Genomic DNA, 113,208 nt, shown 5'->3' with positions numbered 1-113,208 from the left:
ACTTCTTAAAAAGGTTTCATAGTTTCTATAAACATTTTAAATAACATCTTTTCATTCATTGTATTAAGAAATTAACATTGGCTCTATTGCTGTTATGTATGATTTCTTTCGCTCTGAAAGCCACTTCATGAATTAAACCTAAATGTCACATGAAGCAAAACATTAATAAAAACACCTTAAATGTAAGAATTTCCCTGGATTATTATTACATCTCACTGCACTGACACAGTTTTGGTTCTATAATGAGAGTGGGTCGGTGTGGTAATATTGCAGAATATAAGGAAGATTTTACACGGAGGGATTCCTGTTTGTTCAGGGTGTGCCCCGCCTCTACAGACCTATGGTAGCTGGGATAAGCGGAAGAGGACAAATGGATGGATGAATAGGTTTATGTGAAATATATTTGTTGTTGTTTCACATTTATGGATCAGATAAAGCATAAAATCCAAACTCTAATTTGCTGTCAGCAGAATTACTGGTGAAATTTCTTGCTCAAAACCATATTAAGACATAAATATGATTTAGAGTTACTCTCTGACAGTTGAAAAACCTTTTAAAGTACCTGCAGAGCAGGTGAGACGAGAAAAGCCCCTGAGAATTAAATGTGCATTTTTCCCATTGCTGAGTGTGGGCGTGTAAACACCAGCATGTGATACTTTAAAAGTGAAAGTGAAACAAAAATGGGCACTGACAGGGTGGCACAAACAAATGTCAGACGGGATTAAAGTTCTCATGTTAGTGTAGAATTGCAGATAAAATGGATGAATATCCGTATCCACTGTTTTTTGAAGCCACTGACTTCACAGACAAAGAGAAGGAGAAAGTGAGGAGATACTTTCAGAAAAGGCGAGACTCCGGGGGTGGCGACTGCGGAAATCTTGAAAAACTAGGAGGAAATGTTTATAAAATCTGTTTCAAGGAAAAAGAAGGTAGGACAGTCGGTAATTTGTAAAATTTTTTTGGGATTTGTGTTTAAATGCAGGCTGTTTCAGTGACTCTGTTTATGGCTGTTTTAGATCAAGAAAGAGTTTTGCAGAGGAAGTGTCACACCATCACTCTTCCTAGTGGAGAAGTGCGGCTGACCGTGAGCCGGACAAGTTCACCACAGACCTCTGACCAGCCATCGACAAGCCAATCACTGGTACAGTTTACTGCCCTTTCAAACATGACTTTTGGTTACAGTAAAAACTGAGCGCCAGAATAATGTGGCCAAACCAGGAGTGCGTTAACCTCCAGGGAAAGCTGGACAGCTGAGGACAATATTGACACTTTTGCTGGGCCCTCTTTGTTATAGTTTTCATTTCATTGTGCCTCAGTGTTTTCAGTGGCTGACAGTTCTCAGGCTTCTTTCACTTCTGAGTCTCGCTGTTAATACAGAGTGTAAATTCACAATGTAGTTCAGCATTGTTAAGAATGTGTTGTTATTTGAGTTAGTTTCTTTCCTATCAACTCGAAGGAGTCTGGCCATTCTCCTCTGACCTCTGACATAAAGAAGACTGTCATGTGAAGACTGTGTGCAGGCAGGATGTATGGAGGACTCACAGTGCAGACTCCGGAGACAAAACGTGAACTCAAAAAACGGCAGGCAGGCCAGCCAGCCGGCAGAACACACAGCATAGATCACGACACGGACAGATGAAAACACAGGACTTAAATACACAGAGGGAGCAATCGGGGGATGAGAGAAAGGAAGGGAACACAGCTGGGGCAAATTGGGGCTGACGAGACAAAGGAAGCAAAACCAGATACAGGCTTCGTACTAGCAACGCCACGTACTAGGAAGTACGAGAAGTGCGGAAGTGAGAGGCTTGTGAAATGGGACGGTCTGGCCTTCGTCGCACTGCTCAGGTTGCCTAGTAACCATGATACTAACCGCGAGAAACGTTTCATACAACATTGTTTGACAGAAATTGTCAAGAGATTTATTCTAAAGACACTTCTTCAGCTGAGAGAGAGGGTAGAAACACACAGACACGCTGCAGTTTTTACTTGCAAGGGCGGTCACAGAGCGCTCACACGAGAGGGGGCCCTATGATCAGCGCTCTGTTACTGCCCTGGTCTGTATTTATATACAAAAATAATACAATAGTGAATACGTCTGTTCATAGACAGAGCAATGTTAGTGCATATGCAGGTGTATGTGTGTGTTGTGGGATTCAGAAGGGAGTGAAGATAAGAGTGGTTCAGCTCTTATTATCGCTGTGGGAAGAAACACACAAGAGAGAACAGAACAAGTTTTTGTAGTGAAAAACAGTCTAACACAGTGGTTCCCAAACTTTTTTTGCCAAGCCCCCCTTTTTTACAAGAAAAATGTTCGCTTCATCTCCTGCTTTGCGTTTGTGTGGGAGCCCCGTCAAAAACCTGTCCACAGTGTCCAAGCGCTCTTTTTTTTTTTTCTTTTCATACCGCGCCCCCCTGCAATGGCTCTGCGCCCCCCCTCCCACACTTTGGGAACCTCTGGTCTAACACATCAAAAGGTCATCATGCAGTATTCTAGCATATGCAAACTTATATCATTAACAGCTTATACTGACTACTAAGTACAATTTTCTATTGACAGAAATGAAGGAGAAAAAAGGTCTTTTTGTCCAATAATTTTTTTTATGACATCACTTTGATTAGTTGAGTATCTGAGGCTGAGACCACAGGACTGTAAAACATGATTGTTGGCCTTCATATCTGTACTGAACAGTCATTTTAAGATTAACTAGTAAATAACAATTAGTTAATGTTGTTCATGAGACTAAAGTCAGTGTAAATATGATATGGTCAATATTATAGTTATTATATTAATCATTATAAGTTATTACAGCAGTGAGTTTGAAGTCTCAAATCAAATCACTTTTATTGTCACATCACATGTGCAGGTACACTGGTACAGCACATGTGAGTGAAATTCATATGAGTGAACTCTGTGTCAAATACTGAGCTCCAGTAAAGATTCAAGTAGCAGTTATTTATATTTCCTATCACCTTCAATCTTCACTCAAAGACAAGTATCTCTGACAGTGTATATACAGATGTATTATATATAAGAGACAAATATTGTCCGTTTAATATGTTGGCATTACTAAATTTGGCTCAATGCTTACATATATGTGTAAAAAGAAAATGTACGAGCTGTGATAACTGTTTCTGATAGAATGAAGATCAGACTGATATATGAAATATTCCTTTATTGGGTGAGAAAATCAGACCATGTCATAACTGCTTTAAGTCATACAGAATAGATATCAGAGCCTTAAACAGGCTGACTTCTGCTAAATGGGTCAAACTGGGCAGAAAATCTACAAACACATAACATCCTTATAGAATATGATGTAACACTATAGATCAACTTACCTCAGAATATATAAAGCATATAAACAATTACAGCAATATGATGCAACAAACACAGCAGTGCTACTAATCCAAAATACTCAAAGCTTCATAGAACTGAAACAAACATTTATTTTTAGCTCCATTCTGCTGCTGATACATACTTTAGGTTTCTGAATATTAAACTTGTTGCTGCCTTTCATAGTGTGTAACTTGAAGGCCCTGAGTACTTTCTCCCACACTGAAAACACTGGGATGATAACATTATTTGAACATTACCTAATAAGACTGATTCAGGACAGACAATTAGTTATGTTAAACTTTTCTAGCAGTCCTTCACAAACAGGGAACAGTCTGTCTATTCTCTCCATCTGTCAGCTGCTGCTGGCTCTTCCTCCTCCTCTTCCTCACACACTGCTGAGTTTGTCCTGGTGGATCATCAGGGGTGCAAAGCCTCACAGATGATGTGCAGCAGTGGGTCCCTCAGTCTGTCCTCACTCTGGACACTTGCAGTTGTCACACATGGAAATCAAATGTGTGATAAGCTGCAGGATTCAAACACAAGTGTAACTTATAAATACATGTTCATACTTGATATTCAGGACTGCAAACCGAGCAGCATCACTGACTTTCAGCTTGTTGTGTTTGTGGATATATGACTGACTTTAAAAGTCCATAAAATCATCACATTCTCTGTAAGATTAAGGTCGACTATTGAACGGCGTATATTTTAAAGTAAAGGCTTTAAAACCAGGTAAACGCTGAAAGTACAAACATCGCTAATGTCACATAACTTTGCCGACATGTGGCCAACAGTAATGTTTTAATGTTCTTAAACATTCGCACATAAATAAGTGACATAATATTCAGTACTTGCTTTTGAAAGTTTACTCTTCGGCCGCTCCGCTTCAGCCATCCGCCGCTTTTTTCGGCAAAATTATCCACACCCACCGCCCCGCTGTGAATTGTGGGATTTATGGGACCACGAAGTCTACACCGGACCACACTTCAAATTTGGGGAAATCGACGGCGCATTTGGAGACTGCATTTGGTGTACACTTCAGATTGGGACAGCCGTCGTCGTGTCGCTGTGACGTAATAGGTCTCAAAATGCGTACTCCGAAGCGTGCGGTCGCTGGATTGGGACACAGCCACATTAACATGGGACACGGACTTAGTAAAACAGGAAACATAACACAAAGACGCGGACTAGACAAGGGGATGCAGCAGACAGGGGAGACAGCAACTATGGATCACAGACAGAAAACCAGAACACTAAAACTCTAACAAAACCCACACAGAGAACCTAAACTAAGAATAATCCTATAACCCATAAGACAAAGCTAGAATATAATGAAATGAACAAAATCAAAGAACCAAAAAAACAAAGCACTGGGTCGACGACCTAGGCACCCTAACAAAGACATTTTCATGCAGTGAATTGGATATTTTCTCTTTTTCTGTCCATTCTCTGTAATCCCGATAGATGGTTGTGTGGGAAAATCCCAGTAGATGTATATCTGAAATATTCATATTTATTGCTGATTCTGATGCTCAGTTGGAAATTCAGAAGGTCATCTTGACTATGTCTATATGGTTAGTGGCGTGTGACTGGCTGATTATCCATATGTATTAATACGTTTAAACAGGTGTACCTAATATAGTGACCAGAGTGAACACAATATTAAATTCTTTGTGGAATCCATGGGGACTGCATTCTGCTAGCACAAAGATAAAAAACCTCAACATCGTATTTCAAATTATTCACCAATCATTGCATTCTCCTTTCATTTACATTGTGCACAAATACCCAGACTGTTTTAGAAACAGGGCTGTAGCGTATTTCTGTTCTAACACAGTGTCATAGTCACACATAACAATGAAAAACAAATCATATAAACAGAAATATTAATTTAATGTGTTTTTATCTACCTAGGACTGTATGAATTTCTATGAGTGGCAACAGACTGGACATAGCATAGATAGTACATAATGGAAGAAGTATTCATAGATTTGAAGTAAAAAGAAATGAAAAAAAAAACAGACATGGCAAAGATTATGTCAATTAGAGGTTTTAAATGAAGGTTATGATTCATTTTTGATTTACTGCCCAGGCCTATGTGGTACACTCCCACTGTTTACAATAAGCAAATCGTATATCATAAACTCACAGATTTCTTTGCTTTCTTTCAGAGCTCTACAAACCCAAACATAAAAAATCTTGAGAAGACTTTCAGGATAGATGTTTTCCTGCTGTATTTCCTGAGAGACAACTGTAAAGCATACAAATTTTTTGAAAAACAACTGTCGTCAATCGGCTGCACAGTGGAGCTAAATTTCGATGAAGAGGAGGTTTTGGTTAGAGGGGAGGTTGACAAGGGGCCAGGAGGAGGTTTTGGTGGTGCTGCAGAGAAATGGGAGTGTCAAGTGGATCGGGTCTTCATCCGGCTCACCGAGACCTACCTCTGCTATCATGTGCTTGAGCCAAAACAGATGAAACTGGTACTGCAGGACCCGTCCTTTAAGACAGATGATATAAAAGTTTACATAGAGAGTGGCTATCCTGTGGTTGTGGGAGAGGCTGATGCCATGAAGGAGAAGATTGCAATTCTTGAAAAACGCCGACCCACCAAAAAGGAAGTGCCAATTGTGGAGAAGAAGTTCAAGCTCGTAGAAGAAGAGTTCAATCGAGAAATGCGTGCTAATTGTCCAGATGTTACAATCATCAGAGGTAGTGCCATGATCACTTTGGAGGGCCCTGACAAACAGGTGCAGTCAGGAGCTGCAAAACTGGATGAACTGATTAAGAATGTAAAGGAGAAGAGAGTTAAGTTCCCTACAGCTCTGCTAACCTTCATGAAGACCAGTGATGCCATCCCAAAATACCAAACTCGCTTCCAGCAGAGCCTCAGAAACCCTGTTTTCTTTGAGGTGGGTTCAGATCTGGTTCTGTCCAGTTTGTCCTCTGATGCTCTGAATGAGGCTGAAGCAGCTGTAATGAGAGACCTTAAAGTGACCACTGTGCAGCTGCAGGGTGCAGTAGATCTTAACAGGTTGAAAGAAATTCTGACGAAAGCCAAAAACGAGGCAAACAGTAGAGAGCTCAGAGTGGACGTCAGCTACATGCCAGGCGCCAGTGGAACCTCAACGACCAAAGTCCAACTGGTGGGCTACAGTGAAGATGTGGCCAAGCTCAATGAAGTTCTTCATGACTTCCAGTTGAATCAACTTTCAACTCAAGAAACCATCAATCTACTTCATCCTGAAATAGTCGACTGTATTGATAAAATCCTAGACTTGATTGGCATGAAGCAGACCAAGGTGACCTTACAAGCCTCACATTTTCCAAATCCTTGTGTGATTGTGTCTGGTCCTCGATGTCATGTTCAGGAGGCCAAGGAGGCCCTAACGTCAACTCTAGCCAGTCTTATAGTAGAAACTTTGACTCTAGATGGACCAGGGGCTCAGCAGTACTTCCAGGAAGAGGGTAAAGTGACTAAGGAGCTGATAGAGGGTTCCTGTCACGTCATTATCCGAGAGAAGCAAACTGCAGCCACCCCAAATGTGCAAAGACCACGAAACACCAGCAGACTCAGCGATACACCTAGATCTCTCAGCTACAGCAGCAGCATGTACAGCACAGTTGGAAACTCTGCAATCAACAGAACAAACCTGAAGATCAAACTCAGCAGTTTAGAAAATGAACAGGTTTGATTATTTCCACTCAATTCTATCTTCCTTAATCCCCAAATAAAATATCAGCAATTATGTTATTCAATATTATTTCTGCAGGCAGATGTTCTGGTGGCCCCCATGCTCAACAAACAGCTGACTTCTACAAATATTGGCAACAGTTTGTTGGCTAAAGCTGGAAATACATTACAGTTAAAGTTTGATTCAGTCTTAGCCAGTTGTGCCCTCACCCCTGGAGATGTTCAGCTGGTTGATGCACCTCCATCTCTGGGCTGCTCCAAGATTTTCTTCATTGAATGCTTGCCTTGGGACGGAGTAAGAGGAAAGAGTGTTCAGGTAAAATTAAAGACTTTCATTAACACTTCTGGTGATACAAAAAAAATAATGAATCATTAATTTACCTTCAGGAAAGCAATTAAATGCACTTTATAGCTGTACAGAGATGAAAGTATTAATTAGAATAATCAGATGATATCTAAGTGTGTATGTGCAAAAGTAGAAGTGAGACCAAAAAAAAATATAAAATAATATATTTTTCAATTTAATCGAAAAGCTAAAGCATTAATGCACAAACCAGATAACTGCAAGAGAAGTCTTATACAACCAAACTGATTATTTTTTGTGGAGCCTCACAGTTTTCCATGTGTGCTCTGTTAGTTGCAGTGTGCAATCCAAGAGTTTGAAAATATAGTTTAAAAATATGTAACTTTTGATTTGCAGGCTCTTGGTAACGGTCTGAAGAGGTGTCTGGAGCTTTGTGTACAGCTGAATTTGTGTTCAGTGGCCATTCCAATCATTGGGCCAGGAATTGTTTTAAAATACCCGCTGAGAGAAGCCATTCAAGTGTTGACGGACATCATTCACCAGTTTGGATTATCTGCGTCCTCTGGCTCTCTTACAAACATCCACACTGTCATTAAACCTGGCTACCCTGATTCTGAGGCGGTCAGTGTCAATTAATATGTCCTGATCTGATCTGTAACATGTATATCACACTTTATTTTTAAAGCACTTTTACAAACAAAAACAGGGCTGTCCTGACCATGCATCGATTATTTATGGTGTTATTCTGTGTTTTTTATCTACAGTGCTACCACGATGTCTACAAACAGCTCAGCTTAAATATGAACCAGGGAGGCCAAGGTAAACTAGCACTACTCATACTGTCTTCATTATGTGATATTGATGCATATTAAGCAGCTGAAAAGGCATTCAGGCAGTGCCATATTTTACCATCTTCATTAGGACCCTCAGTCATCAGATTAAAAGTCAGACAAAATCTAATGTGTGGTGTTGTTATTCTCAGCAATCTTCAGGTCCCTCACCAGCGACCTAGATGACATCATCATAACAATCGGAACTGGAGTTAAACTACGTGTGGTGTTCGGTGACATCACTAATGAGACTACAGATGCTGTGGTGAACACAACAGACTTCCAAAATTTTAATCTTGGTAGGTGAAACTGACGATGCATATAAAGGCAGGAAGGCGTAGTGAGCAGGACCCTCATGATGTAACTTCACAAATATTTGCACATTTATAGGGATGTCCATTGTAATCTTTGAAGTTTTCATCTAGCATTATCAGCAAGCCACTTATATTACCTAAAAACCACACTATATACTTATGAAGAGCATAAAAGATAGTCATGGTTTAGCAAAATAAGTAATTATGCCATTAATTTCTAATGCATTTGGAGCTGCAAAACTAGATAATTTGTTGTATTTTGGATCTCATATCTAACATGATTATAGTTTCACATAGTGAAATATAGTGCATATTACGCATAATATGCATATTAGTCTTAGTGGATGACAATCCAAAACTCTTAGGCACAGGTGATGGAAAGCAATCATGACTCAAATGATCAAACTGTAACAAAGATAAGTGAGTCAATAACAGTGTGAACAAAGGTGAACCAGTGAACTGGTATAATGCCTGTGGTGTAGACTTGTAGTCAAGAACACCTAAACCAAGACCAAGACAAGACCAAGACCAAGACAGATAAATTCAAGACCAACACAAAGTCGAGACAAGACCAAGACCGAGACCGAGACAAAAAAGTCTTTAAACTGCAGCCAGATGCTGCTTCGTTTACCGGTGTCAGGCATATTTATGTGTTTTTGCGATGCACTCGAACAGCCCTCCTCACTGTTGTCTACTGTCTCACTCACTTACTGAGAGGACAGACGCACGCTCCACTTGACTGTCGCGTCTCTCACCCTCTCTGTTTTTTCACATAATGATATTATCCTATATCCTTGCATGTGATTGGCCACAATATGGAGGGATTGGCGCATAGCTGAGCCACTGTGTGAAGGCTGAGCAGCAAAAGGAAATCAAGTGAGGAGCCGGCTCCCGCTCAATGGGAGTCGACTCTTCTGATTCACTACAAAGCACTCTCTAAGCACGGCTCTTAGAGCTGATGCTTTTGCGCATGACACATTTTTGAACGTCACGTTGTGTGTCATGGATGCTGTTGACTCTAAATCTCCCGACCACTATGTCGATCTGAGACAGCAAGACCGAGACAGCGAGACCAAGACAAGACCGAGGGATCCGAGACCAAGACAAGACCAAGACCAAAGTCCATGGAGACCAAGACAAGACCGAGACCAAAGTCCATGGAGACCAAGACAAGACCAAGACCACGTAAAAGACCGGTCTCGAGAAATCCAACTCTACTGTGGTGTCAACCCGGATTGAGAAATGTTTGATCTCCAGCCAAGCAGGTTTGGCAGGGATTAACCTTTGACTTAGCTTTTAGTGCCATTCCCCATAAATGCATGTGGATTGATTTGGGGAAATAGGGTTGATTAGTCACTGTACACAAGAAGCAAGACTAAGGAATCAAATGGGTAGATTGTCTGATACGTATCCAACTGTGATACGAAAGGGAACTTAGGATGAAACTGTGGCATTACTATTATTGTTGCTATTTCCAAAGTTGATCCAAAGCTGTACTTACTAATTAAGTATATTTATTAAATATATCAGTATTTAACCAGTAGGTTGAATTTGTGACATTTGTGACTTTTCTTACATGGTAACAAATAGCATCTATTTGTTAATCAACTGCGCAACATGCCCAGTTGAAAGGTCAGCATGCTACTAACAAAATAGATGGTAATAGTGATGTAGAGGTCAGTAACCACCATCATCATAATCAGTCAGTCCTGGTGCTGATTAGCTGTTTTAGCACGCTAAAATTTGCACAAGATTAGCATGTAGCACAGCTTCACAAGATTGTAAGTTCTTTAATATATATTTTTCTTATATTTCATCGTCTACAGATGGGGTATGCAAAGACATCTTAACTGTAGCTGGACCACAGGTGGAAGCTAAACTGAAAGCAGGTGAGAAAAAGGTTAGCTGCTACTTACCTTAACATCTTACCTATCTGACTCTCACTCATCCATCCTCTGTCACTTTCTGTGCAGCAAAAGTGAATCGAGGAGAAATTTTCGTGACCCAGTCTGGAAACTTCCCCTGTAAGGCTATTTTTCATGTATGTGGAGAAAAGGATCAACCTCTCGTTGAACAACTTGTGTGTGATATCATTTACTATTGTGAATCGTATAAATACACTTCAGTGGCAATTCCTGCCATCTGTGCTGGTAAGTATTTTGTTTGGCATTTCTATTTATTCTGTTTGTTGTGAAATACACACACCTAAATGCAAGTGGTGTTTTTGCAGGAGCTGGAGGGTTGGATCCTGCGATTGTAGCAGGAGCCATTCTTCAAGGGATCAAGGCTTCTGCACCATCTATGAACAGCCTCACCGACATCCGTCTCATCCTGATTAAGATCAATGTCTTCTTGGCTTTTAAAGAGAAAGCGATGCAGATGTATTCCTCAGCTGTCATCAACAGAGGTGACAGAAGTATTCACAAACTGCCATCTTATGTGCAACTGAATTTTAAAATGAATTTTAAAATAAAAACTGATTACAAATTTAATTTACTGAAAATCTTTACTGATTTGTTCTAGTACTTCCAGTACTTCCAGTGCGTCCAGTACTTCCAGTACTTCCAGTGCTTCCAGTACTTCCAGTACTTCCAGTACTTCCAGTTCAAGTACAGCAACAGCCTCCTCCTTCTGTGAGTGCATACCTCAGCAGTCTCCAAATCAGCTCCACAAGTCAGCAGTCTGTCTTCACGTTCCTGGGTCTTTCCAAAAAGGACGTTGACGATGCCATGGGAAAGCTGAAGCATCAATATCAGACACAGTGCTCCAGTAACACCTTCTCAAAGGAGGAACTGGAACCCCTCAGCCAGGATGACATGACAGAGCTGAAGGAGCTGGTGGAGTCTGAGGGTTTATTCATGCAAACTGATCAGTCTGGCACCCTAACAGTGAGCGGGCTAAAAGACGGGGTCACCCGGGTGATGCAGAAAATGAGTCAGTGTCAGTACATGAGCCTTGCTAATGAGGTGAGAGTCAGGGAGGAGGAGGATTTGTACCTCCGAGTCGTTTGGTGCATCCTGGCACATAACGGTAACTGGGAAAGACTTCCCAGAGCAGCCAACCACCAACTGGAAAACAACGAATTAACAAAAGGAATAAAAGACGCACAGGGACTCACATGGGAGGTTAATCTACTGACAATGGTGGCCACACAATCACTGAACAGACAGACGACGAAGCTGAAACGACTTGAGAATCTCCCAGGTGAGAAGAAAGAAACTAAAAAAACTACTTGTAGTAAAGACGGTTGCAAAAAATAATTGTGAAAAATGAAAGCAACCATCAAAAGTTCACATTTAAACAAAAAATATAAAAATACTAGATCAGCTGATAAGGTTGGATCATTGTAATTAAAAGAAGTGTTACATTATTGTCAGACGGGCTCCATTGCAAGTTTTGGTTTTATTCACACATGATGCCATTAACATCTTTTTTCTTTTTACGTGCTTCATTAAAGATTTGCAGTGAATAGCAAAATAAAACTGAACATAGGCTCTAGGTGTCTTCTCATGTTGTATATGTTATATATGCTTGTCTCTTTCAGACTTTACTTACCCTTTATACTGGGACAGCATGGCTGCCAATGACAGTATGAAGGTCGTTACACTGGAGTCTTCCTCTGCAGAGTACCGGGCAGTGAAGGAGGCTTTCAAACGAACCGTCGCCAAAACTGTGATGAAGGTGGGTGGCTGTCCTTTGTGTGAGGGAACATTTCAGTTTCTATTTATATTACCTGTCTTATAATATGAATGCTGCTTTGTCACTACTTTATTCTTCTTTAGTCAATACAACAGTTTATTTATTTTGATTCATTAAATATAACAGTTATTTATTCAATTCTTTGGATTTTTTTGTTTTGTTATTTGACTATTAGCAAAAAACAAAATCCTGCAATGGCAATGTCATCGAAAACATGATTTTGCTTATGCGTCCACATATTGTTATGGTTGTTTTTGCTATTGTGGCTTAACACTAAATAATCATAATCAGTAACAACATGTTAAAAGGAGGTTTGTCAAGGTCTGGCAGTGTGGCAAGCAGAGGTTGGAGCCAAATGCAGGACTCCAGAGACTAAACTTGAACTTATACAGCTTTATTGCTGAGAACTACAAACTGAAAGTACAAAACAAAACTCTTGGCGTGGCAACTAAGCAGCGTGGTAACATGAAGTAAACTATACATGGGGGGTACATGGCAGTAGGACATGAAGACTGACAACATGACGGGGAACAGAGACAAACTGTGGAACAGACTTAGTGAGGAACTCAAACACCAAGTCTGTTCCACAGCTTCACTCCCACATTCAGTGATACGAAAACTTCTTTTATCAGTAATATAATACATTTATACAGAAAAGGGAAGAATAAAATAATATTAAAATTTAATTCCAAATCAGTCAATGTCACATTTTACAAATAAAATAATTTCCTCTTTTAAAAGATGATTTATTTAATTAAATTGTGTTTATTTATTTCAGCATTCATTTGGGATTTTAGGAGGATTTTACTTTCAGTCCACCATTGAAACTATGTCATCACTATGATGACATAGTTTGAACTACCCCTCAGATGTAATTAATATCCTGGATTATCTTGTTAGGCAGCTCCTTGATCCTTTGTCCTTCTTCTCTCTTGTCAGATTGAGCGTTTGCAGAACATTCACCTGCGGCGCACCTATGAAGCACAGAAGAAGCACATTTCTGATAAGAACGCACGGGAGGGAGGAGCAGGGGAGAAACTTCTGTACCACGGGACAACCCAGGAAAATTGTGACTCCATAGTGAAAACTGGATTCAACAGGAGCTTTGCTGGGCAAAATGGTGATAATCTTATTATAGAGTCCACATTTACTGAACCAAAACTTTGTGTTAGAAATGGTTCTTTCTTTCTTATATTCCTTAATGGAAAGATTGGTGTTCTTTATGGTTTTAGAGTTTTAAAGCTTGTTATAAAGCAGCTCTTCTCTGGGTGATTATGCCTCCACCTGCTTTGGTAGATATCTAGAACTCTGTGAAAATAGAATATTGCTTGACTTCTAAGCATAGAGACTACATCCCTGGGTCTTCTGAAATCGCCAGCCTGTGAGTTAACAGCCAAACGCGCTAAACGATTGCACCACAGAGACATATGGGTGTGTTTATAAAAAGAAAAGCTTTGGCAAGCTATTGGCCTGGGGAAAAAAAAAACTGAAAAAGTATGGTTTATTTGGAAGGGTTGCATTTTTTATTTTGCAGCCACAAGACCTGGGCACCTTAGAGTCATTCAGTCAACAATGAACGTCTCTGTTCTAGAGAGTCAGATGCTCAAAATTATACAATACTGAGTCAATAGGACAATAAAAAATGGCTAAAAAAAGACAAGTGCTACAATGGCCCAAAGTCAAATGTTGTGGTGGGACCTGAAGAGCAGCCGTCCCCAACCTTTATTGCACCATGGACCAGTTTATGTCCAACAGTATTTTCATGGTCCGGCCTTTAAGGTGTTGCAGATAAATACAACAAAATAAAACCAGTACCGGTACCAAAAAAAAAGAAAGATTTATTCATAACACACGGGAAAAGACCCAGGGACACCGAGTTAACAATAAAAACGATGAAAAAATAACGCTAAAAACTGATAAAAACTGATAGGGTTTGTTTGTTGGTAAGCATTTGTGGCTTTGGCAACACTTAAAACCCCAGGTGATTGTGAAGGCCTAGTAGAGTAACGGCACTTGATTCCTTAAAGACATGTTTTTATGTTCCTGTATGCACTAATAAAACATGCTGCAATCCACTGCATAGTTAAAATCTTGAACACCTGGTGAGAGATATGAAAGAAACAGTACTTGTAACAAAGGCGGGGTTAGTGAACTAGTAACTAGTTATGTGTCACTACACTGTAAATACAATCATCTGTTGTTAATTTCCTTTTCTCTTTTCACCCTCAGCAACTGCATACGGTCTCGGGACCTACTTTGCTGTAAATGCCAGCTACTCAGCTCAACCCACCTACTCCAAGCCAGCTGCTGATGGTTCTCAGTTAATGTTCGTCGCACGAGTCCTCACAGGCGTCTACACTCAGGGCCAAGCTACCATGAAGGTGCCTCCACCTCGAAACCCCCAGCAGCCTCACGACCGTTACGACAGTGTGGTAGACAGAATAAATAACCCCAGCATGTATGTTGTATTTCATGACAACCACGCATACCCTGACTACCTCATCACATTCAAGTGAGAGTAAAGGAAAAGTTTTTTCCATTGTTTATAAATGAAAGTGTCTGAAAAATCAATTAGGACTAATATAAAAGTTATATATGGAATTGTCACTGTCACCGACCTAGCTGAACAGTAGCTGCTTCTAATGAAATTAAAAGTTACACATATGTACATAAACACTGGAAACATATTACACAATTATGCAGGTTTTAATCTTTTATTTGGTTGATCTTCTTTCATCTTCACCTTGCCAAGTGTAAAGTGCTTTGAATACATCTATTTAATCTGAGAACATGTCACAATACCTAATAAAGATTTACTGACTGACAAATGTCTATTCTTGAAAAATGAAAAATTAGAGGAGGTGGGTGATCAACATTCAAAAGGAAACCCTGAAAAGTTGATTTTGTTTATCTGGACGTAGCGTTTTCAGTGGGAGAAACGTTTCGTCTCTCATCCAAGTGACTTCTTCAGTCTCAGCTGACTGCAGCTTTCCCCAACCTTATAAATCCCCGTCTTGGTCGTCACACACTCCTCCCTCTCCATCTCATCATCCAGGAACACAGCAGCCTCTGAGGGAAGACAACATGTCAGGTGACCGAGTGGGAAAAAATCCAAACTGTGATGTTACAGTTCAGACTTTAAGAGACACACACATAAAAAATAAAACAACACAACAGATGATATGATAATCTTTAAATTATCATATCTATTTAAATGTCAAATATCCTGATAAAAAAAAAAATTGTCATTGTTATAATTGCAGGTTAAAAATTTCACATATGGGACATTTCAATTTATAATGTGATGCACATCTTTAAGTCTCTACTGCAGAAGACACAGCATCGCAGCTTTACTTTAATTCAACATAAAGTAGCTTTGAAGCTGCTTATTGTAAAGCCCTTGGTCTAAAAATACCTAAAAATCTTCCAACCTTAACTAAGATTATTAACAGATTGCAATAATGAGGTAGAACCAGAAACACGATGAATTTTTTTATGTAATACCACTTTGCGCCGCTAGATGGTGCAGCGAATCAGTGAAAGCTTCATTTAAGAACACTTTCTTACATTTTTATTTGTCACAGTGGCCTGGAAGAAATTTAAAGCCTCACAAGGAGACAAACAGATCAGGCTGGTTAAAAAGAGATATTAACATTTAAAGAGAAACACAGATTTGAAAATTTTGACACACAAATGCCGAAAATTCCAGGTAACAAAATCCAAAGAAGTGGATCTGATCTGGATCTGAATCAATTTTCTGAGATTGCAACAAATCCACGTAGTAAATTTCTCTCCACTGGTAGTGAAGTTCTTAGTTACATACTTTAAACGGTAATTACACAAAGTACCTTTATGCCCTGAGCTTTCTACTTTAAATACAGGAAGAAGGTGCTGTGAGAGAAAACTAAGAATTTATCTTTATTTAACAGCGAGCTGCTACTCTGTAGAGATCTTTGTACATCTACAGCACCTCCATGGATTGAGAATACAAAGTCTACACGGATACAGGAGTTTCTTTTTTTAGTTCAAAACTTGTAACATACACCTGTTAGTTGGGGTCGGATCACATCCAGTATAAACAAACCGCTCTGGAGTTTTGGAACTGTACCGAGACCACCTGCCAGAGCCTGGCCATGCCAATCAGAGTAAGACCACATAGGGATTGTTTTGGTCCACATCTGAGTACAATTACTGTTCACACCTGCACAAACAAACCATACCAAGGAGGAAAACCAACCTAACTTGGATTTAAACAGATTAAACACTGCAGGTGTGAAAACACCCCAAGTCACAATTGGAGTAATACAACCATGCAAGCAGATGAAGGTAGAAGTTTAGCATTATAATTGAACATTAATACACAGTACAGTACTACCTCTGCTGCAGAAGGGTACTTGAGCATGTTGTATCCTGTGTTAATCTGGCCTTGGGGCTGAGTAAAAAATGATTAATATTTATATTGGTTCTGTTCAGGTTTATTTTATGGCTTCACTGTTGTATCTTAAGAGATATTGTAGTTTGTTTGTTTTTTTTAAATTATTGTCACACTGTTAAAATATTGTCCATAAGCTGATATATTTTTCTTAGCTGTGGGGATCAGGACAAGTTAAATTTCACTGTTTTTTCTTGTGTGCTGTGTGCAGCAGGGTTTAGTAGTTTCAACACTGACATACTTCGTAGAATTATATTAAGATGTGACAAGTTGAATAAACTACTCTGTACCCTAGAACAGTTGCCATCCCCCAACCAGTGCTGGTCTGTGAGTCGTTTGGTACCAGACTGAAAGAGTCGAGGCTCGGATGTAAAATTTATGGTTTTCAGGGTTTTTAATCATTATTTTTTTAATTGTTTTTATCATTAACTTGGTTTCCTGGGTCTTTTCACATGTCTTATGAATAAATATTCTTTTTCTGGTAGCGGTACTGGTTTTATTTTGCTGTATTTATCCGCAACACCTTATCTGCCGTGAATAAATGAACATAAGCTGGTCCGTGGCGCAAAAAAAGGTTGGAGACCACTGCCCTAGAAGCTACAAACCCACCACACACACACATACACTGACTACAGCAGTCCTAACTTCAAGGCCCTCCCCACAGCTCTGCACATGACTCTAATGGAAAATTACAAAACGTAAATGTGTTCAGGATTTTGGGGGCTCTCAGTTAACTGTCCTAGTGTTTGGTGACTTCATTGGTCAACTTCTGGACCTAGAGTAAATGTCTCTCCTGTTTGTCTCCCACTTTTCCTCTGCAACTTAAGACAGGAATTTTTGCACATTTATAACTGTGGTTTATAGCTAATAGCTATTTTAGCTAATAAACACTGGACTGATTAATCAGCAGACTTTGGATCTCTTGTAAAAACATTATATATAACTGTGACTGCTCACTGAAGAGCATATTTTTTATGTAAATCTTCTTCATGAACCAAAAAGAGGTCCAGCTGCCTTCTTTCCAAGTACTCAAACCTACTGTGACCTAAATCATTGAACTTTTACAGGCAAACTGGAACAAGTGCAACATTAGTTCATGACTAGTTGGTACTATAAGTAGGACCTTACCCCTTCAAAATCAGAGTTTCTATTGTCATGTCAGTATTTGAAATGAAGCATTTAATATCTGTCTGGTAATTCCCTTAACCATAGATTTCTCCACAAGCACATTTTACTCACAAACACATAGACCGGCAGACAAGTTAAAAACAATACCAGCTACAGTATTGCTTGTAATAAAGATACTTCTGACCTAGCATGTTCCCTAAATGTCCCCAAATGTAACCTAAATGTAACAAGTTCCCAAGTTCCCAGCAGGGCAAACAAGAAAATTTACCATATGAAGCCAACGGTGACCTATTTTCATATCTGGATGTGTCTGTGATTATGACATGTGAATGGAGGTTACAGGGACTTACAGGAAAGCAAAACAGAAATACTCACCTTAGAGATTAATGTTTTCTTTGGAATGTGGTCTATGGAGACATAAGATATAGAGGACTTATATGAAACATTCCATATTGTAGGTAAAATACCATCATTTTTCTTTATAATCAAAGGGAGAGAAAACTTCAAAATAAGAAGATGGCCTTCTGAGGGATCAATGACTATGTACAATAAACATAAAAGGAAGCTATTTTAGCTCATTTAGGATCTACTTACACTGATTCTCATCTTTTAACTATTATTCAGGTGCTGTTCTGGACAATAATCATTTGGGGGTTTCAGCAGGAATCCATCCACTGAATTCCTGACTGGCAAAAACTTGGGTTAAGGTTCTTGTTTCGTGCAAACTGAAATGACTATACTTTGTCACTTCTTAATCTACACCATGCAGTGATGAAAAATACAGCAGTAGTTCCCAAGGTTTTACTACACTTGCTTTTCTTTCTGGTAGTTCACCCACTGGATAAAAGCTAAATTTGAGAAACGTGTATCCTGCTGGGTTGCCCTTTGAAAATTTGCCATTCAAAAATACTGTTTATTTCAACATCTGATTACACTACAGAGTCCACTGCAATACAAGCACCTCTGTAAAATCGTACAGATGTACAGTAATGTACATTTATTCTTGTACATTACATTACTGAAATAGAGTTCTTTTTTCCACCAGATTTTTACTAAAAACTTCTTGAAGGAGAAGCAGTTCAAACTGGAAGAAGAGTTTTACTGAGTAATGTGCACTCATTGGCTCCAATCATGAGAGGGAAAAAACACAATGTTCTTGGAAAGCAGTGACGAGGAGGAGCAGCTAGGAGCTACTAAATATGAGGAACTGATTAAGCAAATATCAGAAAAGAGAGTCAAGCTCCCAGCAGATTTAAGGATCACATCCAGCAGATGGAAGGCTTCTATATCGCGGGATGAGTCAGGACAGCTGTGAGTCATAAGAAATTGATTCAACAGGAGCTTTCTGAGAAACATGGAAATTATCCTTTAATCAAATGAACTTTAATCAGTAAGATCACCTGATATTTTCCTTCTAAGAAGCCAGACTTTCTTCTAATATTTAGGGTGGTCTGTACAATACTTTTCCAGACCTTTTTGGAGATTTGCTGCTTTTTCACAAATTTACAATCTAGTCCTTGTGCCGGACCATTTTCAGAGGAATGTGTTTTGTTTGTTAAACCACCTAACACGGATCTATGAATCATGCTTCCCATGATGCACTGCATGTTTCTTCTTCACTCATCTTTTTCACTCTTTGTGTGTTTATAAACTACTTTGTATTTAATCGTTAATTGGCTCTTCCACAGTGTGTCTTTTTTCCCCTCTCTTCCTCCCTTAACCCGTCAACTATGGCTGACCCTCCCTGAGCCTGGTTCTGCTAAAAGGTTTCATCCTGTTATAATGGGAGTTTTTCCTTCCCACTCTCGGTCAGCACTGTCAGTGTTTGCTCATAGGGTCTGCCTGATGTTTGGTTGTTTCTTTGTATGTCTTTATTATTATTGTCTTTACCTTACAATATGTAGTGTCAACTTTTGTGATTTGGCGTTATATATGAATTGAATTGAATTGAATTGAATTGAATTGAATTGAATTGAATTGAATTGAATTGAATTGAATTGAATTGAACAGTGAGTGCAGACAGCAGCTTGCTTTGTAACACGGCTGCTGTTTTGTGTTGAACAACTTTTTTGCTCTCCTGATAAAAAGAATCTTATTATTATTATCTTCTTATATAACTTACTATTAACTGAGCAGCCAATCAAATAGTCACTCTGTAGGAAAAACTGGATAAGTAATTAGTTGCTCAACCACACAACATTAAACAGCACATAAATCCATCTTCAAACATCTCTGTGCTTAAATTCCTGAACTTAAATTTAAGGAAAACTGGCTGCTCATTACAGGCCAAGTTTGACTTTGTGTTACTGCTTTTGCCACAGCGCAGTCTGAGTCCTTACTCAGCAGAGTGAGATGAAAATAGAAGAGGCAGATTTTCTCACCCCTGCTGAAGCACCTTTGAATGGGAAGGACATATTTAAAGAGACACACATCATTGCTGATGTCGTGACAAGTCAACATATAATTTATGTGTGGTCATTTCTGGTCTTTCTGTCAATTTATACCTAAAATATGAGCATTTCAACAATGTTATTTAAACAAATGTGTAAAAACCATGTCATTAATTGTTAATGCATAATAAACTAAGCTTACTTCAATTGGACTCTAAAGTTTGGGTTCTGAGCTTTAGATATTTGTAGATTACCACTTGAAACTACATGTGAGAATGTGTAAGAACACTGTGGAAGATCAAGACAAATCTGTAACTGATGAGTTATAAGGCACAAAATAATTTTAGTGTTTCACACTAAAGTGAAAGCTGTTAAATTTCCTCAGCAGTGAATAATAAAGGATTTTGAGTTTGTTTAGTGGGTTCATGAAAATGTAAAACTGTTTTCAAAATTTATTAAATCAATAATGCTTTTTTGCCCTGTGAATTTTTAGATACACTGTGTTTGCTCTTAAAATAAACTGTTTGAGACAGAAAAATGAAGATACAGGTACAAAAACTGTGACTGATCTCCAGATTTTAAGATTCATTCCTCTGACACTCGTTGAGTCAGGGTGGTGTGGTAATACTGCAGGATATAAGGAAGGTTTTACACGGAGGGATTCCTGTATGTTCAGGGTGTGCCCCGCCTCTACAGACCTATGGTAGCTGGGATAGGCTCCAGCTCCACTGCGTCCAGATAGGGATAAGCGGAAGAGGACGAATGAATGGATGGATGGGTTTATGTGAAATATATTTGTTGTTGTTTCAGATTTACTCAAATGTTTCTATCGGATCAGATGAAACATAAAGTTCAAACTCTAATTTGCTGTCAGCATAATTACTGGTGAAATGTCTTTCTCAAAACCATATTAATACATAAATATGATTCAGAGTTACTCTCTGACAGTTGAAACACCTTGTAAAGTACCTGCAGAGCAGGTGAGCCGAGAAAAGCCCCTGAGAATTAAAAGTGCACTTTTCCCATTGCTGAGTGTGGGAGTGTAAACACCAGGATGCGATTCTTGAGAAGTGAAACTGAAACAAAAACGGGCACTGACAGAGCGGCAGAAACAAATGTCAGACGGGCTCAAAGTTCTCGTGTTAGTGTAGAATTGCAGATAAAATGGATGAATATCCGTATCCATTGTTTTTTGAAGCCACTGACTTCACAGACAGAGAGAAGGAGAAAGTGAGGAGATACTTTCAGAAAAGGCGAGACTCCGGGGGTGGCGACTGTGGAAATCTTGAAAAGCTCGGAGGAAGCGTTTATAAAATCTGTTTCAAGGAAAAAGAAGGTAGGACAGTCGGTAATTTGTAAAATATTTTTTTAGATTTGTGTTTAAATGCAGGCTGTTTCAGTGACTCTGTCTATGGCTGTTTTAGATCAAGAGAGAGTTTTGCAGAGGAAGTTTCACACCATCACTCTTCCTAGTGGAGAAGTGCGGCTGACCGTGAGCCGGACAAGTTCACCACAGACCTCTGACCAGCCATCGACAAGCCAATCACTGGTACAGTTTACTGCTCTTTCAAACATGACTTTTGGTTACAGTAAAAACTGAGCGCCAGAATAATGTGGCCAAACCAGGAGTGCGTTAACCTCCAGGGAAAGCTGGACAGCTGAGGACAATATTGACAAAAACAAATGATATTAAAATATTTAAAAGACATTGTAAGTAATCCAAAGAATACATTTTAAATAGTAAAAATCTCTCTTATATATATGATCATCAAATTTGACGTCACGGAAAGATTTAGAGAACATGTGTTTGCTCAACTTTTGCTGCGCCCTCTTTGTTATACTTTTCATTTCATTGTGCCTCAGTGTTTTCAGTGGCTGACAGTTCTCAGGCTTCTTTCACTTCTGAGTTGTGCTGTTAATACAGAGTGGAAATACACAGTGTAGCATTGTTTAAATGAGAAAGCCTTCCCTGAAAAATACATCATGTGGATGGCACAGTGTGCAGATACAGATACAAATACTTTACATACTATTTTGCATTAAAGCCTTTGTAGCCAAGCACGTAACCAATGCCATGTATGATACTCCACCTCCGTACCATCAAAGATACTGGGTCATGGTCCTGGGTCCTTTTGACAAAGTGTCTTGAGTTCTCTTGTATTTTTGTCACTTGGTGTTATTATTTGTGTTTTAGGTCCACTGTGTTTACTCTGTAGTGGGTTGTTCTGTTTAGCGTTTTGATTATTAGATTCCCCTCGTGTCTTTACCCCCCGTGTCTCCCTCTGTGTTTGTTTCTTTCTGTGAGCCCTTGTGCCTTGCTTCCCCTCCTTGTGTTCCATCATGTTTCCCATGACTCTCCCTGTGCTTCCCCATGAGTTTAAATTCTTAGGTTGTCCCAGTTTAGTTTATTTCTATTTGTCTCACCTCCACGCCTGTAATAAAGCGGTGTATTTTGAGTTCACGTTTTTCATCTCTGTGCGTTTGCGTTTGGGTCCTTTTCCTGTCTTCACACAGCCGTTTTGTGACATGCTGTTTTTAAAAACATAGGTCATAAAAAGCCAGATGGTAACACTCTCACTGGACACTTTATTAGGTACACCTTGATAGTAACAGTAGCAACTTCAGTGCTGCTTTAAATCTTTGCTGTTAATTTTTTATTATAATGTTGTGATGTTATTTGAGTTACTGTTTCCTTCCTATCAACTCGAAGCAGTCTGGCCAGTCTCCTCTGACCTCTGACATCAAGAAGACATTTTCATGCAGAGAATTGGATATTTTCTCTTTTTTAGTCCATTCTCTGTAATCCCTGGAGATGGTTGTGTGGGAAAATCCCAGTAGAAATAAATCAAAGCAGCCCAAATTTATTTCTCATTCTGATGTTCAGTTTGAACTTCAGAGGGTCATCTTGACCATGTCTAAATGGTTAGTGGCATGTGATTGGCTGATTATCCATATGTATTAATAAGCTTAAACAGGTGTACCTAATATAGTGGCCAGAGATTGTGTGTCTGTGTGGTTAGATCACACAAAATTTCAAATTCCTTGTGGAATCCATGGACACTGAATCCCTGCATGTCTTTTTTCTCCTAAGTTGGATGTTGGATGTTGTGGTGCTAGGGCTGGGCGACATGACGTTAAATCAAAATCATGACTGAACATTATTCCTCAGGTTCGACTAATGAATGATTATTATTATCTCACAAGCACACACAAACTAGGTTTGTACTGCAAAAATGCTAAACCACTGAAGTTGAGACATTTTTGGTATTTTTCCCATAGTTTTCTTCTTTTTGTTTGATGATGTCTTTACTAAAGCCACATGTGTGTCCAAACAACAAACACTGAATTTTTATTTAGCAGTGGGCTCAGTGTTTCATGTTTCCTCCATGATCGATCTTGTGCATGCTGTAGACTAGACATAGCTAACGTAGTACATAATGGATGAATTATTAACAGATTTAAAGAGAAAAGAAATAAAATACAAGACATGGCGAAGATTACATTGATTAGAGGTTTTGAATAAGAGTTATGTATTACTTAGTGCCCAACCCTATGTGGTACACTCCCACTGTTTACAACAAGTAGCCTATCGTATATCGTAAATTGACAGATTTGTTTGCTTTCTTTCCTTCTTTCAGAGCTCTAGAAACCCAAACATAAAAGGTCTTGAGAAGACTTTCATGATAGATGTTTTCCTGCTGTTTTTCCTGAGAGACAACTCTAAAGCATACAAATTTTTCGAAAAACAACTGTCGTCAATCGGCTGCACAGTGGAGCTAAATTTCGATGAAGAGGAGGTTTTGGTTAGAGGGGAGGTTGACAAGGGGCCAGGAGGAGGTTTTGGTGGTGCTGCAGAGAAATGGGAGTGTCAAGTGGATCGGGTCTTCATCCGGCTCACCGAGACCTACCTCTGCTATCATGTGCTCGAGCCAAAACTGGTGAAAATGGTACTGCAGGACCCGTCCTTTAAGACAGATGATATCAAATATTACACAGAGAGTGGCTATGCTGTGGTTGTGGGAGAGGTTGATGCCATGAAGGAGAAGATTGCAGTTCTGGAAAAAAGCCGACCCACCAAAAAGGAAGTGCCAATTGTGGAGAAGAAGTTCAAGCTCATAGAAGAAGAGTTCAATCGAGAAATGCATGCTAATTGTCCAGATGTTACAATCATCAGAGGTACTGCCATGATCACTTTGGAGGGCCCTGACACAGAGGTGCAGTCAGGAGCTGCAAAACTGGATGAACTGATTAAGAACGTAAAAGAGAAGAGAGTTAAGTTCCCTACAGCTCTGCTAACCTTCATGAAGACCAGTGATGCCATCCCAAAATACCAAACTCACTTCCAGCAGAGCCTCAGAAACCCTGTTTTCTTTGAGGTGGGTTCAGATCTGGTTCTGTCCAGTTTGTCCTCTGATGCTCTGAATATGGCCGAGGCAGCAGTGATGAGAGACCTTAAAGTGACCACTGTACAGCTGCAGGGTGCAATAGACCTTAACAGGTTGAAAGAAATTCTGACGAAAGCCAAAAACGAGGCAAACAGTAGAGAGCTCAGAGTGGACGTCAGCTACATGCCAGGTGCCAGTGGAACTGGAACGACCAAAGTCCAACTGGTGGGCTACAGTGAAGATGTGGCCAAGCTCAATGAAGTTCTTCATGACTTCCAGTTGAATCAAGTTTCAACCCAAGAAACCATTAATCTGCTTCATCCTGAAATAGTCGACTGTATTGATAAAATCCTAGACTTGATTGGCGTGAAGCAGACCAAGGTGTCCTTACAAGCCTCACATTTTCCAAATCCTTGTGTGATTGTGTCTGGTCCTCGATGTCATGTTCAGGAGGCCAAGGAGGCCCTAACATCAACTCTATCCAGTCTGATAGTAGACACTTTGACTCTAGATGGACCAGGGGCTCAGCAGTACTTCCAGGAAGAGGGTAAAGTGACTAAAGAACTGATAGAGAGCTCCTGTTACGTCATTATCCAAGAGAAGCAAACTGCAGCCACCCCAAATGTGCAAAGACCACGAAACACCAGCAGACTCAGTGATACACCTAGATCTCTCAGCTACAGCAGCAGCATGTACAGCACAGCTGGAAACTCTGCAATCAACAGAACAAACCTGAAGATCAAGATCAGCAGTTTAGAAAATGAACAGGTTTGATTATTTCCACTCAATTCTATCTTCCTTAATCCCCAAATAAAATATCAGCAATTATGTTATTCAATATTATTTCTGCAGGTGGATGTTCTGGTGGTCCCCATGCTTAACAAGCAGCTGACTTCTACAAATATTGGCAAGAGTTTGTTGTCCAAAGCTGGGAATATATTAAAGTTCAACTTTGATTCAGTCTTAGCCAGTTGTGCTATCGCCCCTGGTGATGTTCAGCTGGTTGATGCACCTCCATCTCTGGGCTGCTCCAAGATTTTCTTCATTGAGTGCTTGCCTTGGGACGGAGTAAGAGGAAAGAGTGTTCAGGTAAAATTAAAGACTTTCACAATACTTATAGTGATGGAAAAGATCAAATTCATATTTAATTTACCTTCAGAAAACCATTGAAATGCACTTTATAGCTGTACATACTTGAAAGGATTAATTGAAAAAGTGTGTGTGCTCAAAACTAGAAGAACAGACAAAAGAAAAGACAATAAAATATTTAACTGAAAAGTAAAAGCATTAACGCACAAACTAGTGAATTAACTGTACCTATAATTGCAAGGGAGGATTTATCCTCACAGAGCCACACACTTTTCCATGTGTGCTCTGTTAGTTGCAGTGTTCAATCCAAGAGTTTGAAAACATAGTTGAAAATTTTCAACTTTCAACTTTTGATTTGCAGGCTCTTGGTAACGGTCTGAAGAGGTGTCTGGAGCTTTGTGCACAGCAGAATTTGGGTTCAGTGGCCATTCCAATCATTGGGCCAGGAATTGTTTTAAAATACCCGCTGAGAGAAGCCATTCAAGTGTTGACTGACATCATTCACCGGTTTGGATTATCTGCGTCCTCTGGCTCTCTTACAAACATCCACATTGTCATTAAACCTGGCTACCCTGATTCTGAGGCGGTCAGTGTCAATTAATATGTCCTGTATCTGATCTGTAACATGAAGGCATCCATCTTTCATCATGTTATTCTTATGGTTTTATCTACAGTGCTACCATGATGTCTACAAACAGCTCAGCTTAAATATGAACCAGGGAGGCCAAGGTAAACTAGCACTACTCATACTGTCTTCATTATGTGATATTAATACATAGTGAGGAGATAAAAAGCATTCAGCCAGTGCCATATTTTACTATCTTCATTATCACCCTCAGCCATTAGACTAAATATCAGACAAAATCAATGTGTGGTCTTCTTCGTCTCAGCAATCTTCAGGTCCCTCACCACTGACCTAGATGACATCATCATTAAAGTGGGAAGTACAGTTAAACTACATGTGGTGTTTGGTGACATCAGTAATGAGACTACAGATGCTGTGGTGAACACAACCAGTTTCGAAAGTTTTAACCTTGGTAAGTAACCTTGGTGAGCAGGAGGATCATGTTGTAACTGTGAAGTTCTTTTTAGCCAAAATGATAGCATAGCCCACTATGGCAAAGTCAAACAGCTGTTCATGAATATCTGCTCAGAAATGGGGATGCCCATATGAATGTAATCTTTGAAGATCAAAGTTTTCATCTAGCATTATCAGCAGGGCACATATATTAGCTAAAAACCTCACATATAATTGTGAAGAGCATAACAGATCTCTCGCCTCTGTCAGTGCGCCCCAGGGTGGCTGTGGCTACAATGTAGCTTGCCATCACCAGTGTGTAAATGTATGTGTGAATGCGTGGATGACTGAATGTGTAAAGCGCTTTGGGGTCCTTAGGGACCAGAAAAGCGCTATATAAATACAGGCCATTTACCAAAACAGATAGTCATGGTCCATCATCATAAGTAATAGAAAGCCACTAATTTCTAATGCATATGGAGCTGCCAAACTAGATAATTTCCTGTATTTTGATCAAGTACCTATCATGGTTCTAGTTTCACATAATGAAATATTTTTTCTTCTTCTATAGATGGCGTATGCAACGACTTCTCAACTTTAGCTGGACCACAGGTGGCAGCAAAAGTCAATCAAGGAGAAATTTTCGTGACCCAGTCTGGAAACTTCCCCAGTAAAGCTATTTTACATGTGCATGGAAAACAGGACGAAGTCCTTATTGAACAACTTGTGTGTGATATCATTTGTTACTGTGAATCGCATAAATACAATTCAGTGGCAATTCCTGCCATGTGTGCTGGTAAGTATTTTGTTCGGCATTTCTATTTATTCTGTTTCTTGTGCTACACACACACACACCTAAATGGAAGGGGTGTTTTTGCAGGAGCTGGAGGTTTGGATCCTGCAATTGTGGCAAGAGCCATTTTTCGAGGGATCAAGTCATCTGCATCATTCATGAACAGCCTCACTGACATCCGCCTCGTCCTGATTAACATTGACGTCTTCTTGACTTTTAAAGAGGAAGCAATGCAGATGTATTCCTCAGCTGTCATCAACAGAGGTGACAGAATTATTCACAAACTGACATTTTGTGTAGTTATTTAGTGTAGTGAATTTTAAAATAAAAACTGATTCAAAATTATTTTACTGAAAATTTTTACTGATTTGTTCTAGTACTTCCAGTACTTCCAGTTCAAGTGCAGCAACAACAGCCTCCTCCTTCTGTGAGTGCATACCTCAGCAGTCTCCATATCAACTCTACAAGTCAACAGTCTGTCTTCACGTTCCTGGGTCTTTCCAAAGAGGACGTTGACAATGCCATGGGAAAGCTGAAGCATCAATATCAGACACAGTGCTCCAGTAACACTTTCTCAAAGGAGGAACTGGAACCCCTCAGCCAGGATGACATGATGGAGCTGAAGGAGCTGGTGGAGTCTGAGGGTTTATTCATGCAAACTGATCAGTCTGGCACCCTAACAGTGAGCGGGTTAAAAGACGGGGTCACCCGGGTGATGCAGAAAATGAGTCAGTGTCAGTTCATGGCTCTTGCTAGAGAGGTGAGAGTCAGGGAGGAGGAGGATTTGTACCTCCGAGTTGTTTGGTGCATCCTGGCACATAACGGTAACTGGGAAAGACTTCCCAGAACAGCCAATCACCAACTGGAACGCGACGATTTAACAAAAGGAATAACAGATGCACAGGGACTCACATGGGAGGTTAATCTACATAGAATGGTGGCCACACGATCACTGAACAGACAGACGACGAAGCTGAAACGACTTGAGAATCTCCCAGGTGAGAAGATAATTCTCAATTATTTACAAAATGAGCCCGACTGATACTGGAGTTTGATGCTTAAGAGTAACACAAAACCAAAAGAAATAAATGTTAAGGTGTATAAGATGTAAGGACAGAGTACAAATAGAAATGCATAATGTATCGCAACCTGCTGCACCTGTAAGAAAAACAATCATACAACACCTCGAACACAAAACTTTGAAAATGCACAGCTACATAAACATCTGTGTGTGTATGTGTGTGTGACAGACAGACACAGAGAGAGTGAGAGAGGAGACTGTGTATGCATCTTTGTCTCGAAATATACTTGAAAATGAGGGTGGGAAGCTGCAATAACACCTCACAGGAGCCAGAGCCAGATAGAGATGGATCCAGGAGAACCATTTGCAGCCCCCAAGGGTACCAAAGACCTGAGACCACACATCTCAGTGATATCTGTGCCTCCATCCCAGCAGGAGAAGAAAGGAGGCCCCTAAATGGGCAGCTCACAGCCAAGGGGTGGGAGTCCCAGAGGGCTAGAGGCAACGGGCCACCGACCCTCCTCGACTTTGGCCACCCTAGTGTGAGCCAAGCTCAAATTCCAGGGCTCAAGGTGCCCAAGAATTGCCCAGTACCTGGCAGATATGTGTGGGTTTGTGAAACAGGGGTCTAGGAAGATGGCTCCACCCACTGTGACCTATGCCACCCACAACCCTTCATAAAGACACTACATCTATGGTTGATGCATTGTATGAGGGAATGGGAATTTACTACAAGATTTTGTAGTAAATTGCAAATAATAAAGCTCAGCATAGGCTCTTTCTGTATCTTCTCGTGTGTATGCTGTATATGCTATATATGCTTGTCTCTTTCAGACTTTACTTTCCCTCTGTACTGGGACAGCATGGCTGCCAGTGAAAATATGACGGTCATTCCCCTGGAGTCTTCCTCTGCAGAGTACCGAACAGTGACGAAGGTCTTCAAACGAACCGTCGCCAAAACTGTGATGAAGGTGGGTGGCTCTCCCTGTGTAAAGGAACGTTTCAGTTTCTAATTGTATTACCTGTTTTATTATATGCATGCTGCTTCATCACTACTTTATTCTTCTGTAGTCAGTACAACCAATGATATTAAATGTTATTAATGAAGTATTATAATACTGTAAAGTGTAAAAAATAGATATTTCTGTTTTAATTTGCTTTAATATTTATGTATATTTAGGTATATTATTTACAGTAATTCTCATTATTTATTTATTTATTATTGCTTCCTTTTTATGACATATCCTATCCCTATCCTATCATAAATTGTACCTCAAAGTTTGTTGCATGTATTTGGTTTTGTAACCTCAGTAACATGCCCAGAGATATATACATACATATACACACATACTGATGCAAATATACATGTGCACACACACACATATATAAACACAGTGTTTGTGTAAAAAGCGAGTGGGAACGACCCGTCAGAGCAATGTACTTTGCGATAACCGTAGCTTTGTAGTGGTCATGCTGGGACATTGTTTCAGTTCCTCACTCAGTCTGTTCCAGTGCTTCATTCCCAACATAGATGCAAAAACTTCATTTATCAGTAAATAAATGATATTTAACTAATAAATTTATATATAAATTGGAAGAGTAAAACTTCATAATGTAATTCCAAGTTACAAGAAATCAGTCAATGTCACATTTTATAAACAAACTAAATTCACCATTTGAAAGATATGATTTATTTAATTAAATTGTATTTATTTATTTATTTTAATTGTATTCATTCATTCTGGATTTTAGTTTTAGTTTCATATCTCTGAAGTCCACTGAATTGATGATGACATAATTTTCTCATTAACAATACAAAGAAAGATGTTTCAATACAGTTGTAAAACCTGCCTGCAAATCATCACGTTTTCAGTTTTTCAGATTTGCAGATTTAAGGTAATTAATTGATTGATGTTGACAACACAGAATCTTCCCATACCTGAGATGCACATCTCAATTTATGGCCCACAGAATATAAGCATAAAACTACCCCTCAGATGTAATTAATATCCTGGATCACCTTGTTTGGCAGCTTGTTGATCCTTTGGCCTTGTTCTCTTTTGTCAGATTGAGCGTTTGCAGAACGTTCACCTGCGTCGCGCCTATGAAGCACAGAAGAAGCACATTTCTGATAAGAACGCAAGGGAGGGAGGAGCAGGGGAGAAACTTCTGTACCACGGGACGACCCAGGAAAACTGCAACTCCATAATGAAAACTGGATTCAACAGGCGCTTTGCTGGGCAAAATGGTCAGAGTCTTTTTATAGCCCACAATTGCAAACTGTCAGTGCCAATAACTTGCATAACATGTTCTAACCAAAGTCAACACCAGAGTCTTCTTAGAGTTGCAGGTTTTCTGTTGCAGGGCATAATAAAAGTAACCTTGTCCTTAGCAGTCTAGTCTTAAAATTAAGAAAATAAAACCTCATATGATAGGAAAACATGGTATATTAAGTTTCATTATTCATTTAACAAAAATTAAGCTAAAAGGAGGAAGCAGTGTATGAAAGCCAAGGTGTCCCCTTAATGCTCACATGTGTGTGAGCATCTTTATAAAAACAGAAGTTTTGGCAATCTACTGGTCGAGAGCATTCAGGTATGTGTCAACACAATACCACAATCTTCCTAGGAGTGGACGTCCCAGCAAACTTGCCCCAATGTCAGGACCTTGGAATGCTCAGAGAAACTGCAAAACACCCAAGAGCTACATGTCAGACACTGCAGGTCTCGTTAGCATGTTAAATGTTAAAGTTTATGACCGTAGAACTAAAAACAGACTGTTTGTTGACTGTGTGTTGTTTGTAAGGGTTGCTTCTTCTTCTTTTTTTTTTTTGCAACCACATATGATGTGGTGGGACCTTAAGAGAGCTGTGCATAAATGAATGCCTGCAAAACTTAATGAACTGAAGCAACACGGTAAACAAGAGTGGACTGAAATTTCACCAGAACAATGTGCGAGACTGATAAAGCCACACAGGAAATGATTACTTAAAGTTATTGCTGCTAAAGATGATTTAATTATTAAGGTATTGAGTTTGGGGTTTTGGGGGGGATTTTTTACCCCATCAGTCCATCAAGCGAGCATTGGTTGGCATAAGCGACCAACTTTGCAAACAAAATAACACAAAACAAGGCAACATAGGATTTTCAAATCGATACCATAGATGTCTCTATTAAAAAATCTTGTATGAGTTCAAATCTCATTAGCCTTGACCTCAAGGTCAGCACCCCTGTTTCAATCTTTTTTAGGATGACATTCAGAGTTTTTTCACAGTTTGCATTCAGTGAATTTTCATAATGGTAATAACCATTTTCCTGTTATAACTGTATGGATTTTCAGGCCAGGGCACAACTTGATACGAGAATGGTTAAAAGATGATCCACGGTTCAGAGAATTGACTCTAATGGTGCATCGATTTAAGTTTTTATTACAGTATTTGTTACTAATTACAAATGAGGAGAGTTAATGTGTTTAAATAGACCTTTGACAAGTAACACACAATCCAGTATAACCACTGCTTGTTCCTGTATACTGTCAGGACAATGCAGGTAAAAATACACTGTGATTACGAGAGCATTCATTCATTAAGGCTGAATAAATTATTTTCTCTTCTGGTGACTTTGGTGTTTCAAAGGTGACATAAAGGCAGGGATTTGTTGTTGTTGTTTTTAATCTTGTTAAGCATTTGTGACTTTCGTGACACATAAAACCTTGGGTTTAAGTGATTGTGGAGGTGTTTTCAGGCCTAGTACAATAACAGCACTTGATTCCTTATTGGGTTGAAAGGAAAGATTTTCATGTTCCTGCATGCACTAATAAAACATGTCAGTTACAATCAACAGTGTAGTGAAAACACCTGGTGAAAGATATTAAAGTAACAGTACAGTGAACTAGTAATTCTGTGTTCTACAGCTTGTACTTCCAGGGTATTTGTGACATCTAAAGAATCTACTGCCAGGAGGCTGAGCGGTATCATGTGATTTATGTTGCAAGACACTACAGTGTAAATGGGATCACCTATTGTTAATTTTCTTTTTTTTTCTTCCTACCCTCAGCAACTTCATACGGTCGTGGGACCTACTTTGCTGTAAATGCCAACTACTCAGCCCACCCCGGCTACTCCAAGCCAGCTGCTGATGGTTCTCAGTTAATGTTCGTCGCACGAGTCCTCACAGGCGTCTACACTCAGGGCCGACATGATATGAAGGTGCCTCCACCTCGAAGCCCCCAGCAGCCTCACGACCGCTATGACAGTGTGGTAGACAGAATAGATAACCCCAGCATGTATGTTGTATTTCATGACAACCAAGCGTACCCTGACTACCTCATCACATTCAAGTGAGAGTAAAGGAAAAGTGTTTTCCACTGTTTACAAAGGAAGATGTCTGAAAAATCCAAAAAGAAAAATAATAAAACTAATACGCACATTTCACAATACAGTTATATTCAGTGAAAGGTCGGGTTTGAATTATAGAATTATGTCTGATTTTAAGCTTAATTATTGATTATTAGAAAAGTTACATATATGTACATAAACACTGGAAACATGTTACACAATCATGCAGTTTTTAATCTTTGATTTGGTTGACATTTGCATCTTACATCTTCACTTTCTAAAGTGTAAAGCACTTTAAATCACATCTAATTAGTCCAAGAACATGTCACAATACTCTAATAAAGATTTATTATATGATTGCCTGGTCCATTCGTAAACTGTCAAATTTCATTTGAATTGTGGTGACATTATGCAAACAACATCTAAAAAATATTTTAATTCATAATCAAGTAACTGTTAAACATAGTAAACCATCTGGTAGAAGAGTTTAAAAAGTTAACTGTGTTAAAATGGGAGTTAAAAACATGAGTGATGAGAGAAAAGCTCCAGTGGGATGATAATCTTTCTTGTCTGTGGCATTTTTATCTACAGCTAAATGTGTTTTACAAGAAAAGGGCTCGATATTTTTCTTTGGAGTTCATTTACTACAAAACTGAATCTATTATATATATATATATATTATATAAAATATATCCCATTTAGCAGCTAGCTATTAATTTGACTACTATCTGTGCGGCATTTGAAAACAATATCAGCAATGCTGAAGCTATGTAGCTGAAAAACTGTAGTTGCATAACAATGATATAGGCCCATATGTGGTAAAAGAATAACTGAGGCTAAATAATGTTGGGTGTTTGTGAACGTAGCAATTCTCAGGGGTTGATAGTGACAGACGCCTGGCCTTGGACCTGCCGGAGAGCAGGACAGTCCAGAGTGGCGATCACCCTGCTTGTCCCTGCCCTCTGTGGAGTGAAATACTCGGTCCAGGTCAGAGAAGAGCCTCCTGTGATCAGCCTGAGAAAAGATAAACACGTCAAAAATACTAAAGCAAGACGCAGAAACCTTTGAAATAGGTGTGTTTTTTTTCCTTTTGCTACTATTTGGAGGTTATAAAATCTCATCCAATGGGATGAGGTGAAACTGAAACCAGTTTATGGTTTTGTGTGGAAATATTTTATACAAACTGAGTTGTTCATCATCACTCACCTGTAATACCTGGACTTTGGCTCCATCATCCCAGGTCCTTCCATGCGAATGTAGACGTTCTCCAGGTTGAAGCTGAAGGGGTTTGTGAACTCCACATTTGCTATCATCTCTTCACTCACTTTGCCTTTACCAGACACCTGAAGTACACACAGGAAATGTAAAAATCCACCCATAAAATCCAGCTTTGTATATGATAAACAGGACATCAAACGTGTAATGAAAGCAAAGTAAACCGTCTGCCTGAGTGCAACCAGGTTTGTCTTTAGTGTGATGTAGGATGCATACTGCAATTTAATAAACACTAGCAAAGAGAAAAATGCTGCAAAAGCACAGAAAACACATCGGAAATAGAAAAAAACTCTAAGAACTAAAAATAAATAAATAGTGAAACAAAGTGTTTCTGGGGACACGATAACATGACGGACCAACTGCAGCAGTGAAGAAACGTGCAGGACTACACTGAGGCACACTTAAAAGAAGCAGAGGGTTCATCATTGTTGAGAGGAAAGAAAGGATGCAGGTAACGTGTTTTAACCACGAGTCATATGTTTGCTATTAGCCGTTTACTGTTGGCTTGTCACTTCCACAGCTGTTCCATCACAAAATTGTGAAACACTTCATTTCGTTTTATGATTTATTTATTTATTTATTTATTTTTTAGATTGTGGTATTTCTTTGTTTTGTTTCTGTAGTTTTTTATTCAACTTCCATTGTGTTTGTGTGCTTTCGCAGCGTTTTTCTATTTGCTAGCATTTCTTTAAGATGCAGTGCGTTTGACCTCTCAGGGCAACCACAAGGAATCATTTCAGACCTCTACGATGAGTTTGGGGTTGCGCAGGGTGACGACTTTCATTGCGGTGATGATTTGACCGGTCTCTCTGATCTTCCCCGTAACAATGAAGTGGAGATTAGCTTGTTCCACCAGACGCTTCATGTAGTTCTTCGACTCCACACTCGCCACCTCCTTCTTATCTGTTAAATATAAAGACATTTCTACTTAGATGTGTGTATATTTCCTTAAATCAAAGTTAGAGATGAGATAAAGGATTAAATACTCATCGAGGCAGACATTTGTGCATAACTCAGGGTTACACTGAAACAGTTGTCTACATTTGGTAATCATCCGTGCTTTCATGACTATGCCTCTTCATTTCCATGCTGTACGCCTGACTCACTTGTTTTCGGGTCAATCGCCACCCTGGGGGTCAGGAACAGGAACTCGGTGCTGGCGACTCCAGTATAATACACCACACTCCCGCTGATGTAGGCGTCCACAGTGCGGCGCTCATCGCTCTTGTTTATGAACTCCACGTTCAGCTCAAAGTTGTCACCCACGCTGATCTCCAGATTGGGCAGGACCACGTCCACATCAGCCGCGGGAGGGCTGGACTTCTCTCGTTTGCAGCCGTACTCCTCTGCTTTTTCCAGGACTGTCCGCTCCTCTGTGCTGCCTGTGTTGGGCGTTTGAAATATATTAGTGTGTTTGTATATTAACAGAATAAATTCTGACGTCCTTTTTTATTTGCTTTGCATTTTCAAAATGGTCTTGTCTCAGAATCGTCTAATCTTTGCCCAGTTTGTGCACTGGGAGTCTTTTGGTCCAGAGTACCAACTGTGGATAAAAACAAGCCAGAATGATGCCAAATGAAAAGCATTCAAATGCACAGTGTTTTCCTAAAAACACTGCCTAATCTGGCAACCATATTGGAGTTCATGATGCCCGACAGCATTCAAGAGTGCCAACAATGAGCTGTTCTCCCGTTTGAACTTGCCACCTGGCATTTCAGCTCCAAGGATTTAAACACTGACTTAGAGACTGGCGGGGCAGGATAATCCATCACTGTGAAAATGAAGCCTAACTGTGTGTTTCTGCTCAAGTGTTTCCATTTTCTTTTCTTTTTTTTCATTATTTCATGATGTCAAGGTGACTGCATTCATGTTTGCACATATTAAAGCTCCTCCTTCATTTACAGTGGCTTTCTGAGCTCAGGCTCCAGCACAGAAAACAGATCTGCTGCTTCCTGAAACACTGACATTTGTGTTCGATGTAGTCCCTGACCTTCAGCGAATTTGTATTGATCCGTGATGTCGCGGCGAGTCACATCTCCCGGAGATTTGGTCAGAACCAGGCGGCCTACGTGAGTTCGGTTCACTCTGACTGGCTCCATGGTTCCATCTTTCCTCCGGGAATGAAACACCACATCACTGTTAATCTGTAGAAGGAAAGAAATAGGCACTGTAAGAACAAATACTGTGTGCATTCTGTCATCAAACTGCCTGGTTATTGGTCATAAAACACAACAACCAGTGAGTGACGTCATTAAATACAAACACATTCTCAGTTATTCTAGAAAGAGAGTAATTCAAAGGCATTCACCTCGGCAAACACGAACGCAGCGTCAAATGGGAAGCAAATCTGTCCGTGCTTGATGGCCTGGACTGACGCAGGTCCACATCTGTACATGCCTTTATGGATTACAAAGGAAAAATCAAAAAATCAGTGTGACTCAAAGCACAGAAAACATTTGCCTCTCCTTTTACATTGCTTTGACCTAACCCTACAGCATTGGGAAAATCAGGGGGGGAGATTATAGAATTCCCTAACCTTCTTAATCTGAATTAAGAATCCTTGCTAAATTTTTGCTCACCATCACTGGTCTCCTGTGGTGTTGCATCCACAACCTGCCAGCCCCCAAAGCCAGGAGGGAGGTCAGGTCTGGACATGTAGCACTCGTTCCAGCAGTGATAGTTCCTGACAAAAAAAAAGAAACAGTGGTAAATATATAATCCAGTTTAGTTTGTATCTAATAATTTCATTTAGGTATATTTTCAGAATCAATTACTTAATCTTGTTGCACAGAGATTATCTGGTGCTCCTGCGAGAATATTGTAAATTTATTTCTCAGTAAATTTTGTTGCAATTCTCTGGAGAATAAAACAATCTGATTCTGAGTACTACCGTTTGAAGTATGTTAACAGACACATACCAACAGGAGTGCAAAACATGTAGACCAAGGCAAGTAAAGAAATCTCAGGATATCTGTTAAATGGAAAGTTTCAGTACCAGATAGAGTCCCTGGTTCTGTTTCGATCGATCCTGCCGTTTTCATCCACGATTATGTCAGTCTACAAGTTTCCATCATTGTCGTGAGCTGAGTAGTAGTTGGTGACGACCCAGGACGGGATGCCCAGACAGCGTAAGACTGAAACGAGGAGGCAGAACTCACAGTCAAATGAAAAACAAGGGCGGGAGTCAAGAGCTTAAAAAATGTGGTCCTAAACTGAGTGAGCTGGCGCAGAGTCAAAGGAGACTGTATGTAAAAGGCACCCACTGTGACATCAGCCAGTGGTGAGCAGACATCATGTTTAAACCCCCAAACCGAGGATTTTGGCAGTTATCTTAGTTTATATTTTGTCTATTTATTTATTTATGTATTTTAATAAAATCAGACATACCAAGACAGGGTTGGACCTGACTGAGAATCTGAAGGATATGAGCTCTAATTAATACCTGCATTATTGTCTATTTTACTCTAAATAGAATCACTAGAAAATGAACACGTTGTAGTAAATAAAGCTTGAAACTAGAGATCATAAACTCATTATGAACATTTTTTGTGAGGTCAAAGATGAAGGGAGCCAAAGGGCTTTCCCTTTTCTTTTTCCAACCAGAGCTGTCACCGAGTAGTGGCCATTATGCTGTTATATATATATCCAACTTATACTGAACCTTCCTTAACAGATTTGTTTTTCCCCACAGAGTTCTTATAAATAAATAGATAAATAGTTTGAAATTGACAGTTATTTTTGAGCTACTTGGATCCAGTAAAGCTCTCACAGGTGTTGAAAACTGCAGCGTACACCCAGCACTGAGCGTAGCAGACAGGCATCTTGCTGCTGTTGTAGGTGAGCAGGATGTCCGTGCTGCCTGTCCAGGAAGTGGGCGCCACTCCGTAGGTGTAGTCACCACTCCAGTTCCCCACCAAAACGCCTTCATCATCCCGAGAGTTCAGCTGCAAGGAAAAAGACCAGGCTTTAGATATCCACTGCTCTGATTAAACACAGGGTAAGGGAAAGCAGCACTCATATCAGCATTGCTCTCACCATGGCAGAGGCTACTCTGACAACCTTGATGGGGTCTCCTCTGTTGGTGATGGGCATCTCAGCCCGGTCCATGATGTACAGACAGGCATCTAGGATTCCATAGTTGAACTAGGCATAAAAACCTGCAGGTCAGTCATAAGACTTAACTGATAAACCCTGAAGTGCCTCAGTCTAGTTTTCTCCTACCTGTCCATAGTTCCAGTCCCTCTCAGCAATGTCATCATAGGCGCCGTGATAGATGATCCCCATCTCGGTCATCACACACTCCTGCCTCTCCGTCTCATCATCCAGGAACACAGCATCCTCTGAAGGAAGACAACATGTGGGGTGCTTGAGTAGGACGAAAGCCAATCTGTGATGTTACATTTCAGACTTTAAAAGACACACACATAAAAAACAAAACAACACAACACACCTGCCGCCCAGGGATTGAAGAGGATGTACATGTCCCTGCTGCTTTCCTTCCTGGTCCTGCGGATGCCATAAGGTGTCACCACGGCAACATACATCTGGTACTTCCCCACAATGCAGTTTGCTGCTGGGGTGATGGCCATGGTGACCACGTTGTCAGAGGTGTTTGTGATGCGGCCTTCCCAAGTGGTCTGATGCTGCTTTGTGGGGAAGACAGGGACGTAGGTGCCCTTGCTGACCTGAGGGCTGGAGCCTGAGGGAGCAGCAAACATCAGCACATTTACATGATCACCTTTAAGTAAATATATTCTGATGATTTATGTTTATGCAGGTCTGCTCTGATGGTTCCTAAAGCAATAATAATAATAAAAAAAACTGTGGTTCCCAAACACACTTTATCTAAAGCAGGGGTGGGGAACTCCAGGCCTCAAGGGCCGGTGTCTTTTTTTTATTTTGATATCACCCTGGGTCAACCCACCTGAATCAAATGAATAGTTCATTACCAGGCCTCGGGAGAACTTCAAGACATATTGAGGAGGTAATGTAGCCATTTAAATCAGCTGTGTTGGGTCAAGGACACATAAAGCCTTTTGTCTGAAAATATTTAGAAATACTCGAAACTTAACTAACATTATAAAAATAATGCAAAACTGAGGTAGAACCAAGAATAGAAATAGAATAATCCTTTAATTGTCCCACAAGGGGAAATTTGGTTGTAACAGCAGCAAGATAGACACATACACAAACAAACAGGACACAGAACAGCAACATACACAATTTTTTACATATTTACATCAAGGACTATAGTTACCAAAAACAGAGTATTGTACCTTTATTAAAATTAAATAAAATTAAATACAGATAAGAGGCAAACCCAGGTTGTAGTGTGAGTCGGTTGAGAAAATAGTGCAAGTTACAGTGCTGATGTAAAGATCTGTGTTTGTTGGGAACAGTTTTGATTGTACAGTCTGACAGCTGCAGGGAGGAAGAACCTGTGGAAACACTCCTTCATGCATCTAGGATGCAACAGTCTGTCACTGAAGGAGCTCTGCAGATCAGCGACAGAGACATGTTGAATTTTGCATGTAATACCGCTTTGTACCGCTAGATGGTGCAGCGAATCAGTGAAAGCTTCAAGAACACCTTGAATTTTTATTTGTCACAGTGGTCTGGAAGAAATTTAAAGCCTCACTAGGAGAGAAACAGATCAGGCTGGTTGAAAAGAAATATTAAAACTTGAAGAGAAGCACAGATTTGAAAATGTCAACACCCCGGCTTGATCCATGCCCAATAATCCAGGTAAGGAAATCCTAAAAAGTGAATCTGATCTGCTTCTGAATCAAGTTTCTTGCATTTCAACACATCTATCTGGTAAAATTTCATCCCCTGGTAGTGATGTTTTTAGTTAAATACTGTAAAGGGTTATTACAAAAAGTACCTTTAAGCCCTTAGTTGTTTACTTTAAAACTACTTTACCACCTGCTCCATGGGGACCACAGAGAATGTCAGATAAGAGTAGTACTTAGTGGGTTTGACTCACCGATGACAAACTCCAAAGCTCCACAAGTCAGCAGTCTGTCTTCACGTTCCTGGGTCTTTCCAAAAAGGACGTTAACGATGCCATGGGAAAGCTGAAGCATCAATATCAAACACAGTGCTCCAGTAACACTTTCTCAAAGGAGCAACTGGAACCCCTCAGCCAGGATGACATGATGGAGCTGAAGGAGCTGGTGGAGGCCAACGGTTTATTCATGCAAACTGATCAGTCTGGCACCCTAACAGTGAGCGGGTTAAAAGACGGGGTCACCCAGGTGATGCAAAAAATGAATCAGTGTCAGTTAATGGGTCTTGCTAATGAGGTGAGAGTCAGGGAGGAGGAAGATTTGTATCTCAGAGTTGTTTGGTGCATCCTGGCACATAACGGTAACTGGGAAAGACTTCCCAGAACAGCCAATCACCAACTGGAAAACAACGAATTAACAGAAGGAATAAAAGACGCACAGGGACTCATATGGGAGGTTAATCTACTGACAATGTTGGCCACACGATGCCTTCAAACGAACCGTCGCCAAAACTGTGATGAAGGTGGGTGGCTGTCCTTTGTGTAAGTGAACATTTCAGTTTCTATTTATATTACCTGTCTTATAATATGAATGCTGCTTTGTCACTACTTTATTCTTCTTTAGTCAATACAACAGTTTATTTATTTTGATTCACTATAACAGTTGTTTATTCAATTCTTTGGATTTTTTTTTTTTGTTTTTTGACTATTAGCAAACAACAAAATCCTGCAATAGCAATGTCATCAAAAACATGATTTTGCTTATGCGTCCACATATTGTTATGGTTGTTTTTGCTATTGTGGCTTAACACTAAATAATCATAATCAGTAACAACATGTTAAAAGGGGGTTTGTCAAGGTCTGGCTGTGTGGCAAGCAGAGGTTGGAGCCAAATGCAGGACTCCAGAGACTAAACTTGAACTTATACAGCTTTATTGCTGAGAACTACAAACTGAAAGTACAAAACAAAACTCCTGGCGTGGTAACTAAGCAGCGTGGTAACATGAAGTAAACTATACATGGGGGGTACATGGCAGTATGAAGACTGACAACATGGCGGGGAACAGAGACAAACTGTGGAACAGACTTAGTGAGGAACTCAAACACCAAGTCTGTTCCACAGCTTCACTCCCACATTCAGTGATACGAAAACTTCTTTTATCAGTAATGTAATACATTTATACAGAAAAGGGAAGAATAAAATAATATTAAAATTTAATTCCAAATCAGTCAATGTCACATTTTACAAATAAATTCATTTCCTCTTTTAAAAGATGATTTATTTAATTAAATTGTGTTTATTTATTTCAGCATTCATTTGGGATTTTAGGAGGATTTTACTTTCAGTCCACCATTGAAACTATGTCATCACTATGATGACATAGTTTGAACTACCCCTCAGATGTAATTAATATCCTGGATTATCTTGTTAGGCAGCTCCTTGATCCTTTGTCCTTCTTCTCTCTTGTCAGATTGAGCGTTTGCAGAACATTCACCTGCGGCGCACCTATGAAGCACAGAAGAAGCACATTTCTGATAAGAACGCATGGGAGGGAGGAGCAGGGGAGAAGCTTCTGTACCACGGGACAACCCGGGAAAATTGTGACTCCATAGTGAAAACTGGATTCAACAGGAGCTTTGCTGGGCAAAATGGTGATAATCTTATTATAGAGTCCACATTTACTGAACCAAAACTTTGTGTTAGAAATGGTTCTTTCTTATTTTCTTTTCCATTATTTCTTAATGGAAGGATTGGTGTTCTTTATGGTTTTAGAGTTTTAAAGCTTGTTATAAAGCAGCTCTTCTCTGGGTGATTATGCCTCCACCTGCTTTGGTAGATATCTAGAACTCTGTGAAAATAGAATATTGCTTGACTTCTAAGCATAGAGACTACATCCCTGGGTCGTCTGAAATCGCCAGCCTGTGAGTTAACAGCCAAACACACTAAACAATTGCACCACAGGGACATATGGGTGTGTTTATAAAAAGAAAAGTTTTGGCAAGCTATTGGCCTGGGAAAAAAAAAACTGAAAAAGTATGGTTTATTTGGAAGGGTTGCATTTTTTATTTTGCAGCCACAAGACCTGGGCACCTTAGAGTCATTCAGTCAACAATGAACGTCTCTGTTCTAGAGAGTCAGATGCTCAAAAATTATACAATGCTGGGTCAATAGGACAATAAAAAATGGCTAAAAAAAGACAAGAAAGTGCTACAATGGCCCAAAGTCAAATGTTGTAGTGGGACCTGAAGAGCAGCCGTCCCCAACCTTTTTTGCACCATGGACCAGTTTATCTCCGACAGTATTTTCACGGTCCGGCCTTTAAGGTGTTGCAGATAAATACAACAAAATAAAAGCAGTACCGACCAGGTCAGTCACAAGGCAACTGGTAAATAAGTCCTGAAGAGCCTCAGTCTGGTTTTCTCTGACCTGTCCATAGTTCCAGTCAGTATCAGCAATGTCATCATAGGAACCATGATAGATGATCCCCATCTGGGTCATCACACACTCCTCCCTCTCCATCTCATCATCCAGGAACACAGCAGCCTCTGAGGGAAGACAACATGTCAGGTGACCGAGTGGGAAAAAAGCCAAACTGTGATGTTACAGTTCAGACTTGAAAAGACACACACATAAAAATTAAAACAACACAACAGAGGATACCCAAATATCCTGATGAGATTTTTTTTTGTTATCGTTATAATTGCAGGGTAAAAATTTTACATATGTGTCATTTCAATTTATAATGTGATGCACACCTTTAAGTCTCTACTTAAGAAGACACAGCATCGCAGCTTTCCTTTAATTCAACATAAAGTAGCTTTGAAGGTGCTTATTGTAAAGCCCTTGGTCTAAAAATACCTAAAAATCTTCCAACCTTAACTAAGATTATTAACAGATTGCAATAATGAGGTAGAACCAGAAACACGTTGAATTTTTTATGTAATACCACTTTGTACCGCTAGATGGTGCAGCGACTAACTGAAAGCTTCATTTAAGAACACATTCTTACATTTTTATTTGTCACAGTGGCCTGGAAGAAATTTAAAAGCCTCACAAGGAGACAAACAGATCAGGCTGGTTAAAAAGAAATATTAACATTTAAAGAGAAGCACAGATTTGAAAATTTTGACACACAAATGCCGAAAATTCCAGGTAACAAAATCCAAAGAAGTGGATCTGATCTGGATCTGAATCAATTTTCTGAGATTGCAATAAATCCACATAGTAAAATTCTGTCCCCTGGTAGTGAAGTTCTTAGTTACATACTTGTAGGCGGGGCTGCTGAAGCACCTTTGAATGGGAAGGACATATTTAAAGAAGCACAGATCACTGCTGATGTTGAGACAGTGCAACATCTATGCGTGGTCTCTTCTGGTCTTTCTGACAATTTACACCAAAAATATGAGCATTTCAACAATGCTATTCAAACCATATGTTGAAAAAACATGTCATTATTTGTTAATGCATAATAAACTAAGCTTACTTCAATTGAACTCTAAAGATTGGGTTCTTAAATATTTGCTCATTTACTCAGAAGTGAATAATATGTGATTTTGAGTTTGTTTAGTAGCATTATGAAAAATCAAAGTGTTTTTAAAATGTCTTACATCAACAATGATTTTTTTTTTGCCCTCTGAATTTTTAGATATACTTTTTTAGCTCTTAAAATAAAATCTTTGAGAAAGAAAAATAAAGGATACAGGTACAAAAACTGTGACTGATGTCCAGATTTTAGATTCATTCCTCTGACACTCACTGAGTCAGGGCAGTGTGTGTCTGAACATCCAAATGAAATTTGTTGTCTTTCTTAGCTAGATCATTCATTGCCTAACATCAATTTAAACTGTTTTATTTATTAATTAATTAATTAATTAATGAACACACAGTGTAACACCTACATAAATGTATTTTGTCAGTACATCAATAATTGTGCTTTACTTCTTAAAACTGTTTCATAGTTTTTATAAACATTTTAAATAACATCTTTTCATTCGTTGTATTAACGAATTAACATTTTAGAAATGGCTCTATTGCTATTACGTATGTTTTCTTTCACTCTGGAGGCCACATCATGAATTAAACCTAAATGTCAAATGAAGCAAAACATGAATAAAAACAACTTGAATATCAAATTTCCCTGGATTGCTATTACGTCTCACTGCACTGACACACTTTTGGTTCTATAATGACACCTAGTGGGTCGGTGTGGTAATATTGCAGGATATAAGGAAGGTTTTACACGAAGGGATTCCTGTATGTTCAGGGTGTGCCCCGCCTCTACAGACCTATGGTAGCTGGGATAGGCTCCAGCTGCCCTGTAACCAGATAGGGATAAGCGGAAGACGGCGAATGGGTGGATGAATGGGTTTATGTGAAATATATTTGTTGTTGTTTCAGATTTACTCAAATGTTTCCATCTGATCAGATGAAGCATAAAACCCCCAATTTTTTGTCAGCATAATTACTGGTGAAATGTCTTTCTCAAAACCATATTAAGACATAAATATGATTTAGAGTTATATTCTGACAGCTGAAACACATTCTAAAGTACCTGCAGAGCAGGTGAGCCGAGAAAAGCCCCTGAGAATTATATGCAGACTTTTCCCATTGCTGGGTGTGGGAGTGTAAACACCAGGAGGCAATACCTTAAAAGTGAAATTGAAACAAAAACGGGCACTCACAGAGCGGCACAAACAAGCGTTAGATGGGATTTAATTGCAGATAAAATGGATGAATATCCGTATCCACTGTTTTTTGAAGCCACTGTCTTTACAGACAGAGAGAAGGAGAAAGTGAGGAGATACTTTCAGAAAAGGCGAGACTCCGGGGGTGGCGACTGCGGAAGTCTTGAAAAGCTCGGAGGAAGCATTTATAAAATCTGTTTCAAGGAAAAAGAAGGTAGGACAGTCGGTAATTTGTAAAATATTTTTTTAGATTTGTGTTTAAATGCAGGCTGTTTCAGTGACTCTGTTTATGGCTGTTTTCCAGATCAAAAGAGAGTTTTGCAGAGGAAGTTTCACACCATCACTCTTCCTAGTGGAGAAGTGCGGCTGACCGTGAGCCAGACAAGTTCACCACAGACCTCTGACCAGCCATCGACAAGCCAATCACTGGTACAGTTTACTGCTCTTTCAAACATGATTTTTGATTACAGTAAAAACTGAACGCCAGAATAATGTGGCCAAACCGGTTTTACAGTAGTGAGTTAACCTCCAGGGAAAGTTGGACAGGTGAGGACAATATTGACAAAAACAATTTCTTTGTTATAGTTTTCATTTCATTGTGCCTCAGGGTTTTCAGTGACTGACAGTTCTCAGGCTTCTTTCACTTCTGAGTCTCGCTGTTAATACAGAGTGTAAAATACATGTTCGGCATTGTTTAAATAAGAACAACTTACCTGAAAAATACATCATATGGATGGCACAGTGTGCAGATACAGATACAGATATAATATTTAGTATTAAAGCCTTTGTAGACAAGCAAGTAACCAATGCCATGTATGATACTCCACTTCCATATCATCAAAGATACTATTTTTTTTATTTAAAAAAAACATAGGTCATAAAAAGCCAGATGGCAACACTCTCACTGGACACTTTATTAGGTACACCTTGAGAGTAACAGTTAAGACTTCAGTGCTGCTTTAAATATTTGCTGTTAATTTTTTATTATAATGTTGTGATGTTATTTGAGTTACTGTTTCCTTCCTATCAACTCGAAGCAGTCTGGCCAGTCTCCTCTGACCTCTGACATCAAGAACACATTTTCATGCAGAGAATTGGATATTTTCTCTTTTTTAGTCCATTCTCTGTAATCCCTGGAGATGGTTGTGTGGGAAAATCCCAGTAGATATATATATATCTGAAATACTCACAGGAGCCCAAATTTATTCCTCATTCCAATGCTCAGTTTGAACTTCAGAAGGTCATCTTGACCATGTCTAAATGGTCTGTGGTGTGTGATTGGCTGATTATCCATATGTATTAATAAGCTTAAACAGGTGTACCCAATAAAGTGACCAGAGAGTGTGTGTCTGTGTGGTTTGATCAAACAAAATATTAAATTCTTTGTGGAATCCATTGACACTGCATCCCATTAGCACGCAAATGAAATAATATTGTGTTTTAAATTATCACGTCATTGCATTCTGCTTTCATTTACATTGTACACAATATCCTGATTGTTTTAGAAACAGGGTTGTAGTATATTTCTCTTCTAAAACAGTGTCATAGTCAGATATAACAATCAAAAACAAAAACATATAAACAGATATTAATTTAATGTGTTTTTTCCAACATAGGACTGTATGAATCTGTATAAGTGGCAACTGCTCAACAACTTTTTTGTAGAACTGGTTTATTTAAGAAACAAATACTAAGACATGATTTTTTTTCTCTTAAGAGTTGCTGATTAAAATGGTGTTTGAGTGTTGGACGTTGTGGAGCTAGGGCTGAGCGGTTGGACGTTAAATCAAAATTGTGATTAATTAAACATTTTTCCTCAGGTTTGAATAATGAATGATTATGATTATAAGGCAAGCACACACAAACTAGGTTTGTGCTGTAAATATACCGAACCACTAAAACTGAGATAGTTTTGGTATTTTCCCATAGTTGTATTCTTTTTGTTTGATGTTGTCTTTACTATAGCCACATATGTGTCCAAACAACGGAAATGATAATTATATTTGGCAGTGTTTTATGTTTCCTCCATGAAAGGGGTCATGCATGCCACAGACTGGACATAGCAGAGATAGTACATAATGGATGAAGTATTAAAAGATTTAAAGTAAGAAGAAATACAATACCCGATATGACAAAGACTGTGTCAACTAGATTTTTTGAATGAAGGTTATGATTCATTTTTGACTTACTGCCCAGGCCTATGTGGTAAACTGTTTACAATAAGTAGCCCATCTTTAAGCATTAACTGACAAATTTGTTTGATTTCTTCTCTTCTTTCAGAGCTCTACAAACCCAAACATAAAAGGTCTTGAGAAGACTTTCAGGATAGATGTTTTCCTGCTGTTTTTCCTGAGAGACAACTCTAAAGCATACAAATTTTTCGAAAAACAACTGTCGTCAATCGGCTGCACAGTGGAGCTAAATTTCGATGAAGAGGAGGTTTTGGTTAGAGGGGAGGTTGACAAGGGCCCAGGGGGAGGTTTTGGTGGTGCTGCAGAGAAATGGGAGTATCAGGTGGATCGGGTCTTCGTCCAGCTCACCGAGACCTACCTCTGCTATCATGTGCTTGAGCCAAAACAGGTGAAAATGGTACTGCAGGACCCGTCCTTTAAGACAGATGATATCAAAGTTTACACAGAGAGTGGCTATGCTGTGGTTGTGGGAGAGGTTGATGCCATGAAGGAGAAGATTGCAGTTCTGGAAAAAAGCCAACCCACCAAAAAGGAAGTGCCAATTGTGGAGAAGAAGTTCAAGCTCGTAGAAGAAGAGTTCAATCGAGAAATGCGTGCTAATTGTCCAGAGGTTACAATCATCAGAGGTACTGCCATGATCACTTTGGAGGGCCCTGACAAACAGGTGCAGTCAGGAGCTGCAAAACTGGTTGAACTGATTAAGAACGTAAAAGAGAGGAGAGTTAAGTTCCCTACAGCTCTGCTAACCTTCATGAAGACCAGTGATGCCATCCCAAAATACCAAACTCGCTTCCAGCAGAGCCTCAGAAACCCTGTTTTCTTTGAGGTGGGTTCAGATCTGGTTCTGTCCAGTTTGTCCTCTGATGCTCTGAATGAGGCTGAAGCAGCAGTGATGAGAGACCTTAAAGTGACCACTGTACAGCTGCAGGGTGCAATAGATCTTAACAGGTTGAAAGAAATTCTGACGAAAGCCAAGAACGAGGCAAACAGTAGAGAGCTCAGAGTGGACGTCAGCTACATGCCAGGCGCCAGTGGAACCTCAACGACCAAAGTCCAACTGGTGGGCTACAGTGAAGATGTGGCCAAGCTCAATGCAGTTCTTCATGACTTCCAGTTGAATCAAGTTTCAACTCAAGAAACCATCAATCTGCTTCATCCTGAAATAGTCGACTGTTTCGTTAAAATCTTAGACTTGATTGGCATGAAGCAGACCAAGGTGGCCTTACAAGCCTCACATTTTCCAAATCCTTGTGTGTTTGTGTCTGGTCCTCGATGTCATGTTCAGGAGGCCAAGGAGGCCCTAACATCAACTCTATCCAGTCTTATAGTAGACACTTTGACTCTAGATGGACCAGGGGCTCAGCAGTACTTCCAGGAAGAGGGTAAAGTGACTAAAGAGCTGATAGAGAGCTCCTGTTACGTCATTATCCATGAGAAGCAAACTGCAGCCACCCCAAATGTGCAAAGACCACGAAACACCAGCAGACTCAGTGATACACCTAGATCTCTCAGCTACAGCAGCAGCATGTACAGCACAGTTGGAAACTCTGCAATCAACAGAACAAACCTGAAGATCAAACTCAGCAGTTTGGAAAATGAACAGGTTTGATTATTTCCTTTTAATTCTATTTTAAAGATTAAAAAAAGAATTAAAATACCAAAATTCATGTTATTCAATATTATTTCTGCAGGTGGATGTTCTGGTGGTCCCCATGCTTAACAAGCACCTGACTTCTACAAATATCGGCAACAGTTTGTTGGCTAAGGCTGGGAATATATTAAAGTTAAAGTTTGATTTAGTCTTAGCCAGTTGTGCCCTCGCCCCTGGTGATGTTCAGCTGGTTGATGCACCTCCATCTCTGGGCTGCTCCAAGATTTTCTTCATTGAATGCTTGCCTTGGGATGGAGTAAGAGGAAAGAGTGTTCAGGTAAAATTAAGAACTTTCATTAACACTTCTGGTGATGGAAAACACAAAAGAAAAGATAATTAAAGATAATAAAATACTAAATTAATGCGAAAGCATTAATGCACAAACCAGATAACTGCAAGGGAAGATTTATGCAACCAAACTGAACTTTTCTGTGGATTCCCACAGTTTTCCGTGTGTGCTCAACTGCTATGTGCAATCCAAGAGTTAAATTTGAAAGCTTTGTTTAAAAATATGTAACTTTTGATTTGCAGGCTCTTGGTAACGGTCTGAAGAGGTGTCTGGAGCTTTGTGTACAGCAGAATTTGTGTTCAGTGGCTGTTCCAATCATTGGGCCAGGAATTGTTTTAAAATACCCGCTGAGAGAAGCCATTCAAGTGTTGACCGACATCATTCACCAGTTTGGATTATCTGTGTCCTCTGGCTCTCTTACAAACATCCACATTGTCATTAAACCTGGCTACCCTGATTCGTCGGAGGTCAGTGTCAGTTGATATGTCCTGTATGTGATCTGTAACATGCAGGAATCAATTATCTATCGTGTCATTCTGTGTTTTTATCTACAGTGCTACCATGATGTCTACAAACAGCTCAGCTTAAATATGAACCAGGGAGGCCAAGGTAAACTAGCACTACTCATACTGTCTTCATTATGTGACATTAAAGCATAGTGAGGAGATAAAAAGCATTCAGCCAGTGCCATATTTTACCATCTTCATTAGCACCCTCAGTCATCAGATTAAATATCAGACAAAATCTAATGTGTGGTGTTGTTACTCTCAGCAATCTTCAGGTCCCTCACCAGCGACCTAGATGACATCATCATGACAGTGGGAAGTGGGGTTAAACTACACGTGGTGTTTGGTGACATCACTAATGAGACTACAGATGTTGTGGTGAACACAACCAACTTCAAAAGTTTTGACCTTGGTAGGTGAAACTGGGGAAGACAAGAAGGTGTAGTGAGCAGGACAACCCAGTTGCATCTGTAAAATTATTTTTATCCACAATGGTAGCATAGCTCTTTACGGATGGCAAAGGCAAACAACTGTTCATTAATATCTGCACAGAAATGGGGATGCCCATATGAATACAATCTTTGAAGATCAAAGTTTTCATCTAGCATTATGAGTAGGTCACGTATATTAGCTAAAAACCATATAATTATATATACTCAGCAAAAATACAAATACATAGTCATGGTCCAGCAGCATAAGTAATTATGCCACTACTTTCTAATGCACATGGGCCAGCAAAACTAGATGATTTTTTGTATTTGGGATCTAGTACTGATCATGGTTATAGTTTCACATATTATATAATTCCCTCGAAGCACAGACAAACGCAAGTGATTTTCTGTCACTGGTTTATTTGAAGACTTCTCTCCAAAGCCACCGTGAAAACTACACAGCATGAACAAAATAAAGACTCAACGTAAGACACAGCACCTAAAATAACACTGTACAATAAAACAAAATAGACCAATAAATACCTCGTTGGCTGCAAAAAAGGAATTAGTCACCATTCTTCCGAGGTTTCCTTTTAAGCGTGTAGTTAAAGTCCATTGTACTTAACGTGACTTCCAATAAAGAACATTACTGGCTCATTCTTGCTCCACACTTACAGGTGTTTCCCCGACTTCCAGAAAGGAAAAAGCGAGACTTGTAAACAAGCTTGACTTTCAAAATAAAAGCACCATAACTTTAACTACATAAAATAACATAACATAAATAATCTACATCTTAAACAATTTACAACAATGACACAGACCTTGATGAGATAAAGAAATGATCCAAATTATATAAAAAATGTCATCATCCCAGCAGCTACATATTATATGTGTGAAACTATATATGTGAAATCATAATGCATATTAGGCACATTCAGCAGGAACAGGCTTAGTGGATGACAAAATGCAGAACTCTGAGGCACAGGTGCTGGAAAGCAATCAGGACTGAGATTATCAAACAGTAACAAAAATAAGTGACTCAGTGACAGTCTGGCAGGGAACAAAGGTGAACAGGTATGCTGCCTGTAGTGTGTACTTGGCATGAGTAATGTTTGATTTCTAGCCAAGAATGTTTGGCAAGGATTAACCTTTTACTTACCTTAGAGTACCATTTCTCATAAATGCATGTGGATTGATTTGGGGAAATAGGGCTGATGAGTAACTGTAAGCAGGAAGCAAGACTAAGAAATTAAATGGGTAGAATGTCTGATACTACACTGCAAGTATTCAACTGCGCCACAAAAGGGAACTTAAAATAATACTGTGGCATCAAGTGTCTTATTGTTGTTGCTGTCTACAGAGTTGATCCAACTAGCCCCAACTTTTCCTTTACTGTTACTATGAGGTTGGCATTTGTGATTTTTATTATATGCTAACAAATCGAAATCTATTTGTAACCAACTGTGCAACTTGCCCTAAACTTTACAGTAGCAAAAGTCGGCATGTTACTAAAAAAATGGATGGTAATAGTTATGTAAAGGTCAGTAACCACCATCATCACCAGTCAGTCCTGGTGCTGATTAGCTGTGTTAGCATGCTAAAATTAGAACACGATTAGCATGTAGCACAGCTTCATAAACTTGCCTTTACTGACAGATTGTAAGACCATTAATATATATTTTCTTATTTTACTTCTTCTACAGATGGAGTATGCAAAGACATCTTAACTGTAGCTGGACCAGAGGTGGATACTGAACTGAAAGCTGGTGAGAAAAAGAGAAGCTGCTACTTCTCATCTTACTTATTTGCCTCTCACTCATCCATCATGTGTGACTTTCTGTGCAGCAAGAGTGAATCGAGGAGAAATTTTCGTGACCCAGTCTGGAAACTTCCCCTGTAAAACTATTTTACACGTGCATGGAAGACAGGATGAAGTCCTCATTGAACAACTTGTGTGTGATATCATTGACTATTGTGAAATGCATGAATACAACTCAGTGGCAATTCCTGCCATGTGTGCTGGTAAGTATCTTGTTTGGCATTTCTACTTAGTCTGTTTGTTGTGAAACACACACACCTAAATGCAAGTGGTGTTTTAACAGGAGCTGGAGGGTTGAATCCTGCCATTGTGGCAGGAGCCATTCTTCGAGGGATCAAGTCATCTGCATCAATCATGAACAGCCTCACCGACATCCGTCTCATCCTGATTAAGATCGATGTCTTCTTGGCTTTTAAAGAGGAAGCGATGCAGATGTATTCCCCAGCTGTCATCAACAGAGGTGACAGAAGTATTCACAAACTGACATTTTGTGTGGTTATTTATTATAGTGAATTTTAACATAAAAACAGATTAAAAATATTTTACTGAAAACGTTTACTGATTTGTTCTAGTACTTCCAGTGCTTCCAGTACTTCCAGTTCAAGTGCAGCAACAACAGCCTCCTCCTTCTGTGAGTGCATACCTCAGCAGTCTCCATATCAACTCTACAAGTCAGCAGTCTGTCTTCACGTTCCTGGGTCTTTCCAAAAAGGACGTTGACGATGCCATGGGAAAGCTGAAGCATCAATATCAAACACAGTGCTCCAGTAACACTTTCTCAAAGGAGCAACTGGAACCCCTCGACCAGGATGACATGATGGAGCTGAAGGAGCTGGTGGAGTCTGAGGGTTTATTCATGCAAACTGATCAGTCTGGCACCCTAACAGTGAGTGGGTTGAAAGACGGGGTCACCCGGGTGATGCAGAAAATGAATCAGTGTCAGTTAATGGCTCTTGCTAGAGAGGTGAGAGTCAGGGAGGAGGAAGATTTGTACCTCCGAGTGGTTTGGTGCATCCTGGCACATAACCGTAACTGGGAAAGACTTCCTAGAACAGCCAATCACCAACTGGAAAGCAACGAATTAACAGAAGAAATAACAGATGCACAGGGACTCACATGGGAGGTTAATCTACAGACGATGGTGGCCACACAGCAACTGAACAGACAGACAACGAAGCTAAAGCGACTTGAGAATCTGACAGGTGAGAAGATCTCAGTGTTGTGTAAAGAGCCTGACTGATACTAGAGTTTGATGCTTGAGAGCAATATAAAGTTAAAACAAACAATTGTTAAGGTTTTGATTTAATGATTTATTGAAGAGATTTCAATGAAATGTGATAGGTTTGTAGCTTAAACCTATTCGCTGGAACGTTCAAGACAATTCAACTACACTACACAACAAAAGCATTGAACACCAAGCAGAGCTCTTTATGATTCTCGTATACGAGGGAGACCAACTGGACAAACGGCGTTCCTTCGCTTGACCCCAGTTGCTCTCGTCCGCTCCCCCGTAACACTGCTCTTTTATTGAGGTTACATGAATATAAATAGGTTCATTAAAATATGACGTATACATACACACAAAGAGTACCTTGCCTGTGCGTTGTGTTAACATGTGTGTGTGTGTGTGTGTGTGGGGGGGGGTATATATGATACCCCCCCACACACACACTATATATACCATATATCAGCAAGAAAAGATACAACCTCTTCCCATGGTCCTAAGATTGTGAGAACACTCTGGAATGCACACAAAGTCTTTGCAGACTCCTAAGGATCACACATCCTCTCACTACACAATCGATTATACACCTCTAAGCATATATGGTTAAATATTTCTAATCATAAATAACAATCAACAATATAAACCTGACAAAATGAAATCAAGATTTAATGAAAGGACAATGTAGAAATAGAAATGAATAATGTATAGCAAACTGCTGCACCTGTAAGAAAAACAAACATACAACATCTGGTACACAGAAATTTGCAAATGCACAGGTACGTAAATCACAAATACATAGATGTGTGTGTGTGTGTGTGTGTGTGTGTGTGTGAGAGAGAGAGAGAGAGAGAGAGAGAGAGCAAGTGAGAACAGAGTGTGTTTGCAGGGCTCTAGATTAACTTTTTGCCTCAGTTGCACTGGTGCACCTAACTTTTTTTCTTAGGTCCAACAGCACAAAAGTTAGGTGCACCCAAATTTTTCAACCACATCGTTTAACCCCACAGTTTTACATGTTCACTTTTTAAAAAATTCTGTCCATACAGACAGTATTGATTTGTAAATAATCTTGTCAACACAAAGTTCTGTATTTGGAGCACATTTCTACAAGAAAGATAATTTACTGAAAAAGTGCTTGTGCTTAAAGTGCTTTGGCATAATCTCGGCCTCCTCTGACGACCTGTTTGCTGCTGCCTGCCAGTGAAAGGCAGTGGGGAGAGGGCACACTTGGCCAGTGCATATAATATGTTTTCTGGATATACTGTGTTTTTTCAGCGTTCAGAGGTTGATGGCTCCATGTGAGAGCACTGGCTATGAATTTCAGACGGATCAGGGCTTAACGAAAAAGTTATCAGTCGTTTTTTTCATCTTTTCTCATTATCCATAGCTACATTCACCTTTGTTGGGCCTAGAAAACTCACTAGGGATTGGGTATCGTCACCGATTTCTATAATCCATTTGATTCTGATTCACAAGGTTTCAATTCGGTTCAATTCAGTTTTGACTCTGACAGTCAGAAATATTGTAATTCTGATCATTTATCAGTACTGATACATGTGAGACTTCATCAGAGGTGTGAGCATCACAGGAGATGCCTTTCAGTCAAAGTAACTGAGGATAAAACAGACAAAATGAAGGAGATTTTCCTGGCCTGGCTTTTTATAGCAGATAACCTTAAAAATATTCTGCAGTAGAACAAAAAACTGAAGAAAACCATGAATCAACATATAAACATTTCCTGATGCTGCTGAAGTGAAGCAGAGGAAAGTTACAGAGGTTTTATTAATGGCACCCCTAAGTTAAAATTTCTTCACTATTAAACAGCAGAAATGAGACTTTCTTGTCGGAAGTCATTTTATCCCTTCATTCAAGCTACTCACCTCTATCCACCTGCACTTTCAAACGCACACACGCAAAGGACCCGATTATCTCTGATTGGTTTAGACCACAATATGTGTTTGTTGTTGACCACACGGAGACTTTCGGAATTGCGGAGACTTTTTATTTTTTTGTACTGAACGGACCGCACCGGTGCGACCTTGGATGTTTTTTTAGTCACACCATGGAAAAACTAAGGTGCATATGCGACCAAACTGGTCACACTCTAGAGCCCTGAGAGTCCCGGAGTACTAGAGGCAACGGGTAACCGACCCTGCTAGAGGCCAGCCACTGTGGTGCGAGCAAAAAAGCTCAAGTTCGCGAGCTCCAGCCGCCCAAGAATTGTCCAGTACCCGGCAGGTGTATGTGGGGGTATGAAACAGGGGTGTGTGAAACGCAACCCACAACCCTCCATCAAGACACTACGTGTATGAGTGATGTGTTGTATGAGGGAGTGGGGAAAACGGAGGGCCGGGGTATGAAATCCGGGAGGTAAATGTTAAGAAATTTTAAGGTTTTTAAAGAAATAATTACACTAAAAAAACTGTTTGAAGTAAAGAAGGTTGCAAAAGTCATTATGAAAGTAACCATAAACAGTTCATTTTTAAACAAGAAATATAAAAATCCCGCATGAGCAGATAACTGAGGATCATATTGCCCTGTTATTTCATGTCTACATGTCTAATTTAGGAGGAGTGTTATATTGTTGTCAGACAGGCTCTATTACAAGTTTCATTTTGGTTTTATTCATAGACCATCCCATGAAAATATATATTTTTTGATTTGTTGTTTGTTGATTGGTATTTACTGCAAGATTTGTAGTAAATGGCAAATAATAAAGCCCAGCATAGGCTCTCTCTGTGTCTTCTCATGTGTATGCTGTATATGGTATATATGCTTGTCTCTTTTAGACTTTACTTTCCCTCTGTACTGGGACAGCACGGCTGCCAGTGAGAGTATGAAGGTCATTACCCTGGAGTCTTCCTCTGCAGAGTACCAGACAGTGAAGGAGGCCTTCAAACGAACTGTCACCAAAACTGTGATGAAGGTGGGTGGCTCTCCCTGCATCAGTTTCTATTTATATTACCTGTCTTATTATACGCATGCTGCTTCATCAATGCTTTATTCTTCTATAGTCAGTGCAACCAATGCTATTAAATGTTATTAATGAAATATTATGCAACTATGAAGTGGAACACATAGATATTTCTATTTTAACTTGCTTTAATATTTATGTATAATATTCACAGTAATTCCCAGTAATTGTGTGTATATAGCAGGTGTGAACGACCGGTCAGAGCGGTCATGCTGGGACATTGTTTCAGTTCCTCACTAAGCCTGTTCCAGTGCTTCACTTCCACGTACAGAGATGCTAAAACTTCATTTAGCAGTAAATAAATTATATTTAACTAATAAATGCATATATAAAATGGATAAAATATATAATATAATCATAATATAATTTCAAGTTACAAGAAATCAGTCAATGTCACATTTTATAAACAAACGAATTTCCCCATTTAAAAGATATTATTTATTTAATTCAATTGTATTTATTTATTCATTCATTTGGGATTTTAGGAGGATTTTAGTTTCAGTCCACCATATCTCTGAAGTCCACTGAATTGATGACGACATAATTTGCAGTATTAAAGTAATTAATTGATCGCTGTTGATAACACAGATGTTTCTCATACCTGAGATGCACGCCTCATTTTATGGCCCAGAGAATATATAAGCATAAAACTACCCCTCAGATGTAATTAATAACCTGGACTACCTTGTTTGGCAGCTTGTTGATCCTTTGGCCTTGTTCTCTCTTGTCAGATTGAGCGTTTGCAGAATGTTCACCTGCGTCGCGCCTATGAAGCACAGAAGAAGCACATTTCTGATAAGAACGCACAGGAGGGAGGAGCAGGGGAGAAACTTCTGTACCACGGGACGACCCAGGAAAACTGCAACTCCATAATGAAAACTGGATTCAACAGGCGCTTTGCTGGGCAAAATGGTGATGGTCTTTTTATAGCCCACAACTACAGAACATGCCAGCATTTATCTCTTAAGCTTTTGGAAAGTACCACATGCAAACTGTCAGTGCCAATAACATGTTCTCAACCCAAGTCAACACCGGAGTCTTCTTACAATTGCACAAATATTTGCAAAACACTAAATATCACTCCCTCCAGGTAATACACTACACCATGGTTCTTCATTCACAGATGGATTTATTCTTCCATCACACTTCTCCTCCAAACCACCATAAAATCCACAGTCAAACTGTCATTACGTAACCGTAAAGAATGACCAGGCATAAATATTACAAATAAACATTTAAACCAAAGTTAACAAATATGCGTTAAACAAAACACAGTTAATGTACCTCGCTGGCTGCATGTAACCATGAGGCAATTAAACAAAACTTAACAAAAAAACACTCCTCAACTTCTTTCGCCTCTTCTTAAAGCTTCGCTTCACTTTGAAACAGATTATTTAATCTTTTTTGTGACTTATTTAACTTACGACTTCTTTGCACATGCTTTCTTAACTTCCCTTTTGCGTCTCTTAAAGGTGCCTATGCGCAACACAGAAAGTAACATAGTTCCTACCCCAAAAGAAACAACAATAAATAAAGGAAAAAGAAAACATACATATACACAATAAATTAAACAAATTGAAATAATTTACATTTATGGCAGTTAAACTAAACAAGTAGAGTTACAATTAAATGTTGAAAGAAAAAACATTGTCTTTACATTAAAAGGTTTTAGTTATCAGGGCATAATAAAAGTAACATTGTCATTAGCAGTCTTAAAATTAAGTAAATAAAACCTCAGATGACAGGAAGATATGGTATATTAAGTTTCATTATTCATTTAACAAAAATTAAGCCAAAAGGAGGAAGCAGTGTATGAAAGCCAAAGTGTCCCCTTTATAAAGTATTTCTATAAAAACAGAAGTTTTGGCAATCGTTTTTTATCATTATTTTTTTTATCTTTTTTATCATTAACTTGGTTTTCCTGGGTCTTTTCCCTTCTTTTTCTTCTTTTTTGGGGGGGTACCAGTACTGGTTTTATTTTGTTGTATTTCACAGACTGACACACAAAATATTGTATGTTATAAACCAGTCCATGACCCAAAAAAGGTTGGGGACCGCTGGTCTAGAGTATTCAGGTGTGTGTCAACACAATACCACAGTCTTCCTAGGGTTGGACGTCCCAGCAAACTTGCCCCAAGATCAAGATCTTGCAATGCTCAAAGAAATTGCAAAATACCAAAAAGCTACATCTCAGACTCTACAGGTCTCGTTAGCGTGTTAAAATATTAAAGTTCATCACCGTACAACTAGAAAATGACTGAAAGAGTATGACTTGTTTGGAAGGGTTGCATTTTTTTTTTTTGCAACCACAAGACCTGGGCACATTGCAGTCAAACACATTGTGTTTGTCTAAACATTAGTAAGCATTTATGGCTTTGGGACACATAAAAACTGGGATTTTATGTGACTGTGGAGGTGTTTTCAGGCCTAGTACAATAACAGCACTTGATTCCTTATCGGGTTGAAAAGATATTTTTATGTTCCTGCATGCACTAATAAAACATGTCAGTTACAGTCAACAGTGTAGTCTAAACACCTGGTGAAAGATATGAAAGTAACAGTACAGTGAACTAGTAATTCTGTGTTCTACAGCTTGTACTTCCAGGGTATTTGTGACACCTAAAGAATCTACTGCCAGGAGGCTGAGCGGTATCATGTGATTGATGTTGCAAGACGCTACAGTCTAAAGAGGATCACCTGTTGTTAACTTTCTTTTTTTCTTCCTACACTCAGCAACTTCATACGGTCGTGGGACCTACTTTGCTGTAAATGCCAACTACTCAGCCCACCCCACCTACTCCAAGCCAGCTGCTGATGGTTCTCAGTTAATGTTCGTCGCACGAGTCCTCACAGGCGTCTACACTCAGGGCCAAAGTGATATGAAGGTGCCTCCACCTCGAAACCCCCAGCAGCCTCACGACCGCTATGACAGTGTGGTAGACAGAATAGATAACCCCAGCATGTATGTTGTATTTCATGACAACCAAGCGTACCCTGACTACCTCATCACATTCAAGTGAGAGTAAAGGAAAAGTTTTTCCACTGTTGACAAATGAAGGTGTCTGAAAAATCCAAAAAGAAAAATATAAAACTTATATATGTACATTTCACACTACAAACAATTATATTTAATGAAATGACGAGTTTATTTCTTAAGTATTGAATTATGTCTGATTTTATGCTTAATTATTGACCTGCTACTGAAGTAGAAAAGTTAGATATATGTACATAAACACTGGAAACATATTACACAATCATGCCGTTTTTTATTTTTTATTTGGCAAAAATTTGCACCTTACATCTTCACTTTGCCAAGTGTAAAGCACTTTGAATCACACCTAATTAATCTGAGAACATGGCACATAACCCTAATAAAGATTTACTGTATGACTGTGTGGTCCATTCTTGAAAAAGGAAAAATTAGAGGAGGTGAGTGATCAACATTTAAAAAGAAACTGTGATATTTAATTAAATTGTGATCAAATTAAGCAAACACATATGAAAACTTATTCAGTTCATAATCGAGTAACTGCTGAACATAGCAAACCATCTGGTATAGTAGTTTAAAATGTTAACTGTGGTAAAATGAGCGTTAAACACATGAGTGATGAGATAATAGCTCCAATGGATGATAATCTTTCTTGTCTGTGGCTCGATATGTTTTCTTTGGAGTAATTCTCCCCCCTAGTGGCCAAACAATTATCAAAAATTAATGTAAATGTACTAATTTTAGAGCTAAAAATTATTCACTTTGTCAAAGGGTCAAAAAGATAGCTTTCCCATATATCAAAAAAAGCAAGTCAACCTTCCTTGTGTTTTCATTTACTACAAAACTGAATCTATGTTTAAAATACAAGCCATCTAGCTACTAACTATTAATTTTACTACTATCTGCAGCATTTCAAAAAACATATCACCAATGCTAAAGCTATATAGCTGAAAAACTGGAGTTGGATAACGACGATATAGGCCTCTATGTGATAAAAGAATAACTGAAGAATGAACGGATAAATGAATATCCGTTTATTTAGCTTCATGTTCTCGGATTCTCAGGGGCTGATGGTGACAGACGCCTGGCCGTGGACCTGCCGGAGAGCAGGACAGTCCAGAGTGGCGATCACCCTGCTTGTCCCGGCCCTCTGCGGAGTGAAATACTCGGTCCAGGTCAGAGAAGAGCCTCCTGTGATCAGCCTGAGAAAAGATAAACACGTCAAAAATACTAAAGCAAGAAGCAGAAGCCTTTGCAATAGGTGTGGGGTTTTTTCTCCTTTTGCTACTATTTGGAGGTTATAAAATCTTTAATCTGGAAAGATCCAATAGGATGAAGTGAAACTGAAACCTGTTTTGGTTTTGTGTGGAAATATTTTATACAAACTGAGTTGTTCATCATCACTCACCTGTAATACCTGGACTTTGGCTCCATCATCCCAGGTCCTTCCATGCGAATGTAGACGTTCTCCAGGTTGAAGCTGAAGGGGTTTGTGAACTCCACATTTGCTATCATCTCTTCACTCACTTTGCCTTTACCAGACACCTGAAGTACACATAGGAAATGTAAAAAATCACCCCTAAAATCCAGCTTTGCATATGATAAACAGGACATCAAACATGTAATGAAAGCAAAGTAAACCGTCTGCCTGAGTGCAACCAGGTTTGTCTTTAATGTGATGTAGGATCCACACTGCAACTGAAGAAACACCAGCAAAGAGAAAAATCCTTCAAAAGCACACAACACACATCGGAAATAGAAAAAAACTCTAAGAACTAAAAATAAATAAATAGTGAAACAAAGTGTTTCTGGGGACAAGATAACATGACGGACCAACTGCAGCAGAGAAGAAACGTGCAGGACTACACTGAGGCACACTTAAAAGAAGCAGAGGGTTCATCATTGTTGAGAGGAAAGAAAGGATGCAGGTAACGTGTTTTAACCACGAGTCATATGTTTGCTATTAGCCGTTTACTGTTAGCTTGTCACTTCCACAGCTTTTCCATCACAAAATTGTGAAACACTTCATTTCGTTTTATGATTTATTTATTTATTTATTTATTTTTTAGATTGTGGTATTTCTTTGTTTTGTTTCTGTAGTTTTTTATTCAACTTCCGTTGTGTTTGTGTGCTTTCGCAGCGGTTTTCTATTTGCTAGCATTTCTTTAAGATGCAGTGCGTTTGACCTCTCAGGGCAACCACAAGGAATCATTTCAGACCTCTACGATGAGTTTGGGGTTGCGCAGGGTGACGACTTTCATTGCGGTGATGATTTGACCGGTCTCTCTGATCTTCCCCGTAACAATGAAGTGGAGATTAGCTTGTTCCACCAGACGCTTCATGTAGTTCTTCGACTCCACACTCGCCACCTCCTTCTTATCTGTTAAATATAAAAACATTTCTACTTAGATGTGTGTATATTTCCTTAAATCAAAGTTAGAGATGAGATAAAGGATTAAATACTCATCGAGGCAGACATTTGTGCATAACTCAGGGTTACACTGAAACAGTTCAATACATTTGGTAATCATCCGTGCTTTCATGACTCTGCCTCTTCATTTCCATGCTGTACGCCTGACTCACTTGTTTTCGGGTCAATCGCCACCCTGGGGGTCAGGAACAGGAACTCGGTGCTGGCGACTCCAGTATAATACACCACACTCCCGCTGATGTAGGCGTCCACAGTGCGGCGCTCATCGCTCTTGTTTATGAACTCCACATTCAGCTCAAAGTTGTCACCCACGCTGATCTCCAGGTTGGGCAGGACCACGTCCACATCAGCCGCGGGAGGGCTGGACTTCTCTCGTTTGCAGCCGTACTCCTCTGCTTTTTCCAGGACTGTCCGCTCCTCTGTGCTGCCTGTGTTGGGCGTTTGAAATATATTAGTGTGTTTGTATATTAACAGAAAAATTCTGACGTCAGGTCTTTTTTTATTTGCTTTGCATTTTCAAAATGGTCTTGGCTCAGAATCATCTAATCCTTGCCCAGTTTGTGATAAATGAAGCACCAGGAGTCTTTTGGTCCAGAGTACCGACTGTGGATAGAGACAAGGCAGAATGATGCCAAATGGAGCTGATTTCCAAATGAAAAGCATTCAAATTCATGGTGTTTTCCTAAAAACACTGCCTAATCTGGCAACCACATTGGAGTTCATGATGCCCGACAGCATTCAAGAGTGCCAACAATGAGCTGTTCTCCCGTTTGAACTTGCCACCTGGCATTTCAGCTTCAAGGATTTAAACACTGACTTAGAGACTGGCGGGGCAGGATAATCCATCACTGTAAAAATGAAGCCTAACTGTGTGTTTCTGCTCAAATTTGTTTCCAATTCTTTTCTTTTTTTTCATTATTTCATGATGTCAAGGTGACTGCATTCATGTTTGCACATATTAAAGCTCCTCCTTCATTTACAGTGGCTTTCTGAGCTCAGGCTCCAGCACAGAAAACAGATCTGCTGCTTCCTGAAACACTGACATTTGTGTTCGATGTAGTCCCTGACCTTCAGCGAATTTGTATTGATCCGTGATGTCGCGGCGAGTCACATCTCCCGGAGATTTGGTCAGAACCAGGCGGCCTACATGAGTTCGGTTCACTCTGACTGGCTCCATGGTCCCGTCTTTCCTCCGGGAATGAAACACCACATCACTGTTAATCTGTAGAAGGAAAGAAATAGGCACTGTAAGAACAAATACTGTGTGCATTCTGTCATCAAACTGCCTGGTTATTGGTCATAAAACACAACAATGAGTGAGCGACATCATTAAATACAAACACTCAGTAATCTCAGTAATTCTAGAAAGAGGAAGAAACCTTTTACAGGAACCAATACGAAAGGCATTCACCTCAGCAAACACGAACGCAGCGTCAAATGGGAAGCAAATCTGTCCGTGCTTGATGGCCTGGACTGATGCAGGTCCACATCTGTACATGCCTTTATGGATTACAAAGGAAAAATCAAAAATTCAATATTTTGTATTTTCTTTCAGCTTGATTAAAAGCACAAAAAACATTTGCCTCTCCTTTTACACTGCTTTGACCTAACCCTACATTATATGATAAAACATAGGGAACAAATTATAGAATTTCCTAACCTTTTTTTCTTTTTTTTGAACAACCTATTAATTCAGGAATCATTGCCTAATTTTTGCTCACCATCACTGGTCTCCTGTGGTGTTGCATCCACAACCTGCCAGCCCCCAAAGCCAGGTGGGAGGTCAGGTCTGGACATGTAGCACTCGTTCCAGCAGTGATAGTTCCTGCCCCGCCCCCCAAAAAACCCAGTGGTAACTATACAGTCCAGTTGAGTTTGTGTCTAATAATAAGATTTCTTCTTATTATTATATAATTAGATTATGACAATGATTTCATGTAGTCAAGTATATTTTCAGAATCAAGCACATTTATTTTTATTACTTGATTAACTGATGCTCCTACAAAAATACTTCTGTGTTGTGTGTATGTGTGTGCGCTTTGTGAGATATTTTACTTTTGGCATATACAGTTCATTTTGTACAACAAAGCAATCTGATTCTGATTTCCTCTGGTCGAAGTGTGTTAACACACAACTACCAACAGGAATGCACTAAGACAAATATCAAGATATCTGTTAAATGGAAAGTTTCAGTACCAGATAGAGTCCCTGGTTCTGTTTCGATCGATCTTGCCGTTTTCATCCAGGATTATGTCAGTCTTCAGGTTTCCGTCGTTGTCATGAGCTGAGTAGTAGTTGGTGACGACCCGGGACGGGATGCCCAGACAGCGTAAGACTGAAATGCAGAGGCAGAACTTACAGTCAAATGAAAAACAAGGGTGGGAGTCAAGAGCTTAAAAAATTAAGTTCTAACACGTTATAGTAAGTAAGGCTTGAAACTAGAGATCATAAACTCATTATTATGAACATTTTTTGTGAGGTCAAAGATGAAGGGAGCCAAAGGGCTCTCCCTTTTCTTTTTCCAACCAGAGCAGTCACCGAGTAGTGGCCATTATGCTGTTATATATATCCAACTTATGCTGAACCTTCCTTAACAGATTTGTTTTTCCCCACAGAGTTCTTATAAATAAATAGATAAATAGTTTGAAATTGACAGTTATTTTTGAGCTACTTGGATCCAGTAAAGCTCTCACAGGTGTTGAAAACCGCAGCGTACACCCAGCACTGAGCGTAGCAGACAGGCATCTTGCTGCTGTTGTAGGTGAGCAGGATGTCCGTGCTGCCTGTCCAGGAAGTGGGCGCCACTCCGTAGGTGTAGTCACCACTCCAGTTCCCCACCAACACGCCTTCATCATCCCGAGAGTTCAGCTGCAAGGAAAACGACCAGGCTTTAGATATCCACTGCTCTGATTCAACACAGGGTAAGGGAAAGCAGCAGTCATATCAGCATTGCTCTCACCATGGCAGAGGCTACTCTGACAACCTTGATGGGGTCTCCTCTGTTGGTGATGGGCATCTCAGCCCGGTCCATGATGTACAGACAGGCATCCAGGATTCCATAGTTGAACTAGGCATAAAAACCTGCAGGTCAGTCATAAGACTTAACTGATAAATCCTGAAGAGCCTCACTGGGGTTTTCTCCTACCTGTCCATAGTTCCAGTCCCTCTCAGCAATGTCATCATAGGCGCCGTGATAGATGATCCCCATCTCGGTCATCACACACTCCTGCCTCTCCGTCTCATCATCCAGGAACACAGCATCCTCTGAAGGAAGACAACATGTGGGGTGCTTGAGTAGGACGAAAGCCAATCTGTGATGTTACAGTTCAGACTTTAAAAGACACACACGTAAAAAAACAAAACAACACAACACACCTGCCGCCCAGGGATTGAAGAGGATGTACATGTCCCTGCTGCTTTCCTTCCTGGTCCTGCGGATGCCATAAGGTGTCACCACGGCAACATACATCTGGTACTTCCCCACAATGCAGTTTGCTGCTGGGGTGATGGCCATGGTGACCACGTTGTCAGAGGTGTTTGTGATGCGGCCTTCCCAGGTGGTCTGACGCTCCCTTGTGGGGAAGACAGGGACGTAGGTGCCCTTGCTGAACTGAGGGCTGGAGCCTGAGGGAGCAGCAAACATCAGCACATTTACATGATCACCTTTACAGGTTTTAGATATCACCCTGGGTCAACTCACCTGAATCAAATGATTAGTTCATTACCAGGCTTCTGGATAACTTCAAGACATGTTGAGGAAGTAATTTAGCCATTTAAATCAGCTGCGTTGGGTCAAGGACACATAAAGCCTTTTATCTAAAAATATTCTAAAAATCTTCCAAACTTAACTAACATTATTAACAGAATGCAAAACTGAGGTAGCACCAGAGACACGTTGGATTTTGCATGTAATAGTACTTTGCACCACTAGATGGTGCAGCGAATCAGTGAAAGCTTCATTTAAGAACACATTCTTACATTTTTATTTGTCACAGTGGCCTGGAAGAAATTTAAAGCCTGACAAGGAGAGAAACAGATCAGGGTGGTTAAAAAGAAATATTAAAACTTAAAGAGAAGCACAGATTTGAAAATGTCAAAACACCAGCTTGATGCATGCCCAATAATCCGGCTAAGGAAATCCCAGAAAGTGGATCTGATCTGGATCTGAATCAAGTTTCTTGGATTGCAACACATTTACCTGGTAAAATTTTGCCCCTGGTAGTGAAGTTTTTAGTTTAATTCTGTAAAAGGTAATTACAAAAAGTACCTTTAAGCCCTTAGTTGTTTACTTTAAAACTACTTAATAATTTATTGACCACCTGCTCCATGGGGACCACAGAGAATGTCAGATAAGAGTAGTACTCAGTGGGTTTGACTCACCGATGACGAACTCCAAAGCGAACTTATCTTCAGCAGGTTTGTAGGCACGATTGAAGATGATCTTGACCTGGAACTCTTGTCCTCTGCGCACGATTAGATAGTCGGAGTGGTACAGCATGGTGTGATGAGCTATCTTGTTGCTTTCATCAGGCCTTTTCATCATGTCCACATCCCAGATGTCCAGATATTCTGAATGGAAAGGGGACAAACGAAGATAGAAAGCAGAGAATAGATTAATTAAATTTTTCCTACCACAAGAGGACAGTAATTGCCATTTTAATTTGGAGGAATTTAGATGAGTGACAGAAAATTAAGAGAAGCATCTGTAGAGAAAATGGAAATCAGCTCCTGATCATGCAGTGAGCTTCCAGAAAAAAAAACAGCATTTTTCTAGAAAAACATTTTTTTTATATTGTTTCTGATTCAATTCAATTCAATTCAATTTTATTTATATAGCGCCAAATCACAACAAAAGTCGCCTCAAGGCGCTTTATATTGTACAGTAGATAGCACAATAATAAATACAGAGAAAAACCCAACAATCATATGACCCCCTATGAGCAAGCACTTTGGCGACAGTGGGAAGGAAAAACTCCCTTTTAACAGGAAGAAACCTCCGGCAGAACCAGGCTCAGGGAGGGGCGGCCATCTGCTGCGACCGGTTGGGGTGAAAGAAGGAAAACAGGATAAAGACATGCTGTGGAAGAGAGACAGAGATTAATAACAGATATGATTCGATGCAGAGAGGTCTATTAGCACATAGTGAGTGAGAAAGGTGACTTTCTCACTTCTGATCTGCGTGATATTCAGAAGTCAACCCAGTATGTTCTTCAAAAGTTTAAAACTTTATCAAGCTTATTCACGTACAGTGGGGACGGCTGAGCTGAGAGTCCTCAAATGACCTTATCTGAAAACTTTAACTTGGCTATATCTCTGGCTTAATATTACACCTCAGTGGTTGAAAAGGTCACTGTTATTTTGTGCTTTGCCTCCCACAGAAAGCCTTTGGATGGTCGTAGTCAACAGTTTATGTGATGAAAAGATATGTTTCGGGAACACAGTTTGAACTGTTCTCTCCTTATTAAAAACATAAGTGGTGGGTCAATAGGGAAATTCAGTCGACTGTTCATTTGTGGTTGTTTACTGGTGTAATTCCAGTCATTGCATTCATAAATTCCTGTCACATCTGGATATCTGTGTGTGCAGCTCTTTGACAGTAATTCAGACTGCAGTGCAGTGACACGCAGCAGGAAGTGAGCAGAATTTATCCCGTTTGGACGTCATTCATGTGTCAGTCATGCGTAAAACCTACTGGAAACTGACAGGAAAGGGGCTTTATCTTGTCCACAGAAGACCCACTGTGTCTTCAAAAAACATTTTTTTAAAATTTTCTATAAATAACAGCTGACTGTCGAGACAAACAGACTCATCCAGTTCTTTAGATGATCTGACAAGCTCCTTCCCCTTTGGGTTTTCTGGACTTTTTTCTCACTTGAATGCATGCATATTTTCAAAAACCGTATCACATACATAAACACACACATGCCACAAAATTCCTCTTTCACCTGTCAGAGGAGGATATCCTCTGGGGCCTGGTTGAATAAAGTACTCATACTCGGGGATATCGCTTGTCTCAGAGTTGGCGCTGGCAGCGGGAGCTGCGGAGCGGCCGCGGTTTGTCACTTTGGGAGGAGGTCCAGTGGGAGCGGGAGGAGCAGGAGAAGGAGTCGCGGTGGTAGCTTCATCAGACATGGTAGTGATTGCTCAGGGTGGGTGATGTCAGACAGAAACTAGGAGGGAAGAGAGGATGTGTGATACTTCATTATTAGCAACGCCAGACTGAAATATTATAGTCAGTTTTATCTAAAAGCTCTTAAACACTCGGTTCAGTTCAACTTTATCCTCATACAGTATTTGGAGGATGTACAACAATGTCATGCAACTTTAAACAAGTCCAAATCTGTGCATATGCCACAGACTGAAGTAAAATCTGTAAGAACATAAAGAATGTGAATATTAGGATATAGAAGAAGAATGTGCTTTGGCACAGGAGTGTAAGTATCAACTGGAAACTAAACTTGTAGAAATGACGGTAGAACAGACTGACAGAGTCCAAGGTTATGGCACGCTAAATGGTGAGAGGGTCAGAGGTCAAATGTTTGATTACACCTAGGGTAGAAGCTGGTTCCTACTCTGAGACTCTGGATCGCCTCCATAATACAATTAAAGACCGACAGCGTTCCAGGAGCTACAAAGCAGCTGTGCAACCATCTCCTTTTATTTATTATTCATCTATCATCTGTCCAGCTCATAAAGGCCTGTTTTCAAATTGATCTGCACCTCTGGAAAAAGTGTAGAAAGACTTTCATACATATATAGATAGATTAACTGTCCAAAAAGATCACATGCTAGGATGAAGTTTGGGAGTGACCAAACCTTCCACATGCCTCGATAAATACTGCGGTGGGTTATATCTTTTATGTCACACATGGCTCGCATGTGTGTTTGTGGCTTGGATAGGGACTTGGTTTATAGACACTCCCATTCCTGTAAGCTCCCGGTCAAGAAAGACAATTTTAGTGTTACGTGATTTATTTTCACTCCACAAATAATGTTTGTTTTTGTGGTTACAGAACGTGGAACAAATGACATAAGCTTCAGCACAGAGCATTTATCATGTCTAACAAGAAAAAGGAGACTTATTCCAGTCATGAACGGAAACCACAAAGAATCTTACTTCACTGTGTTTACTGAAGTAAGATTACTTAGTTTGGCAATAATATTAATAGACTTTATTTACATGTCAGCTTTAAAAAGGCAGTTTGCAAAGTGCTTTGACAGACAGATTCAACTAAATAAACAAATGAATAAATTAATTAAGACAGATATTGATTAGTCATAAATACCAAAGAAAGACGAAAAGAAGACAACATTTTGTAGATGATAAAGGTACATGAAGCTGAGCTGTGGCAGAAAACAAAAGCAAAGCTCCTGAAATCGTTATGAGGGGATTTAAAAATGGGAGTATGCGTTATTACTAGTAGTACCAGTGATTGTAAGTTATACAGTGGCAGTAATTTAGTCCCAAATGTTTGAAATGTAACTACATGGTTTTATTACAGTGATATTTATAATTTTTTTTAACTTTTAATTCTGAATCTTTAGGTGGTTTGGGGCATTTTATATCCATATCTTACATATTCTAACTTACTGGGCCAGTCATATCTGTCACTGGTGCTCAAAAGGTTGAGTCTGTTTGAGTTTACAGAAAAGCGAACAGTCTGTAGTTGTTCAAAGTTGTTTTTTGCTAACATCAGGTCAGATTACACAAAGGTTGTGACATAAAGCAAGATGCCACTGGTGTAAATCGATAACTTTTTGCTTTTAATTCATGGTTAATCCACGTATAGGTGTCTTCGTGATGCTAATAGTAAGCCACACTGTGACCTCAGTGTTTTCAAACTGCGGTTGTTTCTTTGGCACATTCGACTGTTACCTTTGTGGTTAGAGCCCACTCATGAAAGTTTTCCTGCTTTAGCAGTGCAGTCACTCTTAGTTCAGATATCAAAACTTTCATACAAAAACTCAGGAAATAAAGCTGTGGATTAACAGAGCCTGGCTGTTTAATCAGTAATGAGTGAAAAGATGTAAAGATGCAGCTTCTATAACTTAAGAGCAAATAAAGGTACATTAGACAGGAAGACACAGCACACTCTGCAGCCCCGTAGTTCAGCCTGTTTCTATTTCAACCAAAGAGCTGGTGGGTTGAGCCCCCCTGGGACGCACATTGTATTTGATAATGTAACTTCTCTGATTATGGTTGTAAGCTTGCTACTCTTTGCATTCACATACATAATCTGGAGACAAAGGACAAGCTTTTCATTACTGGAAATGTGTGGTTTCTCTCAGCAGCCACTTGTGGTCTGTGTTTTATTAGCCAATCACATCGGAGCAGCCTTTTCTGCATGCTGGCAAACAGTGAGTAAAAGGAGGATCGCATTTGCTGAACTCCAATCTCAAATCCAGTGGTTGTTTTCTGATGATAATGTGCCTTTTGTTAGCTTTTTAAAATGACCTGCATTCATAAACAATAGATGGTGGCCAGGAGAGGAATTATTTGATTGGATATCCACCGGCTCAACTGCAAGTTCCCAGTAAATTACCCTTTGCTTGGAGAGTTTAAGTCATCAGAGTAAGTACTGTGATGAGGATGAATGGGAATATCAGGTTGTGATTTATGCTTTATGATGCATAAAGTGATAACTTGCATGTTTGCACGTTTGACCTTTGGATCCATGTGTAGATAAACTGTTTTCCAATATAGAGAAAATACAGCTGGGTTTATTTAATGACAAAGTCACACCCCTCACGCCCTCGAGGCTTCGGGTTGTTTTTGGCTTAATCATGCAACTACTGTTGCTAAGAGCCTTGCTTTCAGTAAGACCTGAGTAAAGGCAAAAAAACAGAGGTATAACTTTGCATAGCTGTTTGACATGTATTTCCTCTTACTGGGGATGAAAGCTTCAACCAGCATGCCCACTCCAAGAGGTCCTCCCACATTAAGTTTTGTGCCATAATGCATGGAATATTTCAAATTGTGTAGGTTATATTGGGCTTAATGATACTTTGCATCACTCTGTCTTTCCAAGGCATCCCACAGAGGCAATCTGTGCCACTGGTGGTTCAGGTGAAAACAGAGCGCTCACTGTGCTGTATGATGAGTCATCCAGCACACACCCCCACATTATACAACAGTGGGTTTTACTCTGAGCCAGGTGTTTTTACCACAGACTCCATGTAGTGTGCACCCTGCAAGCATCTTATGAAAACAGCACTTGTGTATATAATGCTTAAATCAGCCTTTCCTATACTTATGTAATCGTTATGGCACTAGCTGCACGCCTTCCTGCACAGCAGTGGCAGCCCACTCTGCCTGTTGCAAGCAGGGTTTTGGTAACCCCCATCTGGGCTGAACGGCTGATGTCATTTTTGTCCTGTTTCTTGTTTTGTGGATTTAATGAGTCACTGAGTACACCAACTGTCTCTGTTTGCATCCTTTTGGTTTATTCACACCTAGGGCCAAGTTTGAATCCAGCACTTTGATTAGTCACCACAGTGGTCATTACCTTTTCTCTTTTTGCAGCTGAGCTATTATACGGTCATATTTAGTAAAATATTAACTTGGGAGACTAATAATACCCACCAAATGAATATATTTAAGCAAAAAGGACACAATTAACCTAACTCAAAAAGTTAGTGGATTGGAATAAAGTATGACACTGTGAATGCTGAAGTGAATCTGCAAAACTGTCATAAAATGAATAACTGTAATCATAATTACTTTACAACACTGCTTCTCTGTTTTCAAATAACACTGGAGTGCTTCATGTGTTTGTTTTTTTCAGTGTTTTGGGGCAACTGCTGACACAGAAAAAAAAACCCTGCAGGTAAAACAATAAAACCCTGAAAAGACCCAAAGACTCTCGTTAAAGCCTTTATTTAAGCAGACTAAGTCTGGGATGCATTAAATAGTTTATAGAGGCAGCATGTATATAGTTAGTGATTAACCTCTGGTTATGGTTAGTTTTTTCATTTGCACATATATTAATAACTCTGCTCATTTTCCCACAGTTACTGCAGGTTCAAGTTATAACCAACTGGTTATTACATTTAGTTAATTTGGTGGAAAATGTGAAAATGTGATCCAACTACATAACTAAATTAAAATGCAACAAAGTGTATCAGTAAGAGTGATGTTAGGGCACATAGTGATGTGCTAGAAGCTTTGTTAGACTCACTAAGGGTTGTTGTGATTGCACAACAACAGTTTTTAAATGACTCCCAGATGCAAATACATTTGCGTCTTCATATCTGGAAGTTATAAACAAACATTTGCCAAACTGCGAAGGAATTTCAGTGTAGTAAAATAGTTTCACCAAAGCTTTTACTTACCAGTCAACCTTCGTATATGGAAAGAGCTCAAAATGTAGAGCGGACACAGACACACCTCAGCTGAAGTTGTAGTGAAAAGCTGTTGTTGGTTGGAGTCGGTCTGCTGCTGCCCCGTGCAGGAGTCTTCTGCTTCTCCTTATATACCCCACTGAAGGAAGGAAAAGCGTGTGTGTGTGTGTGTGTGTGTGTGTGTGTGTGTGTGTCTAAGACATCTGCAGAGAAAGACTGTTTCTATGGGTGTAACTGTGCTGTCCAGCTTAGGAACAGGATGTGGAATGTACCATCTTCATACAACCCACAGATGGATGCGGCTCAGACACGTAAAGTCACTGACTAAGTTTCTGGTTTGAGATATTTGGGGACACACATTAATAAACCTGAACTTAACTCTTTCTACCTTAAACATTGCTGAAACTTCCCGTTATTAAACACAACACTATTTGAAGGTTGTGTTTACAGTCATAAAAGTGTAGTATGCGGCAGAGTGGCAATTCACAATGTTTTTATTTTATTTTCTGAAAAGCTTCAAATAAAACCACCTTTTTCTAGCTCATTTTACATCACACATCCTGCAGTTTAAAACATATAACAATGGCATTAAAAAGGTATTATTACAGTTTCTGTTAGGCAGTGTGATCTTAAAAAAAAATGAGAAAAATGTATACAATTTTGTCTGATTGGCAAGCTTCATTTTTCAGCATTGCAATGATCCCAAACACACTGCCAAAGCAGTAAAAGCATACCTGGATGGAAAAACACAGAATGAAAGACTTTGTGTGTTATCCCTAAATCATTGCACCTATTCCCCATTTTCAAAGCTAAATATAAAGAATTGAGGATGGCTCAAGTCTTTTGCACAGTACTGTACACTGTACACTGTTCACTTTAGACTTAAACTTAAGTGCTTCTGAAATTAATAGTAAATTTAAGGCAGAAAAAGTAGCTGTCGACCTTGTGTCATGTTTGTTATGTATTAATTTAGCATTGTAAATTATTTATAGTTTCTTCCCACTTATGTCGGTTCATTGTTGGTTCAAAAGCATTTTGATGGAGGATGTCTATTTCAGTGTGTTTGTAAAATAAATGTGATTTGTTTTCGCTTTCTTTTTTATATAACCCTTCTACTCAGTATAAGATGTGGTCTTTGTGCTGCATGTTCATTCACTTTTAATAGCGGTGAGTCTGTTTGTTGTTGCTATTTGCTCATGTGGTAGTTTTATTGAAAGTGTTGGCTTTGGCTTGTTATTATTTCAAGGTTATGATAACTCTGCTACTCCACTAGAAGGTGTTTGCCATCTCAGTCTGTTTGTGCTCTCCTCTTCTCTTGTTGTTTAAAGGGTATGTATATTTGTACTTATATAATAAATAGTTTCACAAATCAAACTTGGGGTTTCTGGTTTGTCAAATGACTCCAGGAAAAAAGCATAAAATTTCCTCTGCTAGCAGGAATACAAAGTTTATGTAGACACCATATCAGAGGTGAAAGAAAAACCCTGATGTGAAAAACTGGGGTTCAGCTTGGGGGAATAAAAACATACCTGGTTATGTTTGTAAGAGCGTGGTCTGGGGTTTTTAAAAAAGGCTAAGGTTAGACTGTACGGGAAAATAAAAGAAAATTTGAACCCACCTGAAAGCTATTTATTCTAATATTTCTAAAACTGTCTCACAGGAAAAATTTAACTCTTGAAAGCCCAATGATCCACTGGAGTCACTGGGTGAAAATTCCTATTTTAACATAACACTAAGGCAACAGCAGCAGTACTTGCTTTACCCTGTTGGGACATTTCTACGTTGCTTCAGCCTCACACTTGTTGAATCTCAAGTTGCATACATTTTTTATCACAGTCTGGCTGAGTATCCGACTGTGTGAAGTATGACTAGTAGACCTAAGTGCAGACAAAACGGAACATGGAATGTAACTTGAGTTAACAAAAAACGAACCGTTTAATATGGCTGATGGAAAAATACAAAGTAATGCATAAGTCAAACAAAGACGAGAACAAACAATAACCTAAACTGTGGAAACTAAAAATAAAACATGAAAAACTCTAAACATGAAACTTGGTGTGGATACAAAGATAGCTGACATGACATAGACATGGTGCAAAAGACAAGAGACCACCTGATATTCAACAAAGAAGGACAGAGGACTTATTAAATACACGGAAAAATAAAGAGAGGATTGGGAACAGGTGGGAACACAGCTGGGACAAATCATACCTAACGAGACCAGGGGAAGCAAAACAAGACACACTGCACACAGGACAGGAACTTTCACAGTAAAATAGTAAACAGCTTGGAATGCAGACATGACAACATGAACTTGACAGCATGACACCCAGACATGAAACACATAAAGGGCGAGGGAAACTTAAACACAGGGGTAGAAGACACAAAGGCAGTCTAAAAAACAAACTATAATGGCAACCTAGGCACAGTAGAATGGACTTAGAAAACCTAAGTTTGTTGGACAAACACACCATTTTAGTAGTTCAGTAAAAATAAATAAAATTGGATTTTAAAAAGAAGGCTTGCTTTCAGTTATTGGATAAAATCCTTTGCAGTCAGTTTCTGCATGAAGCCTAGATCCCATGAATATCACCAAATGCCGTCTTTGCTCCATTGAGATGCTCTGCTAGGCCTCTTTGGCTGCTTTTACAGTTTGACTTGGCTTGATGTTATGATGTTATTTTTCTTAACCATGGAAATAATTCTGTCATCTTGCACTTTAGTTGTCTTCTCTGGTATATCAGGGCTTTTGGTGTTGCTGCACTGCCCGGTGGATTCATTCTTTTTTAACAAGCAGATTGTTGATTTGGCCACTTGTAAAGATTTTGCTGACTTTCTGATAGGTTTGTTTTGGTTTTGACCTTTGCTTGCACTGAGATCTACAGTGAAAAGTTATGAACAGTGTTGGGAAGGTTACTTTTAAAATGTATTCCACTACAGAATACCGAATACATGCCCCAAAATGTATTCTGTAACGTATTCCGTTACGTTACTCAATGAGAGTAACGTATTCTGAATACTTTGGATTACTTAATATATTATCATGCTGTTTACAACTACGTGAATGTACTATTGCTGTGATTTATTACTGTTACTGAAGGTCCGCGGCTCCGAACAGTAGTAAAGGGACCTCTAGCTAATACAGTGGGTTCCGTGTCGGGCTGGTAGCCGAAAAATAGCTTTACTTTGTTGTCTGGGTCACTTTGCTTCCGAGAGACAGAGAGAGGCGTTGAAAGGCTGCTCCAACGGAACTTATTTTTTTCCGGAGGAAAACACGAACACAGTGTACAGTTGAGTCTTAATAGCTTACTTACAGCTAGGCTCGTCAGGCACTCTTCTTGGCTGCTGTGGTTATTATTATATTTACATGGTTCCAGCTCCCGTTTTTGCTCCGTGACAGCTCGGACTTTTCCTTTTTCTCCCTCCCTCGCTCACAGACACATAACGGGTACGGTAGTCTATTCTCGCTGCAGCACGGACTACACTGCCCATCATGCTACATTCTTTAGGGCTATACATGTAGCACTCTGCCTATTAGCTTAGCACAACAACAACAACAAAAAAGCGCTCTCTCACCCAGGAAACACGCAGAGAGAGAGCGTCACCCTGTAACCATGGCAACCGTAACGCTGCCGCCTGGAACAACAGAACATAGCTGTCAAACAAACCCAAACAGTCCTGACCCGCGACAATATGAAACAGGAAAGTACCGCCGTGTAATCCATTTATTTCAACAAAGTAACTGTATTCTGAATACCACCTTTTTAAACGGTAACTGTAACGGAATACAGTTACTCATATTTTGTATTCTAAATACGTAACGGCGGTACATGTATTCCGTTACTCCCCAACACTGGTTATGAAATACAAATTCAGCACTCCAAAGAAACATCAGATTTTATGTCTGGAAAGATTAATTTTTTAAAAAGAAGCTGGCGTAAGCTAGGTACAAACTACTTGCAGCCAGTTATCCCATGAATTTTAGCTATGTCGAGTTAATAAAGCCTAGGCTAAGCTAATTAATTAGCACACTTGCTAACTGCTAGCTAGAAGAGCTTTATTTTTATCTCTATTGACCTTCTTGAATGAAATGGTGAATAGTGGTGAACAAAGTGAAAAGCAAACAGAACACCTAGGACAAAAGAGATCAAAGGATCTGTGCACAAATGCAACAAATGTGAGCCCTCTAGCAGCTTATCAACTAGCACTATGAATAGGACACATCAGTAGCGATGAGCAAATGGCACTTTTGGTTTGGCTTAATAACTATTGTTCCAGTTTGTATGCTGCTTATGTTACCACTGCTATCTTTGCTAATATGGTATTATCACCTTTGCAAACACTGCTACATCTGTGGCTGCTCACAGTTAGCATGATCTAGCATTAACATGTTGCTGTGGAGTCACTAGATGTAAACAGTTTTCAATACTGGCACTGATATTGTGTCAAAAGTTAATAAAGAGCAACAAACGAGTCCAAAAACAATAGAAGACAAAACTTCCGAGGAGTGGGTGGTTAGTACATGAACAAAATTTCTCTTTCATTAATACGTGAGAAAGACTTTCCATCAGTGGTACTCAAACCATAAAATATGGTTTAATTTTCAGAGCTGGAAAGACGTGCACTCTTAAATCAGCCATAAAAAGAAACTTTATTGGCTGCAGTTCTTTTACTTTAAAAATGAAACCCCACAAGCCTCACAGTTCAACTAAAATTACAGAGGGAACACGGCACTGTACATTTCTGTGTTTCCCATTTCCACCACTAGCACTTATCTTCTCCATTGACCAGTTAATTTCAGGGGCAAACTAATCAGCAAATGCCGATGGAAATTTACATGATACATTAAAGAGAGCTCCGGCGCTGATGGTGGAATTTTTCGGGCTGATTTTATATTCATGATATGGACTCTTTTTAGATGCTGGACAGCCTCACATTTGGAGGGGATTGCTGCCGCTGCTGCAGGGAGTCCAATAAAAGTAATTCATTTGACATTTACAAAAAGCAGCGCGCGTGTCAAAAGGCATCCATCATGGTAATACTCGCAGAACACTTAACAGACCTCAAAACAGCTCCGCTTGGGTTAATGGTGCCAAATCAATACGGCTGATTCAGTCCTTTCCATAAACAGGGTTTGTTTTTATTAACCCTGAGCAGTGCTGGAGGAAAGGGTGAATCATAAAGAACATGATCTAATATTTGTGTGTGTTTTCATGGTGCTCGCTGGACAGGACAGGAGAACATGGTGTACCATGTGTGTATAGCCAGAGAGGCCACACAGCCAAGGTGCAGGGACACAATACAACAACTGTTAGGAAATAAATGCATCTCTTATTTGAGATTGACCTGAGGTAAAGCTAAATTGTTATTTGCCTCTGTGCTAATCTATCTTCTTTCTCATACTATATTTAAGTAAAAAATAAAATATATACAGCATGTATAAAATGTCTGCCTATGAACAAACTGAAGAAATGGGAAAAAATTATGTTCAGTCCATTATTTCATTATTTCATTATTTCATCTCAGAATCTCAGTTCTTTTCTCCTGCTTTTTGTGTAACTGGGAAAATAATCTCTGTGTGAGGCCCATTTAATAGCTGTTCTAGCTTTTCTATCATATCGCCTCAGTTTGTTGTCAGTTAGCCCAAAAGACCCACAAAATCTTTGTCCATCATCTCGTTGTCCATCACTTGAAGGTGGTTGGATGCTACTGGGTATTTCAGGCTATGGTTGCTTAGGTAATCCTCCAATGTCTTCTACTACCAGGTCTTATGTCAGCCATCTCTGTCCTATACTCATTGGCAATCGCTTCACTCACTCATCTGGAAGTTATAGGAATATTTGACCTGCCCAGTCCACATCGCCACCATTTTTCTTTGTAGTTTCTGGTGTTCATATCATTGTCCATCCCTTCTAGTATGGATGTAGCTTTGATTATTTGTTGGTCAAACATCACTTTGTAGCTGATGGACAGTCGCTTGCGGACATTACGAGATCCAGTTGCCAAAAGGAGGCTCTTAAGCTTCACTGGAAGCAACGTGGAAACCAGAAACCACAGAACGTGAATACGATTCTTGGAGTAAGGGAGAAATAAGTGTTGGTAATGGGAAGTGGGTGGGAGCCAAGATAAACTTCTCAACGTCTTCGACTGACACATGATCTGGTACATTAGAGGGTTAGCTAGACAACTGGAGTCTGGAATGTGTGCGACCAGCTGTCAGTTTGTCAGCAAATTGGATTTACAACAAGGTCATATATCAGAGCTATTTTCACTCTAATTGGTAGTGACCTCGGTCGCTCACATGGAAATTGATAAAAATTTGTTTCGGTTCATCAACATTAGCGGTTAATTTTCCCATAGCTGTTCGATGCCTGTGAATGTCATTCACTTTCTATGCTACCCGGTCACCATGTCACTTCTAGTTTGGACACAACTTAAGGTCAAGATGTTCAGATTCATAAAACCAGAAACCACAGAAAATACATAACCAGGGATAACACTGAACACAGGAATATGAACACCAGAGGGTAAAGATGCACAGCTGCACCAAATCTTGCCAGAAGAGGATGTAAAACTCTAACTAAGACATGGAAAACAACTAAAACAACATAATGTAGAAAGTTAGTGGATCAATAGAGGAAGAAATATGGGAGGACGAGACAGAGCAGGGGGATTAGTGTTACTACAAGCACCAGGAAATAAAAAACTAAACTCATCCCTAGAAAATTGTAAAAAAAACAACAAACCCAGAGACTACTTGGTAACAAAGTAAAACAAGAAAATACCCAAGAGATGACCACTTAACACTGAGACAGACTACAGTGAACAAAAGAAGCCCTAAAGACAAACAAAAGGAGCCCCAGAGAAACATAAATAATTAACCTTATGAACAGCAACTAGAAATCAAGTATAACAAAAGATAAAAATCAAAACCTCAAGCCACCAACACAAACCAGACATAAAACTAAGAACACAGAATCATGTTGAAATCAAACAGAGGGGAGAGGATGTGGAGGAGGGAAGAATACTGAATGCTAAATACGAATGAACCACTACCAGAGAGCACAGAAAGACAAAGGAAAATGCTTTAACAACTAAATAAACTACATAAACACAAACAGTAAGCAGAACTAAAATACAAGGACTAAAGGGTACAGATACTAAGCAATAAATGAAACCAAAACCTCAGAAATAGACAAAACTAAAAACACAGAAGCAAAATGAAACCAAATAGAGAAAAGCTAATAATAAATACAATTTCAAGACATGCGTTTTATGTGTAGTCCACAGTTGGTTTTAAAAATATAAAACAGTGATGGAAGTTATTCTTAATTAACTATAAATAAAGTTTACGACTCCAGTGCCAGTGTTGAAAAAAAGAGTCTTTCTCTTGGCTCTGCACTTGTATGTCGTTATCTAAATCAACAGCTTGTTCAGCTGTCATGACAATCATCATAATTTTTCTCTATGCTTTTTGAAGACTTGTCATCAGAGCCCACCTTGTCTAAATCAAGGATGTCACACTCACGTTACATTAAGGCCACATACAGCGCACTTTGATCTCGAGTGGGCCGGATGAATGAAACTGCACTTTCTGTCAGTGTAAAGACGTTTAGACAGTGACAAACAGGAACTGGTTTTCAGGTCTGTCATTTAATGACTTATCACTTAACTACTTTGGTGTAGATAACTGGCTTTGGTCTCTAAAACTTGATGATGTTAAAAGTCCCCGGGCCTCATTTTTGACACCCCCCATCTAGATCTCTAAGGTTTGCTGATCAGTATTTGTCAGTCCTACCGACATCCAAGTTATGGACAAAAGATAACTGTACTTTTGAGGTTGTGGGCCCCAAATTGTGACACTCGCTTCCATACGTACGACTCATTGAAGCTGTTCATGTTTCTAAAATAAAGAAAGAGGGTTGCCTTTATTTAGTTTTATCTGTTTATGCTATTTTAATTGTTGCATGTTATTCTGTTTTGTGAAACACTGTGAATTTTGTTATTGAGAAGCGCTGTTTAAATAAAACCTCACTGACTAACAGTGGAAACATTTGCTCTTTTTAGTTGTTTGTTTTCCTCTCTGTCAGCTGCCATTTCCGAGTTCACTCTGAATTTGCATGATGTAAATATGGGGAAGTGATTGTAGGATGATTGGCGGCTTCAGTTTAGTGTAGTGTAGCCATCAGTAAAATGAGGAACATAGTGCATCGTGTCGCTCTGATAAACATGATGAAAGGTGCTCTTCCTTATTCGACACAGTTAGTTTCAGTTAGCATCACGTTTCTGAAAGTAGAAAACAAACATTAAAATTCTGCATCTTAAGTAAATGCAAACCTGTCTTCATCCTTGCTTTAAAGGACAAGATCTTAAATTATAGATTGCCTGTGTTTCCTCAGTAAAAAAAACAAAAAACTCTGTGGCGATGAGACTTATCTTATTTTGAGTCGTCTCTTGTCGCTCAAGAGTAGAGGAAACTGAAGTTCCACACTCTTAACCACAGAGCACCATTTGACGGTAAGGAGCTCTGCAGTTCTCAAGATAACACATGCATCTGCGCATGTGTGCATGCAGAAGCATGTTCTGTGTATGTACACCGTGTGCATACATGCATCTGTGCGCGGCATGTACGAGCAGAGACGTACTGCCTGCGTTTACTTTGCAAACATGGACTGTCACAAAAGCTCACCGTGCCACCCTTCTAACTTCCTGTCGTGTTCAATGAGAGCATGCCAAAATACCACAGACAGGTCACGTGATGCAGCGAGTCTGCCTCCCTCAGACAGTCTTTGTTCACTTTGTGTGACTGCAATCATCAGCTTGGGTCAGTTATTTAGCAAGGGGGGGGAGGTTTTTTTGTGTTTCCTTTCGTAATGATGGTGAAGAAATCGTTGCTGTAGAAAAAACACAGGAACTGAAAAAGAGGAAGAGGAAGAAGAGGAGGAAAGTGCATGCAGGGGTGATGGACACGACAGATGAGAACTGCAGTCCGGCTGCAAGCACAAATGGTGGTGAGTTTCTTGTAGATCTTTTACTTCTTTATAAAACAGTAATTTTTATTTTAGCTTGCACTCTGGCCCCTTTGTGTGACGCTGAAGACAGACTAATAATGACAATGACAAAAAGTCTGCACTTTATGATGCAGATGTGCTTTAATGTGTTACAATCAATATATAATTTGCAAGCATAGAATAATAGTCCTCTTGCAGAGGGCGGGTAACATTGGCAGAGGGCGGGTAACGCTGGGTGTTGAAACTGAGGGCTTCAGGTGCAGTTTTAAGAGTAAAGTAGTGAGCAGATGTCTGACTATTATCGCATTTCTGTGTCTGTGTCATTCAGCTTATCCGGTGCGGTGCATTGAGGAAGTACTTCTCCCTTTCTTCACAGATGAGAGCCTGCAGGCCACCATGAAGCCACAACACCCCCCTGCCTCAGACATTAGCCCCCCCGCTCTTCAGGAACTTAGGCTGGTCCTCCTGGGCCGGAAAGGAACCGGGAAGAGCGCCGCAGGCAACACAATACTGGGAGGAGTGGGGGGATTTGAGAGCGGGAAGCCCACAGAGGAGTGTGTGAAAAGGCGAGCTGATGTGGCGGGGCGAAAACTCACTGTGGTGGACACACCTGGGTGGGAATGGTACTACCCGCTTAATAGCACCCCTAACTGGGTGAGGAGAGAAACTTTGAGAAGCGTGTCGCTTTGTCCTCCCGGGCCTCACGCTGTGCTGCTGGCCGTGCGGGCCTGTGCTTCTGTGACAGATGACTACATCATAGAGATTGAGGAACACCTGGAGCCGTTGGGGAAACACGTGTGGGAGCACACTATGGTGCTGTTTACCAGAGGAGACGAACTGGGCATGGGCACCATGGAGCAACGAATCCTGTCAAGCGGCCCGTCGCTCCACAGACTCCTGCAGAAGTGTGGAAACAGATACCATGTTGTGAATAACCGGAGCAAAGGAGATGGGACACAGGTTAAAGAGCTGATAAGGAAGCTGGAGGAGATGGTAGATAAGAAGAAGGATGGAAGCAACCATTTAGAGATGGATACCGTCGTGTTGGGGCTGGAGGCCGATGGGAAGAGGAGAGCCAGGGAGAGGAGAAAGAAACAGCGACAGATGGAGGCACAGATGCAGAGAGGGACCATCAAAGCCACTCTCATTAGTAAGTCTGTTTATTTTTATAACACTTCCAAAGTTTTCTCAAGTTCATGAAATCATTTCATATGATTAGACGGCTCAGAAAAAAGGTTGATGGAGACCAGAACAAAGTTAACATCAGTCGTCACTGCATCACAAAGATGGAGTAATGATAAATTATGATATTCAACAAGCATCAGGTGCAAACACAAAGTTTAGTTTGTGCCAAAATTATCTTGACATCCACACTGTTTGCACCAGCCACTTTATTAGGTACACCTTGCTAGCACCATGTTTGACCCCCACCTTGAATGGGCCTAATGTGTTTGTAGGAGGAGCTTCAGTCAGGATTTAGAGTTTATCTTTACACATAAACAGCACTGATGAAAACCACTAAGTGACTTCTCGTCACTTTAAAGGTTTTGCATTAGTTTCATTAGCTAGTATTAGGTTGGTTTTCCTTTTTGCCTTCAGAACGGCCTTAATTCTTTGTGACACAGATTCATCCGTGACGTAAATCTCCTGTTCCACCACATCCCAAAGGTGCTCTATTAAATTGAGATCTGGTGACTGGGAGGTCATTTAAATACAGTGGACCCTTCGTCATGTTCAAGAAACCAGTGACAATTGTGTGTTATCCTGCTAGAAGCAGCCATCACTGTCATCACAGAGCGTATCCATCTTTACAGCTTGAAGTTAAAAAGTGATTGTTAAATGTTTTTTCATTGTGTTCAGTTCAGACATAGACATTGTGCACATGGGCCTAATTTTAGCACAAATAAAATGTCACAGACCAGAAATACAACTCTAAAAACCAGTGCTGATTTGTGTTTAGGTCGGTAGTATTTGCTAGGATGGAGCTCAGAAGCTGACAGAGACTGAAAGTCACTAAAGTAATGTGATTATGAAATTTAAACTGAAAATAAACACAAGTGTGGCTCTATGTTTTCTAGTGTGTAAGTAGTGGTAACACTACTAACTATAACCAAAATCACAGGGATTCACACAGGTCTCCGCAGGCTTACAGAGCCTGTTTTTGTCTTACTGTAGGAACTTACAATTACAGTTTTTATTGTAAGGCTGAGTTTTACCTGATTTTCCTGTTGAAAGCTCTGATGAACTTCTCTCTTGTTACCTGCACAGCAGAGAAAGTCAGTCCCAAGTTGTAAAGAAATAAAGCCTGTACAAACATATACAGTACTCAGGTAAATGTAGCTTTGTTTACTGTACTAAAAATAGAGATTTCATTCATTCAAGTGTTTCAGAAACTTCTTCATTTACACACAGACAAAGAAGACAGAGTTTTATATGACAACATTTTGATTATTGTCTTTTGATTGGCCAACATTTATGTATAGTTAGGGTTATATGCCCACCTCTTGCTTTGGGATGCTGTAGTTAGTGCTTGAGATCCATGGAGATGGAGATATTTTTCAATATGATTTTTAAATTTTTTTAAGGTTGAAAAAAATACCCGTTTACGTGTGAATGTAGCCTGAGCGATTATTCTGGGCTATTTTTTTAATAATCAAAATTAAATAAAAAACATCAAATATTTGGAGATTACAGCTGGATTATGGCATTAAAAATAGTTCTCTTTTACTGAAAATATTCCCTTTTTTCCTGTCAGGCGATGGTCCACAGGGTTCTGAGCTGGATGCCCACCAGTCTTTCTCCAAATCCCCTCGACGTCTTCCTGAGATCAGACTGGTTCTACTGGGCGAGCGTGAAACTGGAAAAAGTTCTGCTGGAAACACCATCCTTGGAAAAACAGGGTTCTTCCAGTCGGGAGCCGTAACAGAAGAGTGCATTCGTCAACAAGCGGAGGTGGCCATGCGGCTGGTGACTGTGGTGGACACGCCGGGCTGGGAGGCGGGTGTGGCAGGTGCAACACCAGAGAGGGTGAAGAGAGAGATTGTCTGCAGTGTGTCTTTGTGCCCTCCGGGTCCTCATGCACTCCTGCTGACTCTGAGGGTGGACACACTGGTGAAAGCGGGACATGTGAGAGAACATCTGGAACTTCTGGGAGAAGGTGTATGGAGACACACAATCTTGCTGTTCACCCATGGAGATCAGCTCAGAGAGGGAGTGGATATTGAGCAGCACATCCAGAGTGGAGGCAGGGACCTGCAGTTGCTTCTGGAGAAGTGCAGGCGGCGGTACCACGTCATCAGCAGTGTAGATGGTGGAGGAAGAGGTAGAGGTTCCAGTAAGGTGACAGAGCTGCTAGAGAAAGTGGAAAAGATGGCAACAATGAACAGATGCGAGGCTTTCTCCGGTCTGGTTCAAGAAGTCAGGGATTTGAGCCAACAAAGAAACGAAAAGTTCAACCAGCGTCTGAAGGAGATTGGAGAGAAGATGCTTCGTCAGGAGGCAGAGCTGAAGAACATGAGGGACAGGGAGATGAAGAGCATCAGATGGTTCTTTGATAGAAGGAAGAAGGTGAAATCTCCAGGAAAAGCTGACATTCAAAAGGAAGAAGCGGAGGATGACGACATGAGGGTCGGCGAGAGGAAGAACGATTTCGGTGAGCTGGAGGAGAGGATGCGATGGCTGACAGAGGACAGAGAGAAAGAAATTCAGGATCTGAGCCTGGAAAAGGAGCGAATCCGCATAGCACTGAGCCAAGCTCAACAAGAAAGGGAAAAGCTGCTTTACAAACTGGAGATAAAAGAGAGAGAGATTGAGGAGCTGCAGGAAAGAACTGAGGAGCAGCAAATTAAGCTTCTCGACCTTGAGCGTGCCAGCGTAGAAAAGGAACATGAGATGAAACAAAGGGAGGATGCTTTTAGAGCAAAGACACAAGAATGGATGAAAGAATATGGGAAACTGAGGCAGACCATAGAGCTCCTCAACAAAGAGATATCTGACTGGACAGAAAAACACGAGTGTTTAACAGCAGAAATCAGCCGGACTAAAACCCACTATGAGGACACTCTAGAGAGAACAGTACAAGAAAAAAACAGGGAGACGGCAGAGATGGAACAAAAACTGAGGAGTGAGATGGAAATAAAGCTGCTCGAAAAAGACAAACTGATGGAAGAAGAGATGAAGAAAGCCTCGGAGGAAAAACAGGTTACTCTCAATAATGCAAAACAACACGAGACAGATATGGAGAGGAAATTGGAAGAAATGAAATCACGGCATAAGAAAGAGATGGAGGTAAAGATACAGGAGAAGGAAGCAGAGATAAAAGACATAAGGAAGCAGCATGAGGAAGAGATGGCCACAAGGATTAATGAAATAGAAAAAATGATGGAGACAGCAAAAGCTCAACAACAGCAAGAATATGAAAAGAAGCTGAAAGAAAAAGCTGATGACTTGGAAAGGATGACACAAAAGCACGATGACGAAATAAAGAACATACAGCAAGAAAAACAAAGGCAGGCCGCAGAGCTGAAAGAGCTGTTTGCTAAAGAAAAGAAGGAATGTGTGGAGGCCAAAGAGAAAGCAATCGCAGATATAGAAGAAAAGTGCCGTGCACAAATGGAAGAAAAGATCCTGGAAAATGAAAAAGACAAAGAGATGATTCATCAAAACCACAAACGAGAACTGGAACAAAAGATGAGGGAGAAAGAAAAGGAGATAGAGGCCTTAGAACATCAGCATCAAGAGATGACGCTAAAAATCAGTGAGATGGTAAATCTGATGGAGACGAGAAGTGCCCAACACCAGGAGGAAGTTCATAAAAATGTGAAACAAAAGGAGGAGGATGTGGAGAGGATCCAACAACAGTACACTGAAAAACTAAGGGGCTTAGAGCAAGAAAGGCAAAAAGAGACCGAAGAGCTGAAACAACAGCTCGCAAAAGAAATAGATAAACAACTGCAGGAAAGACAGAGACAGATAAGAGACTTGGAAGAAACCTATGCTGCTCAAGTTGAAGAGGTAAAGCTAAAGCATGCAAAAGAGAAGGAAATACTGAATCAGAACCACGAAAAGTACGTTCTGGAAAAACTGCAAGAGAGAGATCGGCTAACAGAGGAGTTAAAGTGTCAGCTCAAAAACGAAATCAAAGAACGTGAAAGGGACAAAGAGCAATACAAGAGAGAGATGGAGCAAACGCTGGAGGAGAAGGAGAAAGAGATCGAGGAGTTTAAAGCATTTGTGGAAGAAATGAAAGAAAAAATGCAACAACAGCAGGAGAAAGAACGGGATCACTTAAAAAGCATGCAAGAGACTGAGCAGCAGCTGCAAGAAAAGGAAAAGGAAACAGATGAGATGAAATCCAAACTCATGGAAATGAAGGAGAAGCTTCGACAGATGGAGGAGAAAGAAAATGATTATTCGAACTACAAAAAAGCTTTGGAGCAAAAACTGGAGGAACAAGAAGCAGAATTAGAAATGTTAAAAGAACGTTTAAAGGAGCTCGAGCAACAGTTGCAGCAGACAGAAGAGGAAAGAGAACGAGACAAGTTAAATCACGAGAAACAGATGGAGCAAACTGCGGAAGAAAACAGCCGAGTGATAGAAAAGTTAAAACAGCACATTAAAGATGTTGATGAGATCCTGCAAAGAAAGGAAGAAGAAAGAGGTGAGATCATTCTCAGCCAAAAGAAAGAGGCAGAGCAACGGCTGCAAGACAAAGAACGAGAGATGGAGGAGATGAAACGGCAGCTTTTAAGCGACATGGAGAGAAAACTGAAAGAGAAGGAGGCTGACATTGAAAGCGCCAAACAGCTGGCCGACTCCAGGGAGACACGATGGAAGGAAGAGCAGAAGGTGAAGGATGAGAAAGCAACGAACGAGGTGAACAAGCTGATAGAGATCATCGACAAGAAGACAAAGGAACTGACACAAGCCCAAAGTCTTCTTGCACAGAGAGACGGTGAGATCGATGAGGCAAAACAGACATGTGCGAGCTTCTTGAGAGAAATAGAAGAGCTGAAAGAAAGCAACGACCACAAAACATCCGCTATCGATGAGATACAGCAGCGGCAAAAAGACCAAGAGAGGGAAAAGGATGCGGAAATGACAGAAAAACTGCAGGAGAAAGAGGAAGAGCTTGACCGCCTCAGGCAAAGAGACAGGGAAAATGAGAAGGAGACCGTCCAGCTGAGGCTAACGATCGAGCAGACAAAGTCAGAGCTGAAGGAGCTCACTGAGAAAATGGAAAAGGAGATGACGGCCATGATTGAGGAATATGAAAAGGAGATCAAGATGAAAGATGAGGATATTGAGTCAATCACACAGGAGAAGGACAGCACCGTAAGTCGGCTAGAGGAAGAAATGCATAAGAGCATTCAGGTCATCACAGAGAAAAACGAGTTAAGTCAGAAGAGAGTTGAGGAGCTGCAGGAGCAAAATGAGATGATGAGAAAAGAGACTGACAACCTCAGAGCTAAGTGTGAGGAAGTGAAGAAGGACAGTGACGAAGAGGTCAGGAAATATCTCAGAGGATACGAGGAAATCCAAATCACGCTTAGAGAGAAAGATCTGGAGCTGGGGCCTTTAATAGACGCCAATGCCCAACTAAAAGTGGAGCTAGAAATGGTGAAGGAGAGAGAAGATGAGACTAAGGCGCAGATGAATGAGCTGAGAGAGCGTTTTGAGAAGCAGATGATGGAGAAACAAAGCGAACAGAGAACGAGGGATGAGGAGCTCGAAGAGAAATTCCTAAAAAGGGAGAAAGAAGTGAGTGAAAGGGAGCAAGTTCTGCAACGAAGCGAAGAAGAACTGAGCAAAAGACGTCACGACATCGACGCACAGCTGGAGGAGCTTGGCGAAAAACAGGCAAAGTTGGAAAGTAAGGAACAAGAACTTAGAGAACTGGAAATGAGTCTGCAGATAAAAGAACAGAAGGAACGAGAGGAGAAGGATAAATACGAGCAAGAAGTGCAGCAGAAGGCGCAGAATGTTGAGAAAATGGAGAGGGAGCTGGAAAGCTTACTGAAAGTCCTGGAGGGCAGACAGAAGGAGCTAAGCTCTCACGGTCACGATCTACAGAAGAAGGTCAGAGGACTGAAAGACCAAGGGAAAGAGCTGAAAGACAGGGAGTACTACTTGAAGAACGAAGAACAGGAGTTGCTCAATTGGAAGTCGGAGCTGCAGATGCAGAACGAGCACGTGAACTACACAACACAGCAGTTGAATGAGATGGGCAGGGAAATGACTCTGCTGAAGGAAGAGCTTCGCAAGAAGGAGAGAAATCTAAAGGATTCACTGAAAAAACTGAGCACGTGGGAGCAGAACCTCAAAGAGCGAGAGGAAGAGTTGAAACGGAAACAGCACAGCATTTTGGAGAACGGACAACACGGGACTGATGATAAGAGATCAGAAGACAGCTCGCCTTTAGTGTGCCGAGAGGTCAGCGAGAGGAGGGAAAGAGGAAGAGGAAAAGATTCAGATAATGAAGATCAGAGGATGAAAACAGCTTTGTCAGCTGCAGAGAGCAATAACTGTCACCTTGAAACACTAAAAGTCGAGACGCTGACGGAGACAAAGAAGACAAAAGTGATGCAAGAAGCGGTCGAAAGTGCAAAGGTGATGGGCGAGTTGAAGCTCCTGTCTCGACCTCGCACAAGAGCAAACAACAAAGACTCTCCTGGGTCGGATTTGAGGGTGATGGTTTTAGGAGAGACCTGGTCTTCCCGCTCCCCTGCTGGTGTCACCATCTTGGGTGGAGAAGCGCCCAAATTCAGCGGCTCTAGCTTCAGGTCGTGGAAAGGCCAAATATCCGGAAGGCGCCTCGCAGTCGCAGAGCCGCTCGGCCTTAGGTGGCGAGACGGACCCGAGGAGGCAAACGCCTCTCAGCTGAAAGGCATTCTCGACAGCATCTCCTGGTGTCACCCGGGTCCCCACGTCGTCCTGCTGCTCATGCCGGCCTTCCTGACCTGCACGCAGAAGTACAGAAGAGCCGTGGAGGAGCACATGAGCCTGCTCGGACAGGAGATCTGGCAGCGCGCTCTGGTGCTGTTCACATGGGGGGAGATTTTAGGGGAGAGCGCAGAGCAGCACATCCTAAGGAACGGGGAACTGATGGGGCTCGTAGAGCGCTGCGGGGGCAGGTACCATGTGCTGACAAGCAAAAAGAATAACGCCGCGATTGAAGGCTTATTCGACAAGATGGATGGCATTGTTACCCTGACCAGCAGAGAGCAGTTTCCGGTGTAAAACTTTTATAGAACTGATTGAATTCATCATGCAAAAAATAAAAATGTTAAAAATGTATATTTCCTCCTAATATGTGAAAATATTTGAATAAATGTGACTAAAGGAAGAAAAAGCTCTCACATCTGGATTATTGCTACAGATAATCTGTAATCAGTCTGATTAGTTTTACCTTTTCAAGCCTCGAGTTTAGAGTGTTCGATCGAGCTGCTGCATTTATAACACAGTCTCGTGGGTGTCAGGCCACACAATGAACTGATTAACTGATTCATGTGGGACAATAACTGTAGTTTGAAAAAGCAACTATCATTTAACAGCTAGATCCAAACAGGTCTGCTGCATGTATACTTTGCTATTTGTTTATCTCCAGGTTTAGAATGACTCGCGTTAAAATAGAGCTCATGCCTCTAAGTTTAAAAGTCTTTTCTCTGCTTAGCCTGGGTTAAATTTAACATAAGTGTAACATGAAAAAATATGTGACACTTAGAAAAAAACACATCCCACTGAAACGCATTTTTTCCAAAGCTGTGCTGACTGTCACAAAAAAGGCAGTTTGTGTGTGTGCACATGAACAAGCATCACATTCTGTGACTAACTCATGATTTGCCATGAGACTGAGCTGACATTTAGAGAACTACAAACTGACTGTGTGTGTAGGAGGTTACATGATTGGTAGTTTGTCTTTTACCAGGATTACTCAGAAAGTTATGGATGGATGTGGATGGAAATATTTTCGGAGATTGGTTTTAGCCTAGGAATTTCTTTTAATATATTCTTTCTCACGGTGATATAAGGCTAAAACTGAACATTTGATATCACAGCTTCACAAATACCTATCAATGTGACACAAGGACGCTTGGGAATATCTTCATTTCCTTAAGAAGACTGTGAAATTCATAACCCTTGATATCCTTCTGGATCCAGGGATTCAGTCTGAGCGTGGCGTCAGGGGAATTATGAGCCTCGGTGGAGGTGTGTGGTCTCCTGTTTTTATAAGGTCACACTAGCAATAAAGAACAAAGTGTTTTAAAAGCTTATCATTTGTTGGATGAACGTGAAATTTTAATCTTAAACCTTTATGGCTGTTAAAAAATTGTAAGAGTAAAATGTACGACGACACGACGCCGGTGTGTTTGAAACATATGGGATGCTGCCTGCAGGTCAGCTAAAGTTCATCTATATGTGTTTCATCATGTTAAACTTATACATTATGCTTCTTAATAAAGCTATATATATCTTTATCTTCCTATATATCTATATTGATACATATATATATACATAGATAGCGATATATAGATATAGACATATATCTCCTATCCAGCGTGCACCCTGCCTCTCGCTCTGTGACAGCTGGGTTAGGCTCCAGCCCAACCGTGACCCTGAATTGGATAAGCAAAAGAAGATGGATGGTTGGATGGATAAATACATATGAGTATATAAATATTCATATAAAATTATCCAACATGGTCTCACACGTACACATACATATGTGCATATTTCTATATATAAAATAATCTAACATGATTTTTCAGATGAACCTTGGCTGACCTGCAGGCAGCATTTAAGTGACTTTCATACTTCATCCACAAGGTGGAGACCTTGTGTCAGTGTAGAGATTACCAAAGTAATCAGTGTTGAAAGTCACAGATTATAAGGAGTTGATGGTGAAAGTATAGTGAAGCTACTCAAATATATATATATATATAAATATATATATTTTTTCTTTTTTTACCGTGTTTTACAATTTTCTGTGTAAATGGCTACTTTTAAAAGGAAAGAGTACACAAAGCCTGAGTAGCAGGCCCGTGCTCCGTCTTGACTGGAGGCATTTCAGGAGAACCAAACCGTCTCGCAATTATAACCCCAGGGAGCCTCCCACATGCTGAGAGGACTCCTGCTTTGACAAGTAAATTATGACTCTTGATGAGAGGAGTACGGCTTTCTCAGAATGCAATTTTTGACAGCCAGAAAAATGCGGGTGGATACATACAACAACTTCCATCATCCGCCGAGCCAGATGCAGCATCCAAAAACACTTGTGTGCAATCATCAGGCTAATAATTATGTAGTGTGAGTGCTGGTCTGTAGCTAACATGGCAGCAATGTTTTTATAATCTGTCCATTCAATGCGAGCTGCCTTTAGAGGCGAGATGAGAGGGTGTTGTGTCAAGATGGAGCTCTGCTCTTTTGATCATCTCCGCAGGGTAGGCCTGCTTTCAAAGCGTCTGGGGGGAAATTAGGAAGAAAAAAGTTGTCAAATTAAAGTTGATGGAGACATAATTTTCATACATTTAGCATAATGTCTTAAAGATATGAGGCAGCCAACACAAACCCAGCTATAATATCCCACAAGCGTTGCTCTTTTTCATTTGTAAATCCTTTAGATTTATCATTACATATATTATTTATAATATCACAACACTTGATTTATTGATTATAAGTTTGTATTGATTGGAGTGCATTTCTGAAAAAATGTTAATAGCCATAAGTGGAGATGATAGATAGATAGATAGATAGATAGATAGATAGATAGATAGATAGACTTGTTGTCCTACAGCCTGAAAACTGCTGTGATTATACATTGAGCGGCCACTTTATTAAGTACACCTTGTTACTACCAAGTTGAACCACCTTTTTAATTCTTCATGACACAGTTTCAACGAGATTATGGAAACATCCCTTCAAGATTTTGGTCCATATTGACATGAAACAATCATGTTGGCTGCTTATCCATGATGCGAATCTCCAGTTTCACCACATCCAAAAGCTACTCTATTGGATTCAGCTCTGAAGACTGTGGAGGTCATTTGAGTACAGTGAACTCACTGTCAGGTTTAAGAAACCAGCTGAAGATGATCGGAGCTTTGTGACATGAAGTGCACCTATTTTCTGGAAGCAGCCATCAAAAGATGGGTACGTTGCGGTTGTAAATGGATAGATATGGTCTGTCACTCCGTTATACCACCATCAGCAGTGTGAACTGTTGACACAAGCCAGGATGGTTCTGTGTTTTTATGCTGTTTATGCCAAATTCTGACCCTACCATCTGAATGTTGCAGCAAAAATCTTCTTTTGTCCACTCCTCTTGAGCCTGTGCCAAATGTAGCCTGAGTTTCTTGTTCTTAGTTGACAGCGGTGGCACCTGATGTGGTCTTCTGCTGCTGCAGCCCATCTGTTTCACAGTTCCAAGCATTGTGCAGGAGATGCTCTTCTGCATACCTTGGTTGTAATAAGGGGTCATTTGAATTATTGTTTCCTTCCAATCATCTGAAAGCAGTCTGACCATTCTTCTCTGACCTCTGGCAAAAACAAAGCATTTTCATTTAGGGAACTTAAGTTTGGACCAATTCTTGAAAACTCAAGAGATGATTGTGTACAAACATGCGGGTGTTTGCCTTCCAAAAAACACAAAAAGGCCTTAACCTCACGGAGAAAAACTAATAATCTACAAGTTTAGGATTTTAAAAGTAGGAGCATATAAAATGTGTTTATTATGTGAACTGTGACCCCAGGAAAGCCATCATGCCTGTTCTTCTTTCCATTCAAGGTCACTCGCCATCCAAAAATCACCACTATATCTCTGAGTTCAAAGGTGAATACGTGCTCCACATCAGGATTGTCTCACTGAATGGTGAAAACAGTGTTTGATGAAACCACTCTTGGGCACTCATTTCGGTTTTAGCTGGCATTAGTTCAGATTAAGGCAAAATGCTAACCCTAGTTTATCTTTATTTGGAACCTTTTAAGGTCCTGAATGAGGCTTTTTGGGAAATATGGAAGAGGGCCACATTTACATCCACCACAATAGACAGGAACAGCTCAGTCAATCACGTCCACAAATGCTGGAAACAAAATTACTGGGCTGCGTTAAAACAGAAGTTAATGGTTTGGCTGATTTCTATTAAGGTCTGTGCACTCTCATTTGAATAATGGTCTTTCCAGCACTGTTTTTTTCTTTTCAGTACTTGACCCGGGAAGGAAATAAATGTGATTCCGCTTTAACACCTCCATTAATATTCAAGTGGCTTTAATACTCCAGGTTTAATTCGGATTCACCGTAATTAGCACGGCAGCCTGGTGCCAGTTTATGACAACTCATGTTGTGATTGCACATTTGCTGATGCTAAAAAAAAAAAGTGCCATTCAGAAAACACAAAGCCACTGCGAGGATCGAATACCTGGAAGACAAGACAGTGATTTGTTCACCGTGCTCGAGGATGATTAGTCGCAACAAAGAATCTGATGCTTCGGTCACGTGTGACGAATGCTTTGAATGAGCGTGTCTTTATCACCGTGACGCGCTGATTTAAAGTTTGAAGCCACTTTTCTTCCTTTTGTGCCTGCTGACATGAAACCCCACGCTTTTGATTCAATTATGCAAATCCATTTGGTCTTATAGCGTTTTTATAGCTGAATCTTTAAATTAAGTCTAAATGACCCATTAGTGATTAATTGAAGTGAAACTAATAGGATTTAACAGAAAGCATGACTCCTATGTCACATTTCCAGGTGGAAAGGTAGGTATCTGCGTGATTGTGGTTGCAAAGGTCAGCACTGATCCCTCGGTCCTTATTGAACCTGATGGACCATGAGGAGATCCAAATCTGTGCTCCCTGCCAACACTCCCCACCTCAGCCACCTCCCAGGGGATACATTTAGATAGCGTTAGTCTTTCGAAATGAGAGGGACCGTTCCACACAGTTACATAAACCACCCATGGTCCCACGCAGGCCCTCTGGAGTATGTACCCAAAATAGTTGTAGTGCAAAGGAGCGCCACAAAAGCACAAAATGTTCCTGCCGGAGTGAAGAGGTGGCCCGATGTCTCAGAGAGCAGCCACTTTAGCTGAGCTTGAAACCAGAGTCGACTTGTCGTGTATGAATTGTTCATATTTTGGATGGTTGGGGAGAGTTGGTTATCAAAAAATCAAACTGTACAGTGATGTAGTGTGCAACAACACATAACAGCACAAGAAGCTGGCACTGTTGGCGTTAGTTATGTAGATATATGGAGAAACCAGCTAATTATAACAGAAAAATGTGTTAAATGAGGAGATTATGATTGTTGAATGACAGTGTGTTTATGATTTTCAGAAAAAAATTGAAGAGGCTTAAGATCTGTTTCCCAAATCTGCCATTTTTTTTCCCTTTGCGCTTCAGTTTGCATTCCTCCTCCTCCTCCTCCTCCTCCTCTGCTGAAGATGTAGCAAAGAGAAAGAGAGAGAGAGAGAGAGAGAGCACAAGGAAGAGGAGACGATGCTGCAAATGATGAATCCCCCTCTGGACTGCATCCTTTCTGGCTGAGCGCTTCCAGTGGGCCACAGCCAGGTCCTGGAATCTAGCTAATGAGACCCACCCCCACCACCACCACCACCTACCCGCCCACCCCGAGGGCTTAATGTCACCCTATTGGCTGAAAACCTGGCAGGAGGCAAATGATTGGCTGATCAAGTCCTGTGCGAGCAGCTGTCAGAGCGTGTTACGAGTCAAACTCACAGTATTCATATCCAGTGTGGCACAAGGTAAAGAAGCTAAATAAGCGCAGAGGAAAGTATAGACAAACTCAACAACTTGCACACTACAGGTGCTCTGTGGGGCATACATTTGCATTTTTCTTTCTTTTGTAAATGTTATTAACTTTTGGTGTAACATGTCAAATTATCTAAAATAATGTAAACATGTAGCAACATTTTTTTACTGCTTTTTTTATTTGAAGCAGTTTCATGCACATGTACATTACTCTGTATCTGCAGCAGGCGTGCTGTATCGTTTGTGTGTTTCGGTTCCCTCTTATGGCTGAATGAGTTATGATGCGTCCACAGAGGATCTTTTTTCAGGGCTGGAATTCATTCTTCCTTCAAGGCTTCATTGAACGTAAAAACATTGCAAAACATCATCAGGATATGAGTTACTTCCACTCACTGTAAAAAAAAAAAAAATGTATGTACATATGGCTTTTATTTATTCAGAGAGACTTCTAAAAGGGGGATTGCAGCAAGAATAAAATATTTTAGTTTTTACTACATATTAAAGACAGAACCTCTTATCTGTAACATCCTACAAATGTTTTTATAGTTGCACTTGGACTTGAATAAGCTGCCCCTAAACAGGATCGGGCCAGCTGGGTCAAAGAGAAACTTGTGTCTTGACAGGTGGTGATGATAGTGGTGAAGAAAGACGTTCCTGGATGCAGGCTTAAAAACAGATGAGAAACAGAGGCTTTCACTTCTTCTTTAGCAAAATAAATGACTTTTTATCACGTAAGCATAGTCTGATTTATTTCTAAAATCGGTGTATGCGATTATGTTTTCATTTAGGTTTATTCTGCACTGGTTGAATTACAATTGTTAATTGTATGTATATTTTGCACAGCCTGTACAACACTTTGGTCACCTGAGGTTGTTTTAAATATGATATAGATATAAAGCTTGGTTTGACTTGACCTGATAAATGCCACTTTTAGATGGTTTTTGCAATGAGTCATTTCAATGTTGTGCTATAGTTTGTTTGTTTTTCCTTGTGGCTAAATGTTATGTTGACTGGGTTTGGTGACAGTCTTTTTTTCTTTAAAGTTTGGGGTTTTCTATTTATTAATAAATATTTTCTGTTTGGTTTCACTCTTATAATCAGTCAATCCTTCCATCCCTGTTCTTCTTTTTCTTCTACACTTCGGGGTCGTGGTGGGGCCGGAGCCTATCTCAGCCGTCTTTGAGGAGGAGTCAGGGAACACCATGGAGGTTACCAGTCTATCAAAGGGTTACAACACTTACATTCACACCTATGGCCAATTAGCCTTTTGCTACCACTGAGACCAACCGCCAAATGTTGATGCTGATGAAACTGATGATAGAGCAACAAGCTAGCTGGGCGGCAGCAGTGGCTCTCCTTTGAGAGTGATTGACAATGCTGAGAAAACTACAAAACAAGGGGGCGGAGTGTGAGGCACAGAAATGAGAACAAACAGGTGTGTAATGCAAGTAGTTATGTATTTACATATGACAGGAAGGGAAGTGTTTCAGGTCTGTTTAAGATCCTGAAACCGAAACAAAGTATCTCAAAAACATGCATGTCTTCAGACTGTGACAGGAAACTGTAGCCGAAAAGAGCCTACACAGACAGACCTCAGAGAACAGATGAAGTGTTTCCTGTTTCATTGTTGTTGCAGAATATTGATCACTATTTCTTATTGCATTTGAGTTCTTGTTGCCATTTACTCTACATAGAGTTTGAATGCTTGTTTGAACTCTTTAATCTGGAATCTTAGAGTTTAGTTCCCTGAGTGTTGTTCTAACTGTTCCTCCTTCTGTCTCATAGTTCTTTGTCTCACCTGAATTAGCTCATTCACGTGTACTATTTCTGTTCATGTTTCAGTCATGGCTGGTTGCTCAATATCTGTTTTACTTCTGTAGTCGCCTCTATATATTACCCCCCCACACCCCGGTCTTGATCACTTACAACTGTGTCTCGTTCCCCAGCTGTTTCCAGTCCCCATGTAACCCTGAGCATAGCTTTGTACACAGTGCTGTCTTTACTCTTTTTCGCATCGTCTGCATTGATCTGTCTATTTTCATGTGTTTCCCCCCGTGTGAAGCTAAATTATTCCCTTTGGATTCGTCCCGTTTCTTTGTGTTCTTCCTCTTGTTTTCTCTTGTTTTTGGACTTTCTGTTTTTGGAATAATTATCAGACACTGAAGCTCGCCTTTTGTTGGTTAACCTTTTGATCCTCATCAATCCTTACAATCCACAGAGTCATCAAACTGTGACGCCAGCTTTATTTGTTAGGAAGGTCTATTCTGCTAGAACTAGAACATTCTGTGCTGCTGTCTGTCACAGTATTACATGACCTGGATAAAACTGAACATAAAAAGTGCCAGCATTGGTCTGCACACTGCACTTGGACAACAATGGGTGGAGGGAAACCTAACAGCCACAAAGTTAGCATCACAAAGAGCCCCATCTATTCATAGTGTCTTCATCAATGACTGCCAAGCCGGCTACTCATGCTGCTGCTCCACACAAATCGGTTGCCTGATTCGGCCATACATACAAGGGGAAATTATCTAAAATATTCAGACATATTTTCTACATTTTGCCCCAAAAAATAAAACCAAGGGGGACAACGAAAGTTTAAGACATTAGAAATGTACTGAAGCTTTTTCAGTCCATGTTTGACATTTAGCCTTTCTGTCTGAGTGGCCTCCTTGGAGCTGTGAGTTGAGTTCAACAGAAGGTCAGGATGCAAGAAAACCAGATGACGAACATTTCCAGTCCTGTGTGAGCGCGCTCTGATCAGTTCACGGCAGCAGATGCCCGAAGGCTGATGAACGGCAGGAATAACCAGAAGTGGGGGGGAAAGGCAGAGAAGGAAGATGGTATAGCTACAAAAATGAGAGATTGGAATTGGGGAAATCCAAACTGTGTCTGACAAGAAAGCATGGATGGGTTTTAAAGCTGTATGTCCTTAGACATTCACATGTAAAATGCCCGCCAAGCTCTCCACATAGGAGCCAGATGCATCTCTTCCTATTTATTTGATTGACTTATAAAGCATTTTGACCTGAGTCCCCTGACCCCTGAGGTTTCTGGGGGCAGCAGTGCAATTTAGTGATCTAACCTTTGTAGAAATAGAGGAACAGAGAGCCATCAGAGCAACACGTCTTTGAGTGGAATCCGTTGGCACTCTTGTGTCACCCACCCTCTCCCTTCTCCACCCACATTGGCATCTTTCTCTTTTCTCTTCCTCCTCTCTTTCATAGTTTGTCAATTTGCATCGCTTCAAGGCTCTGCTTGCGTTGCCCCTTTAATCATCTGGCAGAGGTTCTGTACGCATTTGGAGAGCCAGTACTATCGTGTTCGCCTAATTCATCAAAGTTGGATCACGTAATAACAGATGTAATGTTGTCTGAATGCCCAGGAGCAGGGGTCAAAAGTTCACAGAGGATGAGCGCACTCTAGTGGCGAGCACAAATCCCCGTGTGCGCAGTATGTCCTCTGTACAGTCTGTATGCTCTATAATGTGTTTTGCTTATTGCGTAATGGGTGTCGATGTATACACCGTAGCGACGCGAGCATGAATGTACAGCTGTAGGCAGTGTTTATTCTTGCGTATTTGCATCACTTTGCAAAGGGTTTCTCTGCCTCTTCCTGTGCACTGACGCGTCACTGGCAGTTACACACACTGAAACTCACACACCACATGCCTAATCCAGCATATCCTCGAATGACCTGGTAACCTTATGTAGCTACTTTATATAAGACTGAGGAAAAAAAAAAACAGATCTCTGTGATGGAGTAATGGGGTATTACATGACTTATTACTCATGCCCTCACTCTCTTTTCCACTGCTGCAACAGGACAAGGACACTTTTTACCTCATTTGAACTCCTTACTTTCTTAATCTCTCGAAGATAAAGAATTTCAATTGCGTTTTAGAACAAAATGTTCACCTCTACGCAGGAAAGGCTTAGCACTATGAACCACACATACACACACAGAGACCACTCCCCTGGCCCCTGCAGAATATTTTAGTGGAAAACACCATCCATTGGCCCTCTAGGCTGCATATCTGGGTAGAAAAGCCAAGTCGGAGAGCTGTCTGGCACCATGTAACACCTTGAAAACGTTTTCTTTCGCCTTTCCTCTGGGATTACAGGGAAGGAGGGTTTTTTTCCTTCTAGTTTTATCTCGATTACCCTTATGAAATTTTGATAAGTCACAGCTCAGGGTTGAGGGTGAGGAGATTAAAGATTAATTCTGCATGTACGCTGAAGTCACTTTGAGAAGAACTATTCTTCCACTGCTTAGTGTGCAAAAGTGTTACATGTTAAAAAGACAGTATCGGTGGCCTGCATGTGGATAAATCCATGCAACTACTGTAAAGAGTCTTGAGCCAACTCTTATTTCTTTATGTTTTGCTAGAAAGATGAGAAGTAGGTGCAGTAATTTACTGAAACATGTACAAAACATACATAAAAATGCAGTTTAAAAAAAGGCAGAGATTGTACAATTCTAACAAGCTTTGAAAATAATATTCGCTAAAAGCACCTTTATTTTCCGACATACATCGGGTTCATTGTCATGTTGAAAAATAAAACCTTTGCCAGTCAGATGCTTTCCAGATGGTATTACATGGTGGATTGTCAGTTTTGTCCACATCCAACACCAATGACTGCAATCTAGCAACAAATCATGACAGAGCCTCCACATAGCTGTAGACACTCACTTTCATATCCCTTTACTTACCTCCTCTCTATGATTTTCTTCCCTATTTTTTAAGACGATGACTTTCAGATGCTGTTCGTCTGCTCTCGATATTTTTTAAGACAGCCTCCACTTGTCCAGCTCTCTCAGATTTTTTAAGGAAACACTGCACACTGAGATATGCCAAGTTTAGCTCTTTGGGAATCACCTCATTGGTGCAAAAATACTATTTTATTCCCGTCAAACTGTGTCATCTTTGGCATTCACTGCAAATTCAACTAAAGAAATGGGAATAAATGATGTATTTTTGTGACAGGCTGTTGATAACAAAGTGTATAAAAATACAATTTCAGTTTGTTTCTTTGCTGCCTGTTATCCGTAGACACAATATTGGTTCATCCCTTGAGTTAAGTGACTTGACTTGAATTGAATTGAATTGAATTGAACTGAGTTGGAAGCAAACTATAAAGAAAGGAGGAGTGCGTCAAGGTTTTTGCAAGGTACTGTGAATAAATGCAAACTGTAGGCACCAACAAGTCCCACTGTTAAAGTGTGGCCTGAAGTAAAACAAAGCCTGTGAGTCAGTGTGGCTGAATGTGTCAGTGACCCTAAATTAGAAATAACGAGAAAAATAAATAAGCCTCCACATACAAAACTGAACGATAACCAGTTTTACCAAGCAACATGTTTCCCTTTCAGTCAGTTTGAGTTCTATAATTTCACTAATTTATTCAGTAGATCTCACCATATATGCACCAAATATCTCAGCGAAAAGAGACGAGACAACATTGTTCCCTCAGTAAAACATGGTCACGATCGGACAGCAATTTGAAAGAAGAGAAACTGAACACATTATTACTGTGAAAAACAAATCCATTTGGCTTTGTTTTTTAATTCAATGTTTTCATTGACAGTTGTGAAATGGCTGTAATCACACCGCCAGACAACATCTACTCCATGTATTTGATGAGCAGGTTTTTTCCATATAAAGCTCAGTTGTTCATTCATATATATCTACTCAGATAACATAATTGGGATTGAGTATAAATTGTTGTGTTTCTCATTGTTCCCATGTTCTAGATTTATTATTGCTTTGGTTTAATTAATAAAAGAATAAAATGTACAAAAACAAGTTTCGCAAGCAAGCTCATCTGATGTTCATGAAGGAAAAATAGCAGTCTTAAAAGTCTAAATCTTTCTGCTGAATACCTAACTCCACTGATTGTAGTAAATGAACCACCCTCAGTTGTCTTACTACAGAAGGTATTAACACACACACATGCATAAAAAATTCTTGCTGGTTAACTGAAAATGTGTGTAAACTAAAAATGTCTTGGCACGCATGATGAGGGCCACATTTAATGCCTGAGTCAACAATCACAAGTTCACAGACACCCATAAAGTCAATGGACTCACAAGATTAAGCACCCTGTTGCCCTAACACTTCTCTGACCTCAAGTCTTGTGTTAGAAGCATTTTAGAAGAAACAAACATGAAGCACCCTTTGTGTCTGAGTAAAACCTGCAAACTCTGAGCATTAAATATAAAGAAGGTATCCACCCTTGTTTTTTTCCACATCATAATCTGAATACATCAACAATGGTAATCTGAATACATCAGCAATGATAATCTGAATATATCAGCAATGGTAATCTGAATACATCAACAATGGTAATCTGAATACATCAGCAATGATAATCTGAATACATCAACAATGGTAATCTGAATACATCAGCAATGATAATCTGAATACATCAGCAATGATAATCTGAATACATCAGCAATGATAATCTGAATACATCAACAATGGTGAGACAATAAATACCAGTAACTACACATGGCCAGAACCTTATTAAGCCATTTTACAGAACATGATGCTGATTATTTCTATGTTGCAGCTAAAATCTAAGGTGAGGATGTAACACACGCTGCCATACTTTCTATGAACAGTACCCATGACCTCATAAGAGCTCAGTCTTTATGATCATTATGGAGTGATGTTAGTTTTATTTCATCCATCCAGCAGAGTTTTATTTAAGGGAAAGCACAACAAACCTCACGAATTCAAGGTTTCAGAATTCCAAGAAGGAAAAACACTGACCTTAACTTCATGTTAGGTGCCAGAAATCCATAGTTAGTTAGTGTTTCTATAACTCTTTCATATCTCCCTGTATTTTCTTTTAATTTGGCACCAACTCAACATAGTCTTTTGCATACTACTCCAACCCGCCTTGACCTGAAACACCATTATAATATGACCTTATACGAAGTCATCAGGGTATGTCTCCAGCACCTTCTACTTTATAAGCGATAAATGACGGGTTTTTAAAAAAATGATTTGTTTTATAGCGCCACACACCCACGGGTCAATGCCGCTTTTTTCAAACAAATACCATCTCATTTTTAATCGCACATTTTCCTCACACTTTGATCCGCAACCACATGAAAGGCTACTGTCAGGGACGCAAAAGACATTCATATCTGAAACATCCAGTACGGCGACCTCGTGGTAAAAGAAGCAATCCTGTAATGGTGAGATCATTTCCTCAGCCCCTGCAGCACCCGACGTGTCTTTTATTATGTCCTTGAGCGAGATGTTGCTTACCTCAAACACTATAAAAACAAGACCCCCTGAACCAGAGAGTTTAAACCAAGAGGTACAAGGCCTGTCATGCCTGTGCGCTGGGAAGGCTGACGGGTGGGGGAAAATAATCGGCTCAGTGGCCGGACAGGAATGGGTTTGTCTCTTTGTGCTTGTTGTAGAACTGACTCAGATTTAGAGTGAAGAAGAGGGCCAACTATGAAAATAACACCATTTTTAGTTAACGTTTTAGCAGTTTACGCAGTTTTAATTTTAATAAGTCAGTTAACAGGCATGAAATAGAGAGAAAGATCATCATAGAGCGACAGTAGGGAAAACACTACTTACTTTCTGACTTACTATATGTACACTAAGTAGTTGACTGTATAGGAATACATAGGAATTACATTTTTTTAAGAAACCTAATTAAATAAATTATAACAGACGAACTGAAGTTTTTGGATTCTTTCCTACAGTCCAGCCTGAGGCCAGTTTTAACAATGATGGTTTAATAATCCCTGATGTCTCCTGTGAACTCGTGGGAAATGATTGCAGCATACAGCGCAAATCTGCTGCTAAAGACGCGACATAAATGCTACCAAAAGAGACAATCATTCAGCTTCTTGTCTGTGTATGTAAGATGTCACAGTGCCTCTGCACACTGCATATTGTCTCCTTTGAAAAGCATGCAGAAGAAGGCCCTTATGGTTACTGTAGCTTTGCTGTGACTCACGTTGTGCCCAAAGCCATTAATGCATATTTGTATCCCAATCTGTCAAATTAGGTCTACAGTGGGTTCAGATGTGTGTGTGTGTGTGTCTGTGCACATGTGTTTGTGAGAATGTGAGTCCCATTCAGCAGGTTCAGTCATTCTGCATTCGATTGCAGTGCATTGTTTCCACTACACTTTGATTTATTGCATCGATCCTCGTCTACAGCAGAGCCAGAGATTTAACGTGGCTGCAAAAAACCTGCTGGAGGAGACAGAGGTACGAGTTTGACTCTAAAGAGCCCAAAAGCAGAGTGAATGTGCGCTGCAGCGGAGCCTTAAACCTGGCAAGCAGAGTAAATCATTAAATGCTTGCGAGTAAGTAGGCCCGCATCATGAAAAATGCAAACGGCGGCATATGGGGTGCCAAGCTGTGTCAGAGGCAACGTAGTTACAGCCCATACATAAATCCATATCCATTACTGCCATCTCTCTCTCTCTCTCTCTTTTTAAAGGCAGAGGTCAAGAGTTCAAATCTCATCACACAGGAAACACCCCTCTGTGTCTGCTTCTGTTGCCATGGTAACTGCCTGCGGCTGCCACCGCCGTCTGACGGACAGATAAAAACGAGAACGAGAGAGCAGGGGGTGCTTTTATTGCTGCAGGTGCAGTTTGATGCAGTCTGACGCAAACTAGTCGCCTTTCTGCAGCACTGCAGGTCTCGGTCCCCCAATCCTCTCACACACCTGGACTATTACAAGTGTTTTTCCAACACATCGCAACGCATCTTATTCACACACTCCTGAAGGGAACATGTGCAGAGGTGCAGCACTACACATCAGAGAACTACAACGATGCATGTGGGGTTTGATATACTAACCCGGTTCTGCTGAGGAACGCTCTGTGGAATGTGTTCTTAATAGAGGTGAACTGTAAAGTGCTCTATTCTAAAATGTTGTGAAACAATATAACAGAATAAATATAATGTTAATAAATGAGCAAATGTTAACACAACATAAATGTTTTAGTACTTAGTGATTACTGAGAGTATATGGGCCATAGGCAGGTCGTTTGAAAGTAAGATGAATATTGCTATGATTTAATAGGCAAGAAGGAAGGTATAGGATCATTTAAGTATTATAGATCTGTATACTCCTTCTCTAGCGTAAAAATATGGGTTACTGGATATGGGTTATACTGTTGATTATTATAATGGGTATTTTGTTTAGTTAAAAGTCCATATATGTCAGTTGTACCATCTATCTATCTATCTATCTGTCTATCTGTCTATCTATGTCATGGTCCCTTGGTTTAAGACTTGTGATTCTTTTGGGGTTTTGGGGCTAGAGAATTCAAGTTCAATATTATTTGATCCTTCCAATTTTGTATTCATTCCTAGTCCTTTTTAGTCTTGTTATCTTTTTATACCTTTTTCAGATGGTGGTTTAGATTAGGTTGGCGATATCCCATTTGTGTCTATTCCGTCCCAGTCTAGTCTCTGTGTTTTGTCCTTTAGTATCTTCTCTAAGAAGTCAGTCTTGTCTTCATGTTTGTTTACCTTTTGTTTCTGTGTTAAGTTTGGATGTTAGATGTTCGATGTTGGCTGTCGGTGTCTTGCTGTTGGTTAGTTCCTGTTTTATTTTGGCAGTCGCCTGTTTCGCGCAATTTGTTTTGAGTTTTGCTTCTGCTGCCTTGTTATTTCCTGATTTGTTGCTGCTGTGTTTCCCACCTGTTTACTCTTCTTTCATTACTTAGTGTATTTATTGTCTGCCTCTTGCCTCGTCCTTTGTGATGTCCTCCCTCAGTGCTGTGTCCACCTTAATTTTGAATTCCTGCCTGCTGCTCTTCATTTTCAACACAGTTCCAACAATAAAGCTGAATTTAAGTTCATTGTCTTCCAAGTCATGCATTTGGTCCCTACTCTGTCTGGGACACAGCATTTCATGTCAATCTTATATTTTGTAAAACTTTGACCTTCAAAAGCTTTTAAAAAAATTTTATTTACTTGAAATCTTTTGAAAGTTACAAAAGACCCACCGTAGTAGCTGTAAAAGTGGCCAAGTTTTGAATTTGGATTTACGTGATACGCTGAAAAAGGTAAACTATCATTTATTCAACTATCTTATGAAATATAAAAGTTCAAATTAATAAGAAATACAACAGGGTTGCAACACATGAAGCGTTTCATGCAGCTAGCATCCATATCCGTGCACGCAGAAAGGAAGTAGCAGTAAACCAGCTGGGCCTTTAGCATCGAGTACTAAGTGTAGTTGTTCCATCAATTTTAAATGTAACCTGAAGTGTATTTTTTATGTCAACAACCTCGACCTCAGTGCGAACCTCCCCTCCAAAAACAAAACAATAAAAGTGTGTGAAAGAAGGAAGAAAAGTACATTCAGAAAAAATATTTACTCAGTCATGAACTTAATGTGACCTAATTATGTTTGGATTAAGCCTCAACACGTGTTAACCTCCGTTTAACCGCATCACTGTAAGGCGCACACTCAGCTGTCGGGTGTTTTAAAGGAGAACACACACACACACTCACATAATACACACTAATGCGACTCTGTGTTTGTGAGTGCTCCACTGGAATGCTAATTTGACGTTAAAGAATTACCAAGGGACATGAAGTGAAGGAAGCGGGCTAAAGTAGCAGCTCTAATATAGGCCCAAAGTGACTACTGAAGAAAAATGACTTCTGGCATTTTTTTTTCTTCCTACACATAAAATGCTGATCAGAATTTGTTTTCAATATTTAGCTCCACACTGACTTTATTTAATCCTCTGAGGCTCCTCCCCAACACACTGGCTCAAAAAGACACATTAGCATATCTCCACTGGCAAAAATAAGCAGAGCTATTACACAAATTAATACTTAAATTAGCTGTTTGGAGTTTGTCGTCTTCCCCTCGCAAACTGTGCTCAAATTTGAAATTAATTTCCCAGAATGTGTTTTCAAATTAACAAGAGGGTTAATGCAGGGCTATTAGAAAAATATTTTTCTCACCATCACATTAATTTAATTTCATGTTTAATTGCACTGCAGCAGAGATGGGAATAATAACAATAATAGTGATTGTGATATATTTAAAAAAAAAAAAAGGCAACCAATTATCATTTGTGATTCTGACTGTGTGATGAATTATTCATGAAATCAGAGTTAACAAGACGCAGAATGAAGGGATCAGCTTGCCCACTGAGGAGAGATTGGTATAAAGACAGGAGACTGCCTTTTCTGAGAGGACACACATTCAGGCTGCTGATGCTCCTGCTGCTGCTGCTTGGAGACAGAAATCAGGTAATTAGTTTTTTTCTCAAACAAATATAATAATTTATAATTTAGTGGCAATTTACAGCCTGACTTGTTGTTATCTATTTTTAACCAATACTTTTTAAATAATAAGACAGCTTATTTACCTTAAAGAGCTTGCAGTGCTTAATGATGTTTATAATTATTTTAGAAATATTGCATGAAAGTATATTTTTTAGATACAAATATCTGCTTTTAAATAACAATTTGTAATTTTTTTAATTTACAAAACAGTCACCTTCATATTTTATTGCATTCTGCTTGCTGTTAATATTTTATTAACTGTTATTAAAAATATATATATATTAAGGCTCTATAATCTAGTGAGAATGCAAACAAATGCATTAACTCTTCTCTGGAAATTTCTACTTTTCTTTTTTTGTTTAATGACACAGGGATTAATTGCACTCCTCATTCAGCAAACTCAGGCATGATTATAAAAACACCCCCTCAGCACAGTAACTTTCCCCTGAACTCGGCGGACGTCAGGACCCGGGAGCCTCCGCGTGGCCGAGTCCCTCCGTGCGGTTCTTTCACAGTTCACAGGCATCTCGACCTAAATGCGATGTGACGGGAGAACCTTTACTGAAACAAACGGGAATATAGTATCAGGGAAGGCTGACCGAGCTGTGAACCAGGGCCCTAACACAGAGCAAATTAACATCAGCAAAAATAGCTCCACGTTTTCAGATCGCTTATGTTCCGGGCAGCGAAATGCATCAAGTCCTGTCAGGTCATTTTAGCCCGCAGAAGCCTAACAAAAACAGGCCAGTGTGAGAGGGCTCCTTTGACCAAGCATCATCTTCAAACTTTGACCATTGAGCTGGACCAGTACTGAGGTGCTGCTGTTTGTGTCCTGCGGGCAAAAGTCCCCCTTGGTCTAAGCTTTCAGTTCCACTATAATCCATCATGAGATCTCTTTTCTGATGTCTTCGGCTGAGCTGACTAGTCTAATGATGCCATCTTTGCCACTCTGCCCATCCAGCCGGAAGAAAGAGTGAAGGGGCTGTCCTGCTATTAATACAGTTAGTTTGTAGGGCCACTTAAAGGCTTTTCCCTGTACTGTGATTGTGCAAGGTCAGCATTTAAAGAGTGCGACAAACAGCTGTCAAACCAAACCCTCTTTCCAGCTGACAGCGAGCTAATCATAGAGCGCAGACTGGACTGGTCTGGTGACATTAACATAGGACAGCTTCATAAGATGGATTTCAAGGTCAATCTGGTTCAATAGATAGACCAGCAAAGGGTTTCAGACCAGTGCAAATCAAGCCTTGATTGATCTAGTAGGCATATAGGTTTTGGTTGCTCCTTTTAAATGCACTTTACTACATGAGCTGATTATACCGACACAAACACCTAAAGTAACAAATTCCATTTCTTTTAGACTGATATGATCCTGGATCAAATCACTTCCTGCATTTCCAGCGTGATCAGTTTGTGCTGTTTCAGTCATGCAGTGAATTAATTGATTTCCCTCATTAAAGCTGCTAATGAGGAGAAAAAGGCAGAAAGGGGTAAGATCTACACAAAAGGGGGGCAAATAGTAAATGAACTCTCTCCCCAACCATCATCCCGAGGCTGAACCCAGTCTGACTGCGATCTCTTCAAACGTGTGAAATGTTCCATTTCTAAGCATCAAACGCGCAGCTTCACCCCAGCGCGTGCCTGTCGGCGAATTCTTCTTCTGATTAATTGTAGACCAGCAAATTCACAGAAAAAATACAGCCAGGACCAAATACTGAACCGAAAATATATAAAGACGGAACATGCACAGGAGGAAAAAGACAGGCGGAGGTGTGAGATACCCAACCCCCTACCCCTCCTCCCCCTCCTCCCCTTCCCTCAATGCTTTACAGCCCATTAGGTCAGAGCAGAGCAGGGAGCACAGCTCTTAGGCTGGCGGTGTAATATTGGAGAGGACACAGCTGAGGAAAGGACCGGGGAGGTTTTTAAAAGCCCGTGTTGTTGGCTGTGTAGGTGAGGTGAGATGTCATTTCCTCTCACTGCCTGAGAGCAAAATCGCAGTGATATAAAAGCGTGCGGTTCCTCGGCAGCTGCTGAAGGGTGAAGGGACCTGGCGGGGAGCAGATGATGTGGAGGGTAAAGGATATTCTGACATTTGCACGGGCGAACAGAATGTGATGGAGCTGCTGCTGCATAGGAGCAGCAACACCAAAGGAATTGTTGGTAGGACATTACAGTAGAGCCCACTTGGGAATAGTGGGGTAATATTTCCATAATAGTGCTGTAATAAAGAGTAAATATTGTGTAATTACAAAGTAATAACATAATAAAACTGGTGCTATCAGAATGACTTTTACATAACAGGCAAAAGGGGCATTTAGCAGCCTATAATACATATAATATATAGTTTATCCTAATGGGGATGTCTGGGATTATAATATGAAGTGGAGTGAGTAAGATCATCAACATAAAAACAGACCATCATGTAAAAAAGGACGTTTTCACAGTATTCGACAATGTCCTGTGAAGTTTGACCATGATGCACTGGGCCACATTAGGAAAAAACTAACACAGCATATCAGCACAAACAACTATCAGCAACTGTCAAGCACGGTGGTGGAGGGGTGATGATTCTGACTTTTATTTGCAGCCAAAGCACCTTGCAGTCATTGACTCGAACCATGGACTACTCTGTATCGAAAGTATTCTAGAGTCAAATGTGAGGTCATCTGGGTCGTGTAAAAGCAAAATGATCCCAAACACAGGCAACGATCAAGTAAAAGTCCAGACTTTAACCTGATTTAAATGCTGTGGTGGGACCTTAAGACAGCTGTGCATAAATAAATGAAACTAAACATCAATGAACTGAAGTAACACTGTAAAGAAGAGTGGGACAGAACTGCACCACAAAGATGTGAGAGACTCAGAGACATACAAGAAACAATTACTTCAGGTTACGTCAAGTTGCTGCTAAATGTGATTCTACCAGCTCCTGAATTATGGTATGCAGTTAATTTTTCTCAGAATTGGTCTCCTTTGAAAACTTTGTTTTTATATAGCTGTAACTAGTTGCTGACACAGTGAAGCTGGGTTGGATGAAAGTCAACCCATCTTCACTGCAGTCTCTGTGTAACTGATTGTCACATATGGCCATTAACCAAAAGATTAATGGATTGAGTAAACCCAGTCAAGTTATGTGCCAAATAATGAGATGTTTGCTAAACCTGGTCACCATCAACTGGTTAGTTTAGTTTAGCATGAAGGGTGACAACTTTTGAGAACAAATCTAAGTCAACAGTAGATTAAGATAAGATAAGATAAGAGAAGAGAAGAGAAGAGAAGAGAAGATGACCTTTATTAGTCCCATAGGTGGGAAATTTGTTTTGTTACAGCAAAGTGCAAAGTTATGTAGCAGAAATTAGAAAACACTGGAAAGCAATAAAATAAAATAAAATAAAATAAAACAAAATAAAATAAAATACCATATACAATAGAATAAAATGGAAATACAAATACTATATACAACTGAGTAGGAAAATACAAAAATACACTTTCGTCAGAAGAAGAATTGCACATATAGCAGTCTTATTGCACATGTGTGGGTTTGTGTGTTTGATCAGCTGCAAAAGTCTTTATTGTGGAGTCTGACAGCAGTGGGGAGGAAAGACCTGCGAAATCTCTCCGTCCCACACCGTGGGTGCCGCAGTCTCCCACTGAAGGAGCTGCTCAGTGCTGTCAGAGTCTCCTGCATGGGGTGGGAGATGTTGTCCAACAGTGATGACAGCTTAGCCGCCATTCTCCTGTCACTCACCACCTCCACTGGGTCCAGAGGGCATCCTAGAACAGAGCTGGCCCTTCTGATCAGCCTGTTCAGTCTCTTCCTGTCCCCAGCAGAGATGCTGCCTCCCCAGCAGACCACACCGTAAAAGATGGCTGAGGCCACCACAGAGTCATAGAAGGTCTTCAGGAGTGGGCCCTCCACTCCAAACGACCTGAGTCTCCGCAGCAGGTACAGCCTGCTCTGCCCTTTCCTGTAGAGGGCGTCTGAGTTATGAGTCCAGTCCAGTTTGTTGTTCAGATGAACACCAAGGTACCTGTAGCTGTCCACAGCCTCGAAAACAGACAAATGACTGGTGTCCTTTTGCACCAGGTCCTTTTGTGCATAACTTTCGAATACCACAAGCACTAAGATGGCTCTTAATCTCACTTTAAGCACTTAAAAGATTACACTAAAACAGCTCTGTAGTAATATATATGTAGAGTTTACTGTCTCGTCTTTTTAACCATTATCTTTGCAACCATTACTTTCAACGAAACTTTCGTGGGCAACATAACAGGAGCAGCAAATGCAGTTTTTGCTGGCCTCTAGTGGATTAACCGGCTATCCAGCAACGGTGACGTAGTGGTGTACCCCAGGTTATGTCGGGACATCTGATTAACTGTCAGAGCACAGTAGAAGACAACAGAAAAACGAGCTGTTTTTCTCTCCTTTTTAGCATCTATATCGTCACATGCTGTACCTCTGAGTCATTTTAATAAAATTAAATATGTGTGGTGACAAACCAAATATTAAAGCTGCTTTCTCAACAAAAAAACTTTTTCCCCCTCTCGCAAAAGACACCCTGCAGTGCTCATCATCCTCCCCCATGATCCGCTCTGTATCTTCACCCTGCACGTTTCTGTCTTGTCATGTGCCGCACTTCATTTTCTGTGCATATATTCACATTCATATCCGCCACTCTGGAGTTGTTTCACACAAATGTTGGATAATATGTAACTCTGCTTGTCTCCGGGGGAACTTTTCTTTGCTTTCAAATCTGTGACTCACCGGTGTTTGAGATGAGAGAAAAGTGAGATAACAATAGCCCTTTAACAGTGTCTCTTTGTCCACTGCTTTTATGAAAACACCCTCTCAACGCTCCTCTCTTCTCTGCACATTAGAATTATCTGAGGTGAGAAAACACCTGAGAACAGAGGAGCTAGACTCCGGGTCCAGGGTGCGATTCAACCCTGATTTCTCATGCCCAGACTTCTTTTCACACTTTGATCACAATTGCTAAGTCGACCTCGGGTCAAGTATCTGGAGAAACCCTCACCTGGCTTGCCTGAATTTATGGGTCATAACGCATCAGCGCGAGGTGGAAACAGACAGAAGTGAACGTGCGAAGCCGCACACGGATAGCATCCACACATTTTCAGGCTAGATTAAATAAGATCATGTATATGGCAATGCCAACACATTAATACAAGCAGCTACTGATATACAGATCATGTGACAGTGTAAACGAGCACCACATGTTGCAACTATACGCACAAGAGGGACGAGACGTGCACCAAGCTGTAGGTGTCTTCACGCGGACTGACTGAAAGTGCAGGAAAACCCAAAAATGCCAGACGGCATCAAAATCTATTGCCCTGTGCCCCGCCGACATCGAGACCCCCGGTAAGAGGAGCCGGACAGTAAGGGTGGCAGACCTCAGCGTTGGCACTGCAGGGAATGCCAGGGGAGGTGAGGATCACACACTTGCTGAAGAAAAAACATCTTAGCCCGGCTCCTCTTACTGTATCTGAGAAAGCAGCGTATCACATTTTCACATTTGAGTCAGTGCTGTCAGTTAAAGCTGCTCTGATCATTATACTGAACTTTCTGGGTCTTTATCAATCATAAAATAATGACTTTTCAATAGAATAATACAAACTGAAGGGGAAATCTAGCTTTAAACATTTAAACAATAATATTTGTGGGAGAATCTTTTACATATGTGTGGAAATAATACGCACCGTGACCTCACACTAATAAGCAGCTGCAACACAAATTGAGTAAAAAAAACATTTTGAACAATCTATCAAATGTTTTCAGCGTTTTTAATCAGCAGGAGTTCTCACATTGAACACTGACGACCTTTCATTCATGCCCAGCAGAGAGACACTGGATTGATCATTTTCATTTATTTTTGTTTCCTTCAGAAAAGGAAGACCTTTGTTTGAACTTTGTATCCCCGTGCTCTGCAGCCTGAAACTGCAGTCTCTTTACTTCACTACTGATGATTTTTACATCTGCCCAAAGGGGAATCCCTTTCCAACCTCTTGAACTTTTGAACCCCTTTCATAATCAACCTGATAATGTCAAAAAAAGTTTGCTGTCAAACTAAAAACCAAAGTTCTGTTTTTTTCATCTCCCCCCAAAAAAGCCAGCGTTTCATCACGGAACAGTTTTCTCCCTGGCATCAGGTAGGATCACATGGGGTAACTCTGAGGGGAAAGGGGTCGCTGAGAGGTCAGTCACAGGCTGTACCTTGCTGTTATGGAGCACGTGTAGCACTGTAATGACTCAGCGTGTATCTGAGGACAGCAAGGACATACAGAGCGCCTCTATTCTAAGCATGCATAGTTAAAACATGCCTGCTCTCCCTTGTCAGACCAGCCACTTGTACTCAGAGAGTGACGTATGAAGAGCAATAAGAACTACACATTTATGCACTGTTTCAGTTTCAGTGCACCTTAAATTGCTTTCCAAAGTGGATGTTGGCTTTTCATGCATCAACCGGTACTAGCTGCACTATTTTACCCTCAGCTGAACTTGGTGCGCTAAATAGTTCTGCATAAGACATCTGAGTCTCCCACATGTTGCAGGAGTGACGTGAGTTTGATCAGAGCTCTTCCAGCACAAGTAAATGTGGTCTTAGAAGATTTGCTCAACAATAAACCGATTCAGCAGGTTTTATTTGCGATGCTATTCACTTACACTTCTTCAGTTTTTTTGTGTTTTTTTTTTATTTATGTGCACTTTAGTCATTGTGGTGAAATACTGGTCTTCTTCAGTTCCATCTGATAAAACCAGCAGCACATCCAGCATCAATAAAACAGTAAAACAGTAAAACAGCAATCAGCGTGCGATACACGTGGTGTGAAGCTACATCATTTTAGCCTTGTCAGTGAAAATGGACATTTTTTTTGCATGTAACTTCCATCCTACTGAATCATTTAAGGTGGTAACTGGGTGATTGAGGTTGGTGTGTGGCAAGTAACTGTCAGAATACTCTTAGGTTTTTTTTAAGATTAAGTGAGGGCTTGTCAAACTTTTGGGGGTTTCACAGACTTCCTCTTATTCTTAAGGCAGGCTTAGCTGATTCATGTGGACTGACGCAAAAATTCCTCTGTGGTTGCCACCAGCTTACTAGTTGCTAATACATCAAGAGGTTTGTTGCGGTCTGAGAGAAGTGACAGAGGAAAGAGTTTCTGCTGACTCAATGATGACATGCAAGGCTGTAATGGATACACACTGATGACAAAAGAATTAAGGGAACAGTGGCTCATCAGAGTTTCCTGACTGATGTTTTTTTAGTTTTTCCTTTTGCTAGCATTCTTCTCACTACTGGTGACATGAAATATATACATGGTACCTGTAGCCCATTCAAGTTGCACAGGTAGACCAGCTCTTCCACATCCATCAAAAGAAAGTTTGCTGTTCCTCCCATCACAGCCTCAAAAGTGTAGAGGAGATACCACACAAACAGAACTGGACAGGGTCATGGAAGGGCATCAGCCCAGCAGGACTGGTATCTGCACCTTTGTGGGTACAGGAAGACCACTGCTAGAACCCTGCAATGGCC

At 40.2% G+C, this 113,208-nt stretch overlaps 5 protein-coding genes across 12 annotated transcripts; 3 read left to right on the top strand and 2 right to left on the bottom strand.

Moving 5' to 3' along the window:
- The first annotated feature begins 664 nt into the window (after positions 1-664).
- LOC106098418 (poly [ADP-ribose] polymerase 14) lies at positions 665-15,006 on the top strand. Its single transcript, XM_019353398.2, has 14 exons — positions 665-929; positions 1,017-1,141; positions 5,512-7,026; positions 7,111-7,347; positions 7,732-7,956; positions 8,100-8,154; positions 8,318-8,464; positions 10,306-10,368; positions 10,453-10,629; positions 10,710-10,886; positions 11,003-11,683; positions 12,024-12,160; positions 13,118-13,298; positions 14,408-15,006. The coding sequence occupies exons 1-14, from the start codon at positions 758-760 to the stop codon at positions 14,692-14,694; spliced, it is 4,179 nt and encodes a 1,392-aa protein (XP_019208943.1). The 5' UTR covers positions 665-757; the 3' UTR covers positions 14,695-15,006.
- Positions 15,007-21,209: 6,203 nt separating this feature from the next.
- Positions 21,210-59,327, top strand: LOC102081894 (poly [ADP-ribose] polymerase 14). 7 transcript variants are annotated; one of them, XM_019353403.2, is made up of 15 exons: positions 21,221-21,287; positions 44,776-44,952; positions 45,043-45,167; positions 47,019-48,533; positions 48,622-48,858; positions 49,113-49,337; positions 49,425-49,479; positions 49,642-49,788; positions 51,511-51,573; positions 51,653-51,829; positions 51,910-52,086; positions 52,199-52,828; positions 55,638-55,774; positions 56,554-56,734; positions 58,556-59,327. In XM_019353403.2, exons 2-15 carry the CDS (start codon positions 44,781-44,783, stop codon positions 58,840-58,842), a joined length of 4,128 nt encoding a protein of 1,375 aa, XP_019208948.1. In that variant the 5' UTR covers positions 21,221-21,287; positions 44,776-44,780; the 3' UTR covers positions 58,843-59,327. The 7 variants fall into 7 exon arrangements, with proteins under 7 accessions (XP_025761284.1, XP_025761283.1, XP_025761285.1 ...); XM_025905499.1 differs by lacking the exons at positions 44,776-44,952; positions 45,043-45,167 and adding an exon at positions 21,553-21,677 and having other exon boundaries at positions 21,210-21,464; XM_025905498.1 differs by lacking the exons at positions 44,776-44,952; positions 45,043-45,167; positions 47,019-48,533 and adding exons at positions 21,553-21,677; positions 23,767-25,281 and having other exon boundaries at positions 21,210-21,464.
- Positions 33,624-37,169, bottom strand: LOC100705860 (coagulation factor XIII A chain). Its single transcript, XM_025905503.1, has 8 exons — positions 37,041-37,169; positions 36,625-36,728; positions 36,354-36,442; positions 36,036-36,189; positions 35,152-35,427; positions 34,788-34,948; positions 33,977-34,113; positions 33,624-33,784 (listed from the first exon to the last, which is right to left on the bottom strand). Exons 2-8 carry the CDS (start codon positions 36,698-36,700, stop codon positions 33,643-33,645), a joined length of 1,035 nt encoding a protein of 344 aa, XP_025761288.1. The 5' UTR covers positions 36,701-36,728; positions 37,041-37,169; the 3' UTR covers positions 33,624-33,642.
- f13a1b (coagulation factor XIII, A1 polypeptide b) lies at positions 59,072-71,757 on the bottom strand. The gene is made up of 15 exons (XM_019353420.2): positions 71,575-71,757; positions 67,188-67,412; positions 65,623-65,811; positions 64,618-64,866; positions 64,388-64,506; positions 64,202-64,309; positions 63,936-64,110; positions 63,439-63,577; positions 62,964-63,067; positions 62,654-62,742; positions 62,311-62,464; positions 61,395-61,670; positions 61,031-61,191; positions 60,220-60,356; positions 59,072-60,013 (listed from the first exon to the last, which is right to left on the bottom strand). The coding sequence occupies exons 2-15, from the start codon at positions 67,372-67,374 to the stop codon at positions 59,872-59,874; spliced, it is 2,229 nt and encodes a 742-aa protein (XP_019208965.1). The 5' UTR covers positions 67,375-67,412; positions 71,575-71,757; the 3' UTR covers positions 59,072-59,871.
- Positions 71,758-80,168: 8,411 nt separating this feature from the next.
- Positions 80,169-88,938, top strand: si:dkey-185m8.2 (trichohyalin). Of its 2 annotated transcripts, none has more exons than XM_013272801.3 (3): positions 80,169-80,594; positions 80,923-81,744; positions 83,350-88,938. In XM_013272801.3, exons 1-3 carry the CDS (start codon positions 80,546-80,548, stop codon positions 88,830-88,832), a joined length of 6,354 nt encoding a protein of 2,117 aa, XP_013128255.1. In that variant the 5' UTR covers positions 80,169-80,545; the 3' UTR covers positions 88,833-88,938. The 2 variants fall into 2 exon arrangements, with proteins under 2 accessions (XP_013128255.1, XP_019208974.1); XM_019353429.2 differs by having other exon boundaries at positions 80,172-80,594; positions 80,971-81,744.
- Positions 88,939-113,208: the final 24,270 nt, after the last annotated feature.

This window comes from Oreochromis niloticus, linkage group LG3 (assembly GCF_001858045.2).
Source record: "Oreochromis niloticus isolate F11D_XX linkage group LG3, O_niloticus_UMD_NMBU, whole genome shotgun sequence".
Lineage (NCBI taxonomy): Eukaryota > Metazoa > Chordata > Actinopteri > Cichliformes > Cichlidae > Oreochromis > Oreochromis niloticus.
The sequence above is the reverse complement of the archived record's forward strand: the minus strand, read 5'-3'. Positions and strand labels throughout refer to the sequence as shown.

Bases quoted from the DNA above. Each gene is read 5' to 3' on its own strand.
- f13a1b (XM_019353420.2), bottom strand. From the start codon at position 67,374: ATGTCTGATGAAGCTACCACCGCGACTCCTTCTCCTGCTCCTCCCGCT. The intron at 64,867-65,622 runs GTGAGTCAAACC...CTGCTCCCTCAG, and splicing joins CGCTTTGGAGTTCGTCATCG to GCTCCAGCCCTCAGTTCAGC. The intron at 64,310-64,387 runs GTAGGAGAAAAC...TTTTATGCCTAG, and splicing joins GGGACTGGAACTATGGACAG to TTCAACTATGGAATCCTGGA.
- si:dkey-185m8.2 (XM_013272801.3), top strand. From the start codon at position 80,546: ATGGACACGACAGATGAGAACTGCAGTCCGGCTGCAAGCACAAATGGT. The intron at 80,595-80,922 runs GTGAGTTTCTTG...TGTGTCATTCAG, and splicing joins GGCTGCAAGCACAAATGGTG to CTTATCCGGTGCGGTGCATT. The intron at 81,745-83,349 runs GTAAGTCTGTTT...TTTTCCTGTCAG, and splicing joins CATCAAAGCCACTCTCATTA to GCGATGGTCCACAGGGTTCT.
- LOC102081894 (XM_025905499.1), top strand. From the start codon at position 21,293: ATGGATGAATATCCGTATCCATTGTTTTTTGAAGCCACTGACTTCACA. The intron at 21,678-47,018 runs GTACAGTTTACT...CTCTTCTTTCAG, and splicing joins CATCGACAAGCCAATCACTG to AGCTCTACAAACCCAAACAT. The intron at 52,087-52,198 runs GTGACAGAAGTA...GATTTGTTCTAG, and splicing joins CCCAGCTGTCATCAACAGAG to TACTTCCAGTGCTTCCAGTA.
- LOC106098418 (XM_019353398.2), top strand. From the start codon at position 758: ATGGATGAATATCCGTATCCACTGTTTTTTGAAGCCACTGACTTCACA. The intron at 7,027-7,110 runs GTTTGATTATTT...TTATTTCTGCAG, and splicing joins GCAGTTTAGAAAATGAACAG to GCAGATGTTCTGGTGGCCCC. The intron at 8,465-10,305 runs GTAGGTGAAACT...CATCGTCTACAG, and splicing joins CTTCCAAAATTTTAATCTTG to ATGGGGTATGCAAAGACATC.
- LOC100705860 (XM_025905503.1), bottom strand. From the start codon at position 36,700: ATGTCCAGACCTGACCTCCCTCCTGGCTTTGGGGGCTGGCAGGTTGTG. The intron at 36,190-36,353 runs GTGAATGCCTTT...TTCCTTCTACAG, and splicing joins CTGCGTTCGTGTTTGCCGAG to ATTAACAGTGATGTGGTGTT. The intron at 33,785-33,976 runs GTGAGTGATGAT...ATCTTTTCTCAG, and splicing joins CCAAAGTCCAGGTATTACAG to GCTGATCACAGGAGGCTCTT.